Consider the following 144,179-nt stretch of genomic DNA (forward strand, 5'->3'; position numbering starts at 1 on the left):
ACGATCGCCAGTTGCTGCCCCAGCAGCAGAGCCTGCTAGGAGAGTTGTTATTCGCGACCTTGGTGATACTGAGATACTTGCAGCTGTGCAGGAGTAGGTTGAGAGCCTTACTCGTGGTCTTCCGGATGTACAGATTGACGAGTTACCTTTACAGTTGCAGCGGCACACTATTGGCGTGCCTAGACGATGGACTCGTCTCTTGCGCATGATCGCACAGACCGTGACATACTTTCATGAGCACCACTAGGCTAGGGTGCCCCCTAGCATCTTTTTGAGTTCTAGGTCATATGACCAATTTTGTTTTGATTACAGCACATTATGTACAAACTATAAACAGCTTTATATATTTTGATTTTCGGAGTTTATTTCAGTTTATTTGTGATCCACTTACATAGCACCGATGCATCTCTTTTTATATATGTTGTAAATGTCTATCTAATACATAGTTTGCTAATGAATCTGTTAATGTGTTCAAGTTTCTGGAAATATGTTGGTATTGAATTGAATCAAACTCTCTTTCCAAAATCTTAACTCTTAGAAACATACGATAAATAGCTGGATTGCGGACTGAATATATACCAGTGAGTTGTAGTATCACAAGTTGTGAGTCTAGCCTGACAATTAGTCGGCGTATACCATGAGCGATGGTATCAGAGAGGAGTTCAATCAACGCACTATACTCAGCGATATTGTTCGTTGATCGTCCAATACACACACCTCTGAAACTCACTAACTCGCCGCTTGGATCAAAAATGGCCCAGGCTGCGGAGGACAAATTCCGCGTACTACGACTCGCTCCGTCGGCATATCCCACATATGTATCAGAATAATTCGACATCTGCAACAAACGAGAAAGGTGGATTACTTAACCGAAACAAACATTTTAGCGAAAACAAAATACAACAAAAGCACTCAGGTTACTATTCAGGCATAGTAACGCTTGAGGTACAACCCGTTACGGGGTTGCGCCAGTGGTATTCCGTCATAATCCATTAACTCGTAGGCTCCTTTTGTTAACACCCTTTTAACAATATAGGGACCCATCCATAAGGACTGAAATTTTCCTGCTCCTAATTTGTCGGATTCTTGGTCGTAAAGCAAAACCAAGTCACCCTCAGAGAAGTTGCGAGGTTTGACATTCTTGTCAAACTGTGCTTTGACTCGTTTCTTATGGGCTTCGTTCGCCAAAGCGGCGTCACGACGGTTTTCATCCAATTGGATTAATTCCAAGAAACGAGCCTCTTCTTCTGAGGTTCCGGGGAGGAGGTCAATTGCGAGTTTAAGAGACGAAATTTCGCACTGGATCGGTAATACTGCCTCTAGGCCATACACCAATTGGAATGGTGTGAACCCAGTGGCGTTCTTTACCGAGGTTCGGTAAGCCCATAATGCTGAGTACAGGATTAGATGCCATCTTCTTTTGTGAACCCCGATCATCCTTTGCAACATACGCTTCAGGACCTTGTTGATTGCCTCAACTTGTCCGTTGGCTTGTGGATAATATGGGGTAGAGCTGTCGTGAGATAGCCCTAGTTTGGCAGCTAACTCAACCATCATGTGATTGCGAAAATGCGATCCATGATCTGTCACTATAGCTTGCGGAACGCCGAACCTGGCGACTACGTGATTGAAAAAGAAAAGGGCAGCTGTTTCACCAGTGTTGTCCAATGTAGGCATCGCCTCGGCCCATTTGGTAAAATAGTCAACAGCGACTATAATATACCCATGCCCCCCGGTCGAGGTGGGGTTACATTGCATGAAATCGATGCCCCACTTGGCGAAGGGCCCAACAGCAACTATCGGCTGTAAGGGTGCGGGCGGTCTTCTGGTTTTGCTATCAAAGATCTGACATGCATGGCAACTTCTGACAGCTATTATGCAATCTTTAAACATAGTTGGCCAGAAATATCCTGCTCGTAAGATTCTTTGTGCTGTTGCATATCCAGATTGATGCCCCCCGCACGCGCCTGAATGACAATCATTCAGGGCTTTTTCGGCCTCCTCATGGGTAAGGCACCTCCTCAGAACCGTATCGATGCCACGACGGTAAAGTGTATCACCGACGATCATGTAGTCTTTAGATTGGTATCGTATACGTTTCCGTTCCGAGTGTGAGGTATTAGGCCTAAATTTTTGGGTTTGGAGATAAACAATGATGTCTCCATACCACTCATCGCTTACCGATATCAGAAACAAATTTTCATCCACGATTGACTCTTCTGATGTTTCATCGTTGGATGACGATGGGAGATCGCATAATAATTCCGCGAAAACTAGAGCTTTCTTCGATTTGGATTTTACAAAATCTAAATCGAACTCTTGAAGGATGGCTATCCATTTTGAATATTTTCCCCCAAGCAACTGTCGCGACAGTATATATGTCATGGGATTGCAATCTGACAGAACGGTAGTTTTCCTAAAGAGGACATAATGTCGAAACCTTTGAATCGCTTGAACAACAGCAAGCGCTAGTTTTTCAACATAAGAATATTTACTTTCTGTGTCATTTAAGTTTTTACTTAAATAATAAATAGGATGTTCAATTCCATCGACTTCTTGCACTAAGACCATCGCAATGGTCGTCTCTGCTGCAGCTAGATACAGGTTAAAATCTCTTTGATAGTCCGGGGCGTACATTAATGATGCTCTTACTAGAGAATCTTTCAGAGCGTCAAAGGAAGCTTGCGCAACCTGGTCCCAGACAAAAGGTACATCCTTTTTCAAAAGATGAGTATAACCTTTGGCAAGTTCTGCGTAATTTGGAATGAACCTCCTCAGAAAGTTTGCTTTCCCTTGGAGTTTCTGAATCTGAAGCAAATTTGAAGGTGGAGGCAAATTAATGATTGCCTGAACCTTACAAGGGTCGAGACGAATCCCGTCCTTAGAGACCACAAAGCCAAGTAAACGACCAGAACCGACGCAAAACACACACTTGTGCGGATTGAGTCTTATCTTGTAATGTCGGCAACGTAGAAATATTGCTCTCAAATGCCGCGGATGATCAGTCCGCTTCCGCGAATGAGCCGGAAGATCGTCGAGGTAAGGTTGAACGATGTTCTTGATGTCATGGAAGGCATAATTCATTGCCCTCTGAAACGTCGCCCCTGCGTTCTTTAAACCAAAGGGTAATTTTCGATAAGCGAACGTGCCCCACGGACAAATAAATGCAGTCTTAGACTGGTCCTGTGGGTGGATATTTATTTGATTATACCCGGAAAATCCATCCATAAAGGAAAAGATTTCACATCCGGCGCATTCATCAATTATCTGGTCGATGAAGGGTGTAGGGTAGTTGTCCTTTGGACAAGCTTTGTTTACATCCCTATAGTCGACGCACACTCTTATCGTCCCTTGTTTTTTCATAACAGGGACAATATTCGATACCCAATCGGTTAGAGGAACCGGGTAGATGAATCCAGCATGGAGAAGTTTTTCAACTTCCGCTTTAATGGCAGCGGCTTTCTTCGGATGTACCTGCCGAAGCCGTTGTCTTACTGGTTTGACATCAGGATACATTTTAATCTCATGTTCAACTATGCTCGAGTCAATGCCTGGCATTTCATCATATGACCATGCAAAGACATCTCTAAATTTGCGAAAGAGAGCACTATATATTTCCAGTTCTGAAGGGGAACAACTTTTGCCGACATGAATATTCTCAACAACATCAGATTTTGTCGAGATGTTTATGGCTACGGTCTCTTCAATATTGGATAGGTTTCTCTCTGAATCCACCGTATTTACAGTATTTGTTAGGAATTCAAATACTGAAGGGTGGTATAGGTCGTGTTGAGTTTCTTCTTCACAATTCGGAAGAAGGGAACGATGGTGGTGATCATTCCATGGTGCCCCCTCAATCATCATTGATTGTAAGATTCCTTCGTCAGTCCCATGAACTTTTGACCATGGATCTAATGGGGTACCATATTCTTCGGACCTATCTACCCAAACGCTTGACGAGCGTTCATTTGGGCTCGCCTCCCATGCCTGAAACATTGATTGCTACAATATTTCAATAGGGCTAGGTGGCAATACCACTTGATGATCCATGACGACTTTGTCTTCTGCGACCTTCGATGAAGATACCATGTTGCATGTTGCTACAAACGGGATATCCACTATATGGAAAGGAGGTGGCAACACGAAAGTTCCCATCATTGTGGGATCTTTTAGCAAGCCTACTCCGATATCTTTTATCGAATGGTCGCTCCCATGGATCAGGGGAATGCTTCCAGTAACTTGTGAACCATTAGGGAGGAAATTCTGTTGGTCGACGATCGTAATCCCTCCTTCAAACGGGAATGCGATCTTCCTAAAATATGTCGACACTATAGCTGCCATGGCATATATCCATGGTCTTCCCAGTAGGATGTTATAGTCAAGATTGCCATCAATGACTTCAACATCAATTTCCACTGTTTTTCCTCCTAGTTCAACCTTGAAGTTATTTAGGATACCGTAGGGAGTGTACGACCTACCGTCAAATGCTTTCAATGTCGTCGAAGATCGCGACAAGGTTGGAGATCCAAGAGTTTTCCAGCAACTCATCGACATGATACATGTCGATGCTCCCTCATCAATAATCGTTCTATGAACAGTTTTGTTGAGTGCTTTCACTTGAATAAGGAAAGCTAATTGCGCTGGTAACTGAGGATCATATCCTTTGTGATCAAAGGATACAAGATTGGAATCTTTAGGATCCACTCCACCAATTGTTGATAACAATGCCTGTCTTTGGGATGGACAATTTTGTAGTACCTCAAGAGTCGACATAGCAGATGGCGATTGGGCCAAATCCTCCACTATATTATAGTGTTGCGCCGCTCTGGCGCGAGGGTTGAATGTCGACTTGTGGACTACTCCCTTAGGTGGCTTTATTGTTAATTCTTGCGTGAGGGGGGGTACAACTTCTGCCGAAGTTGTTGTCGAACTACTGGGTTGATCTTTCCCTTTGTCGTTCGACACCGGCGGATTCCCATAATCTTTATTCCTAGTCGAGATCAAAGCATCATTTTGCTTAGAAACCGACAGCATAAGCACTTGAGACGGGGAAGCATTTCCACTATCAACCATATTTTGACCTGGGGCGGGAAAAGGATCAGTCAACACAGCTGAAGTTTGGGAACTCTTTAGGAACCTCTTTAACTCAGCTTTGAACGGACAGTTCTTTGTTGAATGATTTTCATCGCATATTTGACATGGAGGAAATTGTTTCCTTTGCCCAGGAGGGTTTGAAGAAGTTTTTTGAGGGGATGACCCACCTTGTTTCTTCTTCTTGCCTTTGTTTTGTTTCTTCTTGCTTCCTGGTTGATTGGAGTTTTTGTCTTTATCCATAGATACAGCATTTACCTCCGAAGCAAGAATCTCTTGATTTGCTTTTTGATTCGAAGTCTTACGGGCTTTCTTATTTGAATCCCTTGTCGACTTAGCGTTTGCAGTTCCAATCACGCCATCACCGGCATGAGAGTCACTATTCGATCCGGGAGGAGGAGGGATTGAAAATTCCGGTCTGGGGGCATCAGGTATCTTATCATAGAGCGTGCCCGACTGAGTATACACTAAGTCCAAATATTGAGCACGAGCAATAACTTGCTCCTCTGTTACGACGCCTCCCTTGGCCACATCTTCTGTTATTGCCGGCAGAAGCGACTTTATAAACCACTCAGCTAATAGCTGATCTGGAACATAGGTTTTTACCATTCTGCGACGACGACGCCACTCATGTATATGATCAGATATATGTGTGGCAGTTGTCTGCTTGAAATTGGTCAAGATCTCTGTTCCAGTTTCGTACCTTATAGGTAACTGAAAGTGTGTTAAGAAAGTCGTGGCTAGGGAACTAAAATTGTCGAAAGAGGCTCTAGGTAATTCAATATACCATTTGGCCGCCGGACCAGTCAATGTCCTCTGGAAAAGGCGAAGCCTTATTGAATCATCATTCAAGGTATTCGACGAACACCACAGATGGAATGTCATCACATGATTCGACGGGTCTTCGCCCGGATTTCCATTGAATTTAGGAATGTCCGAAGGAAGTTTGTGAGGAATCGTTGGCCACCAATGGGCATAGGCGATTGGATCATTCGTCAATCGATGTAAATCTGGTAATTCTAGGGTCGCCACAAATGGCAACTGCTGATTCAGGTTTGGCGAGGCGTACCCAGGATACGATGGAATCGCCTGAGCAGTAGGCCTTTGCACACCAGCATAATGCAACTGATGTTGATATGACTGATATGGTTGGTGGGCTTGGCCACTGTAAAGTGGTTGATTTAACCCGTTCTGAATATAGGGTTGCCCACTATTCGCAAAGATCTGTTGCTCAGATCCTTGGTACACCTGTTGAAACTGAGGTTGTTGGTATTGCACCATCCATGGTTGTGAAGCCATGTTTTGCTGTGCGACACTAACCGACGGACCAAGATGCGGTGTTATAGTTCCCGTTTGTATCTGTGTCGTCCCGGCAGTTGGCGATTGTGGTTGTGTTGCAGGGTCAATAGGCTGTTGCATTACAACTTGGGGTTGACATACAACAGGCATCGATTGAACTTGCGACACGGTTACAATTGCTGGCGTCGTCGGGATACTAGACATAGGCACACACTGTTGCATGGAATATACAACTCTTGGTTGTTGGGGTACTATAGGTACCCAACCACTCGTCGTTACTTCAGTCAAACCTGAATGTTGTTGAAAACTGCCGTATGGGTATCCCCCCGGAAGGGGAAGTGAAAGGGCATATTGCCCCCCATACGGTAACAATCCGGAGCTCAAGGGTATAGATGGCCTTTGAGGACTGGATGGCCCAAACTGATTCCCAAAGGGATCAATTTGTCTAGTTTCAACATAAGAATTACCGGGTATTATACCGGAAGAACAAACTGGAACAGACCAAGTTGTCATAATAGTCCCTGGGTGGACTCCTTCTAGCTGATGAGAGCTAGTCGGGACGGCTGGTATGCCGGCAAACATCGTCGGATTGGCAGCAGGAGCTTCTGCTGTCGCTGTGTCGTTTGGCACAGTTCTAGATGTCGACAGTTGTTCAGACATTTTAAGTCTATCCAATAAACTTCCTAACGATTCTTCAGGAACTTCCGGTGGTGATAGACAAACTTCTGATGCAGAAGGAAAAAGAGGGGTACCTACTCCAAAATGAATTGGAGTATTTGCTTGCTGGTCCTCTACGATTTCCTCTATTGCAATCAGACCAGGAGGAAGAGGAAGACCGTCAGGTCCGTAAAAGATTTCTGGTGCCGAAGAAGGGGTTGCTTCGACAGCGACAGTTGTTTGAACAACAAGACTCTGTGGACCGGTTTCAGATGGAACTGGTTCAGTTATGCAAGTACTTGTCTTCAGACTAGGATCAGTACAACTGTCCTTCTGTTGCTGTTGAACTTCTTCAATAGAGGCAGGGATTCCAGAAATATTGGGAGTGACCAGAATCTCAGATGTTGTTGGAACTTCCGTTCTAACTTTAAAAGGAGATTTTGACCTGGTCCAGCGAGCTCGCTTTGTCCGTACTACTCTCGGTTCCGGAGACAAAGGTGGTTGACTCGCAAGTCTCCCCGAACGACGGAGTTTTAATTGACTTTCCTCCACGGTTGCGGATTACTTGATCAACTAAAATACAAAAAGGGGAATTATGTTTCCGTATTGAATGAATTTTATTAGACGCTTTTAGACACAACTTTGCTTTTTCATGTTTTAAGAGTCGAGAAAAAGCTAAAGATGACTCTAGTCGCCTTCGATGTATTAACGAGCCCGAAGTGACAAATGCTCGGTTGGACCTTTTCAGTTATAGAGTTTGAAAAGGGCCAAAAGAAACTGCTCTGGAGATCTAGGCAGAGGGTGTGCCAAACCTTTCGCGAAACCACAGAATACGTTTTACGGTACGGGTGGTCGATCTTCGTGAATGCTGTGTTCACTGCATCGCGATCAGTAGGGCGGTCGACACGGCTTCCTAAGGATAAAGGATAATTGCCTATAGGGGTCTCCCAATATACGCGACGGTACGCGGGAGCTCAAGTCCGTATTAGTGCTATTGTCCCTCAGGAGGAATCACCCACCTTCGTAGAGATCGACAGTCACTACGTTTAACGACGCCGGAACACGTCTCTACCTAGACCTCTATTGTGAGCGTTATGTTACAATGCGTTTTTAGATTCATTCAATATATTTTAAGTTGATCTTGTTTATCAGTTTGTCTTTCAGGATCACCACGAGATGTATTGGTAAAAATTCCTAAATGCAGCTAAAATGATAAGCAAGCTTTTACAATCTTTTTAGCTTTGAAAATCCTAACTACTGAGGGGAGAGAAAAACAATATCTTTCCACACAGAGCACAAAGCACAAACTAATGCACTTTCTCCTAGATCAGACACACAAACTTATCAAAAATGCAAATGCAAGATGCATGTATTTCTTTTCTTTTCCCTTAATGTTGATGTAGACAAAAGGAAATCGTTGTATAATTTTCGAATTCAATTTGAAGTGTAAACAAACAAGTTTCGTCTAAAATGAAAAGACACCTTACAGGTACTTGTTTTAACACTAAAAATATACGAATTCAAACCATAAGATGAAAAACAAACAAACTCAAACAGCCATGAACAGTAATAAAACCAGCTCTTAAGATCACAAAGACACTTTTACAGTTCAGGATCTAAGAGGTCACAGCTATACTGGTTCGCTTTTCACAATGGGAAACTGTAACTGAAACAAGAAATACTGAAAGAACATTCACAGTTTCATCACACAACTGAGGCGGAATAATGTCAAGGAGGATGGTCTACAGCAAGTACAATGACCAACAAGCAATCAGCAAAAATCAGTGAAAACAAGGCCAAGACACAAAGGGAAAACTGAGCAAGACAATGGCTAACTGGACCAGCGCAGGTTCTAGTCTGCCAGTTTGACTCTCAGCGCAGTTCCCGAAGGGAGCACCTGCGCTGTAATGCAGACTGCATGTGGACAGCCTGCACTGACACATGAGAGTTGCGTCTACAAAGAATTCCGGGTCATAAAAAGCTCAAAAATGCACTGTTTTTGCTGAAATAAAAAGCTATAGGTCAAGTACAGGCTAAGGGATGATCAAGAGGATGAAAAGCTATCACAAAGAGTAAAGAGTCTTTTGTAGATAGGCTCTTCAAATCTTGAATTTGCTCAGCAAATGAGCAAGAGTAGCAGACCCTCTACTTCGCTTTTGATATAGTCAAAAGCTTTTCGATTTGGTACTCTTTTCTTCAAGAAATGAATAGCAAAATACTACAAACACCAACAAGATACTAGGCTCCCCAGTGGAGTTGCCAGTTTGTTGTGGGGAAAAGTATCCGACTCGGATGACCCTATCCCTACTCTAAAGGTGACAGTCTTTAGCAACAACTGAAAGTAAAGCTTTGATATTTTCCTTTATGAAAGTACAGAGAGAAGGAAGAAAAGATTAACCAACCTGGTGTCTTTCGCTTAGTCGATCCTTATCCTCTCTCTTTGTCTCTTGTTCCCAGCTCCTTGCTCTCTTTGCCGGTCCAGCTACACACAGATCCTGCACAAAACAAGAGAGGAAACTACAAGATACATGTACTCATAACTGATGCATGGATTAGAGTGAATCAAATATACATGTAAATACAATACATCAATGCAATACAAGTATATAGGAGAACATGCAAAACTTTATTGATAGAAGTAACAGGGTTCTGAGAAGGTTACAACCATTGATGGCTCCAATCCAGCAGCACCTCCCCAGCAGCAAGAACTCTCCTCTTCACCTCTAGTAAAACAATCACCCAATAACTCTAACTATAAACCAACAGCACCTCCTTGCTTTACACAAAATTCCAGCCTCCCTAGACCTCATAGAAGAGCTCTATATATAGGGTAGAAGAAGAGAGGATGAGTCAGCTTGAGACTGACATGAAGCTGCCTTGTGTCCTCTCCCTCTTCAGTTAATCTTCAGTCCTTGAGTCCACTTGGAGATCCTTGCTTACACATGGTGATCAAGTACCTCTTACTCATCACAGGGCGAATCTCATGAACCAAGTGTCAGTTTGGAAGCTTCCTGGGCAGTTGACACCTTGCAGGATGATTGTGCCACTTGGCCAATCTTGCCCAGCGCAGGTAGCCTTCATTAGCTTTGACTTCCAGCGCAGGTACAAGGAGGAACAGTTGCATTCCAGCGCAGAAGCTCAGTGGAGCAGCTGACATGATCCAAAATAAGCCTGTTTTGAAGTGTTTTCAGGTGGAGAACTGATTGGAAGTGCCGTTGTTTGATGACCTTGTTCTTTTAGGGGTAAGAACAACATGTTTAGGGACTGAGGATCCCTGTAATTATTGACATTCCATGCTCCATGACGCGAGGCACAAAAATGTCTATAACACTTAGGTCAGCTGCATGTTCGTTGATCCTTTGATGGATGGAGCACCCTGTTTCCCCGATATAGGGGGTCCCACAAGAACAAGGGATCAAGTAGACACCCTTCATGTCTTTAGGGTAAATGGGATCTTTCACCAATCGAAGGGATTTGTGAATGGTGTTGAGGGGCCTAAAGCTTGAGGGAATATTATACTTCTTAAGGATCCGAGCAATCTTGTTTGTGGTTCCCTAGACATAGGGAAGATGGACACCTAGCAGGCGTTCTTTAGGTTCTTTTTTAATAAACAAATTTTTAGAGGCTTTAAGGAAAGCCTTCTGCCCTAGGAGCCTACTATAGCCATTCTCCACAAAGATATTAAGGGGATGGGATTTCTCCTTATCAAAGCTCTCATTATCAGAAATCCTAAGGGCACGAGTAGGGAGGGTGTTAAGAACACCCAACTTTTGTGTGGGGAAATGATGGGAATCGGCATGAAGATACTGCTAAGTATACATTTTCTTATGGAACACTAAGTGGAGAGGGAACCGTCCTTATTCTTAGATATAAGAATATCCAAGAAAGGGAGGCAACCATTGACTTCTTTTTTCATGGTGAACCTAATGGCAGAGGACTGACAGTTGAGATGATTGAAGAAGAGATCCAACTCCTCTTGGCCATGAGACCAGATGAAATTAGTGTCATCTACATACCTTTTCCAAAGCTTGGGTAGGAGACGGGCCGAGGCTAAAGCTTTGGCTTCGAAATCTTCCATAAAAAGATTCGCAACAATAGGGGAATAGGGGTGATCCCATGGCAACGCCATAGGTCTGTTCAAAGAACTCACCCTCGAAACAGAAAAAAGTGTAAGTGAGACAGATCTCAACCAAATGTGCGGTATCGGGATTTGTTAGGCAATAGATCACTTCCAAGGCCTCCTTTATAGGGATACAAGTATAAAGGGAGACCACATCAAAGCTGATGAGAATGTCCTCGGGGTTAAGCTTTATGTCCTTAAGGTCTTTAATGAAGGATGTAGATTCTTTCACAAAGGACTTTGTATGGCCCACCAGGGGCTTAAGCTTAAGGGCAAGGAACTTAGCTAGAAGGAACTGCGCTCCGCTGACCCGGCACTCCCTTCCAGGCAGCCAACTCCAAGCAATGCGCTTTGCTCTCCTTTTTGTCGCGGAGGTAAGCCTTCCCCCTCATCGGTGCGTGCAACAGGTGACGGTTCTCTCCTGGCCTCGCCCTCGGGTTCTCCTAGTCTACCTATCAACCAACGCTCGGGCTCATCCGCGTAGCTCCTCTCAGCTGGTCAGGTCACGGTTGCAGCCAGCCCAAAGGTCTGCGCTGCATCAGCTTCTCTGGTTCAACGTAGGTGCTCTTTCTCTGCAAATCCATCCATGGCCCATGGTGTTGTTGTTGAGCTGGGGATGGTGCAGGCTTCCTAGGTCGTCGTTTCATGCATCACTCCTCCCGTATTATGCCGGATTTTGATAATAAGTTTTCCAATAATTATAGTAATAATAATAATTTTTTATATATTAATAATAATTATTATTATTATATTAATAAAATATGTAATTATAATAATATTAATAATGAAAACTGATGTTAACTAACTCGTTTTTTTTCGCGCTGAAGAGCTGCCCTCGCTGCGACCTGCGGCCTGACTGGGCGCGGCCCTCTCGGCTCTTCCGTCCCGATCGTGATCCTCTTTGCTGCGGGGCTGCCTGGATCTGCCAGGCCTACTGCCTTGACCAAGTCCCCTGCAGCGGCCAGATCGGACTGCTCTGGAGGTCTGGATCAGTTCCTTTTTTCAGTGATTTAAATGCCTGTTTTCCTATACCCGCCTGCAGCAGATTAGGTTTGTTGATCCTTGCTCTTCCATGGAGTCTCAAGGCTCGCCTACCGGTTCGCATGCTTCTCCTCCGGAAGCTGAATCAGCTTTCTCCTCTCTCCTGGCTTCGCTGCCCAAAAAGAAGAAGCCTGAACTCTCTAAATTCGTCAAAAGGATCAACGATGTTCCGGAAGTGAACCTTCCTCTTGAGGGCCCGATCCAGGTTGCCTTGTCTTTGGTAGATCGAGCCTTGGTGGGTCAATTCACGGGCCTTTGGCCCTCGCCAAAATCGACGGAAAAATGGGTCATCAAGAACTGGGTTCCCCTGATCAAAAAGTCACCTCTTATTTTCTGGGTAGAGGCTTCTTCCTGTTCGAGTTCAACACAAAGGAGGACAAAGACCTGATCTTCAGGAACGGGTCATATTTTATGGGGCCTCAGGGTCTTTACCTTAACAAATGGACACCTGACTTCGACCCGACCATGGATGTCCCAACGGCGGTCCCTGTCTGGGTTCGGCTCCCGAATCTCCCGGTGTATTGCTGGAATTGGGAGTCCCTCAAGCACATAGGGAACACTCTGGGAAAGTTCATTGATAGAGCAAACAACAAGGACCAGTATGATTGCACCTGTATCTGTGTCGAGGTAGACTTAGAGGTGGGGCTTCCGGAGGCCATCAAATTAAAGGTAGGCAGTTGGATGCATGTCCAAGTGTTGGACTATGAGCAGCTTCCTTTCAAATGTCGTAAATGCCATGTCTATGGCCATTTTGCAAGAGGGTGCCCGACCAAAGGGGAGGCAGAGAAGGGAAAGGAAGAAGGTTGGAACCAGGTCAAGAGATCAAAGGCATCCCAAAAGAAACATGGGGCTCATGCACCCCATCCTGCCTCCACCCAGAATGCTCCCCTGTCAAACAGTCAGGAAAATAGGTATGTGGTCTTAAGCTCCGCTAAAGAGACTCTCCAGGCAGAAGATAAGCAAGATCCTCCATCAGAAAAATCGTCCCCAGCAGAGGCAAGTCCTGACGAAACCATGGCAAGAAACAAGGAAAAACAACCAGAAGCATCCGAGGAGGAACATGGCTCGGAGGAGTCGGAGGAGGATAGAGAAATAGGAGACATGCAGACATCGGTCAGAAGATCTGCAAGAGGTCATAAATCAGCTAGAGAAAAGAGAGATCAAGAAACCTACAAGGACAAGCTTCAGGGTAGCCAGCCCACTCTGGAGAAACTCCTGGGGAAAAATCCAAAGACGAACAAAAGCCACTTGCAGGGTTCCAAGGGAGCCCATCACCATAAAAATAAATGATGAAGATTGTCTCCTGGAATTGCAGAGGAATGGGAAGAAAAGCGAAAGAAGAAGCTACAAGAAGTCTTATAAGAAGAGAAGCCCCAGACATTCTTCTGATCCAGGAGACCAAAATGGAGGACAAGGAGTTTCTCCAGACCAGTAAAAAGTTTTGGAAAGGTAGCAGCGGACATGCAGTTTCAGCACGAGGAGCCTCTGGAGGCCTGGGCTCCCTCTGGAATCCTCTCAAGTATAGGCTGATCACCGAGTTGCACAACACCCATTGGTTATTCTTGAAGCTCCAGCCATTGGACTCAAGGGAGGTAGTCAGTCTTTTCAATGTCTACGTTCCAACAAATATAGGGGAGAAAAGAGAGGGTTGGGACTCCATCAAACATCTGTCGGAGTCAGAAAATTTGGAAAACATCATTGTGGTAGGGGACTTAAACCTTACCATGCGCATGGAGGATAAGCATGGAGGATCAATCGTAAGGGACCCCGCAAGGGAATGGGTGGAAGACCTCATGCAGGACTGGGATCTGCTCGACATCCCTCCAGAAAATGGTAAGTATACTTGGTCTAACAAAAGAATAGGTCCGGGTCATATTGCTGCTAGACTTGACAGATGCTTGGTGCAAATTTCCTTTCTTCTACTAGGCTTAGAATCCAGATTGCATATCCTCCCATGCAGTGCTTCTGACCATAAGCCAATTTTGCTAGAGATGTTGGGCCATAAAGACCTTGGTCCCATCCCCTTCAGATTTAACCCTCTCTGGGTCAAGGCACCAGAGTTCCTGAAGCTGGTTCAAGACTGCTGGAGTTTGCCTGTAAAAGGTTCCCCTTTCTTCATATGGGAAGAAAAGCTCAGAAGGTTGAAAGCGGTCCTCAAATCTTGGGCCAAATCCCTCCCCTCCCCTGCAAAAGAGAGAAAGCAGGCTCAGGAAAACCTCGCCCACCACATTGTCCAAAGTGAGGATGCAGAAATCACTAAAGACGTTCTAGACAAGGAAGCAGAGCTCCAGCAAATCTTCCACAAACCCTGCCTTTCGGAGGAAGAGCACTGGAGGCAGAAGTCAAGGAGTTTATGGCTTAAAGCAGGAGACAGAAATACTGCCTTCTTTCACAAACAGGCTCAAGCTAGAAAGAGCTTCAACTCTATTGCAGAAATCAAAGATGGCAGCTCAATCCACAAAGACTTCGACAGCATAAAGAGAGCAGCTTTCACCCATTTCCAAAATCTGTATAGAGAAGAGGGAGAGACGGACCCTAACTCTAAATTCTTGGAAGCGATCCCTTCTTTGATCACTCCCACAATGAACCATAAGCTGGAGGCAAAGATATCTACTCAAGAAATTAAAGACGCTCTCTTCGGCATGGCACCGGACAAAGCCCCGGGCCCGGATGGCTTTACTGCAAGATTTCTCCAAACATGCTGGCAGATTGTAGAGAAAGACCACTGCAAAATGGTTTTGAAAACGCAATCTTGCCAGAAAATCGGAGGCAGCACCAATTCAGCCTTCCTTGCCCTCATCCCCAAGGAAAAGGGTGCCAAAGATTTTAACAGGTTCCGCCCCATCTCTCTTTGCAACATTGGTTACAAATTGATCACAAAGGTCATAGCCAATAGACTAAAAGGCATTCTTCCAGCCATCATCCTGGAGAATCGAGGTGGATTTGTTCAAGGGAGACAGCTTGTCGACAATTTCATCTTGGTTCAAGAGGCGATCCACTCGAGCCAGCTCCGCAAAGAGAAAGGTATGGTCATTAAATTAGATCTTGCTAATGCCTTTCATCGGGTCAGACTTAGCTTTCTTTGGGAGGTTCTGAGAAAATTCGGTTTCGATATGGGTTTTTTAAATTGGATTCGTGCTTGTATTGTTGACCCTTGGATCGCTCCTCTTGTGAATGGGAGAGCAGCTGGTTTCTTTAAAGCCTCAAGGGGGCTTAGGCAGGGGTGCCCCCTCTCTCCTCTCCTCTTTGTTCTTCAGGTTTCTGTCCTGAGCTTCTACCTGGATCAGAAACTGGTAGATCAAGAGATCCTGGGGCTCAATATAGCTAGAGGAGTAAAAAATGTCAATCACACCCTGTTCGCGGATGATACCCTCCTCTTAGGGGCTGCCTCCGCTAGATCTGCTTCAAGTTTCAAGGAGGTCCTGGATGACTACAATGAAGCTACAGGCAGTAGATTAAACAAGGGTAAGTGTAAAATCTTTTGTTGGAATATTTCCCCTTCTACCCTTACATCCATTTCAAGAATTCTGGGCTTTACTGCATCCCTTAGCTGGTCCTCCTTCACATATTTGGGCCTCCCCATCTTCCGTAAATTGGCTTACAGCAAAGATTGGGTCCCTCTGTTGGATAAATTTAAAACCAGAATACAAGCCTGGGGGTTTTCATGGTTAAATCTCACTGGCAAAACTGTCCTCATCAAATCCGTCCTCTGCAGCCTTCCCATTTTCCAATTCTCTGTTATTCTAGCCCCTTCAGGTATCATAAAAAAAATGGAAGCCTACATCCATAAGTTTTTCTGGAAAGGAGGAAACAATAATGACAGGAAAATCCCATTAGTTAGTTGGGAGAAAATTTGCAAGCCCCAAAGCGAAGGAGGCCTCCATGGGTGCCAAGATTTTCTGGAGAGTAATTGGATCACATCCTGGTTGGGCGCAAAGAGCTCTCTGGAGGAAATACTTCAGGGGGAAGAGAAAGAGATGCTTGGACGCCCCTCTTCCTTCCTCAGGCTCACAGCTGATCAAGCTCTGCCAAAAAGTTGTTCCGTTAATCAGAGACAGAGCATTCTGGATCCCTGGCAATGGTAAAGATTGAAGGATATGGGAAGATAATATCATGATGAATCCTCCCTTATCGTCCCTCAGCTCCCTCCAACCGCTGCGCCTGTGGATGAACAACGCAGGTTGTAACTCTCTATGGGACATCTCGCAGTGGGAAGGTAGATCATGGTTGCGCTGGAGGCTCCCTCCCGTCCCTCCTGAACTTACTCAAGCCCGTGATCAGCTCCTTGCAGCGCTTAATGGGATGGCGCCTCTGCGCATGGGTAAGAAGGATGCACGTGGTTGGGGAGCCGCCCCAGGCCTGTACATAGTGGCGCAAGGTTACAAATGCCTACAGATGAAGCCTCACGTCCCCCCGAATCCAGCAGTTTGGAATGGAATCTGGAACGTTAAAACCACTCCCAAGGTTGACGCCTTTTGCTAGCTGTTATGCCACAGCGCGATTTTGACAACCGACAGACTGCAGAAAAAAGGCTTCCATGGCCCCTCCCGCTGTCACTTATGTTGTGAAAATGAGGAGAGCGCGCAGCACATAATGCTGGACTGTAATTACTCAAAAAAAATATGGCAAGTCCTCCTGAGTTTCTGGGAATCCGATTTTACACTGCCCTTGACTATAACCGATCTCTTTGCAAATTTGAGGAATTATTATCCTGAAACTCTCCCAGAAAATGAAAGATTTAGAGCAGCCTGGCTCTCCCTGCCGAAATTCGCTTGCTGGCAGATCTAGCTCGAGCGTAACAGAAGAGTCTTCAGGGAGGAAAGACTCAATGCACAGGTTATTATCATTAAAACAAAGTGCCTTTGGAAAGAAATTCTTGGGGATCATCTTTCGAAGTTGAACCTGAATCAGCGGGACTTAGATTGGGGTGCCTCGATGGGCCTTCATTTCACTGACGAAACTAGGCACCATAAGATTACAAAAGAATGGCAATTCAGGGGAAAGGAGAATGATCTGTCGGACTTGCTTCTCAGGCAATCCAGATCTACTTTGTTCTTTGATGGAGCAGCGAAAGGCAATCCCGGACGGGCTGGAGCAGGAGGCATTATAAAAAACAAAGAGGGCATAACAGTGGCAAAGTTCGCCTGGGGGTTAGGGCAGTCAACTAGCATGCAAGCTGAAGCCTTGGCACTTCTGCAAGGCCTTAAGCAAGCAAAGGCTATGGATCTCTCAGAAGTCATCATTATAGGAGATTCTCAAGCCATCATCAAAGTCTTAGTAGCGAACTCCTCTCTTGTAGACATTAGCCTGGCAAGAATCATTTCAAGAATCAGGACCTTGATGAAATCCTTCTGGTCTACATCTCTCCTCCATGTTTTGAGAGAAAATAATAAAGATGCAGATATAGAAGCCAACAGGGCAGTTCCTCTTTCCGTTGGCTGTCTCTTGGTAGATGAAATTGAGAGTTGGGACTCCATTCCATAACGTTTGTCATGTTCTTCTGCATATTGCTGAACCAGTTTGTATGTTTATTTAAGTTAGGGAAAATAGCAGAGATAATTTCGATAGGATGGAACAAATTCCGCGGGTATCCAGGAGTCGGGATCACTGACCAGCTAGTGGAAGGATATTTGAAGGGCTACGCCCGACCAAATGTAACCGTTGAAAGGCATTTTGGCCAGAGATCAATATAATCACATACTCGTTCTTGTTAAAAAAAAATATATATTAATAATAATTTATGTGATAATATTAATAACCTTGATAATAAATTTTCACATAATTATAATTATAATAATATTAATATTAATATTAATAACAATAACTTTTTATATAATAATAATAGTAATAATAATAATAATGATTTATGTGATAATAATAATGATAATAAGAATAATAATTTATGTGATAATATTAATAACGATGATAATATTAGTAATAATAATAATAATGATAAAGATTCTATTAACAATAACATTAATATTAACAATAACTTTGATATTGATTTATCTCTTGAGAATAATAATAATTATAACCAAAATAATGAGGTTATGAATCTGAACAAGAATTTTCTTCCCCCTCCCTCCCAGAATAATAGAGTTGTTAACTTATCTAGTTTCTCTTTTTCCCCTTCTGTTTTTAGGCTTTTAGGAAAAGGTTTAAACTTTGCCCTTGCCCCTAGAAAAATCCCTATGGATAACATTATTTGCGATGTAGAATATGGGATTAGAGATCTTCCGGATAATATCAAGGACACTATTAGGCAGGATTGTGTTATTGTCCTTAGAAAGGCTAAGCCCCCTCGGAAGAACCTCAGCAATGAGGAATTCATTGCCCTTAAATCCTTAAACCAGAACAAAGATATCGTTGTTCTGAAGGCTGATAAAGGAGGACCTGCGGTCATCCTTAACAAAGATGATTACCGCAAGAAGATGTTAGATCATCTTTACAATAGTGGCAGTTATAAAAAACTGCCCAAAAACCCTCTAAAGAAAATTTCTAGGGCAGTGGCTCTTGCCATCAAATCCAGTAGCTCTGTGAGTTCCCTATGCCATAAACTCATTAAGAGCAGTCCCATTACTCCTAGGATCTATGGGTTACCAAAGATTCACTAAGAAGGGACCCCCCTTGAGGCCTATCATCAACACCATTGGTGGTCTGACCTTCCTTCTAGCTAAGTTCCTTGCCCTTAAGCTTAAGCCCTTGGTGGGCCATACAGAGTCCTTTGTGAAAGACTCTGCATCCTTCATTAAAGAGCTTAAGGACATAAAGCTTAACCCTGAGGACATTCTCGTCAGCTTTGATGTGGTCTCCCTTTATACTTGTATCCCTATAAAGGAGGCCTTGGAAGTGATCTATCACCTAACAGATCCTGATACCGCGCATCTAGTTGAGATCTGTCTCACTTCCACTTTTTTCTGTTTCGAGGGTGAGTTCTTTGAACAGACCTGTGGTGTTGCCATGGGCTCACCCCTATCCCCTATTGTTGCGAATCTTTTTATGGAAGATTTTGAAGCCAAAGCTTTAGCCTCAGCCTGTCTCCTACCCAAGCTTTGGAAAAGGTATGTAGATGACACTAATGTCATCTGGTCCCATGGCCAAGAGGAGTTGGATCTCTTCTTCAATCACCTCAACTGTCAGTCCTCTGCCATTAAGTTCACCATGGAAAAAGAAGTCAATGGTTGCCTCCCTTTCTTGGATATTCTTATATCTAAGAATAAGGATGGTTCCCTCTCCCACTCAGTGTTCTGTAAGAAAACGCATACTGAGCAGTATCTTCATGCCGATTCCCATCATTTCCCCGCGCAAAAGTTGGGTGTTCTTAACACCCTCGCTACTCGTGCCCTTAGGATTTCTGATAATGAGAGCTTTGATAAGGAGAAATCCCATCTCCTTAATGTCTTTGTGGAGAATGGCTATAGTAGGCGCCTAGGGCAGAAGGCTTTCCTTAAAGCCTCTAAAAATTCGTTTATTAAAAAAGAACCTAAAGAACGCCTGCTAGGTGTCCATCTTCCCTATGTCCAAGGAACCACGGACAAGATTGCTCGGATCCTTAAGAAGTATAATATTCCCTCAACCTTTAGGCCCCTCAACACCATTCGTAAATCCCTTCGATCGGTGAAAGATCCTGTTGACCCTAAAGACAGGAAGGGTGTCTACTTGATCCCTTGTTCTTGTGGGACCCCCTATATCAGGGAAACAGGGCGCTCCATCCATCAAAGGATCAACAAACATGCTGCTGACCTAAGGAATGGGAGAACCAAGTCTTCAGTGTTAGCAGAGCATGCGGAGAAGACCGAGCATCATGTTTGCATAGAGGAGGCCAAGGTTATTGCCAAGGTGGCGCAGTTCCATCACCGTAAATTCAGGGAAGCTATTGAAATTGAAAGAAGACCTAACGATCTCAATAGAGATGACAGCTGGAAGATCAGTAGTTGCTGGATCCCTGCCCTCTCTTCTTATTCTTGCCTTCCTTTCCCCCACTTGTAACCTTTTCTTGCTTTTGAGATTTCCCGGATCCTTCTCTTTTAAGCCTTGTCTTTTCCATCCTCCTAGGGTTTTTCCTTTGGTTTAGTTGTTTTACTAATGGCCCTATTCTTGACTTTCTTGCTTTTAAATTCTGTAGCTCATTCTATTTTTTTTCCTGGCTTATTCTATTAGATGGCTTTCCCCACTTCCCCCCTCCCCCCTTTTAACCTTTTCTTGCTTTTGAGGTTTCCCGGATCCTTCTCTTTTGAGCCTTGTCTTTTCCATCCTCCTAGGGTTTTTCCTTTGGTTTCGTTGTTTTACTAATGGTCTTGTTCTTGACATTCTTGCTTTTAAATTCTGTCGGTCATTCTATTTCTTTTTTCCTGGCTTATTCTATTAGATGGTTTCTTTTTCTTTCTTTTTTTATACCATAATATCAACATAGATTAAATCTATATTATTTCCAATAAATATTATTAAATCAATAGCAATATTATTAAATCAATATTGAATATTAATTCCACTAAATTGATATTATTAAAAAACCCCTTTCACTTATCCCTAGTGTTAATAAGTTGATTTAATAACCTAAGATTAATATATAAATTTAAGTGATTAAATAAATTAAAAAGGAATTAAATTTATTTATTTATTAACAAAGAAAATTTTCTAAAACCCCCCTTCATCATAAAATCTATATTAATTCTAATATTATGAAGTCAATATTATTAAATCAATATTATTATATTAATATTATTGTTAATAATTTTAATTCCACTAGATCAATATTATTAAAAATAACCTCTTTACTTATCCGTAATGACAATAAGTTAATTTAATAACCTAAAAAATAATATATAAATAATAGTCCATATTAATTTTAAATGTTTAAATAAATTAATAAGGAACTAAATATATTAACTTAATAAGAAAGAAAATTTTCTAAAACCCTCTTTACTTATCCCTAATGATTTAAATAAATAAATTAAAAAGGAATTATTTATATTTATAATATATATAAATAAAATGGAATTATATTTTAATATTTAATAATATATAAAATTATTTATTATAATTATAATATTATTTTTATTATCTGTTGATTTTTTAAACATTAAAATATTATCTAGCCGTTTTTCTATTTAGCCATTGATGGTCAACCTAGTCAACCTCTCTCTTGGAAAGGTCTGCTCTCCCTATTTAATGTGCAGCCATGATTTAACTCCTCAACTTGTCCTGACGATGAACCACACTAGTTGGTTCGAAACGCGTCGACAAAGGTTTTCTACATGTGATTTACGCCGAAACTCTTCTTATAATTGTTATGGATAACAGAAGCCTCAATTCTATAATGTAATTTTTTGTTTTTATTTTTCATATTTTAATATATTTTTTATTTACTTACTATTTTTTTAACTTTTTGTTTTTGTTTGTGTTTGTGCTTTTTTATATTATTTTTTATATGTAAATTTTTTTTCTGTGAAGTAATTTTTTGTTTTATTTTTTATGTTTTAATATATTAATTTTAGTTTTACCTTTTTTTTGTTTCTTTTATTTTAATTTTTTGGAATCTTTGTTAATTTAATTGTTTTTTTTTTTTTGTTTTTATATATATTTTTTTGTAATTTTTTGTTTTAATTTTAATTTTATTGCTTTTACATTTTTTTTTGTTTTTTTATATAATTTTTTTTTTTTTTAATTTTAATTTTGTTGCTTCTACATTTTTGTGTTTTTTAATTTTAATTATATTGCTTTTACATTTTTGTGTTTTTTTATATAATTAATTTTTTGTTTGAATTTTAATTTTGTTGCTTTTACATTTTTGTGTTTTTTTTATACAATTTTTTAAATGTGATTAGGTAACTTTTGTTTTTATTTTTCATGTTTTAATATTTTTTTTTATTTATTTGCTATTATTTTTTTCAAACTTTGTGTTTATGTTTATTTTTTTAACTTTTTGTTTATGTTTTGTTTTTTAGTTTTAATTTTCTTGATTTTTTTATATAATTTTTTGAATGTGATTTGGTAACTTTTGTTTTTATTTTTCATGTTTTAATATATTTTTTTATTTACTCGCTATTATTTTATTAAACTTTTTTTTTATATTTATTTTTTTTAGTTTTAATTTTTTTTATTCTTTTAATTTTTGTTTTTTTCTGTGTTTTTCGTTTTTATTTATTTATTTGTCGATCCTCACTAGTAATCTGAGTCATTATGTGTCAATTTGATAGTTGATTTTAAAGTTTTTGTTATAATGTGTCAATTTTATGGTTGATTTTTAAGTTTTCATTATAATGGGTTGGATTCTCCTGCACCGCATGTCAATTTTATGGTTTATTTTTAATTTTTTGTTGCAATGTATCAAGTTGTCTTAGACAAAAGCTTTAAAATAATTATACTTTTAGCATCTAAAAAATAAATTATTCATGGTATAATGACTCTTTCATTTAAGTGTTCATTTAAAAAAAATGTTATATAATTTTTTCGTAATGTCATAGTTGAAATATGTTGAAAACTTAAGGCTTATTGTATTCATAATATTTGGTTAATTCCATGTTGAAAATTTGTCAAAATTTTAAAATTACTCTGGGTCATGATATTTTATCTTTAATGTTATGGTTGAAAACAATGATAAATATTTTATTTTTAATACCATTGCTGAAAATTGTTGAAATTTTGAGGCTTTTCAAAGACACGATATTTTTTTTAATGTCATGCCTGAAAATCGTTGGAATTTTTATGGTTTTCAGAGTTATGATATTTTATCCTTAATGCCATTGCTAAAAAATGTTGAAATTTGTTTACAACAGACAAAAAAAAAAAAAAAAAAAAAAAATGTTATTTCAGCATCAACACTTTCCGTTTTTAGGTTGTTTTTTGCACACAAAAAATGGTTTTTATTGGCTTTCACTGTCACTTTTAGAATACGTTGAAAATTTATCCAAAAAAAATAAACGTTATTCCATCATCAACACTTTTCTTTTTTTAGTTATTTTTCATGTTTTTTGGGGGGTTTTTGCTAGAATTCTCGCTTTGAGTTTACACTTCTCGTTTGATAGTTTACTTTGAGTTTACACTTCTCGTTTGATAGTTTACTTAGTTATTTGAAGGGTAGTGCTTATAGTCCAACTTTTTCACATGCTTCCAATTATCCAATGCATGTCTCCAATTATATCTGAGAAAAATAGTCTTTTAACATTTTTCTAGGTCTACTTCAACACAAATTCTTGCACATACAGACATGCCGTTTTATGTTTAAATTTATCCATGTATTTTCCAAGTTTGTTGTCAATAATTCTTAATGAATTATCATTCCAATAGTGCAAATATAATGAAGCAAACACACCAATTTGGGAATAGTTAAAAAGAACATCAACCTTAGGATTAAAATCTAGAATCCACCAATTAAGATACATCCCTCTTCGGAAAATGTAAAGAATTGTGTAGAAATCAGTGACAAGCAGAAATCTGATCATCTGTATGAAAACTGAAAATCATGGCTAAGAGCACAATTTGTGTAACTAGTTTGTGCTCCATAAATTAAATGATAAACCAGATAGTCATATTCATTATAATAGCAATTTTGCTAGTTAACAATAAATTATAATATTCATCTTAATTGTAATAACAATATTGTTCATTTATTACAAACTACATAAAATTATTATGTCATTTGCCTCTCTTTTCATTCCAATACATGGGATGAAACTGTGTAAGCCACAATTAAGTCTCAATTATAACAGTACTAAAAACCGTGGATTTCAAGCCAACTTTTATATATATATATATATATATATAACACCATTATTAGGCAGTCCACACATCATTATTAGGAAGTCCACATGATTAAATTACAGTGAAAAACAACATTGAGCTAAAAAGCTACTTACAAGCTTGGTTTTTATTTAAAAACCCAGAGCTAACTCCAACTAAAGACTCAAGATATTGTATAAAAACTTGAGATAACCAGTTTTTATATAGAAATCAAGACCTAAGAGATCATCCAAATTTGCATGGAAAAACTCTGCATAAAAGTTATTATTGTTGGACTTCAAAATGCCACTGATATAGAAAGGAGAGCCACATATTTTTTACCGATATAATAGTACTTGAACAATAATAACAATATATTACATAAAGAAATTTGTCATAATCACCTCCATTTATTGTCTAAAAACGTATTATACGTTTTTAGCATGAAACTAACAAAAACTGCCATATCAATGTAATATTGATATGTAATATTGCTCTTAGAACCCACTCAATGGGGATGTCAAGGAGGCAAGTAAATACAATAGTGTCACAATTAAATGAACACACAATTGCATCATCATTTTATGGTTCTCCTACAAAGGGGATAGTGCAAGAGGGTGAGGATGCCTCGAACCATCATGGTTTGTACTATACACTCCAATTTGAAGTTTACCATCTCATTAAAGGAAAAAGATTAACAATAACATTGGATAGAGGAACTAGTAATAGAGGCAATGATGATGGGGTTTTACCCTATAAATACAATCAATGATGGAGTTGAGTTTCTTTAACCCCATGAAAGTTTTCTCAGCCCAACGAAACAAGGGTAATTTGAACCTGACGCCTATCTTTGGACCACAAATATTTCTCCGAGAAGCAACTCACTTTCCCTATTACTTTAGTATTTCGGGTGAGGTTATGTTATGAATCGTCTATTTAGAAGGGGAGAGAATCAAGATGGAAAGGAGTCAATAGGTTTCTCCGAGAAGCAACTCACTTTCCCTATTACTCTAGTATTTTGGGTGAGGTTATGTTATGAATCGTCTATTTAGAAGGGGAGAGAATCAAGATGGAAAAGAGTCAAGAGGTGTGGAAGGGGAATCCAGAAAGGGTCTGTCTAGAAGTAGATCAAGGAAATGCAAAGCACCCACCAACCCAGCGAAAAACCCTTAAAGACCATGATGAAGCAACCGACTATTGTATTAGTTGTAAAAGCATAATATCATAAATTATAAATTCTCTGTAGAGGTTAAACATGGAGCAGAAGATATTCAAAACAAAGTACATGAGCTCAAAGGTACAACACCCCATGATAAAAATGATTACTTGATACAAGGCTCTCAAGCAGTGGAGACACCAAATATATAGAAATGAGCTGGGCAACCTCAACATATACTGTCATAATTTTTTACCAGTTAAGCAAGTTCCATCGTCATCTAATCATTTTTTTTAATTGCGACAGTTTGGATTTTTCTAAAATGGATTAAACCCCTAATGGAAAAGGGAGTTGTCTATAATGCGACTTTTTGGAGATTCCGATGACGGAATCCGGCGGAAGAAATTGAGGCTAATCTTGATTTGTTGCAGTTAAAATGGTTTTTTAACTGCATATTTGGATTCAGCAACCTGGAAAACCCCTGGGACGCCTTCATTGTGTAGAAACTAGCTATCAAACTTGCGATTCCAATAAATTCTTGCCGGATTTCAACCGGAAAAACCAGCCAGAAAGGCTTTCAAAAAGTCGCGTTATAGACAACTGCATGGAAAAGACTCATGCTCAAAGCTCTCGTCACTCGTGTATTCATAACTTATAAATAATAAAATTCTTACTAAATTTTAGGAAGAAATTCAATAAAAAATAGTTAAGATTTTCTACTTTTTAACTTTTCAAATAAATGAAAATAGTAATTTTACATCGCCCAATAAGGACTTTCTATGATGATCAAAATAAGTCACCAGGAATAACAAAGTTCTCCATTAGCTAAACCAACTAGACCAAAAATATTAAACTTCAATTAAAGCAATGTAAGGCTTTGGTGCAGGAACCAAAAGGAAATAAAACAAGGGACAATGGTGAAGGAAGAGGATAAAAGGACAGCGATGGAGACAAAGCAATCTCACTGGAAGGGAAAATTAAGGAAGATTCCCTCCATCTACATCCATGTGAACTCTGAATCTAAGAATTGAACTTTGAATCTAAGAATTGTCCCTAGCTATCCCACGTCATACTGTCATGTCATGTGAACTCTGAATCTAAGAATTGTCCCTAGCTATCCCAGGTCATACTGTCATGTCTTGTTTCCCTCTTGTTACAATGGTTATGTAGCATAAAAATTCAAAGAAATTTAGTTTAAAACATGTCAGATATATTACTTTTTAAAATCATTGTTTAGTTAAACCCTAGAGGGGAAAAGACAATACAAAACAGTATAGATTTTTTTAATACCCAGTTTAACTGTACGTTGTCTTTGTTTTAATCCATAAATATTTTCCAATCAATTGTGCTTGAAATCTGACAGGGATTTCCTAAAATCCCAAGTTTGAACTGTGTATTCTGCAGAATGTAAATGCTCCTGAGAATTTTCAAAGTACCAAACCCATTTATGCATTGAAAAAACACATTTTAGACCGTAAGAAACCACAATCTCCCCAAAAAACTATCACCAGATTTGACCAAAATAAATAAACATTGAATAGTTAGACTACACATAATTGTTGTAGTTCAACTTTTTGAAAGCAATCTACAACTAAAACTGATTTAAATTATCTGTATCATTAATATAGAAAATAATTTATATAGAAAATAGCTAAATTATGGAAAATATTTCTCTTGCAATAACTAAGATTCTGTTTGAATAGACTTGCAAGAATATCAATTTCCTATTTACTTTTTAGCACTGCCTCAAATAAACAATCAAATAATGCTAATTACTTGTATGCATGGATTTTTAAGCTAGAAACCAATATGTTAGTGATTTTGATTTTTTTTATTTTAGCACTACCTTAAAATAAACAATCAAATAATGCTAATTACTTGTATACATGGATTTTTAAACTAGAAACCAATATGTTAGTGATTTTGATTTTAATAAAATCAAAATTGTCTGAATATCATCTAAACCAAAATGTTAGTGATTTTGATTTTATTGAAAAAATTATATGACTGTCATCTCAAATTTTAATTCATACCAGGTAATTTGAACCAAAAATAGTCTAATACAAATACGCAAAATATGTGCATATCAAAACAAAATATGTGCATATCAAAAAATTTGAGACATTAAAAAATAGACCATATTTCCGAAAAGAAAACACTGCTGCTCATTATGGGGCCATTACAAGAATATAATAAATGCAAATCCATTAACTTCCTTCTGAAAGAAATTTATTTTTTATATGCAAACAATTTTGCAGTACTTGTCCCAGAAGAAACTTTTTTTAAATATCAAAACATTTTTAACAATGCAAAAAAATTGAATAAAAGTCTGCAACTTTTAATATAATTAAAAAGAAAGATAATATAACTTTTAATATAATTAAAAAGAAAGATAAGAAAAAAAAAGAGAGACAACGCAAAAAGTTGAATAAGTCTGCATCTCCAAACGATTTGATTCATCCAATATTTGATAATTGGATTCAGGATCGAGACGGGAAAAATAGATTGCACAGCCATTAATTTTTCCAAACATCAGTAATTTACAATTTTATCGAAGTATATGAAAAATGCAATATAGACCAGTGTCTATAGAAAACGAAGGACCGCGCAAATTCATCGAGGTATATGGAAAACGCCGTATAGAGCAGTAAGTGTTTATAAAGAGTTGTCCGAAACGAGGACCATGCTAACTTTTGCAGTGCCTTGTATCTCAGCGCCACCTTAGGAAAATACATTTGTCTACAACTAATTTAGAATTTATTTTCATCAATTAGTACCGTGGTGCTTGAGAGATATGATATAAATGTTATTGCTGCAATTTGTGTCGTGGTGTTTAAGATAAATGATTTAAATATTATTGCTGCACACCTAAACATTCCAGTCCACCTGTAGCTTTCAATACCTCGAGGTCAAATTTTTATTTTTATTTTTTCCAGGGGCTGGGGGGTTGGGTTTCTACCATTTCAAAACCAAGATGGAAGCATGTTTGAATTAATGAAAATAATAGAATAAGATAAATCTTCTTCCAAAATCTCGGCATTGCTCTTTCAAGGGTAAATACTATTATGTATCTTGCTGGACTTGAAACGAAGGAACAAGAATGTTCTTCCAGAATTTGAGAATTGCTCTTTCAACGGTGAACAATATTCAACACGCTGGACTTGAAATTAAGGATCAAGCCAACAGAAAACAGATAGCCATCACCAGGACATACTGAGAAAAAAAAATTATAACTCAGCTGTACGGGATTGCTGATATTAAAATTGTAAATTTCAAAAATATTGTTTAACAAAATTGGGATTGAATAATCCATTTCTCATAGAAGTGCCATAATTGTGCATTTCCATATAACCTTTGGCACGCTTATAACAGCCTAGTGTATAAGGAAGCACAACCGCAGCAATAATGTACAGAACATATAAGATTGTTACATGAGCAATTCCTGTTTTATTAGTCGTCTTTGGGCAGCATGTCCCCTGACTCTAGGTTCCAAAACATGGCAGCAGAAGGCATATGTGAAAAAACTAGTAATTCAGCAAACACTGATTTGATTGGGAAAAGGACAAAATTAATCAGTCAGATCTCAAAGAAATGGTACAGTGAAGAAAAGATTTTCATATAGATTCCCAGAGGAAAAGGCTCAGTTGGCAATGAGTAATCATGTACATGCTATGAGAATGGATACCATCTTTTTAGCTGATTCCATCACAAATAATGCTCAAGCCTCTAATGAGCTCTGATTACCCTCAGTGATGGGCCAGTGTTCAAGGACAATATAACATGCCAGAAAGTCACTTGAAAGTTGACAGTGGCCAAACTGGGCTTTTCACACTAATGTTTGTGCAAGGAGTCTGACTCGAAAACAGTTAGCTCAATGCCTCATTTCAAGCTGGTCCTGGTACAGCACTCATCAAACAACGCAGCAGTGACTTTGTGGGAGAAAACACGCATTTCCCTATGCTGAATAATGTGGTGACAGCAAGAGGGTACGTTGTTGCAGATTAGAGACCCGATCAAAGATACGCATGATAAATAGTGACTGAAACGCAGGACCATGATTATCGAACAGTATAAGGCTCTGGAGAAGCAGAGCCAGACTTCACTATCTCTGATGATGCATTAAGTTTCCCTTCACTAGTTTTGCCTTTCAATGGATTCTTTAATTTGACAACATTTTCTGACCTGTCCAATTCAGAGGCCTCATTAGATATTGATGGTATGTTTTCACTGCCTTCTCTTGCTTCAATGATGTTGATTTCGTGACCATTTAAGTTTTCCCTTGAAACAACAAATTCTCCTGTTTCATTTTTCGGGCCTGTTTCATTTTTCGAGCCATCTGCCCCAGCATCACCGACTTTGAGAACTTCATCTTTTCCATCAATTGTTTCCAGAGCACAGTTTTCCTTGGGCACGCTTTGCTGGAAACAATCTATCGAATCCGTTGACGAAGAAACATCTTTTTCATTTTCTTGTAGTCTACGCTTCTTTAGAGAACCAGGATCACCATCACTGGAATCTTCTGTAACCAATTTTCGTTTGGGGCTTTCAGAGCCAATTGCTTCAGGTCCCAAAGAATTGTCCCTTGGAGTAGTAGCAGAAGACACTGAGCTTATAGATTGTACATCAGTAACTTCTTTAGTAACACTCTCTGGCACTGGAGAATCATCGTCTTCATCTTCATAATCAACCAAAGCAATGGGCCCATCCCTAAAGAGACACCGAGTCTCCCAACTATCAGAATTGAATACTCATATCAACCTAAGAAAATCGGAGGCATGGTAAAAACAAAATACCTCCGTGCTTGTTCGTAAATTAAAAATACACTGATCATAAAACCTAATGAAAGACCAATGTTATACCTGAAAGATGAAAAACAAGCACTTCCATTCACCACAGCAGCATGTCCCTGTTCATTGTGTACACGTCCTATACGAGCAGATGCAGTATCCTCTTCGTCATCACTGAATCAAATAGGAATATAGAATTAGCTAGAAAACATGCAGAAATATTTCAGAATACAATCAAAGATGAGGATGCTTCTAATAATAAATGCAGACATTACCCGGACAGATCATAAGCATATTTGACTAACAAAGGATACCTGTCCTCATTGAAGTAATCTTCCTCTTCTTTGTCAAGAGCTCGGTCATCTGACCTCTTTCTCTGATCAGCAATGTTATTCATCTGACCTGAATGATTTGGGCCCTTCCCTCCGGACACACTTCTTGTAGTCACTCCATCAAGAGTCTGATAACAAAAAGAATTTATTATTTAGCCTGCTCAGAAATGCAGTCTGAAAATGTACAGGATTAAAAGAAAAGATGTAATAGTTGCAAACCATTAAATATCTACAGAAAAGTCACCTGCTCATATTTCAGCTTTAGTGCTTGGAAAGTACCCACACAATCTAACTTTTCTAATTGATCAGAAAATTTATTGATCAAGTATTCAACCAGACATTTAATATTTTCCTGCAAAATTAAATATCGGGCATCAGATGTATCTATCAAACAGACCACAAAGCAGACTGCCCTCCAATCATTAAAACGGCTGACAAAATGACTATATACTTCAAAAAATATAAGAATTTGCATCTATTTTTAAAAATGGGACAAAAGAAATACCTTACGGATATATTCTATAAGCTCAAGAACTGCTGAATTAAGAAGATTATATCGATTTCCATTAGCAGTAAAAGCCTGAATTACTGGTTCAAAAAGGTTATGATTTACAATGTGGCGATTAAGATAAGCATCCTGCAATAAGAGAGGATATCTCATGGTGTTTGCAACGGCACTTCAAATATAATTATTTAAAACTTTCAAAAGAAGTGCCTAAAAATACAAAGAAAAGATGACAAGAAAAGCTTCCCAAAAGTACTCACATTTCGAGATAGTATTGTTCTCAGAAATCGAACAGCAGCAGCAACAAGATATTTTTCTTTTCTCCGAGTTAAGCTTAAAACCTTCTCTATAACATTATTCCGCAAAAAATAGTACCTTCCAAAAATCAAACAAATTTTCAATCTAGCTAGCTAGGTCAAATTCATTCATTCTATTTAAATTGCAACTTTAACCATAACATATTCTATCATGGAACAACAATTTCCAAATTTCTCAGAACTGAATTTCTCACAACCCAAAATAACTAGAAATTACTTTATCCTGTAGGAATGATGCAGAACACAGAAGCACAATAGCTCAGTGATGTTTGCCAGAATGTCAGGGCTTATGGAACTTGGTCTCCCATTCTCATGATCATTATTAGTGGCTTTTCCGCTTGTCTCTGTACTCTCCTTTGCAGGACATGATGATGTTATTACATCTACCAACTGATCCATGTGTTTTTCATAGAAAATTTCCACAATAGTGTCCCTCTGCAAGAAAACAAAGTTCACCATTATGTCTGAATTTGCATACCACGTAGAAATGAAAATGCTTCAGCTCAATTAACAATCAACTCAATCTTGCAGTAATTAAAGAGCATATTTCCTTATTTAACTGTTCTAGCAATACCTATCATCTTCCCAATAATGTTAACATGTATAAGTAAAGATTTTATAGCTTTGACAAACAATCTATTAGAGATGGAATATGTTAATATCCTAGTTACGCAGCTACAAATTATCAAGAGCAACATACTATTTCAAGTTCTAGTATTAGCATGTGTAGGATCCATAGTCTCCATCTAGTTGAGGAGTATGTTTGCCAATCAAAAAGTGCACCTTTCAAAAAATTATATAAAAATATTCAAGAACACTAGTTGTAAATTTTTAAAATTCAGTCATAGATGTATTATTGAATATTACACAGATAAATATTTGTCACCAGGTGCTTAACCAGGTTACTGAAAGTGGGGTGTTGTTATCACCCCCATAAGGGCTCGAGTTTCTCAACAACCAGCTTGTACTCGTGCCCTTACTTGTATGCCCCTATACTTGCAAAAGGTGGGCCAAAGTGCAAGTCCTCGACAACTCTGGCAGAATAGATAACCCCCACTCGCTGTTTCTTAGCCAAAGCATTATGTAACATGGCAGGAAGTGTTCAATCTAGACTAAAGCAGTTACCACTTGTTTACCGAAAGCTCCAATCAAACAAAACAAGGATAGATATTTATTATTTTATACTAAATGAATCCCATGTTCAGAAGAAAATTAAAACAAAAGAGACCACATCTGGAAGACAACATAATTAACATAGACACTTGTGTACAGAGACACCAGATCTTTCATCCTCACTAATAAGGTTTTCCATTTTATGATCTTTCTCAAAGCACAAGCTTTTGTCCAAGTGTTCAATCTAGACTAAAGCAGTTACCACTTGTTTACCGAAAGCTCCAATCAAACAAAACAAGGATAGATATTTATTATTTTATACTAAATGAATCCCATGTTCAGAAGAAAATTAAATCAAAAGAGACCACATCTGGAAGACAACATAATTAACGCACTTGTGTACAGAGACACCAGATCATTCATCCTCACTAATAAGGTTTTCCATTTTATGATTTTTTCTCAAACCACCATTTTTACTGTCCTTTTTTCCCTCCCTTGTCGCCTAGGGTGATGATCTTATTTTTCCTCCCTCACATTGTCGGTCCCACTCTTAATTTTCTTGTTAGATATGTCCATTAACACGTTGCAAATTAAATGGTAATATTAAAATTTAGGCATAGGCATTTATGAGATCTGATCAAAGCCCCCAACTGCAGAAGTTTAAAGACGAATGGACCATTTGGGACATTAAAGCCTGGTGAATAGGAGGCAACAAGATATGTAGCAAAACCCACTCTTCCTTGACACCCTGTTTGTGATAAATCAGAGAATAGACAGGATCAGTCACTCTGAACCATTGTGCACTGGCTGCAACTTCCGTCACAAGCACATCCTGTCAAACATGTTTTCTGGGAGTGCAGAGTACCCCAAAAAAAATGGACTATACGGCCTCTGCACATGTTATTCTTTTTATCAGGGAATTGTCTAACCGTTCTCTTTTGTGGACCTATTTTGGTCATATATTGACCTTCATTGGTCAAAATTTCACTAAATTTGGTTATATATATATATATATATATATATATATATCCAAAAAGTAGAACAGTTAGACAACTCCGTTTTATCAGACCTGATTGGGAAGGAGACAGGTGGTGATAAGGCACTCTGGCAGAGCAATTTGAAATACTTTAAAGTTGCCACAGGTCTCCTCATAGTATCCATTGTTAAACTTGCCAAAGCAGGTTAATTGGCGTACTCATAATCAATATACTGGACAGTGTAAAAAAGGAGCAAAATATCATTTTAAGCAGGAAACATTAATGACGATTATGGCAAATATTAACCAGGGATACTTCGCATATTCAGCAACTACTTGCCAATACACAAATTGTACACAAGTTCTACCTGTTTTGACAGGCACCCTGTTCCCATGGTTACCAGACTCAGCTTAGCAAAACTCGCCGAAGCAAAAGAGTCAAGAATTCAACTCAGCTTGGGAAAATCTCTACAAAAAGATCAACAAGTACAGTAGTGAAAATTAGCCAAAAGTGGCTCTGTTTTCGATTTTAGAAATTAGAACCATTCACAAAATATTGATACAACTATAGTTAATACATCAATGATGATCACGCACACAAAAAATAGAATCTTCAATACACATGTCATAATATTGATGTTTCAAAGTTGAAACCATAAATTGTAGTTTTCTTGAATCATTTGATATCATAAAAATCAAAACGCATTACATAGATACCAAGTTGTTGACACTACCAGTGTTGATAATGTCACCAAAATATTGCGATATATCGTAAATATCACGATATTTTCAGCAAAACGATATATCACTGACAAAATATCACGACATTTTCTGTTTTTAAAATATGGCAACATTTATGATATATCAGCAATATTTCGCCAAAATATCGCGCAACAACCCTATTTATCACCAGGAAAGCAGGGCAGCAGCTACATAACATCTTTTTGGCCTTTTACTTGTTCACTTTGCTTTGTCTGTCTTGGAGAAGCAAGGGGAAGAGCTTTATAGTGGAATTCAAGGAGGGATTGAGGATCAAACAACCATTATCATCATCAATCAAAAATAAATTGTGGATGAAAAATTCAAGATCAGTGAGACAAACTTCATTTCTTCCATCAACAGGTATGTTCTTAAAAACTCCTATGTTAATGAATTTTTTTTTAGATTTAGCCTTATGCTTGCTTGCTTTTTTGCTTATCAACACTTTGTTTTTTTATCATTTGCTATGATTTTCATGCCCATGAACCAATGCAAGAGTTTTCTCCATATTTGGACAGCAAGATTCATTTTTTTTAACTTTCTTATGCACCCTCTTATTGTCATTTTTCATTGCAAATAATATAGTAAAAAATTTATTTTTAAAAGTGAGGTGGCTGTTATTTTTTGTGTATAGGTGTTTAATGCCAATTTTTTGTTTTTTTGGTGCCCTAGGTTTGAACTTTGATGTTGTCCATTAATCCACTACAAATATGACAAATCCCTTGGACCCATTTTGGGAATATGGGGAACCTAATGGTGGGACAAATCGAGCATATCTATCTTGCAAATTGTGTGGGGACAAGATGACAAAAGGGGTTATGCGATTGAAACACCATCCAATGTTGTGAACAGCGACATCAGGATATAATCAGCAGAGGTCCGGAAAACCAAAAAATCGAGAAAATACAGGTAAAAAATCAGCAAACATCGCCAAAATCAAGAGACCATAAAAATATCTTTAAAAATCAGCAAACATCGTCTAGGCCAAAAAATCATGATTTGGAGATAAAATCAAGATGTTATCGAGATGTTCGCAACACTGATACCATCTGGCTAGATTCCCTAGACATGATGTTGGGCTTTATATGGTTTCTAGTGCGGAGCTTATACAAAATCTCATGAAGCAATTGCTGAAAAAGACACAAAGAAAGAAGAGGCAGAAAGAAACAAGGTTGAACGTGCAGGAATCTTTCAGGATATTTTCTTCCGAGTTTGAGGTCAATGATAGTGGGAGGGGCTCCACAGCGTCCCCTGTTGATGTTACTAGGAGTGGGAGGTCATCCTATTTTGTTCCATATATTGGACATGGAGCACAACCTTCCATAAAATCAGTTGTTAAAACAAAAAGGAGTAGCAAGAAGCAGATAGAGTTATGGGGAGGTGTCTTTTCTGGAGCGACTTACCTCTCAGCATCACCAAAAACAATTCATTTTGGAAGCAAATGTGTGATGTTATTGCTATTGTGGGCCTAGGGTACAAAAGTGCTACATATGAGGTGTTTCGGGCGCCAATACTTCAAGCAGAAAAGTAGGACATCAACTCTAGATTGGCAGAGTTGAAGCAGACATGGGAGATGTATGGATGCACAGTGATGTCTGATAGTTGGAAAGATAGGAAGGGTAGGACCATTTTAAATTTTTTGGTACATTGTCATAAAGGTACCATGTTTATTAAATTGGTGGATACATAAGCACATATAAAATATGCAGCATTTATATGTGAGTTGCTAGATGGGTTCATCCGAGAGATTGGTGTGCAGAATGTGGTGCAAGTTATAACAGATAATGCAGCTAATTATGTGGTTGTCGGCAGAATGCTTATGGAGAGGCATTACACATTGTTCTAGGCTCCATGTGCAGCACATTGTATCGAATTGTTGCTTGAGGATATAGGGAAACTCTCCATCATCAAGGAGGTGATTGACATGGTAAGAGCATCCCCAAATTTATATATAACCATGTGATTGTTCTTAGCCTCATGAGGAGATACACTAGAAAAAGTGAGTTGTGGCGCACTGCAATCACATGTTTCACCACCAGCTTTATTATTCTTCAATCTTTGCTTCGATGTCAATTTGACTTGAAGCAAATGTTTGTTTCTGATGAGTTGCGTGATTGTATATACAGCAGGAGACAAGACAGCAGAGCCATTGCAAAAATGGTGTACACTGACACATTTTGGCAAGGAGTAGAAGAAGTGTGCTCAGTTAGTGAACCAATAGTAAAGGTTTTGAGATTGGTAGATGGGGAGAAGCCTGCAATGGCTTATTTATATGAGGCCAAGGGTGGGGCCAAGGAGACCAATCATGCTTATTATGCAGACAAGGGTTTTGTTGGGCTTAATAAACAGATGATGTTATGGAGGCTTGTTTGTATGAGGCCATGGATAGGGCCAAGGACACCATTCGTGCTTATTATGCAAACAAGTATTTTATTGAGCTTAATAGACAACTAATGTTATGGAATGTGATTGATAGTCGGTGGACATGGATGCTTCATCGACCCATTCATGCACCAAAATTTTTCCTCAACCCCACATTTTCATACAAATGCAGCTTTGATTTTGATGACGAGGTGATGGACAGGCTCGATTCTTGTATTCATAGGATGGTACGAGATCCCGAGCTGCGTAGCAAAATCAATCGCGAGATACAAATCTATCGCGATTGTGTTGGCCTATTTGGCTTTGATGATGCTATTCAGGAAAGGACCCTCTTCATGCCACGTAAGTGATAAGTCATGACCCATTAGAATTTCCAATTTAGAATTTACTGATTTATAATTCTAGATTTTTTAGATTCAAATATGTTTTATTTGAAAGTTTAATTATATTATAAGTTTTTAACTTTTTTCTATCTTTATGTTGTTGTAGATATTTGGTGGTGAAGCTATGGTGCTAGGGCACCAAATTGGCAAAAATTGGCCAAAAGTATCCTAAGTCAAACCTGTAGCTCTTCAGGGTGTGAGTGCAATTGGAGTGTATTTGAGAAAATACACTCAAAAAGGCGCAACAGGTATAACTCTGAGCTTAAGCCTTTATGTTGAGGAATTACATTTATTGTAATTTTAATTTATGACACTCAAGTGTCAAGAGTCAAGACTCATTAGTTTTTTTTGAAACTCTTACAAGTTGAAGTTCTCACGCCTCAATTGATTTAATGTATGTGCATTATAATCTCCGACTTCGAGTGAAGCAAATAGAGAAACCAATGGATCTAGATGCCATTTCCTTAAAAGATATTGATTTATTGTCTCTGTGGACGGTGGAGTCTGAGGTGCCCATCTTGGAGGAGTCACCTACATGATTAGAGAAGGAACCATTAGTATAGGGGCAGCAAGTTGAGGAAGACTCGGGGGAGGAGCAACAAGAGGAAGAGGAGTTGGAGCAGACTATCGGAGCATCAGCACCATCTGCTACAGATATAGGAGAGCACAACTCCATACCCAGCGGTCATTATTTGACATTAGGTGCAAGGTCAGGGCCTTCTACTGTTAGGGGTTGTTGAAATTTGATGACTAAAAAGTTTCCTGCAATCCCAACCCAGTTTTAATTTCACCTTATCACTCTCATTCAGTTAAATGCCCTTTCCCATAAACATACATTCAACATATAGAATTCTGAAAATGAAATTTTCAAATTTAAAACACATGGGACTGTCAACACATGCTGAAAATAAATATGGACAAAAACAAGCCAACAACACACAAAAATACACAGATTTTTGGTCAACTTAGACCTAGGCAAAACCCCTTCAATCTTCTCCAGGGAAAACCTGTTAAAGAGCTCTTCAAATTTATTTATCTTTCAAGTTCAGGAAAAATACATTTGTAGACAAAACAAAACAACAAAATACAACTTATCTCTTCAGCCCAAAACTCATTGAAAATTGTGCCCACTTTACCTGGATTTCCATGCCCACTTGAAGCTGAAAATATGTATTGTACGGATGCAAATTGTATTGTATGAATTTCGTACTGTACGAATTCTCATACCGTTGTAAGGATTTTTTTTAAACTTCTTGAATGACATGCAGCTCACAACATTAAATGTTGTTCATGTTATACCTTATGTTGTCTTATATGCCTTGATTTGCGTGCCCAACTTTGCTTAGAAATCACTCTTCCAACCTGCTGCAACAAACTTCTCCTTCAGAACTTTTTTCTGATTCTCAGCCTCCTTTCTCGAATCTACTCATGAAGATGAATGCAACCTCCCTTTTGTTTTCCTAAATGACTTTTGGTCAACCTTGAGATCTATTGGCTCAGATTCATTTCGATCAAATGATGAGAATAAATGTGCATTTAGTTCTCACTTTCTATTTTTTAACTCACCCATTAAATAAAGTACCCACATTGTACTTTATGTCTAAAGTCACTTTTCACTTTATAGTTTAACATTGCCTTTACCACTTATAAAGTCACACTTACGAAAATAATTATTTTGGACACTTTTCCCTAGGTAGAGACTAACCCATGGGAAACCACTTATCCAAGGTGCATTAAAAATCAACACTCCCTCTTACTGAGGAAAGTGTTTCTCACCACACTCATCTTGTCCCTAAAATGGACATGCTTGCCTCTTGGCAAGGACTTCGTGAGAACGTCGACCACTTGCTCATCTGCCCCCTTCTGAACATAGTCTCTGATGAAATGATATTTGATGTCAATGTGTTTTAACTTTTGACCTGTCATGAAACACTGGATCCTCCGTGAGTTTAATGCAACTCTGATTATCACAGTGAATAATCATCAGTCTCAAATCTTGATCAAATAGGCCATACAACTTGTGAAGCCAAATGGCCTCACAGCTAGCCTGGCTAGCAGTCATATAATCAACCTCACAAGAGCTCAAAGCAAGTCACTTTTGCTTTCGACCAAACAACGACACAATTGTCGAACCCAATCCGAAACAACACCCTAAAGTGCTTTTCTTGTCAGAAGCACACCATGCCCAATCTGAATCTGTGTAACTTGCCAACCTCACTCCATCTCCCCGCCTATAGTCCAAACCATAATCAATAATCCCTTGCATGTAGCGAAGAATGTGCTTTGCAGCTACCCAATGCACCCTCCTGAGCTCAATCATGAACTGGCTAAGTGTGTTCACTGCAAAACATATATTTGGCCTTGTGTTGACCAGATACATCAAGGACCCAATAAGTTGTCTATACAATGTGGGATCCACCAAACTAGAATCTGAAGCATGAAGCTTCTTCCAATTGGTGATCATAAGTGTAGACATGGGTCTACAGTCTTCCATGTGAAATCTGCTCAACACATCCACAGCATACTGCCCCTGCCCCAAAAAGATATGCCCCTCCTCTTGCCACACCTCAAGCCCCAAAAAGTAATGCATCAGCCCAATGTCCTTCATCTCGAACTCCATAGCAAGATCCTCCTTGCAACTACTAATCAATCTCTCTGCCCCAGTGATGAACAAGTCATCAACATACAGCACAAGAATGAGCAGATCATCCCCTATAACAATGTAGTATATGTTCGGATCTGCATCACACTTCATGAAACCCATCTGTTGCATGTAAGTATCAATCCTCGAATACCAAGCTCTCGGAGATTGCTTATGTCCATAGAGTACTTGCCTCAACCGACATACATGGGTGTCCCACCCAAGTACCTCAAAGCCATGTGGTTGCTCAACATACACCTCCTCCTCTATAACTTCGTTTAGAAATGCGGTCTTTACATCCATCTGATGGATCTGCCAACCCATTTCTACAGCAATAGATATAAGGGTCCAGATAGAAGTGTACCGAGTTACTGGAGCAAACATTTCATCATAGTCAACTCCCTCTATCTGTGAGAACCCCTCTAGCCACAAACCTCGCCTTGAACTTCTCAATGCTGCCATCCGTAGCATGCAAGATCTTGTAGAGTCATCAACATACAACACAAGAATGAGTAGATCATCCCCTATAACAATGTAGTATATGTTCGGATCTGCATCACACTTCGTAAAACCCATCTGTTGCAAGTATCAATCCTCGAATACCAAGCTCTCGGAGATTGCTTATGTCCATAGAGTACTCGCCTCAACCGGCATACATGGGTCTCCCGCCCAAGTACCTCAAAGCCATATGGTTGCTCAACATACACCTCCTCTATAACTCCGTTTAGAAATGCGGTCTTTACATCCATCTGATGGATCTACCAACCTATTTCTACAACAATAGATATGGGGGACCGGATAGAAGTGTATCGAGCTACTGGAGCAAACGTCTCATCATAGTCAACTCCCTCTATCTGTGAGAACCCTCTGGCCACAAACCTCGCCTTGAACTTCTCAATGCTGCCATCCACAGCATGCTTGATCTTGTAGAGCCAGCTGGAAGTCACAACTAACTTGCCCTCAGGCCTAGGCACCACTTCCAAAACATTGTGCTTAATGATAGAGGCATGCTCCTCCACCATAGCCTCTCTCCATAGCTCCTGGCTAGCAACCTCCTCATAGCTAGTAGGCTCAAAGTAAACAATGTTGGTAGTCGTGGCTACATAACTGCAAAACCGCTCAGGTGACACACTCTCCCTGTTCACCCTCTTCGGAGGACCAACAGACTTCGCTTCCTTCCAGGTGTCTTGAAGCCACTTGGGCCTCCTCTTGCCTGAAGAAGCTTCCCCATAGGGAACCTCATCCTCTGCATCCCAGTCTGGTGAACATGAAGGTCTGCCAAATGACTCTGGTGCGTCTGTACCAGCACCTGTCCTCGAAGAACATGTATAGGCACTTGTGCCTGCGTCAATTGAAGTGCCATGTGAACTATGTACTAGTGAAGTACCTAAAGCAGTGCTCGGTGAACACGCCACTAGTGCCCCATATGTCACTGACACTGAAGCACCTCCTGTACCAGCCGATCCAAAACCCTGAGGTCTCGCTCCCTGTACCTGACCTCCCTACTTAGGAGACTCTCTCATCATACTCTCGTGATCTCCGATAGGTCCTCTCCTCCTCGAACTTCACATCCCTCCTAACCACCACTCTCCATTTAGAAGGAATGAAGATCCAATAAGCCTTCGAAGTCTCATTGTAACCCATAAAGATACCCTTCTTTGCCATGGGTTCCAAATTTGTCCTCTGCTCCTTGGAGATATAAGAATATGGGAGACATCCAAAGATACGAAAATGTCCCTCATGAGGCTTCTCTCTAGTGAAAGCCTCCTCCGGAGTCATATTCCCCAATACTCTATGAGGACTCATGTTCTGAAGATAAACAGTAGTATTGCATGCCTCAGTCGAAAAAAACAAAGGCAACCCCTGATCATGAATCATCGTTCTAGCAGCCCCAACAATAGCTTTGTTCTTCCTTTTAGACACCCCATTCTATTGGGGGTTGTAAGGAACCATGAACTCTCTCCTAATGCCCTCCTGTGCATATAAGTCAAAAAACCCACCATCGGTGTACTCACCACCATTGTCTGACCTCAAGACCTAAATCTTACTACCTATCTACTTTTCCACACTAGCTTTGAACTCTTTAAAGCCACTGAAGACCTTACCCTTGGTCTTCAGGAAATATATCCAAGTCCTCCTAGAGTAGTCATCGATAAATATAACATAATACTCATAACCACCCAAAGACACATGAGACATACGACCACTAACATCAGTATGAATCAAGTCACTGGGAATGGTAACTTGGTGTACTTGCCCAAAGCACACCCTCTGCAGACCTCATAATGCTCGACACTGAGATCGGGAACTGCAATAGTGATCTCCCACAGTACTCTCAAAGCTCCATGATGCATATGCGCCATCCTCTAGTGCCATATAACTCGCACAAGTCTCTACTTGTTGTGGTAATAGTGTGAGTGCTACCAGATGTGCTACTCACCAGTGCTCCTGCAGACTGAAAACTAAACCTGTATAGTTTCCCAGAGTGGACTCCACTCACTTTGGACGAAGTGATGGAAGCTCCCTGGGGATGCATCAATACTTTCCCTCATGAGAAAGTGACGTCAAACCCCTTCTCCTCCACAGCAAACACTGAAACCGAGTTCTTCTTCATCCCCAGAACATACAAAACATCCATGACCTTCAAAGGAGGCAAAGACTCCCTCTCAGAGGTCACAGTCCCCACACCAACAACTCTCACAGTGCGGTCATCTCCAAGTACAATCTTAATACCGAGTGCCTTCTCCGCAAGCTCTGAAAAAAACTCCCATGCACCAGTCATATGGCAGGAAGCCTCGTTGTCTATGTACCACAGATTGAATGATGTACTCCTACTAGATGTAGAAGTAATAAATGCAAATTCCTTGTCAAACTGTGAAGCAAGCTCCTCCACCTCTGTTGAAGCTACAATACCGTTCTTCCCTTTGTTCTGCCTCTCAGGATACAAAGCTGCATAGTGTCCCATCTTTTGACATGCCCAACAATTGACTTTGGACATATCCATATATTTCTTTTTCTTATTCTCCTTTCCCTTATCCCCATCTGATGAGGCCCTTTTCTTGGCCTTCCCTTTGTTCTTCCCCCCGGCTATCAAGGCTACATCCTCCTCATATGTTATTTTCACCCAACCACTGCCAGTTTTTTGTATCTCATGCTGCAGACAATCATCCTAGAATCTGTCACGACTCACAATAGGGAAGATTCTCCCTAGAGGTAACATCTCCAAGGACCTCCCGAGAATTAGGAAGTCCCGTTATAGCTATCCTGATTAACTTTGTAGGTACAACTGCCTCACCAATAGCAATCAAATCATCTCGTGCTTGTTTGACCCTGCCAAGATAATGAACTACACTTTCATCCTTTGTCATTCTGATGTTCTTCAATTGTTCTTTGAGTACCATCTTCCTGCTCTCATTGGTATTCTGACAGAGAGTGGTTAGAGTTGTTCACATCTGATATGCATATGTGTTTCCTCTCACCTGAGGAACCACATGATCCTTCAAACTGTCCATCAAAATCCTTTTTGCCTTTGCATTATTTTTTGTGAATTCAGCAAATTCATTTGCAGCGGTAGGAGATACAACCACTTGCCGCACTATGTCCCAAACTAATGCCTCCTTAAACATTGTCTGAATTCTGTCCTTCTAAACGGCATAGTTGGATATCTCATCCAGTTTGTCCTCTATCCCTAAGAACATGGCCATGATCGCTGTCCAAAATTTACAAAACCAAGAAAATGGAGAAATGAACTTTTCAACACACCTTGTTGTCCCAAAAGTTCAGTCTGTGTGAAATTTCACCTTGATGTCCCAAAATATCAATTTGTTGTCCAAAAATTCAATTTGATGTCCAAACCATTGTTTGTTGTCCCAAACTATTGTCTGTTGTTCAAACTGCAATTTTCAGCATGTAGGTCTGGTACCATGTTGAAATTTGATGGCTAAAAAGTTCCTGCAATCCCAACCTGGTTTTAATTTCACCTAGAAATGTAATTTTCAGTTTAAAACACATGGGACTGTCAACACATGCTGAAAATAAATATGGACATAAACAGACCAGCAACACACATAAAAAGACAGATTTTTGGTCAACTTAGACCCAGGCAAAACCCCTTCAATCTTCTTCAAGGAAAACTTGTTAGAGAGCTTTTCAAATTTATTTATCTTTCAAGTTCAAGAAAAATACATTTGCAGACAAAACAGAACAGCAAAATACAACTTATCTCTTCAGCCCAAAACTCATTGAAAACCATGCCCACTTTGCCTCGATTTCCATGCCTGCTTGAAGCTAAAAATATGTATTGTACAGATACAGACTGCACGTATTTCCATACTATTGTACAAATTTTTCAAAAAGAATCCCAAAAACTTCTCTCGAATAGCATGCATCTCACAACATTAAATGTTGTTCGTACTGTACTTTTTGATGTCTTCTATGCCTTGATTTTTGTGCCCATCTTTGCCCAAAAATCACTTCTTCAGTTCACTGCAACAAATTTCTCCTTCAGAACTTTTCTCCAGCGCTCAGCCTCCTTTTTCCAATCCGCTCGTGAAGAATGAACGCAGTCTCTCTTTTCTTTTCTCCCTTTTGTTTCCCTAAATGACTTTTGGGCAACCCTAAGATCTAATGGCTCAGATTAATGTAGATCAAGGGATGAAAGTAAATGTGCATTTAATTTTCACTTTCTATTTTTTAACTCACCATTAAATAAAGTACCCACATTGTACTTTATGTCTAAAGTCACTTTTACTTTATAAAGTCACACTTAGGAAAAGAATTATTTTGAACACTTTTCACCCATTAAATAAAGTACCCACATTGTACTTTATGTCTAAAGTCACTTTTCACTTTATAAATTAACATTTGACTTTACCACTTATAAAGTCACTTTTACTTTATAAAGTCACACTTCGAAAAAGAATTATTTTGGACACTTTTCCCTAGGTAGAGACTAACCCATGGGAAACCATTTGTCCAAGGTACCTTAAGGCAAACAGCCCATCACATTTTCCCGTAAAAGGGGGGAGGGGATTGATCTCAAATAGCTAACTACTAATTTTATTTGTTTTTCTACATATAAATCATGATGATGAGATACTTTTGTATATGGGATGTTATTTTGCATTGGTTATCCACATTAAATCCTTGATTAGACAATTATTAGGGATTGGCAGGATTTGGTATCGCCTTTGATGTATCATTTTTACTTTACATACACTACATCATAAATATCAGTGCTTTCTTCATATTTATGTGCCAATGTATTTATTTCATGTTGTTATTGCTTTATATGTTTAAATATCTGAAGAAGAAAAAAATGAATATATTATGCAGAATTTATGTTTGCTGATATTTTCCAATATTTTCTCAATACATTTGCTGATATTGCCGAAAATATGTTTTCGAGACCTTCATTGATATTTTGTCGATACTAATATTATCAAGATTCAACACTGGTTGACACTATAGGTGGAAATGCCAATGGAAAATACAAAATCAGGTAGATACTAGAACCATAGATGGAAAAATCTCATATAGCTCATAATTCAATACAAATTCATCTACACAAAAAGTTAAATGTGAATTATTAATTTAAAATTATTAAAGCTTACATTCACGATATAAATTTATAATTAATCAATTAAATTAAACTTAGAAAAATATAACAAATATTTTTATTTTGATATATTAATAATCTAATTTTAAGGTCATGGCCAAGTCAAACACCAAGTTGGTGTATGAGACCCCCTTGTTTGTGGGACCAGGAACCCAACTCTATACAGCAATTTGACATATAAAATCAATGGTGGTGAACACACTCTACCCATTAACAAAACATTGTATTTTAATATAATAATTAAACAATAATTTAATTTTAAGGTCATTGTATCAGACCCCCTTGTTTGTAGGACAAGGGACTCAACTCCACGCAGCAATTTGACTGTTAAGTCTATGGAGGTGTACATACTCTAAACCCTTGTAGATTTGAACCTATGACCTCTGAGGAAGAAAGACATGTTCTTAGCCTTTAAGCTTTCTACAAATCAACAATATGCTTCATCCATTAGTCCTCTAGTCGAAAATAATTAGGCCAATTCTTTCTTCCATCCTTCTCCATCATCCATAATCATGGGGGATTCTGCGGTTTTCTACAACTCAACAATATACTTCATCCAATAGTCCTCTAAACGAAAATAATTAGGCCAATTCCTTCCTTCACCATTGTCCATAGTAAACTAAAGACATAAGCCATCTCCAACCAGTAATTACCCCTCCTATTGAGATGAATAAACTTCCACAATAGTTTTTATGAATTTTAACCAGAATCCAAAATGACCAAGGATCTTTATAATTGGGCCTTGTACAATTCAACTACCTGTTGATATACAACACACACTATTACTAAGGCATTACATAACCTTTTATATATTCGCAGTTTGAATTTAAGACCCATCGAGTGTCAGCCTTGTTTGCCTTTAATTTTTGTGGACCCTCCAGTGTGTGAACTATAATTTGTATTAGCTGTGACCTACAAACTTTAGCCATGGAACCTGCACACATATATTGGCACTATAGCTTGCATAGGAACAAAAATTTCTGACAGAAATAACATAGGGACAGAATTAGGTTCGATTTCTATATTCTGGTCTCAGCCCTCCCGGATGTGACACTTACAGTCAGTGGAAACTTCCCCTCTGTTAATTTCTTTAATACGTGCAGAATTTGTAAAGGAGTTCGCCAAACTTTACCCCGAATTTTCAAATTTGTTTAAACTCAAATTTCAAGCTTCAAACACTTCAAACTCAGTGACTTACATTATCAATAGTCCTCCTCCACTTCAAAATCGTCAAAATCACCATCAACGCCACTGCTCTCTCCTACATCGCTCTCCACCTCAACTTCATTGAAATTGAAATCTCCACCAGCACCACTGCTCTCTCCTCCATCCTCTATCTTCAATCCAAGATCTGCACTCACTGGTGTAGCATTGTGGAGGATGACCATTCAAATGGATCACCATCACTAGAAGTGACTGGCTGTGCCCCTAGTTCATTAAGATCCAATCTGGCTAATGTCAGCTCAATACCACTGTCCAAATCGATATCATCAGGGCATAGGGCCCCCAAGGGGCATGTCCTGAAACTTAATTGATGGTCAGCATTGCAAGGCATCATTATAATAGAGAATGCATTAAAGGATGAAAAAAATACAAGAGATGTCAAAAAATGAAAACTTGAAAAGAAGAAGAATAGGCAGTCACGAAGGGCTCCAAGCCGCAGAAAGGAAAAGTCTGATCATAGATTGGAGAATGAAAAGGAGTGTAAGCCTGTCCATGATTAAACAAAGATTATATCTTAGCCAAAGCCACAATCTGCAGAATGTTTCCAGCAAGAATACACAAACTCTCTAATTAAAAGTGTATAGCTCCAACTTGTAATATTTCTGAACATTAACAGAAGATATCTTTGCTGGTTTTCCCATTTGAGTTTCCAGCATAATATACCTATGGTTGGTTAAATGATCTGTGATTGTATTGATCTGTTAATTATTTCTGTTGTGGTAATTTGTTCCAGCACCACAAACTTAATACCTGATGTCTCCCACAGCACCCTAAAATCCCTGTGATTGCTTGCTGCATTAGCAATTACTTGATTGTGGGTAAATGTTTTGCTGATTAAATGTAAAAACCACATTCCACATCTCAATTTCACCCTCATATGATTACCCACAACCAATTTAGTGTTTTGCTTGATCATTAGTTTTGATTTATTGCTTGTATAAGTCACAAGAATAAGTCAACTGGGCTTATCTCAGGGGATTGTAAGTAATGATTGTTACACTCCCCACCAAGGTTCAATTCCCACAAGTGACATGATGAGCCCATAAAGTATATTGTTGTAATGGTTTTGAGCCTTGTTATTGAACTGCCTTGATCCCTGAAGAATTTCTTACCTTTGCCTACATGCAAGAGGAAGGGTTGCTTTGTTACATGGGGGGAAAAGAGTTGCAAGAATAACTAAGATGGCATCGTAATTCCTCACTCTGTCACCGGTAAAATTAAAATAGTGTCATGACTCTTGTGTGGGCCATTAGCCACAGTGTTTCCGTTTGATTCATGCAAACCCATTGCAGCATATGCTCTTTACAGAGCGTGAAAAATAGCATCTACAGCACTGTTCACTCAATCACCAGCATTGTGTTGGATCTGGTCTGCTGCGTATCTCAATTCTCAACACAGCACAACCATATCTACCCAAGCACATGCACCCTAACCATCAACTAAAGCCATCCATATAAGAGTTTATGGATATCTATTCATTTAATGTTCATGGGTTGTGATAGCAATGGCCAGAGCAAAGAGCCATGATTTTTAGTAATTGCAGGTATGACAGTGAATGAGCAGATTTATAATAGGTTTAAGATAATAAAAGTTATTTCAATAATGTCCAAAAATGGCCACTAAAGTAGGTAAAAGGGACTGCTGGGTATAATGAAGTGAATACAAAGCCAGAGTGCTAAAGCGGCTCCTACAAAAGGTAAGATCCAGGGAGTAAAATACGATCTAATCTAAACCATGAGTAATCAAGCTCCATGCTCTGATGCAAGAGGCCAATCTCAGATAAAGATGTACAATACAGGTACAGGCAGATCCAGGATCTGGAATACAAGATGTCATGGTCCAGATAAAGTACATGTACAATGGAAACAGGTACAGGCGTAGATCCAGGATCCCAAGTAAATGTGATGTAAAACCCCGAACATCCAAGGACAAAGGAAGGAAGCTCAAGATGGAGCATTGCTTTGAGGAGGGGCTGGAGTGGGCCACTGGACTGCAAACTGTTCTGCTGGATATGAATTTTTTTATAAAATAGATCAAGTTCTCCAGATATGGTTGCACATTTAAATAGTAGAGTATACACTCAGCTCACAAACAGATTTGGATTCTGGAATGCTCGATGGAATTTGTATAAACAGAGTTCTGCTTACTTAATTGGCATTGTAAGCAAGCAAGCCTGGCTTGAAATCAGACCTGAACACAGAACTCTCATGTAATTGGCATACAGTGTTGAAGTGCACTGGCATCTGTAGCTGGCACTGATCCTATCCTTCCACAAGAAGCAAACCAAGCAGCGAAACCAGTTTTGCTCAAAGTCATTTCAGTCATGGCAATTTATTCAAATTGAAAAAGTGTGATCCTAGATCAAGAGTAATTGTAAATATTTTAATTCCGCAGAAGTATCCATGTTGATGAGACAACGGAACATAGGCCTACCGTTAATGAATCATGCCTGCTCTCAAAAGTGTTGAAGTTGGCTAGAGCTGCCCTCCACAATCAACCAATAGACCAAAAAAACATGATACAGTTGCTAGCTTAGATATTCAGTGTTGAAACATACAGAAACAATGACATCTCATACACTCAAAGATCCACAAAATGGGCCCTCAATGACACCAATAAATAGAATTGCTTTTAGATATTTCATTTAATGTTTCAGTGCTTCATATGAGCACTTCCGTAACATTTCTCACTGCATTCCAGACCCTGAATCCTGATGCCATGCATTTCCTAAAATCGAGCTATCGCATACAAGAAATCAGGAAAGGAATGGATAGCAATTGGGTGAAGCCCAAAAATACTTAAATCGACAGACCAATATCTGAAATTTGACCGATCTAGATAGATCTACCCTCAAACAGTTCAAAAACAGTCAGATCTTCCAAATGCTTCCAAATTGCAATTGAAGTCTTCCCTGTCTAACCGCTAGTAGCATTTCATCTGTCACGAACAATTTGATCAAAGTTACGACTTCTTTGTCTTGGCCATCAAACTTGTCCCAATCTTTACCCACAACAATGGGTTGTGTGTCATTGCCAAAAGTGACGTCTGACAAACACCTACACTCAAAAATAGCAAACATGTGATGCTTCCACATATTGCGGTCCTTCCCAAAGAACTTATAGTTGCCTTCTAGCATTATGTTGGATAATGAAGTGATAGATAAAAGTCAAGAAGGTGAAAAAAATCGATAGCTCTAAACAATTGTAGCAGCCACACACCAATGGGAAACATGCAGATTAGTGGGAAATCTGCCCCAAATCAGCCCAAAAATACTTAAATCTACAGACCAGTATCTGAAACTTGACCGATCTAGATAGATCTACCCTCAAACAGTTCAAAAACAGTCGGATCTTCTTATAACCAACATCAAAACAGGCAATTTCTCCTTGGATCTGGTTTCAATGAAACCCTTTTGGCTCTTTAAAGTACTACATTTGCAATCCCTCAATTTGTCTCTACTAGCAGCAGTCCCTAGGTCTTCATGCTCTCGCACACTGTTCAATCTAATAACATTTTTCTGATATTCCAAATCATCATATAATGCAAGAAAAAATCATACTTAAATCATACTTAGCGGATTAAATTGACTCTAATACTACCATATTACAGAAACCAAGCATATAAAGAAACCCATAAGACTTGAAAGAGTTGTTGTATTGAGTGAACAGTGAGAAAGCGAAAGCTTTCATATATAGGTTACAAAGGAGTGGAGATTATCCACTTTATAATTGGGGGATTACACTGAAATACACACTAAAGTAAATAAGACATAAAAAGCATAAAAATAAAATAAATCATAATTGACTTTATTAATGCCCAAGTCTAGTACCTAATTGGCCATTATTAAACTAATACTTACATTAATACATATTCTATCAACACAAGGCCAACCATGAAATAAAGAAACCAGCCTTGATCCATCTTAACTCCAGATTTGATCCCTCTCGACGCTTGGTAGATCTGGAGTTAAGATGGATCTAAGTTGGTACATCTCTCTATACTAAATTGTAAAACACAACCAATCTTACACAGAATTTAAACCAAACCCTTATTAAAAAAATAATTCCAATGTAATTAAAATTTACATCTTAACTCTAACCATAACTTTAATCTTACATCTTCATTCCAGCATAATTAAAGTTTACATTATATATGTTATGTTTTTAATTAAAATTTACATTGTATATGTTATGTTTTTATTTTTTACATTAAATCTATATTTACTTTTTCACATTTACATAATACAAATATAAAATCACCATATAAATTATCAAATAACGAATAACATCATGCTAAAATAAATAACATATCACCCTGACAAAAATAATACCTATCCACATATATTATTAGCATTTACTAAAATAATATTAGTATATATATGATACATCTTTCCATTCTGTAATTAATTGCATAAGTTGTACATAAATTGGAACAACTCTATAATTCTTGTCTTTATTGGAAATTCAGTAACTTTTCATGTACTTTAAATAGACTATTAGTTTCCTTTCTGACTTGGTACTTAATGTTGTAAATTTACAAGTTGAAAGTTTTTCAAAAATCACCGAAAATTCCAGAAGCAGTGAGATATAGAATATTGACCCTGGATGCTTTGTGAGTTCCACATTTGCACAAAAAATATATATATGATTAATTTGCAGAAGACTTTAAATAAAATGAAAGATAGTAGGAAAAATTATTTTGGAGTGAAGTGGAATTCCAGGCTTGAACAAAACGAAACAACTCAACTAAGGTAAAAAAAATGTAAGTTTCAAATATATTATTAATTTGCAGAAGACATTAAATAAAATGAAATGTAGTAGAAAAAATTTACCTGTGGTGAAGTGAAATTCCAGGCATGAACCAAACAAAACAACTCAACTAAGGTAACAAAACAAAAAAATGTAAGTTTCTGCAGAGTTGATAAATAGTGGATTTAAGTGTCCTCCTTCCTATTTGGCAGAGGAATGAGAATGATGATGATGATATCCAGATGTTTGTGGTTTTTTCTTTGCTCTTCTGAAGAAGAAACCAAGAAACAAATTAATTTGAAACTTTAGTTATATTTCACTTCTTTGATCCTCTGATTTTTCTTCACTTCTTCAACCCTATGATTTTTCTCATTAATTTTGATGATCGAAACAATGATTGTATTGATATTGATAGACAATATTTGTATCACATTATATATGTTATGCGTTTTAATTTTTTGAACGAGGCGACATATAAATGTTAAACGTTAAATGCTTATGTTAAATGATAAATTTTACAAATGTCCGTCTATACATCTCCCCCTATACAGGGCTGTAGAGCGCCTCTCAGCGCAATAAAGAAACAACCATATCCCAGACAGAGATGAGACAGAAGTTTGACAGGATAGAACATCCCTCTTAGCATACAAGGCAGAGATGCAACAAAAAGATGTTACAGCACATTCAGGACAATGATGATAAGTACATAAGCATGAGTTGCTAAGACCAAGCTATATATCGCTCCAGTAAGTGTTCTCATCACCAATGTCAACAACATATCAGAGAAGGAAGCGGAAACAGAAGCCATGTAGCAAAGCTCTGCATAAATTTTATAGATAACAATTGAATAAACTGACTCTATTTCTGCAATCATTGTGTGATGGTGGGTAAGAGTTAACATGGCACTGAGCATTTAAAAGATTTAGCTTAGATTTCTGCATCATCAAATTTCGGACTGTCCCAAAATTAAAAGCCAAGAAGGATTTACATATATTGTTTTCCGCAGGAAGGCTTCAATAATCAATAGCAACATGAATGTTTCTTTCCGGATAAGTATCATTGCAAAACCTGCTCCGTTCCTTTTGACCTTCTTTCCAATCTGATTTTTTTATACGAGAAACGTTTTTCTAAAAATTTTACCTAGCTGAAATTCAAATTTATCTACACCTAGTCATGCTTAGCATTTGGAGGACAGTATATGTATTATGTACACCTCCTAGACTAAGCAGTCAAATCACTGCACAGATGGGGACCATTATCCCACAAACAATGAGGTCTCATATATCAATTTGGTGTCTGGCTCTGCCGTATTTAGATGATGATGATGATGATGATTATTATTATTATTACTGTTGTAAACTTTACCCTCAATTTGTAATCATTAATCCCATCATGAATACAAAAAATTTATGCTCATTTCTGAATCCTACTCAAACAAAGAAAATAGTTTCATATAATTGCAACAGCATTTTACAGCAAAGTAATCTGTAAGAGTTCTTTCTCTTGTATTTCTCGCAAAATGCTAGTTATATATTTTAGAAAGGATCAAAAACATGATGCAACCATTTTGTAATCGTCATTGTTTTTAACTACAAATAAGCATGGGAAAAATCACAGACCTGAGACCCAGCCATTGTGTAAGGGTCGAGCAGCATGCGAATGATTTCAAGAAACTGGCAGTGCATATCTTCTCCATAGTCAGTTGACATTCCTTTTACCTGAAATGAAAAAATATCAGTACAATCATCAGTATATAGCAATAAAAAAACTCATTCAAAACTGGAAATCAGCTTCTAATGAGACTCTCATCAGAGCTGAGTAATATACAAGCACTAGAACCAAAACATGTTTACAAATTTCATGCAATTTAAAAGCAGTTGCAGTACAATCATCAGTATATAGCAATAAAAAAACTCATTCAAAACTGGAAATCAGCTTCTAATGAGACTCTCATCAGAGCTGAGTAATATACAAGCACTAGAACCAAAACATGTTTACAAATTTCATGCAATTTAAAAGCAGTTGATAGTACATACCAAAAGCCCAAGAAGGATATTTCCTTGCTGCTGTATCAGAAATGCACGCAAAAGAGAAGGATCTTGATTTAGGACCACAATTAATATATCGGTCCTGCAATTAATCAAATTATGCATATTGTCAATTATTTGAAAATAAAAAGTTCTCCAACCACAACTAAATATCCAAGAGGCAAGAAAATCCTATACCCAGTTAGACGAAGAAGTCTATCTTCACTCTGCAGAGCACTGGTAACAATTTCAAACAATCCATTATCGACCAGATCCCTGCAAGAAAGTAAATAACAGAATGAAAGTTCCATGAGAATACACAAGAATCAAGTTCCTTCATATTAAATAATAAAATTGAAGTATATGAGCATGACATTGCCAATAACATGCAACATACCTAAAAAGACGCATCTGGTTGGCAAGGAGGAGGCTTTTGCTTAGGCTACAAAATTCTTGAAGGAACAAAATCTGCAAAAGTATAATAAGTAGGATGTAAAAGATTGAGCTGATATATGAAAAAATATGTAAGCTGCATGAGACAATAAACATGACACAAGATAACAGTTTTTATATGGCCGGATGGTGCAAGGTTGAATTGTAACTGAGAAGGTCCACAGGAAGAAATTTGTAGGTGCTTAATTATATGCACATGCTAGACTGGCACACAACTTATGCATACGGGGGAAGATTGCCACATCTATTCACAACAAGTGGATTAGCATATTCCAAGAAAAAGAGCATATCACATCAATTCCAAATAAAGCAGATATCGGATTAAAAAAAATGCCCCAGTCTGTTTAAATTAAACATCCACAGAAGCATCTCCAAGATCATCCCAGCTTTCATATGTCAAAACATCAGATAAAAAAAAAAAAATGTTTCATAAAAATGAAAGCAGAGCCCTCAACCAATTCTGTCAAAAAATAGACAACACTAAAGGAGACAGGCAGTTATATCAAGAGAAGCTAAAAGGAAGCATCTGGAAGACAATAAGTTAAGAAAGACAGAAAGAAGATTATAATAATTTCATATGGAGCCAAAAAGAGCTGATGGGACTGTGAAAGCAAATACAAAAATTCCATTTGCATAGGTGAGGACAAAACCTTGGTACCCATCTAACTTCTAAAAAATTGGAACTAAGAACTAATTCATAAGAAATGTAATTCCATGTACAGGGAAAAAAGATTAATTAGAAACTTGCAGCTTAATCATGAGAACATCCAGTTAAACAATGTTGATTGGAGTAGAGAAGGGTTCTGCTTGCCTAAGTGCTAAGGCTAGCAGAGGGACCCAGAAGATAGCACTTTAGCAAAATATTAAATTATTTAACTATTTCCTAAAGTTCGACTTGGGAAAAATTTAAAGAAAGAAATCCTAAAACCCAACAAAAAAATCCCAAATCAACTTATGATTTATTCTCAACCCTTTATCGCAGTCTAATCTCAGCCATTCAGAGTGACTTTAGGGTTTGGGTCAACAAAATACGAGATAGAGCAAGTAAGTGGAAAGTCATTTGAGCACAAGCAGTCTGTCAGATCAGTGAGAGGAAGAGATCAGGGTTCAGCAGATCAGTGTTTCGGCATCCGGGAAGGAGAGATTGAGTGATGATCATATTTTCACATCTCAGACAGCTTTAGCGCAGACTCCATTTTGCGAATGTGCACAGGAAAGGAAAGCCTACGTGTCCTTACTATGGGTGCAGATAGCCAGATATGTGCAGCCATACGGCATTAGAGAGAGATCCATCTATCTCAGAGCTGATCAGTTGTTTGTCTGTGGAGAAAGGGACATTTTCCCTTGCTGTAATTTTCCAAAGAAAATCATTTTGCTGAAGATAATGAAAAGACAAACAGAGTTGCAGGTTTTCCCCGGAGTTGGGGTTTCCTGGGTATATCTTGTGTTCTATGTGTGAGATGTGTTTGTCTTCTGATTTATTTATTTTCCGCTGTGCATACTAATTTAGAAAACTCAATGTATTTGCACTATAAGTTTCCAGTGTAGCAGTTGTTTGTATTTCTGATTTTATACTTGGAAGATTGTGAATCAGTTACTGTGTTTTAAGGGAATCTAACAAACAAGTGCAACACAAAAAAGGTAATCAAAATTCTTGAGAACACAAAATCTCCCCTCAAGGACGGCATCCTAGATCCTACCAACATTGATTTTCACAGGGCATCCAAGAAGAATCCAGGAAGAGAGATGCTGAGTTTTCTGCAGGAATTCAAGCAGTGAAAACATCTACATCTACTGTACTATTCCAGTCAGACATGACTGCTGGCGTGGAAGTGGCCATAAAGCGAGGAATGCCTAGAACAGTAATACACCTAGAATGATAATACAATACGGCAACAACACTTGCGTATATTTAGGCAAAGGAAACTTTAGGATTTTGAGGAAGGAAGACTGATAAAAATACTGCATATGGCAATACACTTTATTTTGTTTCTGAAGCTTTGGCAGCCTGATTCTGTTTGATAGTATTATCAGGGCTATCCCAGATTCTGTATTTTTTAGTCAATGTTTTAAGTCATAATAATGACAAGAGAGTCTGAGACAAAAGGATAAAATCAGAGTATATAAATGCGAATATTTTTAAAGAAGATGAGAAATAATACGTAAAAGTCAAAACAAGCAACAAGGATGGCCCGTAACAAAACCAAATAAAATATGGCCTTCACAAAGTGCCTAAGCTGTCAAATATGGTCGTAAAGCAGGAGTATTGACTATTAACCAACATCAAAGAACAATGGAATCTCATTTTTATCAATCTATGGCTAGAGTCCAAAGAAGTGATCAGATATCAATGTGATTGTAATCATTCAAAGATTTACTAAACCTATCAGAAGAGATATATGCTTGCAAAAATTCATGAATTTGACTGCTCACTAAAACCTTAACATTTCCCTCACTCCAGTTTCAAAAACAGCTCTACTTAAAAAGAACTCTGGTTCCACTCACATTAAATTTTTCAACATAATGCAATTGGAACCAAAGTTCAGTTTTGCCAAAACCATTGCAATTTGTCAAATTGTAGTAAATTTCAAAATCCATGGGCAGTACAACTTACAAGGTTTTTCTTCACTTCATCTGGTGTATCTGGAGATTTCAACTTTGCAAATAATTCCTGAATGAAAGCACTATCATCCTTAAGACCAGATACCACCTACAGAATGTTTCCTGTTAGAACTTGGCATCATATCTACAAGCATTAACCCCTATAATAAAATCAGCATAAGGCAAAGGTATGCATGGTACCATGTTGTTATACTTACTGCTCCATTGTTGGTATGGGTGATAGAATTCAAAGTTGCCGATGTGGACTCATCCAAAACTCTCGGTAAAATAACATCCTGAAAGTTGTCAGTGCAAATGAGCATCAAAGCCAAAGAAACTTCAACAATTAAAACACAAATTAATAATTACACCTTGTTATTCACAATTTTTCCTAGAGTTGACAAATTAATTTTTCAGAATATCTTGACAGGTCATAGTAAGGACAGTAAAACAGTACCTTTATGTAGCTAATTTTATATGTTTGATGGATTTTTGATAATAAAGAAAGATCTCTGATTGGGATTGCCTACAAAATAAAATAAAAACAAAACACGATAGGTGTTAGCTAGTAGCTATCAAGGAAATGTTCATAGTAAGATGTAGACTTAAATCAATTTCTATCCAAGAATTATGGAAAATTCAATTAATGTACTTTACCTCCTTGAATAAAACCTGCTCCCTTAGAAAAGCGCGATGTTCCTGGTGAAAAGGAATATCTGGATCATCTGCATGATCAGATGCAGGTAACTTCTTTTACTGGGAATGAAACTAACTATTGATTTAAACCCTGAACTACAGATGCTTTGACAGTACAGTTCATTTTAATCATAACACAGGTTCGAGATGAGTGCAGTAAGTAAAAACAAAAAATGAGGCCTATTAGTGTTGTTTGTTGTACAATAAAGCCTATTGAAGCCTATTAGTGTTGTTTGTTGTACAATAAAGCCTAGCACTGATTATTTAGACTAAATATAAATTTAAACCCTGAACTAGAGATGCTTTGACAGTCCATTTCATTTTAATCATAACACAGATTCTGGATGAGTGCAGAAGTCAATAAGAAAGTAGTAACTGGTTTTATTGGGAGTGAAACTAAATATCAATTTAAACACTGAACTACAGATGCTTTGACAGTACAGTTCATTTTAATCATAACAAAGGTTCTGGAGAAGTGCAGAAGACAATCAGAAAGAAGAAAAACAAAACAATGACACCTATTTGTATTGTTCGTTGTACAATAAAGCATAGCACAGATTATTGAAGTGTATAAAATGTAGCGATGTAAGGTCTCCTGGCTTGTGCCTTAGCCAGTGAAGACCTTGAATTAGTCTTTCTCTAGCATGAATACGAGTTCATGAGATAGACTTCACTTACGATGAGTTGATTTCCAGTTTACTGGAATGGTCATCAAGTTTGCATGCATAATGTTGGAGCTTCAGTTTGTTGGAGTCTTCTTCAGCTAGACTACAAAATGAGGTGGCAGTGACAAGTTCAGTTAGGCCGAGTCCTCAGTTAACTCAGATCACAACTAGAGGAGATCAAGGAGCAATTTGAGCCAGTAAACTGAGAGCTAGTCCAAGTTTAACTGGGACTTGCTCCAGTTAACTAGCAAAGGAAACTTGTGACACTATTGTGAACTGGCATTCGACTAGGTCTTCTTGTGTGCATCAATTTCTATTTTTTGTGTGGAGTGTGCATAGATTGAGGAGCGAAAAGCACAAAGATTGTGGAGCAAGGATCAGGATTCGCAGAGCAGCTCAAGACTATCTTCAGCAGAGAACAATTGTGTGCAGGGCCGAGATCAAGGGCACGGCCGAGAGCAGTGATCAAGAGCAGGCCAAGAACAATTGTAGAGCTGAGAATAGTGAGGAAAATCCTAGCGCTTTCTCAGTGACAAATTACTGGCTACAGTAGCAGCATAAATTGTAATAGATCCAATTGCTCGAAGAACGATCAATAAAATACCACAACAAAGAAAGCAGGTTTTCCGCTTTTGGCCCTTGGGTTTCCTGGGTATACAAGCATGTCAATTTTGTGTACATGTGTTTTTATCTCAATTATTTTCCATTGCCTGTTAAATGTTAAGAAACTCTGTATCTTGGTGAAAGTTAAACTTGATTTCAATTTTCAGTTGCCTTGTTTTTCAGTTGATTCATCTAAGTAGTGGCAGAGTTTCAAGAAAATTAACATGAAGCGTATCTTAAGTTGAACAGAATTACATGAAATTGGCCACTTTTATCCACAAGTGGTGCAAGAAGAGGGAGCTTAAAACAATATTGAATTCTAATAAAAATAGATGTATAACCAGAAGGTATGGACTTGCATATGCAAAGAGTCGGAAACATCAGGGTAGGCAATAGATATTGGGGCAATTCAAGGCAACCCCCACAATAGAGGGCAATAGATCAACAGATTCACAAAATATGAAGTAGAATGGATGCAAGCAAAAGCAAAAATAGGAAGATCCTACGAGTGCTACATTGTCAGAAAGCTGTAACGTAAGTCACCCGGTTAGAGTTCGAGTACGTAATTGAGTTTGACAACTTTAAAGATCAGCCAACATTTGACAATGCAAAACTAGGAAATAAAATTCAGCATTAAGTTCAACAAATTATAAATTCCAAAAATTTCAAAATGTAAAAATGTGTAATAAAATTGAATGTGATAATTAAAAATATATGATAAAGAAGTGAATTTGCAAAGCAACATTGAAAACATATTTCGAAATGTGTGATGCTTCACATAACATTGAACATAATGTTAATTAATTTTACTAATTTGTTACAAAAATGCAGAAGATAGTCACAGTCTACAAATGGCAGAGGATGGTGCAGAATCACAGACGATTCAGGTAGTCGCACTGGTTAGTGGGTCACCATATTTGTTTGTTGTACTATAAATTGGCAACAGTTATCTTGCCTCCACTGCAACTCATGGAATCAATCAAACATGATGACCCATTCAATAATCAAATCCATCGACCAGCTATCTGTTTTTATCCACAGCCTGCATATTCCAGTGAACTTGGCAACCTTTTCTACAATCAGAGTCATCCACCAACCAAGTTGTCTAAACTCACCTTAGGCTATTTTGTTCAACCATTCTTCTCTCATGGGCATTTCCATCACTGCAGTGATTTCACTATACAACCTTCATTCAATGATCGTTGAGGATCTTGCACCTAGACATTTATTTTCTATGCAGTGTTGTGGATATATATCCTGATAAGGGAGGTGCTGCCACTGTCACCGCTAGCCAATATGTAGCATGGAGATATCTGTACGAGAGTCAAGATAGATAGCATTCTAGTGCTGACCAAAGGCATGCAAGATGAACGCAGACAGGACCACTGGCTTAGGGTGTTTGGTTTTACCCCCTAGGGGTTTTGTTTTCATTTTTTTATAGTTTTTTTAAAAACGAATTTCAACAAATATCAGGGGAATTTGTTCAAATTATAGGCAAGCTAGACAAAGCTCAACGAATTTGTTCTGCTTGAGAATTGACTATAAATTTGGTGAACATTATCAAACAAATTCAAATTGGCTTGAAGTTCGGTAAACTTTGAACTTTACACTTCAAGTTCACTGAACAGTGCCTTGGGCTGTAACCAGTTTCAGACAGACCTTAAGGCTTAAAGCATATTATTATTCTGATATTCTTTGAAGGTAGCATATAAATAACTTTATATTTATATGCAACTTATCTGCAGACTCCATATGTAGAATCTCTAACAGGCTTCCTTTTTAGAAATGAAGGCAGAATCTCTGGCATCACATGTTAAAGTTCAAAAGAACAAGAAAGAAAAACTTACACTCAAGCGCACCCACAATATCCATTATATACTCTTCGCTGAATAGCTTTTCGAAGATTTGTGTATTATTCAACAGAACTGCAAAATCAAAGCCAATAATGATTCTTAATAACACCTCAGATTCAGATCTTATAAATGAAACACAATCTAAGAAGATAATTCATTGTTTAAAGCCACATAAAGCACTTCTCTTACTGATTCCTTTGACAATTTTAAATATCAAATGAAGGCCATCATTGTTCTCCAAATCTTCACATATTTTGAACAAATCAAGAAGCTTCGGTATAAATGTTTGCTGCAAAACAAATGTTGTCACTTTGGTATAATTTCAACAGTGATATAAAATTGGCACACCAAATGCTAAAGAGAATATGCATAAACCAAAAACTGAAATATCATAAATCTGAACAAAACGTTGTTGGGCTCCTGGAAATCGCAAATTTAATCTGGCAAGCAAAACAATCTTGCCAATACAGCAAAATGAGTATTTTAATAACACCAATTCCTTTCCACTCCCTTCTGTTCCTTGCAGTTGACTCTAACATGAACAATCAAACCACACAGAATCAACATGACAAGTGATGGAAGAATAAGGACCACAACCCCATTGAGTCTTCATACAGACAAAATCTCCCTGAGATCACACAATATAAGGGACACAAAGATGAATTGATCCTCAGATAATCCTTCTAAATAGAGTAGATTCAATTGATCTTAACCTCTTGAGAGATATAGCCATCTAACTCAATATGAAACTAGTGAGAGCACACGACAGGCATAATGGAAACAAAGACCCTGACATAGTTTTGTTACAAATAACCTGGCCTAGTACTAAGGCTAGGAGCTACGGGAAGAACAGAAGCAACTACAACCAGTAGTAGCAGCCCTACCATAAATAGAGGGGTGCAAGGACCCACCTAAGAGGAGATGAAATGAAATGAAGAATAAGATCAATAGAAGGGAATGAAATGACACAAGTACAAGCATGCAAGTAGGTTATCCCAAAGGAGGAAAACCTATAAAGTGAAATAGACTAATAGTCTGAATTTATTGTCTATAAAGTGTTCCATGATCTCCCTAATACTTCTTTCAAGGGGATAAGACAAGTGGGAGCATCCAAAGAGAACCTGTAAGGGAAAAGACAATCAATAGAGATACCAACTAACTATATAACTGATAGAGAAGTGATGAACTACTAGTATTCATCCCATTGGTCATCAAACATACAAAATACGGTCACTACCTCACAATGTTGCCAATGGGTACATATAATTTATTGAACAGACATTCATGATACCAGAAAACAACTCAAGAAACAAGCTTATATGTCTAAAAAAACCATTGGATGATTGTTCATTAGCATGTGCTTTGCATCATTCTGTGAGGAAGTTGTCCTTTAATAAAAAGCCACAATCAAATATGGAAAAAAGATAGAAATTGCATTGCAGCCCAGTTGATCAAAATATCAAAATCAACATTCAAAAATACACAAATCAGTATCATTCAATGCATCAACAATCTCCATATAATCAATTTACTATGACATGAATCACACATGCACATAGCACATATAACCAAATACACCATAGTTGTCATGTTTGTGTCGGGCCTAGCCATTCAATTCACAATTTATTCAAGGCACATATATCCAATCTGTCCATCCTCACAATGGTAGGATAGACCCAATTTACCTGATGGATTCAGAAGCCGGAAACTTTCAACACCTAGATTACTAAAATCAAGTCTTCTTTGCATCCCTCATTAGCAGATAGATTTGAAGCTAGAATGTATAAATTCCCGGGTAAAATCTCTTAAGTTATCATTCAGTTTGAGTTGTATGCATCATCTGCAAATACTTGTGTCCAAAATCGCCCCAAATAGGAAGCATGTGTCTCTAATCACGGAAATATCTCTTTCATAATGGTGAATAACCTCCTAAATGGTATTCAGTAGTTTCATTAGATGCAATGCCTTGATACTTCATCTTATGACAAGCAAATAAGTACAGTATCCCACATATGTCACAGATAACGTGTGGCTCACCCCTAAAAATCAGAATGTAATTTTTTCCATTACCATTACTACTTTAATGTTCTATGTGGGTGCAATTTTTACATCATGATTTTACAGTAAACAAATGTTGTCTATCAAACTACCATGTTATTGTATCAATAAGTAAAATTCCATGATAATATATTGCATTGTCAGTGACCCTTGTTGTCCCCGTGCTGGAAAATCTACTGAAATTTTTCCTAATAAAGATTGCAAATGTCCCAACTGGAGCAAGCAGAACCAAAACCACAGCAGTGTTGCTTTAGTAAAGCTACTAAACAACCCTTGCAAGAAGCTAACAATTCTATGGGCAGTCCACCTTCTATGATATTTCTTTCCTTTGATATCATGGTGTTGTGTCTAATAGTGCTGATATTCTAACTAGGTTCCTATCTATCTAATGATGCATGTGACAGAATACCATTTCACTTAGTGACAACTAATTTGGTCCAGTAAGGAAAAAGGAAGCATGCAAAAGAAAATCAGTAAGCCCTTATGGGACATCCAGTGTCTCCATTAATTATGTTGTGATGATTTGTTTTCCTCGGTAAGCATTCATAGAAAAAAAACTTACATTTTGAACTATAAGCTCAGCCACCCGAATATGATCCATAATACAGCCCTCCATTACAGTCTGCATCAAATCATAACACTTTTAGCATCACATCAGATAAAATTATTCACCTTCAGACTTTAAACTAACATGCGAAACCAAAGCAATAGCATTAAAAGATTAGTCAATTTGCCTAAAACTTGCTACACTAACAAATAATAATAAAGTGATGCTTCTCAGCCCAAAACAGTCTGGTTAATCCTGCACCTTCAACTGTTTTTAAAAAATGCATATGGATTTTCTTATATGAGGAATGGGTGAACCTTCAACTGTTTTTAAAATTTCTCTAATCTGAGATAGTAATTACTATCCTTCTGAATTTAAAAAGACATTGTGCATTCTAATTTACATCCCACAGATATTCATATAGGAGACCACACCATAATAAAATATATCATGTTTTCTTATTCAGTGTGCCATTCCTTTCAAATTCATAATTTTACAATGAAGTATACAAAGACAAAATTTCGATATTTCATTTCTAGTTGCATTATTAAATAAATTTCAAAACAAGAGAGTCAGAGGCAACACAGTTGCACATTTAATCCTCCTATTGTGGGCTGCTTTAGTCACACAAACTTCAAAATGGAAGTGCCATGGCATCTCCTAAACCAGTGCTAAAAGAAGAAAGATTGTGAGACCTACGGGCACACTAGACTATTGCTAGAGACTAGCAGCTAAATGCTAAACGGCTGCTAGCAGCTAAATGTCTAGCTAAAGAAACAAAAGCTAAATCACTATAAGAAAGGGTGCTTGAACAATAGAAATGCTGGAAACCAATAGTCATCAAGCACTAGGATGTCAAGGATGCTGAAGCCGGCAGCCAAGGATGAGTGAGGACACCGATAGTTGCCAAGCACTGTGAAAGGGTCAATGTACTAGTGGATGAATATCCTCCAAAGAGTTGCCAGCAATGAGGGAGCCTTACCGTATGATCTGGGGGGGACAACGAGGAGGGAACCCAATCCTGCACAACCTCCTAACATCTGAGCCTGAAGGGAAGAATATCCTGATAGAAATATGACTACTCCATTCAACCTGAGTAATGGGAGGAGGGGAAGGTGGGGAACAAGCTCAACTTTGAAGACAGCCTAAAACTGGTCCCTATGCTGGTCTTGCGGTGTATGGAATGTGATCTAGATTCTAAAACAGAAGCTCCTCCTAGGCCTCAGTGAGGTTAGTCAATCCCCTTGGATGAGAGGTCGAGATGAGACACCAGGTATCACTGATCTGAGCACTAAGGCATCCTGGGTCTCTGGCTGTTGCTTGTTGCTCTGATCAGACAGGGGAAACAGAAAATGTAAGGTAATCCACCTAGACAGAATTGAAATTTCTAGGGGATTCTGAAGTAACCCATGTTTTCCGATTAGACAACACAACACTGACTATGACAAGAGAAGCAGCTTCAATATTGGCATGTCATCATAGTTTCAAGAAAAATAGATGCCCAATCCATTTCTGAGATACTTGCATAAGCTCATTTGTTTTTTCCGTCCTGCTCAGGCCCTTCAAAAATATTTACAGCTTGATGAACTTCATCAAGGTCTCCAAGGAAAAACAAAAAATACTTTTCCAAACTTAAATGGACATCTGCTGCCTGGGCAAGAATTGGGGGGCTTGGTTTGATTAATATTGCCAAGCAAGGTGCAGTGATTCTCGGGGCAATTCAAGAAAATGAAAATTGGAAATTATTTATAATATATAGCATCATCTCGATGTCCTGCTCAACTGACAGTTATTGATGCCATAATATTTCTAGCTTATATCATAGAAGAAGGTTCTACTCTTTTAAAAAGTATTTTCCTCAGATTGAGAAAGATGAGACATTAGGTATTTTGTAGGAAGAACCTTGTATTTTCCTCAGATTGAGAAAGATGAGACATTAGGTATTTTGTAGGAAGAACCTTTGTTTGAGGCCAAGAGACTCAATAAAAATGGTCTTTGCACTTTGTACATGACTTACTTGAATGAAATGAGCTCAATCAAAATCTCTAACCTGCAAATAAATTTATCAATCATAACATTTGTGCTCTCATTCCTGATGACATATTTCCCATGCAGGCAGGTAAGAATTATGAGACGAAGTGGAGAGATTTGGTTCGGAAATTTAATGCTGCAGATTTGGTGGATCCTCTAAAAGGACAGACAGATCGAACAAAATATGGGGATATGTGCCCCCCACTGCTTAATATCCCAGAACATAGTGACAAGCCCCCCTTCAACAGAAAGAGGTTTTCTTCCCCTGGTCCCTTGCATCAAGGATTACCTTCCAGATACAGGTTGTATAACATGGGGGAAGGTAACCCCACAGCTTCCCATTTGTCAAAAGAAGATAGCTCAGCATTTATTCTCCCTTACTCCCATGTAGCTGGTTGGGAGATCTGCTAAGATACACCAAAACCCTGGTATGCTATCTTTAACACTGGCTTGAAATTCCTGTTGATTTCTGGTAGCATCGGATGTGCTCTAAGCCTCAAAATTTGCAAGGAGGCTCGGACACATGTAGTCCATAATACCCAGAAATTGTTTTGGGAAATTCACCCGGAGACAGTTTTATTAGAATAATTAATTATTTTTAATGGAGGCCTAAGTCTAAACTTAGGGAATTAAAATAATTAAAGGGTATTAATCTAACTGTGGGTGAAACTTCTAGAAGAAGACGAGGATCAAGCTAAAATGATCTGAGTCGTTGATTAGAATCTAATCTGGGCCATTGGTTCTCAACAAAAGTATTATAAAAGGCTTGATGGACATTTGGAAAACACATCAAGTGGGAGATCAAAGACTGAATTTCTGAAGAGAGCAGCAGTTGCCGGAGAGAAGTTCGAAGTGATTTTCTGAAATGAGGGGCAGGGATAGTTCCGGTTGGAGATTTCTCCTGATCCGGAAATACTCAACAGAGGAGGCAGAGAGAGATCCGGGGGAGGCGGTGCAAAGGCTACGCTTGGCAGCATAGGCTGACGCGAAGGCAGTGCAGAGCCTTGAGGAGATGCGTATTTTTGATGGAGAAGTCGATTTCTTAAGTCGAAAGTCGGGGTGTGAGACCAAGAGGAGAAAATCGAAGTCTCAAAGGCAAATCGATCAGCAGAAGGGGTGACGCTGTCCCTAGAAGCTTTGACGTTGGGCCTACGCAATGACAGTGCAGAGACAGCAAGGGACAAGGCATATTGTGGTTGGATCAGACAGGATCACTAGTGATAGTGTGAGGTATCTCTCACTAATCTTCTGTCAATCATATTCTCTGTACTGGGTAGCCAGCAAGGCATCCAGAAATTGTATTCAGAAAACTACTGCTTAATAATACAAACCCTCAGTTGCTGCACCGGTTTCCCACGCTGATTTTTCCGGGGACATTTGTCCAAAAATAACTGTGGAGATGTGTATGATGTTTATTTCTCTCCTGTGTTGCATTTATTTTCCGTAATTTTTATTTGTGTAGCATGCAGTGTATGTAATTCGATATTTGTCATAGCACACAGAAAGTAAATTGGTTAATCAAATTAACAATTAGAAGAATTAACATCAGTTGTTGCAATACGAATCGGGTAACCGATTTTTCACATGGTATCAGAGCACAGATCGCAAACAGAAGAGCTCAGAAGCAAAAAGGAAGAGGAATTCGAAATTACTGCAGAGACAGGAGAATTTAAGTTCTCTTAGTGAGTCGACAAAGAAATTCGATCTCCAGATCAAACTTTCTAAAAACAGAAGGGAGCAGCGTATTTTTCCTTGCAGAGCAGATCTTCAACTGGGATGCAAATATTTTGCAGCTGTTGTTAGCAAAATAGCATCAGTGGGAGAGAGATAGACACTATTGAGGGAATTCTTCCTCAGAGGACTTCTAGCGAAAAAAATCTGTTTTCTCAAGTGTTGAGCAGCAACAGAAGAGGAGTTGATCTACTAACTCCAGCAGGGCATGCTTGGATAGCTTGGTACTACGCAGAGGAGAGAGGAGGTAGTTCGACAGTTCATTGGCAGAGATGGCAACTAATGGATTGTGAGATCAGGATCAGTTGGAGGGTGCATCCAACTATGTGATCTGGAAGGCAAAGATCTCATGCCTTCTGGATGAGCATGATCTCAAGACCTATGTCGACAGCGTAGTAGTTGTAATTGCGGATCCAGATCCGCTCAAGAAGTACAAGGTTGAGATGGTGAAGGTCATGAGGATGATCCTCGGCGAACTGAGGGATCATGTAGTGTGTCACATTGTCAGCAAGGATACTACCTGGCAAATGTGGGAAGCATTAGCCACCCCATACGAAGGATCTTTCGAGCAGTGGAAGATGTACTCGGAGCAGAAGATGGGATCCACGCAGGACGCAGAAGGGGGAACGCATTGATTCGTTCCTTACGAAGCTTCAAGAGATCCGAGACTCGTTGGCAGCTGTGGGGTCAACACCTCAGCCTACCGAGATGGTGAGGCTTGCCCTGAACTTAGTGTCAGAAGAATGGCAAGTGTTTCTCCGGAGTATCCTGGGCTAAGAGAGATTGCCAAATTAGGAAGGGATGTGGGCCGCTCTTCAGCAGGAAGAGATGAGGAGAGACTTAGTCAAGTGCAAACTTGATAGTAGCAACAGCAACAATGGGACGAAGCCAAAGGAAGAGGATGAGAATGCAGTCCTCGCATCTAAGGGCCAGCAGGAGCAGCGGAAGAAGAAGAAAGATGTTTCGGTGTGATGAACTTGGTCACTACGCTACACAGTGTCATCTCAAGAAGGACAAGGATGAGAAGCATGATCCGAAGACTGCATTTGCACAGATCAAGGAGGAGTTTTCCATGATTTCCGAGAGGCATGGTGTTAAAATTAGGTATGTTCTATGCTAGAGCAATTTATTTCAATTTTAGTTAACGCAATATATTTTCTTGATCAGCAATCACATCAGCATTTAAAGTAAACTGCAGATAGAACATAAATATAAATCGCAGAAAACAAGCCAAGACAAGAGGACACAAGATGTGGCGCTAGCCAGGGAAAACCCCACAATGTGGGGTAACCCTTAATCAATTCTTTTTTTATGTTCTTCATAATTCACCAAAGAAAGTGAGAGAGATAGTACATTTACAATAGAAGTCCATACTTGACTTTTGATATCGCATGAGATCAGTTGAAGACATATTACTTCAACTGATTCTCTAAGGTAACTCCTTAACCTATCTTAGTGTTGTATCTCGTCCATTTGCTGCACCTTACCATGTAGCACCATCATGCTGCATCATGATGTCTCATTCATCATCGTGTTGCCCTTTACTAACATGCCCATGATGCTGCATCTTTCATCATCATGATCTGAGACTGTTCATCCTTTGTTGTTCATTGTGATAGGGTTGCTACAGATATGCTACCTACAGTTGTTCATTGCTGCTACAGGTATGCCACCAATATATCACTGCTGTAAATTATTGTGATTATGGTAATATTAGGATCAATACTGTGATCCTTGTCCCTGTCCTTTGTAGCATGTCAAGTTAGCATTAAATCTGAGAGCCACTGAAACTTCTTCCATGGTTCTGTGGTACATCACGTTGAGGTTGCTACAGGTATGTCACAGTGAGACAACAGTAGATCACACGCTGACTTATCTACTTTGTCCATCCGAGGGCATCATCTTTATCACAGGGATGGATTCATTTTCTTTATGACTGCAGTTCCATGCCTGGGCTGCGGCTCCAACAACCTTGGTTGCGGCTCCGTTACCTTGACTGCTACTTCATGCTCTTGACCGTGACTCCATTACCATGACTGCAGTCTTTGTTACCCTTACTGTGGCTTTATCACCATGACTGTGGTGTGGCTTCATCTATTGACCCAATACATAGATTACGATGCGTCTGTATAGAGTCTAACAGTGTGTAAGGATCTCTGCCCTGTGTATAATTAGGGCATCACGTTGACTGTATAAATGTCACCATGAACAAGGTATAACCAGCGTATGAACGTAACCATGAACAGTGTATGACTATCTCTCCATGATCTGTGCACAAGTGTTTCTATGAACTGCGTATTAGTGTCTCAATGACCAGCGTATTAGGCCTCTCCTTAGCAACGAATTAGAGCATCACTTTTACTGTGTATAGATGTCTTCATGACTGCATTGGATTAGGGCATCATCTGTAGCTAGGACCGCATACTAGGCCAGCGTATTCTTTAGTGTCTCTCCTTTTCCAAAAACCCAATACGTGGAAAGGAGATCACATGAAGAGTGTGTCAAAATGACTTCAAGTCGTCCTCTATTTATACTAAAACATAGATGATGAATAGACATGTCTATTGGGCTTTTGAGCCTACATAAGACGTTGGCCGACTTGACAATATGTCTTATAACACAAATAAATTCATAACTCCATGAATGCTTGTCGGAATCAGATGATCTTTAGATCAATCCTACACCTCTTGATGAGAGGGATCCAACAAAAATATCAGCTGCTATAAATAAGATGACCCGCATGGAGTTTGGCCCTAGTTGCCAATTTTAACACATGGTGATATAGAACTATAGTTCGAAAGAACTGCAGATGGGCAGGATCCCTCAAGTGTCCACCTCTCGAATCAATACCTTGCTACAGGAGCCCAGATTAGAAGTAGCAAGATGAACTAGTGTCAATTGATGCAAAGGCGTGTAGCAGTGGCAATTGCAGTGGCTAGGAGCACCAAAAACTGAGCAACATAGAGCTAGAGTTGGCAACAGAGTAGTTGGCACAAAACAGAGTCAGCAGCAGCACAAAGGCTTCAGAGGCTCAGCGCAGAGACTAGCAGCAATCAGAACTCCAACAGATGCATCATGTTGAACACCTGTTCAGTAATTTTGGATGCTTTTTCGTTATTGATGCAATGGCAGCAGTAGTTGGAGAAGGTTGTAGTGTAAATGCAATATTGCAATGGCAGCGCCAGCAACAGCACAGATGCAGAATTTGAGAGGGAGTTGCAGTAAAGATGCAGGGTTGGCAGTGGCAGGGTCAGCAACAGTACAGATGCAACATTTGCTCAGTAGTTGGTGGGCAGCAATGTCAAACATGAGCGGAACAAAGGGGGATGTTGCAAAAAAGGGTGATGCTTCAACAAGTGGCATTACTAGAGCACATTCAGGCTAAGAGGGAGTGTTAATTTCTGGTAGCATCGGATGTGCTCTAAGCCTCAAAATTTGCAGGGAGGTTGGATGTATTCCACAATACCCAAAAATCGTTTTGGGAAATTCGACCCATAGACAGTTTTATTAAAATAATTAATTATTTTTAATGAACGCTTAAGTCTAAACTTAGGGAATTAAAATAATTAAAAGGTATTAATCTAACTATGGGTGAAACTTCTAGAAGAAGACCATGATCATGCCAAAATGATCTAAGCCATTGATTAGAATCTAATCTGGGTCGTTGGTTCTCAACAAAATTATTATAAAAGGAAACTCAATGGGCATTTGGAAAACACATCGAGTGGGAGATTAGAAATCGAATTTCAAAAGGGAGCAATGTAGCAGTTGTCAGAAAGAAGTTCGAAGTGATTTCTTGCAGTGAGGGGCAGGGATATTTCCAGTTGGAGATTTCCCCTGATCCGGGAATACTCAATAGAGGAGGCAAAGAGAGATCTGAGAGAAGCAACAGAGGCTACGTTGGGCAGCATAGGTTGACGCAGAGGCAACACAGAGCCTTGAGGAGATCCGTATTTTTGCTGGAGAAGTCAATTTCTGAAGTCAAAAGCTGGGGTGTGAGGCCGGGAGGACGGAATCGAAGTCTCAGAGGCAAATCGATCAGCAGAAGGTACGACGTTGTCCCTAGACGCTGTGACGCTAGGCCTACACAGTGACTGCGCAGAGGCAGCACAGAGGCAGCAAGGGACAAGCCATTTTGTGGTTGGATTAGCAGGGATCGCCAATGATAGTTGACGTATTTCTCACTAATCTTCTATCAGGCATATTATCTGTATTGGATAGCCAGCAAAGCATCTAGAGATTGTATTCAGAAAACTAATGCTTAGTAATACAAACCCTCAGCTATTGCACCGGTTTTCCCACACTATGTTTTTCCAGGGACATTTGTCCAAAAATCATTGTGTAGATGTGTGTGACGTTTATTTCTCTCCTGTGCTGTATTTATTTTCTGCAGATTTTATTTGTGTAGGCTGCAGTGTATTTAATTTGATATTTGTCGTAGCACACAGCAAGTAAATTGGTTAATCAAATTAACATGTAGAGGAATTAACATCAGTTGCTGCAGTAGGAATCGGGTAACCGATTTTTCACAATTCCTGTGGGTGGAGATTTTTTATCGCATTTGGAAGTGTCATAATACTGTGGTTTTCCATTGGATTTCCCCCAACTAAATTTCAAAAAAAAATATCAAAAATTTCTAATACACTATTGCTTTCTTCAGATATGTGCACAGGCAATCAAAGTTCAACTTGATCTGAATCATTTCATTGAACTTTTGGAGCACCATGGATCTACTAGCAAAGAACCTCCTCCACAGCATCAGAAGCCTAGGAGAAAAAGGATGACAACCCAGTCTGAAATGAGGGATGGTCCCAGACCAGGTATTCCAATACTCAAGCCCCCCCTTGCAATGCCCAAAAATTAGGTAATATCTGCTAGCAGACAATCTATGGTTGCAATGTCAAAACTGCAACAGAAGATTGTTGAAGTTCTTGGTAGCTTCGGAAAGTCTTTTCCATGAGCTCAGTGTCTTATAGCATGTACGAAATGGTTGATGGCCTTTTTAGGTGTTTGTTTGGTGGACTAAGTAATACTCAAGCCCCCCCCCCTTGCAATGCCCAAAAATTAGGTAATATCTGCTAGCAGACAATCTATGGTTGCAAGATCAAAACTGCAACAGAAGATTTTTGAAGTTCTTGGTAGCTTCGGAAAGTCTTTTCCATGAGCTCGGTGTCTTATAGCACGTATTGAAATGGTTGATGGCCTTTTTAGAGGTTTATTTGGTGGACTAAGTGATTTATGACTTCTTTCCTAATTCTAACTTAGAAAAAGTACAATAATTAAAGTCAATTAATTCTTTTGGACTATTACCAAGGATAAACAATAGAATTATTTAAGTGACTTAGATATAATCTCGACCAATCTCGGCCGTCAATCACTTGAGAGATTAGGGATATGAATTTGGCTTAATTAAATTATAAAATAAGTCTAACAGAGAGGTGAAGGCACACGAGTGGATGAAGCAATTTTCTCTACAGAGAGGAGTCAGCTAGCTGCTAGATTGAAAAGAATGGAGAAGTGCAGGGAAATTTCAGGAGTATTTCCAGGTAGCCGAGTTTAGGATATCGAAAGGCTGAGTAGCTAAAGCGTTTTATCCAGTGGGCCGATTTTTCTTATGTACGCAGGGGTCATATGAGGAAGAAGGGAGAGTGCCGATTTGCTGCTGGTGGAGACCAAGTTTCTCCAGGGCTGAATTCATTGGGCTGAATTCTCTAGTGGGGGCAAGTTACAGGTTCCAGCAGTGCATTTTTCCTGTGTATTTTTCTGTGGGCCTAGGCCCAGATTTTCCCAAGGATTTTAATAAAAGAAAATTGTTATGGGTGTATACTTACTCTTGTGATGTGATTGAAAACTCTGATTTTATTTTTCCACTGCAAATATTTTATTTCAAAAATTAAATACCAGTGATTTTATTTTTCCACTGCAAATATTTTATTTCAAAAATTAAATACCAGTGATTTTATTTTCACAGCAATTCAGAATTTTATTTAATAGTTCTGGTAATAAAAGTTGTTGAGGTATAAATAAATTTGGCCTGGTATTGGAAATTGAACAAAGATATACGAGGGGCCCACCTCTACAGATAACCCCGCTCTCTCTAACAAAGGGGTATTTTTAATGTTATATGTGGGTAAAAATTTTAATACCATTCTCTTTTAAAAGAATAACTCGTGCACCCAACAGAATGTCACATAATAATAATAAAGACACTACAGTCAATAAAATTGCCTTAATAGAAAGGCTTCACACCACAACTATAATCATTTATGGTAATACCTTCAAGATTATAGGAAGTGTCGATAGCTCCACCTGTGGAAGCTCTCTGAGTTCACTGTTACCTCCATGGGCTGCATCATCTACCACATCCAATAGAGGTAAATGAGAAATAAGCTTTATCAACAAAATAGACAAGAATATTTGAGAATTCAAACACACTTAAAACTAATGGCTAATATAAGTAATCATGCAACTGTCATCCAAGCAAATCATGAAGAACTATCATCTAAAATATATGGCAATCTTACATGATAGGTGGATACAGTGGCAGTATGAATGGTTTATGGTGCCCACATTGTCAATGTTTTTTCTTACCCAGTTTTTTATAAGTGTATAATAAAATTTTGAATAGGTTTTTATATATATTTCTGTTAGGTAAGGTCAGTTTATAGTATATTACATAGGAAATAGTAGGCTTCTTAGCTCTGATCTGAACTGAGAATTTTGAAACAAATCACACAAAGTGGCTGATCAGATGGGTTCAGAAAGCCATCAATTTTCTACATAACTGGAAATTGTAAATCAAAGTTTTTTTCCTGGACCAACAAAAGAAAACATGCATAACAACCAGCCATAACAATCAGCGATGCCAACTTTCAGCCCAATGGCAATTTGACTACCATGACTTTGTCAGGAACCTCCAGCATATCTGTTTCAGTGGAATAATCTCCAAGAAGGATGGAATGTTCCAATATTAAAATAACAAGGAGAAAATTAACAAACGTCTGCCACTAGCAAATTTTCACATAAAATTTGCAGTCACAAAAAATAAAACACTGGAGTAAGACAAATCATATAGGCACCAACGAAACAGCAAGAAGTGCATTCTAGATCACGCCAATATTCACAATGCAAACACTGCCTGTATTTCAATAAAAGCCAATTTTTCATCAACATGTTCTCCCCTCCAAAGGAGCTAATCTGACAATAATAGACAAGTACAAGATGTGATAATGCAATAATGAATGTTTGGCTATGCATCTCATCAACAAAATATTAATTACAAATTACATATGTATTTTACCCAAATACAATATTAATATAGAAAAAAATATAAACAATGGCTGTCCTTCGATTAAGAGTCAATCTATTCTACTAGTTGAATTTATGTAGCTGGCATACCTGCACATATACATTATTATATTAGTTATTTATCTTCTACTACTGTACATTTTTGTTCACATCATAAGGAATCTATATGTGCACAATATGTAGTATTGGAGCACTTTGGTCTATCCCCTGCAAGTTTCCAGTTTCATTTGAACATATTATTCCATTTCATAGGTTATCAATTTTCTGTTTTTTCCGTCACCTGTTCATCCTCTTATTTTCAACCTCAATCCTTGCCTACTAGTTTCCTACAGCACATATTTGACATTGGCACAATTCGGAATTGGACCCAAAATTGGCAGATAAAACCATTTAGAACATACACATAACCAGGTAAGAGAGCGCAACTCCCCAATGCCACTATGTGGGGGCTTGCTCCTCTTTCCTTTAATAAATCAAAAGAACAATTTCCGTTTCAATCTCAGCACGAGTCATTGAGAGATGATTAAAACAAAATGAGAACTAAGCATCCATATTTTCCCAATGAAACATTATCCTCAGGATGAGTTACTAAATAGAACATGAAGGAGGTAGAGAAACCTAAGAAATTAAACGAATTCTCTTGAAAACATGAAAGAATGACAAAAAAAATGTTTCCTTAATCAAACATTGTACATGTTGATGAACTCCATAAATGAGAGCAAAGTATGGTTAATAACATCTGTAAATGTGCTACAACCAAGTTGAAGGAATCACATGAAAATATAATTCTGCTGAAATCTCCAAAGAAATGTCTCCATACCCATAATTATCAAAAATGCTTTCAAAGGATATCAGCATCAAAACTCAACTGTCAGTTTAATGTTGAAAATAAATGAGAAGCCCAGCCTATTATTCACACCATTGATGAGCAAACAAGGACCTAAGGTTTTTTGGTCAACTGGGAAACATTTACCATGGAATTTTTAAAAAGGCCCAGTGAATGGAAGAAGTAGAACATGACTTTGCCAGGATCATTTGGTTGAAAGTTGCAATGATTAGTTATTAGTAAAATGTAAGGAAACAGATGGGGATGTCAGCTCCTCTTATTAGTCCAGTCCACCCTTTATATAAACAAATCAAGGTGTTAGCTCCTCTTAATCTATTCCATTCTTTATATGACATTAAGGCGCTGACTAAAGACTGTTTTGTCTTCAGCTTCCACACATAGTAAGGTTGGCTCGCTCTCTCTATTGTAGCTTCCACTTCATTATTAAGTGTTAATATTCTGGAGTTAAACCTACTTTTTCTTGTTCCTATGCCATTTGTTTTTACTGTTTTAGTGATAAAATGCTAGGCACTGTTTGCTATTATTCTTGTACTTCCAATCCCCATTGACCTATTTTGGTCAGCATTAGACATTGATGTAATTCCATACACAATTTAAACACATCTTATAGGCATATAAATTGTGAAGAAAACGTGACTTTGCCAAGATCATTTGGTTGACAGTTGCAACAATTAGTTATTAGTAAAATGTAAAGAAACAAATTGGGGGTGTCAGCTCCTCTTAGTCCAGACCACCCTTTATATAAACAAATCAAGTTGTTAGCTCCTCTTAGTCTATTCCATTCTTTATATGGCATTATCAAGGTCAGTGCTGTTGCCATAAAAACAGTTGACAGGAAACAGGCTTGCCCTCTGATTGAGGCGCTGACTAAAGACTGTTTTGTCTTCAGCTTCCACTCATGGTGAGGTTGGCTCACTCTCTCCATCGTAGCTTCCATTTCATTCTTAAGTGTTCATACTCTGGAGATAAATTTAATTTTACTTGTTACTGTAGCATTTGTTTTACTTCTTTAGTGAGAAAATGTTTTTCCAAGCCTCATTGACCTATTTTGGTCATTATTGGACATTAACATAATTTAAACACATCTTACAGGCATATAAATTTTGAAGAAAACACTCTTTACCATTTCCCTGTGATGTACCGGAATGCTCTAAGTCATCATTTATAGAGCGTACTCCAATTTCCAGACCTACAAAACAAACATATTTTTACAAACCTTTGTACAGACTAATAAGAATTGATACCTTCATACCATAGAAAAAACTCGAGGTTGCAAGTTGCAACAAAATACCCACCACCAATGGTAGGAAAATGAATAGATCTTTGGACACTGCATATTTGATCCCTGCAATAGTAGCACCATAAATATCAACCCAGCAAAAACATTATTGAGCTTGACACGTGTAATTACTAGGGAAATATCTCACAAAAATTATTTTTCTTGATGGTTATCATAATTGTAAAAAGCAACTAGAATGACAAGCAACAAAAAAACCAATTTCACAGATAAGAAAGTGATCCATACCATATGAAAGAACAACCCATAGCCTCTTGAAAGCTAAGAGCCAGCTCAGTGGCAATTTCAGGATCACGCCAAGCAATTATTGTATCTGAAATGGGCATATTGCAATTTTAATAAAATTTTATGCGCTAAATTAGCAGATATTAGTTAAGTCAAATCATATTAGGAGAATAAGCGAAGCAATACCTTCTTGTCTTCTATAGATGTCATCTGCAGAGATGCGATGAATAAGTAGAGTTTCATTATCTTCTTCATCTATTACTACTAGACCAACTGACTCTGATCTCTACAAGATAGGAAAAACAGTTAAAAAAGATATCAGCCAAGGTTGATTGAAAGAGCTACCTTAAGATTGCCAAGCCAAAAAAAAAAGACTTAAACTGCACAAAAATGAAATCTAGTAGCAGCAAACAAAGTTGCCTAAAGTTTATCATGAAATAGTTCAAGGAATGCCAATTTCGAATTCCTAAGTCAACATTGGATAAATGTATGCATTTAAATGCAATTTACCCGAGCATAGGTCCATTCAACAGCCAACCCTCACATCTCTCCTCTTGATTCTAATTACGAAGAAAACACTGCCCTAAGATATGTATAAGCACCATTAGGAAGGTTGCACAAACACACTGAGAATTTCCTGCATAAGTAATAACAATACCAGAGGAAACCAATATCCACCAGGAAGCAACCCACAAGATCTGCTCAATAAATCACCTAGACAACATGATAACAATACTCAATCAAGTGAGATGGTTAACTGTAAGGTTGAGAAATCGTTTAAAGTAAATATTTCTAATGCTATTGCACAGGAATACTGCAAAACAAATCTGTATCCACAGATTCAGGCAGAATTGGCCTTTCTCGAAAGTGTTGATTTGACCTCACTCATTCATGACACTGACGGTATTTAGCACAAAACTCGAGCTCCAACAATGTTTATCTATTCTATCCTTATGAAATAAGCAAGTTACAGTCAGCAAGCCACCAAAGTGCCTGTCTAGCCATCTGGTTTTCAGATTAGGCAATATATGCACTTTCCAACCAATGTTACAAACATCACCTCACCAAAAGAATCTGAGGGAGAAGAGTAACAGTTCGACTCAGACTCAGACATAAACTCAGCTAATAAAAGCTAAACAGAATTGAGTTTTTTGTTGTTTCTATAGAGGGGCCCACCATGTTTTTCATCAGGATTGCTAATCAGTACAGTTAAACTTCGAACAACCTGTTTGGTACTCATGGATCAGACTTTGACCAACGTGTACTCATGTGTCAAACTTGTCAGTGGGTCAACTCAGCTCATTTTACATGCCAGGATGAGAATGACTTGCAAGACAAAATCAGTGTTTTGTAACACCAGTATAATGGACCTAATTCACCTAATCAGGCTAAAGAGCACACCCAAGGAAAATGAATTTAATGTGCTCTTAAATTTACTCCAGGTCATAGACATGTTTATCTAGTAAAAACACAAGACCATTTTACCAAGGATGTTGAGCAACCTGACAATAATGTCAGAGACATCTTGGATGATCTTCAATGGGATCAACTCCTTGATTATTATCCTGTAATTATAGCACCAAAAATTCCAATGACTTTGAATCGCCAACAATCAAAAGCTCTTGGCGAATACTAAATAGTATCAAGAAAAAATAAAAGGTTATCCTCATCAGCCCATCTAGAACGTCAAATTTTATGGATTCCACTCAAGACTAGGCTCCTTGAATTATATGTTGATAAAGCTATGTTATGCGCAGTGCAACAGAGGATTCTTAGTGCAGAATGGTTGCTATCTTCCCCACCCATGTTCAAATCCCTGCTAGTGACATGATGAGTTATAATGCCTTGATAAATATTGTTGCAATGCCTTCATGCCTATAAACATTCTTGTATTAGCTTCGAACCTTGTGAACTTCAGTGAGTATACCTGTCGACTGGCCTGATACCAGCAACCTCACTCTAGCCGTTGGGCAGAGAGGGAGGCTGATTTCTTTCCTTGAAACCAACAATAAACCAGAAGAAAGAGAGAACAAAAAAAAAAGATATGTTCGTAAGTTAAATAAAATATTCGACTTCCATGTGTCCTCAAGATTCAATTACGAAAACTGGCCTACAAAGCTTATTAGTCTTGACTCTTAATAATTTCAAGATTTTGAATATTAATGCAAAATACAATACAGATTGCATTACAACTAATTGATATTGATTGTCACAGTACCAATAAGGCCCACATTATAGAGACTGTTTTATTTGTTAAATGATGCAGACTTGTACTTTATTTTGTTTTTCATTTAATACAAGTGACTGTTTATCATCTGTACTTATATTCTTATGTTATCATCTTAAGTGGTGGCACAACCAATTTGATTTTCTTCAAGTTCTTGATTTTTGCTTGCAAGGTGAAAAATAAAAAATTAACTAGCCTCTAAACACACCTGAAGACACTAGAAAACAAGAAGTTTCCTTCCAGTGAGGCTATTGCTCCAGAGATGTTTGATGGCATACACTCACGTCAATACGTATAGAAATGATTTCTGGATAACTATAAAATGCTACTACAGGATAGATAGGCGAGACCTGAGGACATTTCTTAATTTTGTAAGAGCCATCAGACTGGACAATTTATATTTTATTTTTTAAATATTTCTTCGAAAAAAAAAAAAAGCAGATTCTTTCCAAAAATATTCTTCATATTCTATTTTCTTCTCTTCCCTCATAGGCCTCCCTTCAAAAGGTTTAATATAAAAGTGAAGACTAAAAGTACTTTATTTCCCATACATCAATATAAGCTTCTTCCACAGTTGAGTTCAAAATGTGTTCATTAATCACCATTAAAACTAGTTATAAACCTAAGGTTACATGTGCGCTACATTTTTTAATTGCAAAACTGATGAGGGGACAACTTCATATCCCTTAATAAGCTTATGGTTCGAAAAGCTTATGAGTCAAGACTTTGTTGTCGTTTTTAGGGCATGTAGAGCCTAATATATTCATTCCTTTTCATCTGAGAGATGATTAAGGGTGATAGTAGTCAATAAATTGATTACCTAAAGTTGTGCTGCCCTCATATCACTTAATACATCATATCTTCTGTAGTGTTGTATGTGATTGAGTAACTAGATAGTTAAAATGAATGATTAAACAATATTTTGGTGTAACTGGCTTGGGAATAACAAAGTTGTTTGGCTAACCCACAAAGGGCCAGCTCAATTGGCAATGGCCATATTATGTAAAGTATGTGATACAAGGTGTTGAAGAATGTAAATAGTGTCGGTCTTCATAATTGTATTTGTCAAAAGAAAAATTTATTGTAAAAAAAATATTTTTGAAGCATGGTTTTCATGCTCTTTTATTTATTTTCTAGGTCAGAACCTCCTTTGAAGGCTTCTAGTTTTTGTCATGAGTCAAAAGAGTCTTTGTCACATTTATTAGACCCTTCTTGAGCATTTGTATCATGGAAAAAAAATAATTTTGAGTCAAAATTGTCATTTGTCACCTCCTCACCAAGTCGGCTTTGTCCTGGAGAAGTAGGCCCAAAAATAAAATTTAAATAGAGGGAGCTCAACTCAATTGAAATCACGCACTCAAAAGTTTGATCTACAAGAGAAAGAGGACGAAAAAGAGAGCGAAATGCAAAAGGAGAAGACCTAATTGAAGGAAGAAACAAAATCAAAGTCTTGGGCATCTATCTCTCAGACGTGTGAAGTCTTCTAGGGTTTTTGAACAAGTAGTTGGGGGCCGAAATTCGAAAGTAGCTACAGGTCCGAGATTCTGTAGCTGAGAGGTCGAAATTCTAGATTGAAGAAATCGTTGGGGCGCTGACACTTGGAGACTTTGGCAAAATACATCTTCTTGAAGGAAGGGCTGACTTGGTGCTTGTGTTCCTTGTTCTTGTGATCTTAAAACATTTAATATGGTAATTTTTTGAAGAAAAATAACATAATAAAAAAGTAAAAGAAGGCAACATAAATCATAAGTAATTATCAAGAAAAGAGTAACCAAACCCTAATATCTACATGCAATGATTTCTCAACATGGTATCAGAGCTAAGGTGAAAGGACTATTTGAAGATCACTTTGTTGATTGTCATTTGAAGGAAGAAAAAACAACCTTGGAAGAAAAGATCACTCTCTCAATGGCAAGCTATTTGAAGATGGGACTCCACCTCAATGAAAATTGCAGGAAGCTTGTTGGGAAGGATCATCTACAATCTATCGAGGAGAGTCAAGAGTGGAGGATTCTTGGTTGCACTTACAGTACGCTTGATTATGACAATGCATGGATTATTGATAGTGTAGCCTCAAGACATATGACAGGAGAAAATGGACAACTTCATACTCTATCAAAATGATCATCATCACATGCAGTGGAGTTTGGAGACAACAACAGTTATGCAATCAAGGGCCTTGGATCTACATCATTGAAGCTAGGAAGTGGAGCAAACCTACACCTCAACAACATCCTCTATGTCCCATGTTTGAAAAAATATTTATTTTCCATTTCTTGTTTAGAAGATAAAGGAGATAGAGTTGCTTTGTAGATGGTAAAGTTTTAGTTTGGGGAAAAGATTCTAGTTTTGAAAAGGCAAGGGTTATTGGGATTCGTGAAGGAAGATTATATAGAGTTATAACTCCATCGCATCAATCCCTTGTTCATATGGAAATTAGTCCCATCGAACTTTGTCATAGAAGATGTGGACATATTCACTTCAGGATAATACCCTCTCTAAGTCAAATGGTGAAGGGCATCCCCAACATCAAGGAGGACCATGAAGGAGTATGCAAGGGATGTGCCTTGGTAAAGAATACTAAGAAACCCTTTACAAGCAGTGATACAAGGTCTAAGGAGATATTAGACCTCATTCATTCCAATGTATGTGGGCCCATGTCTAATAAATCTCTTGGAGGCCACCAATACTATGTGACCTTCATTAATGATCACTCTAGAAAAACATGGCTATATCTTCTCAAGACAAAAGATGAAGTATTTGAGAAGTTCAAGGAGTTTAGATCCGAAGTTGAGACCTTGACAAAAGAAAGATAAAACTATGAGATCCAATAATGGAGGTGAATAGACTTCGAAAGAACTTATAGCATATTGCAAAGAAGCAAACATTAAGGAGGAGCTCATTGTTCCCTACAACCCTAAACAGAATGGAGTAGCAAAAAGGAAAAATAGAACCATTGAAGAATGCAAAAGGACTATGATATTTGATCGAGATCTACCAAAATTTCTATGGGGAGAAGCAGCCATGACAACAATGTACATACAAAATAGAAGTCCTCATAGAATCCTTGATGATATGACACCATAAAAAACATTCTCAGGGAAGAAGCCATCTGTAGATGATTTTTAAATCTTTGGATGTCCTGCAAACATTCATGTTCCAAAAGACAAGAGAAAGAAACTAGACTCTACAAGTATAAAAGGTGTCTTCGTTGGTTATAGCCTTTAATCAAAGGCTTATAGAATCTACATCAAAGAAGATAGACGAATTGAAGTTAGCAAAGATGTTATATTTGATGAAAATCATGCTCACAAGAAATCCAAGGATATACCAATCAAGTCTAATGAAGAAGATGTACCACTATTTGAAGAAGAAAAGCAACATGACAAGTCAACTACAAACCTCGAGGAAGAAGGACCAAGTGAACCTATTCAACCTACAATTATTCTCAAAATGAAGAAGAGGCCAAATTGATTAAAAGCTACACTTGAAGATGCCGAAGGACATGGAGCAGAAAAAGGAACTTTTAGAGAAAGCAAAAGTCCGAAAAGATATTCAAGGTATGCAGCATACATGACAAAGTTAATCAGAGCAAAACCAACTATCTTTGAAGAAGCCACTCATCAAGAAGAATGGAAGAAAGCAATGCAGGAAGAATATCAACCTATCATGAAGAATGGGGTTTGGGAAATTGTTCCTAGACCTAGTAACAAATTTGTTGTCACTTCAAAATGGATTTATAAGATCAAACATGTCGTTGATGGAAGCATAGACAAATACAAAGCAAGATTTGTTGCAAGGGGTTTCTCTCAAAAGGAAGGAATAGATTATGAAGAAACCTTTGCTCCCACTACCAGGTATACTACTATTAGATCTTTGGTTTCGCTAGCTACAACTATGGGATGGAATATACATCAAATGGATGTTAAAACAACCTTTCTAAATGGAACCATTGATGAGGAAGTATATATTGAACAATCAGAAGGCTTTGAGATAAATAGCAGGGAAACTCATGTTTGCATACTAAAGAAAGCTCTATATGGCTTGAAGCAAGCTCTTGGAGCTTAGTATGCAAGAATGGATGCCTATTTTTTAAAAATTGGCTCTATCAAAAGTTTTGTTAATGCAAATCTCTACATCAAGATAGTGAAGAATAAACCAATCATTATACTTGTATATGTGGATGATTTATTTATTATAGGTTTATGGCGCAAAATTCTAGAATGTAAGAAGTTGTTGGCAGACTTTGACATGAAAGATGTGGGACTCATGCACTACTATTTGGGCTTGGAAGTTTGGCAAAAACCCAGTGAGATATATTTTGGTCAAGGAAAGTACATAATCAAAATGTTACAAAAGTTCAATTTGATGGATTCCAAGCCTATGACTACTCCCATGATCACCAATGGAAAGAAGTTGAGAAGCTCAAACTCTAATCTCGTTGATCGTACAATCTATCGTAAGTTGGTGAGCTCTTTGATGTACTTGGTGAATACCAAACTTGAAATATACTTTGCTATAAACGTTCTTAATCAATTATAGTTGGAGCCTCGTCATGACCATTGGATAGCTGCCAAGCATATTTTGAGATATCTATGTGGGACAATTCATCACTGCCTGAATTATGATGGGAAGGAGATTAAATTGATAGGTTTTTCCGATTCCGATTGGGGTGGTAGTGAGACTGATGGAAGAAGCACTATCAGTGGTTGTTTCAATTTGGGATCCGCAATGATTTCATGGACAAGTAGAAAACAAGATCTTGTGCTTTAAGTAATGTTGAAGTTGAATATGTTGTTGCATTTGAAGTAGGAAAAGAAGCAATTTGGTTAAGAAAACTCTTGTCAGTTTTGCTTGGAAGGCCACTAGATCCTACAGTGATAAATTGTGATAATCAAAGCAGCGTCAAGATGTTTGAAGACATCGTGTTTCATGCCAAGACGAAGCATATCAATAACAAGCACCACTACATTAAAAGTTTGGTGCACGATGGGGTCATGAAGCTATAATATATTCCGACAGATGAACAGGGCGCTAACGTGTTGACAAAATCTCTTCCAAATAATTAGTTTGAATATTTCAAAGGCATGCTTGGATTGGTTGATATTACAGATTTAGTAGATAGGAGAGATGAAGCATCTTGGGGCGACAATATGCTTGGGAGGACATTTGGTCGGCCTTTGATGATGTCATCCCTAAGTAGGGAGGGTGGCATTGGTCTTGGAGCTCCAACCTTGGATACGCACCTAGATCTATAGATTGGTGTTAGAGCTAAATCCTGATGGTACCTAGAGTGGCTAAAACTTAAAACACACCTTAGTCACACCCGGTTAGATGCCCTAGTCATGTATGTAATCTGTAGCATTGCGTGTGATATGACTCTTCATAGAGCATATCATTTTGATATCTTCCATGTACCTCTGTATATATGTAATTATAAATACGTCCCTAATTAAGAGGGGGTGTTGAAGAGTGTAACTAATGTCGGTCTTCATAATTGTGTTTGTCAAAAAAAAAATTGCAAAAGAAAATTATTTTTGAGGCATGGGTTTCATGCTCTTTTATTAATTTTCTAGGTCATAGCCTCCATTGAAAGCTTCTAGGTTTTGTCATGAGTCAAAAAACTCTGTTGCATTTATTAGACCCTTCTTGGGCATTTGTATCATGTAAAGAAATTTACTTTTCAGTCAAAAGTGTCATTTGTCACCTCCTCACCAAGTCGGCCCTGAACTTGAACTGGGAGGCCGAAATTCTGGATTGAAGCAATAGTTGACTTGGTGCTTGGAGGAGGTCCTTGTCTAGGTCAAAAGGGTCTTGGATTGTCTCATCTTGATTTGAATCTACTAGTGGAAGAGTTCAACTGGGTTTTCCCCTAGATAGGGGTTTTGCCCTAGCTAAGCGCCTATATCTTGTGCTCCTTGTTATTGTGATCTTCATAAATTAATTTGGTAATTGCTTGATGAAAGATAACATAATAAAGAAGTAAAAGAAGCCAACATAAATCACAAGTAATTATCAAAAAAAGAGGAATCAAACCCTAATATCTACATGCAGTGATTTCTCAACAAGGTTCAAATCCTCGTTTAGCTCGTCAGCCATGTGTTAGGGTACATGTGGTTTCACCTAGAAGTTATAGTGGTAGTGGTCAGAATCATCCCCGTGTCACACAAGTATGAACCAAACCCAGTTGTCAATTCCTCTAGTCACATAAAAGAATTGAATAGAGACAAATAAAAAAAAAACACTAAGTTGTTTGGATATAATCTGGCTAGTGATTACTAGCAGGTGTGAATCAATTCTTTTAGTTCTATTTTTCGGTGACCATGAGGTTTGGTGACCCCAACCCCCGAAAAAGATCAATCTGAAGACTTCTTTCAATGACATCATATCCCCTTTAGTCTTAAATTTGACTCCAGTCCCAAATTATCTGAATTGCATAAGTACAGATTTAAGAGGGACATTCTACCACAGATAAAAATACAGATTAATCAGATTTCCCTCCAAACATCAAGGCAAAGTGAATGTGCTACCCCTTTCTTATCCATAAGAGAAGCTTTAGTTCACAATCTCTCATTTTGTCACTGTTGCATATCAGAGGGAGAGTCTGTGGTTCACGTAAATTCATTCACCATGCCCTTGTGCAAATTTACATTTGGATCGTGGATATTTAATGTTATTTGATGTAGCAATTCAAGAAATGTGGGAATATGGTCCAACTGGGCCCTTTGCAATGGTGAAATTCAAGTTAGTTTATGGTTTTCTGTTTGCTAGTTTGTCGTCCACCTATTTTGCTGATCTGGCAACTCACAAAGTTGGAGAATTTTAATGGTCAAACTAGAAGTCAATTCTGGTCCAGAGTAGAAGAAGCTGCCAGATTGTCATGGTACACATAACGAGGCCCGGTGCTCAGCTGGAAAAGGCTCTGATTAATCCTTAAATGCCCAAGGATGGTTTACCATTTTCATGGAATAGTGTGGTTGGAAATCCAACATCAACACCTCTAAGACAAGATCCCGTAGTTGAGTCTCCAACAAACATGTCCTTGACTCTATGCAACATCTAGAACTCTTTCAGGGAAAGAAAGGAGCTTCAGGCCCAGAGGCAGATCTGTTTTGAACCAAAGGTCCTGTGTTCTGTGAGCCATCTTCTGAACTTGAAAGTAAACAGGTGCTTCAGTACAACTCCTAGGTAGATTGTACAAGACCTTTATGGAGAAGATTCTTATCTATCTAGAAACTCTGGCCAAAGATGTCTGGAACAACCAGCTTCCGATCTATACTTAGGAAGAGCCACCAGCACCACTGTGACAGAACTCCCCAAGGGGGAACTGACACATCAGTGATAGTGATTTCTATTTTGAAGGTACCATGTTTCTCCATGAACTGTACTGGTCTTAAAGACAACCAATTCTTTTGTTAGTCAATATGGTAGTTTGGGCGCATTACTTAGGTAGGTTATTTGTGAACACTATGTATCTTTTCTTAATTTTGAACTGTGCTAACAGCATAATGCACCTAGCCTCCAGACTGTACTGAAACTCACAACTGAGAGTTCACACTGTGAATGAAACTCTCAATTCAAAGCATAACCAGAAATTTATCAAAAGACGTATTTTCTTTTCAAAAAGTGTAAATTATTAATAATAGCACGTTATTAGTACACTTGCTAATGTTTTGTTAAACATTAGTAATGTAATACATCGTATCAATAATATATATCATCAATACACTAATAACGTCTGAATGTAATAATAATGCATTATTGATAAATTTATATTATTATTAAATTTTTAGTGCTCAATAATATATCATCAATATAACCTAATTCGACATTAATATATTGGAGCCAAGCATACATGTACAGCAGTTCCACACAGATACCTCTTCTTCTTTGCCATACAGATTTCAATTTGTTCTCAAATGTACAGATTCTTTTCATTCACGTAAGATAATTCCTTAAGTTGGAAGGGCCAAAAAAAGGTGAAATGACATGGCCATACAGATCTATATGTGCCAACAAAGATCAGAATGTATTTTATACGAACCTGTACAGATTTTGAATGAACAAGTTCTTTATTGAACCCATTGCATTTGTTATGCCCCAACAACAGAAAATGCACAGGGGGCAGGAGGAGGGGATTATGTTTTCGTGGCATTTGAGATTTCCATACCAAAAACATTTTCAGTACAGAAACTTGCAAAATTAGGTCGTTTCAATGACACTGCTGTCAGACCATCCCCCAGAGAGAATGTTGCTCCAAACAAACAAAATGAGTAACTAATCAAGTTTTGGATTTAACAGGATTATAATCAATCAGCTTTAGGCTCTAGTTTCATTAGCATTAGTAAGGGTAGTTTACTTTGTTATGTTACTCATGTAATGCCAAGAGTAGCCTGTTTGGGGGATGTTAGTACAAGAAAGGGCATCCTAGATTGTGACTGCCATAAGCTGCCTTTATTTTAAGTAACTGTGGTAGTCTATTATGGTTATCAATAGCAGGTTTTTAATTCAATGTGCAAGCAATTTAAGGTAACAGCTTGATTGAGATTTGTGATTGAGTTCATTACTTAACCAAGCAAAATTGTTTCTATAAGTTGAAGTGTAAAGAATTTGCTGTTAACTGAAGTGTCGTCTGATTTAAGCATTTATGTGGAAATGAAAATCTTTGATGTTTCAGAGAAAGAGGAGAAAAATGCAATGTAGAAACTCCTACAATGTAGATTTTCTTTTGAAACCATGAATGAGGCTCGTATCAAGTAGACACTTCTGTAGTCAATGCATGTCAAAACCTATAGAATACAAGAAAACTACCTCATAGAGCACATCGCAAAGATTATCCAATATAGAAAACTGGACCTGAAACAACAACAATCAACGTAGACAACTTTCTAGTCAATTTAAATCGGATGAATGCCTTTGCACACACAAACTTGCAATACCTTTTTTTCTGTTATATCATTATATGGTTTCATCAAAAACGAATGAAAAACAATGTACGACCCTTCAAACACAGAATTTGTTACTGTCAATCTAACGAAAGCTATATTTAATTGTTCATACCCGCATCCTAGAATATCACTAGAATAAGGGACCTCCTGTATACCTTGGTAGGAATATGAATATATTGACTTTCAAATAATTTATACTAGTTATAATTTATTTAGTATATAATATTAAGTAAATTAACCTTCAATAACTAGGTGAACCAGTTGATCACTATGTATAAATACTCGTACAATCCTTCTCAAAATCACCTCCAATTTCCAAACCACCTATTTTACAAAATTATAAAGGTCAGGTTACTCGAATTGGAAAATCTAGCATGGAATTCTGAAACGAATTTGTGACGATGACTTCGGTTGACCTTTCAGGTCCATAATCAGTAGCACTATCTATAATACTCTTTCTGAACTCAAATCTTGTTAAAGTAAGATCCCACATTTTGATTGCATGGATGTATATTACAAGAAATTGATAGCTGACATTTGGCTTATTGTAGATATATATTAGATCTTGAAAACATTTCATCAATATGTTTTTGGTATTGCATTCCAAAAGCATAAGTTCACAATCCACTTTACAACATTGAGCTAAGTCAGAGCATGTATCACAGGCACATGAGATATGGAAGACAGAGAATGCATAACAGACACAAAAGATATGGTAGATATGATTGTGGTCTAGAAATATATTATACTATACCACCCAGACTTTATGAAGGGAAAATATATGGGAGAATGTAAGAATATTTAGGATAATAGGCTTCATATATAATAATAATATATTAAAAAATTAGCCCCTGAGGGACCAAAAAGAGAGACACAGACAGAAAGCAAGGGGGCACCTGGGCATACCTTAACCAAAAATAAAACTGATTTAAATTCTTTTAAATAGATTCAATCAAGGCTACAAAGAATAATGAAAAAGCAAAAGCAAAGAGAACAGATCTTCCAATTGACATTGAAGTAAAAATCAATCGGTATAAGGGGATGTTGTCAGATAAGATAAGATAATTTTATTGATGTCCGACGAATGACCACAAAAATAGGTCAATGGGGGTGAAGAAGACAACCTGTATGAATACAATGGGGAGTGCAAGTGTATCTCCTAGAGAATGATGAAAATAACACAAACAAATTAACCAAAAAAAAAGAACTGCAGTAGTACAGCCTCAAAACACATGTACATAACCATGACAAAGGTTCAGTGAAACAAATACTAAGTGAGTTCGTCCAAGACTGGAAAAGTGGACAGCTCAAGAGCCGGTCAAGAGAGAGTGAATGAGAAAGAGATTTAATGATTAAGCCTATGAGTTCAAGGTCTCCCGAGTCTGATGGCCAAGGGTGAGGGATGCAAACTGGACAGTGGATCGCTGTCAGAGTTCTCTGGAAGACTGGAACCATCACAGGGTTCAGCTGTATGATTATGGATGGGATGGGGGCTGGGTACTCCTATCATCCGAGGTCAAAAGAAAAAAACTCCAAATAAATCTCTGGCTGCTCCTTTAAAAACCGGGAGAAAATGTGATGATTGGGAGGCACCTTGCTCTTGATCCATCTGGAGCCGATCCCTTTAATATTCTAAGGATGTGTGGACTGATGTACAGTTCAGGACTAAACTGTGGTCTATCTGATAAACTATTCTTCCAATAGCAATTTTGTTTCTAAGATTTCTATACAAACACCTCATTTTTCTTGGTAAAATAGCCTTCCAGGAACTTTTTCCCTTAAATAACCAAAGCAAACCATCCGCCAGACAGGTATACCCAAGTACACTCGCACAGCCAGGTCTTGTATATGGCTAGACATCTGATGATATTGTAAAAAAAAAATCATAAAAATACGAGTGTAAAACATATAAATTATAATATAAATACATCTTATTGCGTGCTTGAATGCACAATGGGTGATGGCAATGTCAATCCCCAAATATATATGAATATACACACCACACACACTCTTACGATAGAATATGTTAATGCCAGCTCTACTCCACATAACATATGGACACACCTTAACCCACTTAGGGCCACATGCATGTTTACACACACACCTCGTAGTCTATCCCACATGGAACACACAAATTACTGTTATTAACACTCTAAAATCAACCTTGAAATTTTGGGTGAGAAAACACTGGACATTAATCCAAATCATACACATACACAAGTGCAAGAATGCAAAGAACAAGTTACAAATCCACCAAGGAACACACAGCAAGGAAGCACAATGCCAATGCACCCACAATCTCCTTAACCCACTTCGGTCCATACAAGTGTCGCACAAGTACACATACACCTTGTAACATAGTCCATAAGACTGTTAGGACTGAATCTACAAACACAGATATGAAGATATATAATGTATTGGCAACCAGTATAGGTGTGGACCGTAGGTCACTACAACAGTCCAATCTCTGAATTTCTGAAAAATAAACCTGCTACCATGTGCATCCTGCGAGAGGTCAGTATCACCAGATGAAGCATTTATACAACACCAAAACATCAGGAAAATACATAGTGCTTCACAAGTAATTCAGGCATTACAAATTTTGAATCTAGAAATTTTGGGAAATTTGATATTTCTCCTGCTAGAGAGCTGTTTAACTATACCATTCGTTTGCAGAATACAAAGTACGAGGGAACCTCTCTGAGTCTCTGGAGCTTCATATGAGGATGGGTGCATTTCATATATCAAGTTGAGCAAACCCACAAAGTTTATTGGTCAGTATATTCTCTTATAGATCAACAAGTTCAGTGTGTTGACTCGTTGGACAACTCAATGTTCATTGATGGCTTTTACATTTCAAACATCAAATACACACTTCCAATAAGTTTGCTGTCATTAATCTCAGCATGTTTCTTAATATTGTCAGACAGTTTGTGCTTTTGCCAATGGTTGGTGCATTAAATATCTAGCATAACAACTTCATATTTCATTTCTGGATCTGTTTAAATAAAATTCAGCATCTATCTGTATGCGAAATATGAATCTTAAATTTATTTCCTTGATGTTACACTTTAAGATTCAATAACAAAATTTCCTCCACTGAGCACTAGTGTTCTTGTATAAAACCACTCACATACAAAAATAGCAAATTGCTAGATTCACAGGTTTGAATTTGCTGGTAGCTATACAAACTCCCTATTCAATCTGTTAGTGTTCCTTGACTATAGATGACTCTCAACAAATTCAGGATTGACAGGAGTCAAATCAATCTCTGAAAAGTTATTTCGTTTATCAAATATTAGCCTCCTGCTTCCAAATCCCCATTTTTGAATCTAGAATGAAATTTTCGACATGTGATAAATGGAGAAAATTTAAAATAAAGTCATCCTAACCAAAAAATTCTCGTCACAAATCAAATGATCCCATGCAACAGTAGGTAGGAGCACACCTCCACGTAGTCAACAGTTACATGACCAGTGCCTCTGTCATCCCACTTCCCTTCATCATTCAAGCGATAAACTTTGACACGCTACAAATTAAGAAAAATGTGTCAGAATCCACAGATATAGATCTTATTCATAATACAAATAATTCCAACACAGAAATGTTACAATTTCACAATAGTTGAACAAATTCATGTGAAAATAATCACAAACAAAACTTTCCTGTTTTCAGTTTTAGAGGTATATTAAAAGTCCATGAGCACTCATCAAACCACTTCTAGGACCAAAAAAAATAGACTTGCAAAACTATAATGTTTTGGAAACAGACGATGGAATTATTACATAAATTATAATGATGCTGAACACGTCATTACTAACATGTAAGTCAATAGGTTAGAATGACGATAACTGAGTTAGAAAAAAATAACAGGAAAATAAGCAATAAGTGTGGTATGTTCCTTTCATCCAAATGAGCTTTTAAGTAACTTACAAAGATAATGTCACATAAACAATAATGAGAGACAAGGCGTTGGGCATGTGCAATCATCAATAAATCAGCATCTTCCATCGCCATTGCTTGCCCTTAAATGGTTGATCACTTGAACTTTAAATTGAATGTTATAATAAATAAGATGACGTGTACCACCATTTCAAGTTACCCAGCAATGGTGGAGGTGGAAACCATGAGATAATCCAGCAACTGCAGCATTTTTGCCACTTTAAATTTGTAATGCGCACACCCAGCTCGCCTATTGCAATCAACCAATATAAAAAAGAAAGACCAGTTCCTCTAAGAAGTTTTTATAAAGAGTAACAGTTACTTGAGACTCTGGTAATTTGTCCTTTTGAGATATTAACAAAACCAACCCCAGAATATATTTATCAGTGAAAACGCATATAATGGGCACCAGTTTTTTGTCAACTTGTAACAAAAGTGCACAGCTACCATCAATTCCATGACCTTAAAATTTCCCAAACTTTAAAGACAAGCAAACATCTCCATAATGGGCAACATCACATAAAAGAATGGAAAATGACAGTCATTAATTATTTTATTGGCCTTTATTGTAAAGTCTGAAACATGAACTGACAAATTGCCATCTGAAGGACCATCTCCCAACTGGATTCACAAGGGAGATAAGTCCAGGAGAAATCACATGGCAGCATTCCTCGTCTATGCATATCCTGTTGGTTCTGCATCAAAAACTCACATAGAGAAACTAACTATAAGACCTAAACAGGCCATACAAAGTGCTTCTTGTGAGATATCATACCATTCAATCTATGCGTTAGCCAACACTATGTTTCAAAAGTACAGAAATAGCAACCAAAGTTTAAAAAGCAAAGGAAGAAGTTCCACTAAAAGATCAACCTTCAACACCAAAACCACTAAAATTCTAGATTCTTGAACCTTTAGCACCAAAACCACATCTTTTCCACCTAGTGAAAATGTCAACTAAAGGGATCCTTAGTTCCCCAAATTACGAAGTCCTTCAAATGGTCCATCCAAAAGCATATTCAGGGAAGTGCATCCCTTTTTAAATAAGAATAGCCTTTTTTATTTATGTATAAAACTCTCTCCAAGGGGTGGTCCATACAATCCAGCTCGCAGAATGCAAATTGCAATTGGTATGATTTTTGAAACCAGAACTAACAGACATAAACCCAAGGCTGTGAGAAATATTGACTATTTTATGCATTTGACTCTAAGAAACAGAACTAGCAACGTATCCTTCTGGCCTATACATAGAATCAGGGTAGACAGGCATCAAAATTAACTATGGGGCAGACACAGATTGCTTTGAGATTTGCCATCTAACAGTGAGGTGAGGTTCCTACTGAGTCACCATAGCTCATCTTTAATGACGGTTGGTTACTAACAACTCTGTACATCATCCACCTCAATGTGCAAGCCATCAAGGGATTTCCATTTAATTCTTCATTAATGACTGATGTACACAGTTGAAGAGCCCAATTGGTAAGACGAGGCATCAAAATTAACTATGGGGCAGACACATATTGCCTTGAGATTGGTCAACTAACAGTCAGACGAGGTTCCTACTGAGTCACCACAGCTCCTCTTCAATGATGGTTGGTTACTGACGACTCTGTACATCATCCACCTTGATCTGCAAGCCATCAAGGGATTTCCATTTAATTCTTCATCATTCTGTCATTAATGAGTGATGTACACAGTGTAACAGTCTTTCATTAGGCACATGGCAGCAGAAGGGCCTTTCTAGGGCTAGGCGTTGACTTAGAGCCATGTTACTCCGTGAGACTATTGGACCGTGCTTGAGTGTTCAATGGATTTCAAGGATTGTTGCCTGCTGCAAAACGACCACCCTCAGCTGCTTTACATTTGCTCTGAGGTTGGCCTTGACATCCATATTGATGGCCAGGTTCGATTGTGGAATAAAGTGGAGATTACTGAGTCAGGGAGCCCAACACAGTAGGTAGCACGGTTGCAGAAATAGATGAAGATAAGGAAAGAGAAAATGCGCAAAGGATGGCAAGGGTCAACGATACCCGAGGTTAAGAAAGGGTGCTATAAGTGAATGGAGGGATTTGGCCAAACAGGGAACATCTAACTTCCCATTATACAAAACAATACTCAAATTCTAACAAAAGGGAAAATCTATAGAAGTCCTCAAAAAGTGAAATATGAATTATTGCCAACGATGAATCAACCCAGTCCCAATACCATTTTTTCACCTGCATAAGCAAGCTGTGAATCAAATGGAAAAACAAAATGAACATGAAGGAGATTAATGCAGCTTGACAGGTTACATGGTGAAGAGCACTTAAACATTATCACATTACTAACATAAGAAATGCACAGTTGTCAACTTACTTCAAAGTAACAATCAACTGAACACAACTAGTAGTCAAATAAAGTTCCATGGAGAAAGAATTAAGTCTTGTTCAACGGTGAACTGATGAAACACATAGTTAACATTTTGTACACAACATTCAACACAGCAGAGACTCAAATATGGTAGACGAACAGTCAACCAAACAATTGCAGTAGACACAAAAAAAGGTAAAACAAGCAATTTTAAGAATATTAGAAAGTATATTAATTTCACCATTTTAAACTCTCATAAGACCCACATGTTTACAACAATATTCAAATGCTTGGCATTCTCAAAACTATATGGCATGAATGGTGGGAAAACACCTGCTGCGTTTAATCATGGTTTGTGTCCAATCTTATGAACAGAACAGTTGAATGACTCGGTCTTTTCCTAGAGAAAAGCTAGGTGCCAGGAAGTAAACTCAGGTTTTTGCCACCATGAAGAAAACTAAGCCTAACACCTTATTTACACTATAACAACCTAATTTGTTTACTTATTCCACAGTAGCAATCCACCAGAAAACTTCAACATGGGCTGTCAAACATGATTTCTAGTAAGCCAAATCGGTTAGCTTAAATGGTTATCGCCAACGTCACTGGCCATTTGTTCCATGCCAGAAGATGCCCAGCTCGAATCCCCTTTGCATTAATCAAACTAATCTACATTGACAAGTTTACAAGAGATGCCATCCAAGAATGTGGGGAAGCATCCCTCAGGTTTCCCCTGGCAAAAATATATGATTTCTAATTTCAAGCTGAAATTATGAAAGATAGTCCGCTGAAAGGAGGTCAATATAAGGTAGGTACGGTGGTTATACTATAAAATTTAAAAACCATAATTGAAAAAGACATCTACAATTATCTGCTACAAATCCTAGTCAATGGAAATACAGAAAATAGCATTATATAGAAATCAAGTTCAGCTGTCGTTACTTGTGCAAATGCACGGATAAAGATATTAACTGGTTGAGTCAGGGGCAATGTCTGCTACAGTTATGTGGCAAAAGCAGCAAACCAAAGCTTCAGAAGTTGTGAACATAAATAGCTTATTACTAGCACTACGGCGCAAGTCCTAATTCATGGCAATAGTGAAGATGATAATACCATTTAGAAATCAAGATCACCTGCGGTTGACTGTAGCAAAAACAAGGTATAACACAGTTGACAGGTTTAACTTAGGGGCTAAGTATTGAGGTGAAAGCAGCAAACCATAGTCTCATGAGTTCTGGACAGAAGTAACTTATTACTAGTTCTAGGGCACATTAAGTTGATAATTCAAGATTTGAAGAAATACGTAACCCAAAATTAAGCTTTACTACTTACGACGCATACATAATGGATGCCAAGCAGTCAGATTGAAGATACTTGCTACAAGCACTTAATTTTTATTATTCGTGGTTATTAAAAGTCCAGCGTCCATATTTGTGGGGAATTGCTAGAGCAAATAAAGAACGAGGTGTTTCCAGTATTAAGTTCATGACAAGAAAACCTAGCCCGAAAACCTAGAATAAGATTTTCAAATTCGATGTTAAAATTAACAATGCCAAAAACCAGCAGACACACCTGCAAAGGATCCGACACGACGCTGTTCCGACCTTGCGTTCCCATAGTCCAATCAAAAAGCTCCCGGAACAAGTAACGTATTATGATACACTGACCTCCCGAAAATTATGCAAACGCCTGCTGTCTTCTGTTAAATAAGGTAAGGGCGAAACCCTCGCGACCTTGGAGAAACGCGAATGGAGGTCACGGCTCGAAGCAAGCAACCCTTGAACCAAAAAAGGTCCTTTGTGGTGAACGAAATTGAGCGCTTCGGTTCTCGATCACGGACAAAACCACTCCCTTGAAACCGAATTTGAGATGGCAATCGCAGGAAGGAACTGGAAAACGATATTTCGGGGACTGGAATGGCTCCGGTACTAATAAGAAGGTCCCGAAACCCTGGATGGCTCCCGAAGAGAGGCCTTCGGAAAGAAAGAAAAACAAATAAATGAATGAATAAAGAATACCAAGGAAATGGGCGGAAAGCGGGCAAGAGAGACAAAGCGCAGTAAATGTATGTATGTGTATTCTTTCTTTTTCGACCCTTTGATTTTTACGGGCGGTATAGCTTTTAGTCAGGCAAATTTATTGACTCAACGAAACTTGAAAATCTCTTTTGGGACTTTGATGATTAATTATACACGTGGCAAATGGAGAGGCGGTGTGGGAGATAAGAATAGGTGGTGGTGTGAGGAATAGAGCTTTCATTGGTTTCTAATGGGGTCCACTAGATGCACAACAGAATAGGACATCCTAATTTCCATAGGGTTCCCTTATTTTGGGAGGTCATGTCCTTGTGCTAAAACATTGCACTGCCCATGGCACTAGTGGAGTTAACATTGTGTTGCTCTTGCAAATGGGAGTTAACATTGTGGGTTGCTTTTGCAAAGTGGGAATAGTACAAGTGTTTGGAACTCAAAGATATTTAATCATTTTTTTGGAATATGTTATTATTAGGAGAATGTTAATAAGTGAATTTTTTTTATTTTTTCTTTTTTTCTTATAATTCTATTAATAATTGAAAGTTATAATTCTATTTTATTAATAAAAAATTAACTATAAAAAATTGATTTAATAGTTTTTGGTTTGCGTTAAAGATGATCTACACTAGTGAAATTTTGGAAAAAAAAATGATATAGTTAGGCAAAATTATATATCGACATAAAATATAAATAAATTAATGAGAAAGGTTGAGTTTGTTACTCATTAATGAGTCATATCTCATACGATTGACAATGAGAAAAATTTGTTAACCATATTTGATAGCCAAAATGTCTCGTGATGACAATTTGGCCATTAAATTCCATCCCTGAGTGGGAATATTATGGTGATCCTGAAAAAAATAGCATTGAAAATTTGCAAGCCCTTCAAAACCTAAAAAAAAAGACACAAAATGATAGGCAATTATTGGTGGTATTAGAGATAATAATCAATTTATGAATTTCCAATCATTAAGAAGGATATATCTACGTATGATCTTGCATAAAATAGTCATAATGACCTTACACACTCTCTAAATCACGTTCTTGTGAAGATTCAAAAATCATTCAAAAAATAAGATTTCACCAACAATAGCCCTTCAATATTTCTTTGTGTCCTAAAAAGAGAGCAAGGCCAAGTTATGCAAGTGTTGGTTCTCAAAAGGAAGATGATACAAGGCCAAAATCTATAAACATTGATTAAAAGCATCTTGAGGTTGTCGTGGACATGGATCTAAAAAGTATAAATAATTTGTAACAAGGACCTAAGTAATAGGTGTGGCAATGGAGATTGATCGATCTATGGCAGTTGTGGTTCTTGATAGTGCAATGTTACATAATGTGTCCTTAGAGTTTTGATTCCATGAATGTTGTCGATTTTACTATTTGTTTCTCTGTAAGTGAATATGTCATGTTGCACTTTTTTATCTTTCTTATTGTTAGGTCCCTATAATACTAGTGTATTCCCTTATTATTATTGTCATTGTACCCCTTATTGTTATTGTTGTGCCCATGTTGTCCTCATATTCTTATTATTGTGGCGTATTCCCTTATTATTATTGTCATTGTACTCCTTATTGTTATTGTTGTGCCCATGTTGTCCCCATATTGTTATTATTGTGCCCCATAGAAGCCCACTATTGTTATTGTTGTGCCCTTACATTATTATTGTTATGTCAGCTCTGATAATATTGTGACCCCTTAGACTCCTATATATGGAAAGGAGGTCTTGTCATTTGTATCATCCAAGAATTGTTCATTTGTGTAATGTAAAGGAGTTTGCCCCCCCGAAAAGGTTACGTTTTAAGTCATTCGTCTATCTCTTTCTTCTATTTTGTGAGCTGGTTGCATAACAATTGGTATCAAAGCTTTAGATTCTAGGGTTTCGCTGCTTCAAACAAGTCATCGTGGAATTTTCACTATAACTTTTTTCTACAAAGCTTCAGAAGCTTAAATTAAAACCCATTTGAGATGAAATCGTGATGAACCACATGATCAAATTTCAAATCTTGTCTCGCTATATTTTCAAAGATATGAATTGAGGAAGTTAGGGTTTTTGCAAGCTCCTGAATTGGATCTCAAACAGGTCACCTTGGGAAAATCGTCATAACTTTCTCTCTGAGCATCTTATTCAAATTTCGTAAAAGGTGACAGAAATCAGACGGACTGTAGTTTTTTGGGTATCATTTTCAGAACCTAAGGTTGAAATAGTGACACGTGGCACGTCGTACAAGTTCGCTCTACTGAACTAGTCTATAATTAGGTCATCGTGGGAGATTGGGCATAACTCTTTCTTCGGGAATCCAATTGTGATCAGACTTGCGAGGTTGGAAAGAAGACTCAGAGGGATATCACAAGCCGAAATTTCAGAACTTGGAGATCCAAAATTACAGAGTTACAGGCATTTCAAGATCGAGCTCATGAAAATATAAAAAAAAAAAATAAATAAATAAATAAATAATAATAATAATAATAATAATAATAATAATAAAAAATAAAAAATAAAATAAAATAAAAAATAAAAAATTATGTGTACTTTTTAAAAATTTGCATAAGCCTTGTTTGATAAAGTAGTTTGAAGTGATTCAAAGGGCATTATGAAGCATAATTATCATTCATTGATGACCCGAAGAAAGAAAATGGAAACACCTAGTAAGCAACCTGAAATCTCTACTATGACACATGAAGAAGAGGAAGAAATGCAACATGATATATCAAAATTACAAGACCAAGTGCAACAAATTTCGCTCTCACAAAAAGTAATTGAAGCTAAGATGGATGGTTTAAAGAATGGAATGGAAGCTAAGATGGATGGCATGGAAGCTAAGATGGATGGTATAGAAGCAAAACTTAAAGGCAACATGGAAGATTTGAAGATAGATTTGACAAAGTTGCTACAAGAAATGCTTATTAATGGCGAAAGGGTAGTAAAGGAAACTCGTGATGAGAACAAAAGAAATGTTAGTCATGATTTCATAGACTCTAATGTTGGATTGAAGACCCACCATGTTCTAAAGATTGATATGAGGAATTTTGATGGCAAGGATCTCGTAACATGGATACTACAGATGGAGCAATATTTCAATCTCCATAATGTGCAAAGCACACAAAAGGTACGCATTGCAACTTTATATTTGGAACCCAATCAGTTTGTATGGTATTGGTGGATTTGCTCTCGTAAACAAATTGTCACTTAGGAAATTTTTATGGAAGAAATGATAGCACATTATGAAGATACAAAAGGCAACATTTTTTTTAGCCAATTGATAAATCTCAAACAAAAGGGGTCAATGGTGGAGCACATTGAGGACTTCCAAAAATTGAATATAAGAGTAAAAGATATTCCAGGGGAGCATAGGATTGATGTGTTCATAGGGACTTTAAAGGATAACATCCAACATGAGGTTTGCCTTTGGGAACCTAATTCATTGGAGAATGCATTCTGGTTGGCAATATAAATTGAAAGCAAAATTATGGCAACAAGGAAGCCTACCACTCACAACTATAAATATGGAAGTGTTGTTACCCCTAGCCTTCCACAACCTACAAGGTTGACATGCAACAACAACTGGAAGAAAAAAGAGCAAAAGGGCTTTGTTACAGTTGTGATAACAAATACACTAAAGGTCATAAGTGTGCTAAGAAGAAATTATTTTACATAGATTGTGAAGAGGGAGAAGAAAACAAACAAGAAACGTCAAAAAAAGAGGATACACGTCAGGAACAAACCCTAGAGAAAGAAGAAATGAATCCGACCATATCTTGTAATGCATTGGTCGGAATTGCCACTCCTCAAACTATCAAGAAGAAAAAGATAATAGTGTTCATTAATTCGGGCAATACCCATAATTTTATTCATTGTAAGATAGCCACGGAATTGAATTGCTTCCTATATCCAACACTAGAGTGTCAAGTGATGGTTGCAAATGGAGGAACCATAAATTGCTCTGGAAAGTGCCATAATATCAAGTTATCCATGGGAGAATATGTGTTGAATAGTTTAATGTGTTCCATTCTAATAGGTGGTGTTGATGTTGTATTGGGAATCCAATGGCTACAATCTTTGAGTACGACAAATTTAAATTTTCAAGAACTTTTCTTGAAACTTGTTTCGGAAGGAAAGGAAGTTGAATTAAGGGGTATCATAGGGAAACCGGGAAAGATAATCAGCTCTAACAGTGTGACAAAGCTTCTAAAGAAAGAAAAACAAGGTGTAATTGCACAATTATGTTCACTAGAGGTTCCCACATTGGAATCATCTATTTATCCGGATCTTCAAAAAGCCTTGGACAATCATTCTAGGGTATTTGAGACTCCCAAAGGCCTCCCACCTATTCGTGATCATGATCATGTTATTCATTTGATTTCAGGAAGTGTTCCTCCAAACAGCAGGCCTTACAGATATCCCTATGCCCAAAAAGTGAAATTGAACGTATGGTTGTAGAAATGCCAGAGGCTGGTATAATTCAACCTCGTCAAAGTTCTTTCTCTGGTAGTATTGGTGCACAAGAAGGATGGATCATGGCGCATGTGTCCAGATTATAGGGAGCTCAACAAGCTCACTATTAATGATAAATTCCCCATTCATGTCATTAATGAATTATTGGATGAATTGCATGGAGCAATTTACTTCACCAAGTTAGACCTTCGTTCATGATATCATCAAATCAAAATGAAGACTGAAGACATTCCAAAAACAACATTTAGAACTCATGAGAGTCATTATGAATTTTTGGTCATGCCTTTTGGCCTTACCAATGTTCCTTCTATATTTCAAGGTTTGATGAATTCCATTTTCAAACCCTTCCTTAGAAAATTTGTGTTAGTATTTTTTGATGATATACTAATCTACAACAAGTCTTGGAAGGATCATGTTCAACATGTTGACAGAGTGGTCAAACTATTGGAGGAGAAACAATTATATGCAAAAACCTCCAAATGTTTATTTGGAGTACAAGAGGTGGAATATTTGGGTCATATTGTATCTCATGAAGGTGTTAAGGTAGACCCTAGCAAAATTAAAGCCATTAAGGAATGGAAAATCCCCACATCCATAAAGTACTTGCGAGGATTTCTCGAGTTGATAGGTATTATTGCAAGTTTGTTATGAATTATGGGAGAATAGCGGCACCTCTAACAACATTACTGAAGAAAGATGCATTTTTTTGAACTCCAGAAGCAATGAAAACCTTTGAACGTATTAAAGAGGCAATGTGCCAAGCACCAATCTTAGTTACGCCAAACTTCACAAAAACCTTTATTGTGGAATGTGATGCCTCAAGAAATGGAATTGGTGTTGTTTTAATGCAAGAAGAAAGACCTATTGCTTTCGAAAGTCGTCTAATAAAAGGAAAATATTTACACAAAGCTATTTATGAGAAGGGAATGTTGGCAATACTGCATGCACTTAAGAAATGGTGACCTTACCTAATGGGAAGACATTTCAAGGTAAAAACAAATCATGATAGTCTTAAATACTTTTTAGAACAAAAATTATCTTCACAAGAGCAATAAAAATGGGTCACAAAGATGTTGGGTTATGACTTTGAAATCATCTACAAAAAAGGGAAGAAAAATGTTGTTACAAATGCACTCTCAAGAAAGGACGAGGATGTGGGAGCATTGCTTTGTGCCATTTTTATTATCCAACCAGATTGGATAAACGAAGTAAGGGATGAATGAAAGAATGACGAATAAGTGTGGGCACTCATTCAAAAGTTGCAGTTTGATCCCAATACATCTAATATATTTAGTTGGAAAAATGATTCGTTATGGTACAAAGATCACTTATACATCTATAAAAATTCCCAACTCGAACAAAACATTCTTAGGGAATTGCACACATCTCCCTTAGGAGGGAATTCAGGGTTTTTAAAAACTTACAACAAGGTTAAGAAGGAATTTTTTGGGATGGCCTTAAATCTGATATTCAAAAGTTTGTGGCGCAATGTTTGGTTTGCCAACAAAATAAAGTTGAGACAATTAATACATGAGGTCTATTACAACCATTATCCATTCCAAGTCAATGTTGGGAGGAGGTTTCAATGGATTTTATCACAGGTTTACCCAAGTCTGAAGGAAAGAGTATCATCATGGTGGTAGTTGATAGATTTTTGATAGACTTACCAAGTATGCACACTTTTGTGCATTATCTCATCCATTTAAAGCGAGTATAATTACTATTGCATTTGTGAAAACAATTCAAAAGCTACATGGAAACCTAAAGATTATTGTAAGTGACAGAGATCTTATCTTCATTGGAAATTTTTGGACAGAATTATTTTCTTATCTGGGTACTCAATTAGCTCATAGCTCATCTTATCATCCTCAATCTGATGGGCAAACTGAGATACTGAACAAATGTTTGGAAGGATATCTATATTTTTTTGTTTCTGATAAACAAACACAATGGGTCAAATGGTTGCTTCTCATTGAATGGTGGTATAACAATTCCTTCCATACTACAAAAAAATGACCCCATTTATGGCGCTTTATGGATATCATCCACCGTCCATCACATCATATTTAAGAGAAAATCTTAAGGTTCAAGCAGTGGAAGATCACATCGAACATCAACAAAAAGTTCTCCAACTCTTAAAGGATAACCTCACTTTGGAGTAGAATAGAATGAAACAACAGGCAAATCAACATCGCAACGAAAGAAATTTTGATGTAGGTGACTGGGTATTTCTACAGCTACAACAATAGAAACAAAAGTCCCTCAAGCAAGCTAAGAAGGATAATCAATTATCACCAAAGTATTATGGTATGTACAAGGTGTTGCAAAAGATTGGTACTATGGCATAAAAATTGGAACTTCCTGCATCTTCCCGAGTGCATCCAGTTTTCCATGTTTCATGCTTACTGAAGGTTATAGGTGACAAGCTCCCAGTTCAAACAATATTGTCAGAGCTTGACGAGGAAGGAAAAATCATATTGGAACCCGAAGCAGTCACAAAAACAAGAACTCGACAGCTATGAAATCGATCAATTTCAGAGTATCTCATCAAGTGGAAGAACTTACCCATTGAAGATTCTACATGGGAGGATGAGAATTTTATACAGAAGCATCTAGAACTACTCAAGCGTTGAGGACAACGCTTTTTTGAAGGAGAGGGGCATGTTAGGTCCCTATAATACTAGTGTATTCTCTTATTATTATTGTCCTTGTACCTCTTATTGTTATTGTTGTGCCCATGTTGTCCCCATATTGTTATTATTGTGCCCCGTAGAAGCTCATTATTGTTATTGTTGTGCCCTTACATTATTATTGTTATGTCATCTCTGATTATATTGTGACCCCTTAGACTCCTATATATAGAAAGGAGGTCTTGTCATTTGTATCATCCAATAATTGTTCATTTGTGTAATGTAAAGGAGGTTGCCCCCTCGAAGAGGCTATGTTTTAAGTCATTGATCTATCTCTTTCTTCTATTGTGTGAGCTAATTGCATAACACTTATAGACTTCTCGATAAGAAGAATAATGATATGGTTCCATTTTTTATGATTGTTATCCATTATTTTTCAAATTATTTATCAATTTTCCTCTATGGCATAATAACACATGCCAATGTTTGTGCATGGCCTTCCATTATATTTGTTTTAGAGGAAAATTTTCTTGCTATTGTGCTCATAGATGCTCAAAAGAGGGAATGGAAAAATCCCATTAGTATACTTTAATGTATCATAATAAGAGTGAAAGACTAGCATATACGAGTTTAAATACACACATGTTGGTGATGAAGACTCAAAATCTGTGAATGTTGTATAAAGCATTTTTACAATGTCAAGACTTGGAATTTGAAAATTAGAAAGAATTTGTGATAAATGATTTAGGGAATATTTGCATTATGATTTCATTCAATTGGAATCAAGGATTACTACACATAATTGCCATGAAACAAGTTAAGTTGAATTAATAGTGAAATAATACAATAATTGGTTAGAATAGTTGTTTGAAAAAATAAATAAAAATTGAGCATGTTGAATGTAATTCAACAAAAGAGTTTATTATGCAAGAGTCAATGTGTGTGTACAAGTATGAGAAAAGAGTAGTAGTGCAATGACAACAATTTAACACAATATGGGTTGTTACACATCACCCTATTAATTCTAAATGTAATTGAGAATATTGATTTCTTGGAACCAACACAAAACCCTTGGTAATTTCTATCCTTTGAATGGTCGACATCAATCATTCCTTCATTCATATAAATGTGTATGCAAAACAACTTTTAGAGGATATGATGTGTTAATTGGTTTGTTGGTTGACCAATCCACTAATATAGTGATAGCAATAATGAATAAGTGAGTTAAAGTGTTATGAATTCACTAGGTGAATATCAGAATTATAAATTGACGGTGGTTATTGGATATATTAAAAAAAACATATGGGCACGAAGAAGTTATTTAAACCCGCGCAAATGGAAAGTCAAGCACGCATTATTCTGTAGCATAAGTCAAGTTAGCGAAGCATAAATCTATCGAGCAAAAGGAGTCCTCAAGTGCACTAAAACACATATGCTGACATGGTGTGACTTTGGGATTTTAGCACATTATAGTGATGTGGAGCAAATTGTTGGATTAATTACATCATCAAGGTTTACTATCCAAGTTGATTAAGGGGATGCAACATGATTGCCATTGAGCACAAAAGCCAAAGATCTATGAACAATTATAACAATTATACAATTGTTGCAGTTATTGATTTTTTACAGTGTCATATTATGTAATTGTTCCTTCAATTTTGATTCCATGAATGTCATTAATTCTATCATCTTTTCCCCTCAAAGTGACAATGTGGTTTTGCATTTTCTTATTTTTATTGTAAATTTCCATACCAATAAGGATGGCGACATGGCTTTACTTATGATGATTCTTTTTCATTGTCTCTAGAATTTTCATCAATCTTCTTTTTAGCATGCATTCTATTATTTATGTTTAGTCTTTCATTGCATTGGTTTGTGAATTATTACTACTAGAATTGGCCTTTAGCGCTTTAAGTTGGAGCTCAATTTCTTCAAATGTTTTTGAATGACTTTAGAGCTTGAAGTGTTATGTCATCCTATGGTTTCTTTTATCATTTTCCAATCATTGTTTTAATTTTTAGTTGAATCCGTTAGTATTTAAGGTTTTTATTCCCTCCTCAATTTTCTAGTGCATCTCTTTGTCTATAATCCATGATTCCATGTCATGGGGACATATCTATGTATTCGACTTAACATCAATAACCAAAATTCTGATTGCGATCATGTCACCTTTTTTTTCCATGGTGTAAAAGTTCAATGAAAATGACTCTCACTAGATTTCAATTCCCCTTCTCTTATTTTGAGCAACCAAAAAAGGGTCAATTCATAGAACTTTTACACCATTGAAAAAGAAAAAAGAAAAAAGAAAAAAAAGAATATGACATGATCACAATCAAAGTGTTGGTTATTGATGTTAGTAATACATAAGTATGCCCCCATTATAAATATTAAACAATTTGTTTTGATTATTGATCTTTGGCAATGTCATATTGCATAATTGTTCCTTAAGTTTCGATTCCACAAATGTCATTAATTCCATCATCTTCTCCCCTCAAAGTGACAATGTGGTTTTGCACTTTCTTGTCTTTATTATAGACTTCCATGCCAATAAGGATGGTGACATGACTTTACTTTTCATGATTATTTTTCATTGTCTTTATAATTTTAATTAATCTTCTTTTTGGCATAAAACATTTTGGCATTTGTGCTTGGGTTTGGGCTTCCATTGTATTAACATGTGAATTATTACTATTGAACTTGGCCTTTAGCACCTTAAGATGGAGCTCAACTTCCTCAAATGTTTTAGAATGACTTTAGGGCTTCAAGTGTGAAGCTATCCTATGATTTCCTTTATCAAATTTAAATAATTGCTTGACTTTCTTAGCTAGTTCCATCATTATTTAGGGCTTCTATTTCCTTTTCAAGTTTCATGTGCATCTTTATGTCTATAATCCGTGATTTCGTGTCATGGGGACATATTTATGTGTTCTTAACATTAATAACCAAAACTTTGTTTATGATCATGTCACTTTTTTTCCATGGTGTAAAAGTTCTATGAATTGGCCTTATTTTGGTCTTTAAAAAAAGGAGAAGGGATATTAGCATTTTCAACTAGAATCTATCAAGAGGCGTTTTAGATTAATGGAATTGTAGATATTTGTAACACACCAAACCTCATTTAATAGCTTAAGGTGATGGGGTATCTACAAATTTCACATTCTTACCATATATCTCAAGCTAATTTCAAGCCCATAGTAATATGTTTTTTGTTGAGAGCTTTCCAACAACTGCAATTTTCTCCATTTATGAGCTCTAGGCTCCAAGAGATGATCCTAAGAAGACTTCCTCTCTCCTTATCACATGATGTTTGTACCTTGGACACATGCCACATGATGTGAAATCCTTGATGCACATGTCACTTTGATATTTACATTTACCTTTGGCACACCTAATTAGGCAATCAAACTATTATTATGGTACAAGATTTCTCATCCCATTCAAACCAATCCCCAATTTTTTTCAATTAAAATATAAATATAATTTACTGTATTTGTAATTTAAAATCATCATGTTAAAGTATTAGAAATGTGTTGCACCAAAGCCTTAATGAGAGCCCCTTTTTCAAACTTTTGCTACTCGAAGACTTTTCTCTCTCCTTGTATTGGGCTAGCAAGCTTTCTCATCCCACTCCATTAATCCCTCCTCTAACAACATTAACTAAATATTAATTTAAATTTACAGTATGACAAAATCTTATTTTGTCAATCAATATTTTGGAAAAAACTTTGAATCTTGTATGAAATAGAAGATACAACATACATGGTTTTCTCCAAAAGATTGATCTACAAGACATGAATCCCAAAGGTGAAAATATGCATGCTTAAAATGATGGAGTCTTTTTATCATAATATTATTTATAATCAATGTCATTGCATTGAGAGGCGCTCTCCAACCCAGTATGATAGAGATGTTGTAACATAATGTAAACATTTTATCGTGCTCAAAATAAAATAAAAATAACCCTATAAAAATGACCCATGGTATTCATGTGGAATGTAGCCTATTTAAAGGGGGGAATTAAATTAGCCTAGATCCATCTTAACTCTGGATCTATCAAGCGCTGATAGGGATCAAATCTCTTGACATGCAAACCTCTTTTAGAGTGAAAAGAGAATTGATCCCTCTTGGTGCTTGGTACATCCAGAGTTAAGATGGATCTAGGTTGGTTATTATTAAATTACCACACTCATTATTAAATTTTTTATTTTATTTTTGTAACAATTATAATAGTGCTTTATTTACCCTATTCAAACATAAATATAATATAATTTATTTACATTATAAAATCATTGTATTGTTATCTTTTTACCATGGTGAATCAATAACTCTTTGGATAAATTTATGTTGGACATAGATTGTCATTGATGTTAATATGACAATATTCAAGAGGAGGAGACAGAGCCATCAGAAGAGCAGACGGAGCCAAGAGGAGCAAATGGAGCCAAGAGGAGCAGACCAAGCCAGAGGAGCCACATTGGAGCAAAGAGGAGCTATAGGAGGAGCCACACACACACACACACACATATATATATATATATATATATATATATATATATATATATATATATATGCCAAAGAAGAGGAGCTATCGGAGCATATCGGAGCAAGAGGAGCCATCGGAGGAGCAAATGAAGCAAACAGAGTAATATATGCATGCATCAACATTATCGGGAGCTGTTCGGGCGATCAAAACCCATATATGCCTTCATTAATACTATCGGGAGTTGTTCGGGCAATGAAAACCCACATATGCATGTATTAACATTATCGGGAGTGTTTGAGTGCCCAAAATCTACATATATGCATTTACAATAATCAAAGGCCTTTTTCCTTTTTGGCAGAAACAACACAAGTTAAATGTTTTTCGGCACATATGGACCCGATGACATATATATGTATATGTATATGTATATGTATATGTATATATATATATATATATATACATACATACATACATACATACATACATACATACATACATACATACATATATATATATATATATATATATATATATATATATATATATGTATACATATATATATATATATATAGATATATATATGTATATATATATCTATATATGTATATATATGTATACATATATATATACATATATATATATTTCGCCATATCGGCGCATCGGGGTTTCGGCTAAGTGACCCGATGGCATATCGCAATGGACCCGATGGCATTTCATATTTGGTTTATAATATATCGCATCCGCAGCATAAAGGGTCGCCCACCCCAAATCCTCTGATTGCGATAACTCCGCGGACCCGATGGTGGCATTAAAATTGGTTTATAATAATATCGCATCCGCTGTATGTCGTAATATATATAGGGTCGTCCACCCCAATCCTCTGATTGCGATAAGTGGTGGCGGACCCGATGGAAGCTTTAAAGGGAATATATATTAACATCGCATCCGCGGTAATCGCCCATCCTATAAAGGCTTCCCATATCTAATCGCTGATAGCGATGAAAGGAGCGGACCCGACATATATATATAAAGCATGGTTAATGGCCATATCGCATCCGATCCATCGGATCAGCCATCGGCAATAGGCTATGATATATATGTGCCGATAGCGATAAGGGAGCGGACCCGACAGGCATATACAACATGATTCAATGTAATATCGCGTCCATAGGAGGATCGGCCCATCGGCCATTGGTGACTGCCGCTTGCGATTACAAGGCGGACCCGATACATTATAGTTGCGGGTGAATTAAATTTGAAGTCCGCCTTTAAGTGTTTTTCACATGTTTTTCATATATTTCCTATGTAACTCAAAAATGGCTTGCGTGGGGTGTTTTAAGCCGAAAGGCTTACGATCACTGTTTCGATGGTTCAGAAGGTTGAACGACAGTTGAATGGGGTGATTCATGGCGAAATCTATTGCGAGTGGTTGTTTGTTAATCTATGTTGACTTGTATATACCTGCAATCAATGGCAAAGCAGCGCTGTTACAGTCTTATGAATATGGTCCTCTGCGTTGACTCAGTGCTTGCCATTGATACAACGCGTCCTGCGAATATTGGAACACTTGTATAGATAGAAGAAGCAAAGGAATGGGAAGCTGAAGTGTCAAGCGAACATAGAAGATCAAGCGAGTCAGAGGAAACGATAGCGACTGAGGAGGAAGCCAAAGAGCCAACATGTAAGAGGAAACGAATGGATAGAGGCATGGAAAGTATAAAAACAGAAAACACAGAGGACTATGTTGTTGTTGTTGTTGTGGTGAAAAAAAAATGAGAGAAGAGGCAACAGAACCAGCGGAGGGTGCAGAGGCAACTGAACCAGCGGAGGGTACAGAGGCAACAGAAGCAGCAGAGACTGTAGAGGCAGCAGAAGCAGCAGAGGCAGAAGCAACAGAACCAGTTTATACCAAGGTTGGGTTGGAGCCCAAGAGGTTGGAGCCTCAGAACTGAACAGGATTGAAGTCCTTGGGAGTTGGTGCTCCTAAAATCCAAGATTGGTGTCTTGGCAAAACAGAGTTGGTGCTCTAGAGGTTGGAGCCTCACTGAAGTCCAAGTTGGAGCTTGGCAACCATTCATAGTCAGATATACTTATATTGTATTTATTTCATTGCACTGTATTGAGTCTTAATAAAAGCATTTATTCCAACTGTCGATTTTTGTGTTCTGTGTATACATATACATATCTATATATGCTTTTGATAATCACTAGAACAAAAAATAATAAATACTGATTCACCCCCCCTCTCAGTATTTCCAACAATTGGTATCAGAGCCAGCTTCTTCATTCTAGCCTAACAGCTTGAAGAAGGATCCGCAACCATGATGAGAAATCACGAAGCATTAGGAAAACCTCCTCTATTCGATGGCACTAACTTTGGTTTCTGGAAGAAAAGAATGACTTACTACTTAATGTCCCTTAGACCTGAAGTTTGGCATTTTTGTCAAACTGAATACCAAACGACTTCCACTCTTCCAACAGACCAAGACGACAGGAAAGCCTACATCGCAAATGCAAAGGCCATGAACTCCATCACTAGTGGAATCACTGATTCCGAGTTTACAAAAATCATGCACTGTACCTCTGCCAAAGTAATGTGGGAGAAGCTAGTTGGCTTGTACGATGGAGACTCAAAAGTCAAAAAGGCAAAGCTTCAAACTCACAGAAGACAATTTGAAAGTTTGAAGATGGAAGATGAAGAAGATATTGTAGCATACCTCCTTCGAGTAGCTGAAGTAGTAAATTCCTTGAAAGGATTGGACGAAAAAGTGGAAGAAAGTACCATTGTTCAAAAGGTATTAAGGTCTCTTCCTGACAGATTTGACTCCAAAATAAGTGCTATAGAAGAAGCAAAGGATTTAGATACCCTCAAAATGGATGAACTTCATGGAATTCTCACTGCCTATGAAATGAGGAAAGGTGGCCCTAGCTCCAAAGATGCAGCATTCAAGGCCTCAAAGTCAAAGAAAGGGAAAGAAAGGAATGACTGTAGTGATGAGTCAGATGTGGAATCCGAATTGGCTCAATATGTACGAAAGCTGAAGAGAGGATCTAAGCTTAAAGGCAAGTATCCTCTTATCTGTTTCAAATGTGGTAAAATAGGTCATTATGCAGCAAAATTTCCTCATAAACATGACAGTGATGATGAAGGAAATTCTAAAAGAATGGCACATGAAAAGAAAGGGTTCAATAAGAAAAAGTTTTTCTCCAAGCAAGATGAGTCTGATGAGGATGAGTTTATGGTCATCAAAGAAAAATCAGATGAGGAAAGTGACCATGATGAAAGCCAAGAAGCATTATTCATGGCACTCACAGATGATGATGATGACTCGGGGCTAAAAGGAAATGTAGATGAACTGTTAATAAGCGCCATTGAAGAAAACGAGAAACTACGGAACAAAATCATTTCTCTCAAAGTGGAAAATGAGGAAATAAGAAGGAGAGAAGATCTCTTGGAAGCAAAACTTAAAGAAAAAGAAGAGACTTGTGAAGAACGTGAGGCCGAAATAGTATCTTTGAGAAAGGAGTTGGAGCAAATTAAAAAGGGTTGCAAAAGCTCTCAAATACTTGAGACTATTCTGAAAAATCAAAAACCTCAACATGATAAGTCTGGAATAGGTTTCAAGGGAGAATCCTCAAGCACTAAGAAAAGTGCGAAAAGCTATGCCGATGCACTTTCCTGCAATCCAAAATATGAAAAAGTATGTTATCAAAAGTGCATCCCAGATTCCAAGAATGAAGAAAGAATTACTCCAAAGAAGAATGTGGAGTCGAATCATGGACACTACAGCAAATACAAACCTGTACTCCACCAAGGGCCCATCAAAAATCCAAAGGACGAGGGAGGAGTAATTCTCAGGAAGGAAATCGACTTAAACCGTGGTTGCTTCAAAACCATCTTTCTTGGACACTGTTTTCACTGTAAAAACTTTGGTCACCAAGCTAGACACTGTATGGCTCGCAGAAGTGAAAAGACAACACAAAAGGACCGAGTAATCAACTCATATGCCCCCAAAAGACAGGGACAAATCAAAACCTTCAATTCATTTGATCCCTTGACTAAATTTGATCTGACTTGCTCTTTTTGCTACAATAATGGACACTATGAACAAGACTGCCCACTCAAAGGAAGAAAGACGAGTAGCAAGAACTCTGACATGGACAAATGCGGCCTGGCTCTATTTGCGCAAAATAATGGAAACCAGTGGTTTGTGGATAGTGGGTGCTCCAGACACATGACAGGAGACAGAAGGAAATTTATCTCACTGAGCAAAAAGGAAGGGAATGTGTCCTTTGGAAGTGGAACTGGCAAAATTGCAGGAAGAGGAACAATTACTCTGATCAATGGAAAAGGAAAAGCTCAAGATGCTCTGCTGGTTGACGGACTCAAACACAACCTTCTGAGTGTCAGCCAAATCTGTGATCAAGGACATAAGGTTGTTTTCAGCACCAAAGACTGTGAAATAAGGAACTCTACCTCAGGGAAACTTGTGGCAAAAGGGGTGAGAACACCAGACAACATTTACATTCTGAACAAGATTCAGGAAAATAAATGCTACTTGAGTCAGACAGATGAGAGTTGGTTGTGGCACAAGCGACTTGGACATACAAGCTTCAAAAATCTGATCAATATCAGCAAGATCAAAGTTGTACAAGACATCCCAAGGCTGTTCAAACCAAATCAAGCAGTGTGTGGTCCATGTCAACATGGAAAGCAGACTAGAACCAGCCACAAGACAAAGGAACACTATACATCGAAGCCCTTGGAGATCATCCATGCTGATGTGTGTGGGCCAACTAGAAATCAAGCACTCCAAGGAGAAAGGTACTTTGTGTTATTTGTTGATGATTATACTAGAATGATGTGGATATATTTCATAAAGTATAAATTTGAAACTTTTGAGTGCTTTAAGAATCTAAAAGCCCTTGTAGAAAATGAAAAAGGTTAAAAAATTAAGTGCCTCAAAACAGACAGAGGAGGAGAATTCACATCAAATGAGTTTAGTGAGTTCTGTAATATTCATGGAATTAAAAGGGAATTCTCGGCTGCTAGAACACCTCAGCAAAATGGGGTAGTTGAAAGATGAAACCGAACAGTTCAAGAGATGGAAAGAACCATGCTATTAGCAGCAGACCTACAGCCTAAATTCTGGAGAGAAGCAGTAGGGACAGCTGTTTATACACTGAATCAGACTCAATTAAGACCAAATTGTGACAAAACTCCTTATGAGCTATGGAAAGGAAGACCTGCTTCGGTGAAGTACTTCAAGATATTTGGAAGCAAGTGCTTCATAAAAATAAATGATGGCTCACCTGGAAAGTTTGATTCTCGGGTTGATGAAGGGATATTTCTTGGATACTCTCCACAGAGCAAGGCTTACAAGTGCTACAATTATCGACTGAAGAAAATAGTGGAAAGCATTGATGTAAAGGTTGATGAAGATCTTCCAGAAAAGGAAATTGAAGAACATGAAGATGACTTTCTCCTTGAAGAAGAAGAACCTAAAGAAGAAAAGATAGATGATGAAGAAGAAGAAGAGAAAAGAGAACCACCTCATACCCCTTCAAAGATGAAGTATATTGAAAGATATCATCCAGAAGAGCAGATCATTGGCGATAAAGATGAAGGTGTGCAGACCCGAAGAAGGATATCAATTACACCCAAGAGAAAAGTCATTGCCCTCCTATCTATGATAGAACCAGGAACATTTGCAGAAGCAAGTAAGGATCCTCACTGGGTAAAAGCAATGGAAGAAGAAATGTCCCAGATTGAGAAGAACAAGACATGGGAGCTGGTACCTCGTCCAAAGGACAAAAACATAATAGGAACCAAATGGGTATTCAAAAATAAAATGAATGAGGAAGGATAGGTTATTAGAAACAAGGCAAGACTTGTCTACAAAGGCTATTCACAAATTGAAGGAGTTGACTTTGAAGAGACATTCACACCCGTGGCCCGTATGGAAGCTATCAGGATGTTCTTGGCATTTGCTTGCTCAAAAGGATTCAAAATCTATCAAATGGACGTGAAATCAACATTTCTAAATGGGGAACTCAAGGAGGAAGTCTACATGGAGCAGCCAGAAGGTTTTGATCTGACAGCAGGAAAGGACCTAGTCTGTAAGTTGAAAAAGGCTTTGTATGGATTGAAACAAGCTCCTAGAGCTTGGTATGCAAGACTGGATATCTATCTCCAACAAAAAGGCTTCAAAAAGGGAGTGGCTGGAAGCAATCTATACATAAAGACAGATCAAGGTAAGTTACTAGTTGCTCTTGTTTATGTCGATGATCTGATTTTTGCTAGTAATAATGATGAAATGAGCCATGAATTTTCTCAAAGCATGGCAAAAGAGTTTGAGATGTCAATGATAGGAGATCTGTCCCACTTCCTTGGACTTCAAGTATCTCAAACCATAGCAAGATTGTGTATATCTCAAGCCAAATATCTAAAAGACATGCTCAAAAAATATGGAATGGAGGACTGTGCACCCGTGAGTACACCTATGACCACAAACTGCAAATTGAGCAAAGATGATGACTCCCCTCTAGTAGATGCAACTCATTACAGGTCAATGATTGGAGCCCTTCTATACTTAACAGCTACACGACCAGACATAATGCAAGCAGTAGGAATGGTGGGAAGATTTCAATCTGCTCCCAAACAATCTCATTTATTAGCTGTAAAAAGAATTCTCAGATATTTGAAGGGAACTTCTGATTTTGGTCTTTGGTACCCAAAGGACTCAACACTGACGATAACTGCATACACCGATGCTGATTGGGCTGGAAGTATAGATGATCAGAAAAGTACTAGTGGAAATGCATTCTTCCTAGGAGACTGTCTAGTATTCTGGCTCAGCAAAAAACAGTCATCCATATCATTATCCACAGCCGAAGCCGAGTATATTGTTGCAAAAGACTGTTGTTCTTAGATACTATGGATGAAGGAAGCTCTAAAAGATCTCGACATATGTACATATCAACCGATTACCGTCTATTGTGACAACACAAGCGCTATCAGTCTCAGCAAAAATCCAGTGACGCACTCAAGAACCAAACACATACCAATCAAGTATCATTTCCTTCGTGAGCAAGTAGCTGAACAAAACATCGTCCTGGAATATATCAGTACTAAGGAGCAGATAGTTGATATTTTCACAAAACCTCTTCCTCGAGAAGCATTCGAACACCTGCGTCAAAAGATAGGGGTTATTTCTTTATCATCACTCAAGTTCATTCATAAAGATGCAGCAGGACAGGGGAAGCAGTTTGACAAGGGGAGTTCGTATGCATTCCTTTGCCATTGATGTCAAAGGGGAAGAGAGCAGAAGAATATTGCCATCAATAACAAAGGGGGAGATTGTTAGACACAGATTGTCATTGATGTCAATATGGCAATATTCAAGAGGAGGAGACAGAGCCATCAGAAGAGCAGACGGAGCCAAGAGGAGCAGACCCAGTCAGAGGAGCCACATTGGAGCAAAGAGGAGCTATAGGAGGAGCCACATATATAAATGCCATATATATGCCAAAGAAGAGGAACTATCGGAGCATATCGGAGTAAGAGGAGCCATCGGAGGAGCAAATGAAGCAAACAAAGCAATATATGCATGCATCAACATTATCGGGAGCTGTTCGGGCGATCAAAACCCATATATGCCTTCATTAATACTATCGGGAGTTGTTCGGGCAATGAAAACCCACATATGCATGTATTAACGTTATCGGGAGTGTTTGAGCGCCCAAAATCTACATATATGCATTTACAATAATCAAAGGCCTTTTTCCTTTTTGGCGGAAACAACACAAGTTAAATGTGTTTCGGCACATATGGACCCGATGGCATATATATATATATATATATATATATATATATATATATATATATATATATATATATATATAGATAGATATATATATTATTATATATTACGCCATATCGGCGCATCGGGGTTTCGGCTAAGTGACCCGATGGCATTTCATATTTGGTTTATAATATATCGCATCCGCAGCATAAAGGGTCGCCCACCCCAAATCCTCTGATTGCGATAACTCCGCGGACCCGATGGTGGCATTAAAACTGGTTTATAATAATATCGCATCCGCTGTATGTCGCAATGTATATAGGGTCGTCCACCCCAATCCTCCGATTGCGATAAGTGGTGGCGGACCCGATGGAAGCTTTAAAGGGAATATATATTAACATCGCATCCGCGGTAATCGCCCATCCTATAAAGGCTTCCCATATCTAATTGCCGATAGCGATGAAAGGAGCGGACCCGACATATATATATAAAGCATGGTTAATGGCCATATCACATCCGATCCATCGGATCGGCCATCGGCAATAGGCTATGATATATATGTGCCGATAGCGATAAGGGAGCGGACCCGACAGGCATATACAACATGATTCAATGTAATATCGCGTCCATAGGAGGATCGGCCCATCGGCCATCGGCCATTGGCGACTGCCGATTGCGATTACAAGGCGGACCCGATACATTATAGTTGCGGGTGAATTAAATTTGAAGTCCGCCTTTAAGTGTTTTTCGCCTGTTTTTCATATATTTCCTATGTAACTCAAAAATGGCTTGCGCGGGGTGTTTTAAGCCGAAAGGCTTACGATCACTGTTTCGATGGTTCAGAAGGTTGAACGACAGTTGAATGGGGTGATTCATGGCGAAATCTATTGCGATTGGGACGTGGCTGTCTGTTAAGCTATGTTGACTTGTATATACCTGCAATCAATGGCAAAGCAGCACTGTTACAGTCTTATGAATATGGTCCTCTGCGTTGACTCAGTGCTTGCCATTGATACAACGCGTCCTGCGAATATTGGAACACTTGTATAGACAGAAGAAGCAAAGGAATGGGAAGCCGAAGTGTCAAGCGAACATAGAAGATCAAGCGAGTCAGAGGAAACGATAGCGACTGAGGAGGAAGCCAAAGAGCCAGCATGTAAGAGGAAACGAATGGACAGAGGCATGGAATGTATAAAAACAGAAAACACAGAGGACTGTGTTGTTGTTGTTGTTGTGGTGAAAAAAAACCAGAGAAGAGGCAACAGAACCAGCGGAGGGTGCAGAGGCAACTGAACCAGCGGAGGGTACAGAGGCAACAGAAGCAGCAGAGACTATAGAGGCAGCAGAACCAGTTTATACCAAGGTTGGGTTGGAGCTTCAGAACTGAACAGGATTGAAGTCCTTGGGAGTTGGTGCTCCTAAAATCCAAGATTGGTGTCTTGGAAAAACAGAGTTGGTGCTCTGGAGGTTGGAGCCTCACTGAAGTCCAAGTTGGAGCTTGGCAACCATTCATAGTCAGATATACTTATACTGTATTTATTTCATTGCACTGTATTGAGTCTTAATAAAAGCATTTATTCCAGCTGTCGATTTTTGTGTTCTGTGTATACATATACATATCTATATATGCTTTTGACAATCACTAGAACAAAAAATAATAAATACTGATTCACCCCCCCTCTCAGTATTTCCAACAATTTAGGCGAGGCCCAAGATCAAACCTAACGGTTGCCACTATAACACCAAGAGTATATCCAACAACTGACAGCTTGTAAGCCATATATACTAGGAATTTATGACTTAGCAAGAGTCGAGATTCCACGAGGGTGGGGAAGTATATCCAACAATATGACTTAACAAGATCGGAGACTCCACGAGGGTGGGGGTGCCTACTCCTTAAGCCTTATCGCAATAGGGCCAAGATGTTACCCCGTGGGGGTGCCTACTCCTTAAGCCTTATCACAATAGGGCCAAGATGTTACCCCGTGGTATTTGAAACCAAGTGGAGGGGATAATATCCCATTATGCCAACCACCCAGTAGGCTCGCGAGGAGACTTAAAATCATTGTGTTATAATAATAGTAATGTATTGCATGGAGGGCTATATGAGCTCTTTGATCGAACTCTCTACTTAGAATACTCTTTTCTCTCCTTTGATGTCTAGAGTCCCCACATGCTTGCCACATGTCACACTAGTGGGCCTTCAAATCGACTATTTCCTTGGATTTTTTGATTGCCTACCTGAGTCCTTTAACAACATTAATTAAATATGAACTTAAATCTATAATGCAATACAATAGAGTATTTTTATCAAAACATTATTTATTTATTTATATTGTTTTATCAATCCCTCGTTCTCATATTAATTAGTGTCATTATTTTTAAATTATATTACCTATTGTTAATTTTTATGACAATTATGGCAATTCTTTATTTATCAAATCCTTTTTACTCCCATTCAAACCAAATTTCAAAAGCATTTCAATCAAAATATAATTATAATTTATTATGTTTATATTTTAAAAGTCTTAGTCTGATTACTATGAGCTTTGGAGGTTTTTAGGACATTTTTTTTGTCAAATTTGCTCAAAACTTGGCAAGAATTTGTTGGGATCATTTATTTCATCTGTGAAGTCTACACAATATGAGTGTCCCAAATATTTTTCATTATGATGAATTCATTGCGTTGAGAGGCGCTCTTAGCTCAATATGGAAGAGATGTAAGGTTATATTATGTTAAACATTTTGACTCGATCAAATTACAAAAAAATTTTTTGGAAGAAAAACCTATAATTTTATTCAACCTGGAAATCAAGGAACAAAATCACATTATGCAGACGCTTGAAAGCATTTCTCGTATCAGCCTTGCAACTGACACACTAAATAAAAAAACAACAAAAAATACATAAAGTTTACAGCATTATGTGTGTTAGAAATCACATTATTTTCCCTTTTTTTCCTTTCTTTTTCTCCACCTTCCGTCATACTCCTTGGTTTGGAGCCATTGTTACTATTGATAATTATTTGTTGTTTTGGAAGAATCTCTCTATTTGAGTTCGAATTCTCAAATACATGAGATCTCTTAATGCCACCTGAGTACTTTTCCATTAGCATTTCCTCTTTTTGTTGTTCTCATACTGTGATTTCTACTGATTTTGAGACCTTCTAAGTTGTGACCATTGATCTGGAATTATTCCCACCTTCAATATGCGTTTTATTATAAAAAATAGGTTGTGGTTCAGAAGTTGGATGATTTTCTTCATCCTCTTCTTTTTCATCTTTTGAACTGTCAAGGAACTTCCAACCCCTTGGCCTAATGTAACACCCCACCCCACATTTACCCACTTTTACAAGCTCTCCAATGTAAACATGAGCTAAGAGTTACTGTGACATTACTCGACATCCAAGTTCCAGTTATGGAAGTGGGGTCTAATAACCAGAAACTTATTGATACCTCTTAAGGGCACATGATCACCCAAATGTCAGACAACATCCACTAGTGATCTAACCCTTATTTGGAACTTCTTTTTACTTGACCTCACTGCCCAACCGCTTGCATGCCAAGTTGTGGATGCGGCCATAAGGCTCCATCCGCACACATGGCTTCCTTCGTGCAGTTGCAATTGTAATTTTCTAGTTCAGAGGGTGCAACTAGAAACCCTAATCCAGATTTTTAGGACTAGTTCTAGACCATTTGCCCAAAGCTACCTAGAATTCTCCAGAATCACCTTAATCACCTACAAGAGTCATTACTCATTGTTCTTGACTCAATTCCTAATCAAACTTACCAAATACATGAAAATGATTTAGACAAACACTTTGTGGTCAAGGTACCTATAGGTCATAAATGCATAGTTTCGTCATAGAATCACCAAGAAGGTTTGTTGCCCTCTCTTACTAGCTGCAGTAACATACATTAGCCTATGCATTCATATCAAGTAGCAAATAACTCATTAAACCATGTAATGGATTCATCTCAACAACACATCCTAAAATAGGAAATATACCATGCATATAACCAACACTTAACCAAAATATAAACATGACAAACCAATCATGAAATCATACATAAAATTAAAGCTTGTGCTTATTATCCTCAATAAGAATCAATACATAATAACATATGTAAATGGCAACCAAGTTAGCGGCTTCCACGTACCAACCAACCATAGATTAGACAAAACCAAATCTTTCTTTTAACTAATTACCCCTTTGTCATATTCCAAGCATGAATGTGGGATCTCATGGGATAATCCAAAGCAAAACCAACCAGGCAATCCAGAGGTTAAACCACCTCAAACCTCAACCACGGTGATTTCACCTAAATCGATCCAAAAATCACCAAACCAAGACAAGCTTGGGTGCCTCTGAATTTCCTCACCATACCCAAAGGAATTTTCCTATCTCCATCCACCTGTCAAGGGCTTCCAGGAGAAAACCATCTCCACCCCCAACCCTTGGGATTTTCCTAAGACAATCTCTCCCAAATCTGAAATCTTCTGGAAACCCAAAGCTCAACCAAGATTGAATCCCATCACACGATGGTTATCCAGGAAATCGAAAGGCAAGGTTGAAACCACTATCAATATAGATAAATCCCATGCCAATGACCACAAAATAACATGTAAACCAAATGCATGCACCATGCATTAAAATCCCAACAAGGAAATCACACATGCATCCAGTTACTTACAGAATATTCCTGTTGTAGCTGCTCCTTTGATCTTCTCCTTATGCTCCCTTGCTCTCCTTTGTTTTCTTGTGTCCAACATGTGTCTGAGTTCTTGTTCTCTCTTTTCTTAGAGCTCTATTTTTGAAGTGATCAAAAGCTAAATTGACAAATGTTGTCAATTTTTTCTCAGGTGCCTTTTAATCATTGATGTCTAGTGCCTCTTCCTTTCCTTTGCATTTTTCTTTCATTTTCCTTCACTTTCTCTCTATTTTCCCTTCAATGCATATTCTTATTCCTTCATCTTCCTTTTCTACTATTTTCCTTTATTCCTTGAATTAATTTCCATTTAATGCCTTTTACCTTTGCCAAATGTCAATGGCAATTTCCATAACCATTAATTAACCGCAAATGACCCCCAATGTGATGTTTTTCCCTCCATCCAACTTGGAATACCTGTCTCATGACCTTGGTATTATGTTTGCCTTTTTAATGTCCTTCCAATTACATGGAAATTCAACCTGAGGTTGTTACACCTAGGGACTTGCCTCCTCTCTTTTTTTGGTGCCTTCTTCGCTTATGGACAAGAATTCTGTAGAAGACCGGTTTGGAAGCAAGTTTGACATTAGAATGTTGTATTCTCATAGTATAACTCCTATGTCCACTAAAAATTCTCATACTTTAACAAGATGCGGTCAGGGGGACCTTTACTTAGGTCGATCTCTACGCATATCCTAGCAAAAGTAAAGATACATTTTGAAGTTTTGTCTAGATCTACTATTTTGAATTTTTCCAAAATGTTGCCAATATGCCAAAAATGTATTGGAAGCTTTGGGAGCCTTACCCACATCAACATCATCGTTACCACCATGTTTATTGGATCAAACCCTAGAAACCATGGGGTAACAAGAATCCTGACCCTGCCCCAAATCCATGGTCCGTCTTTTAGAACATTTTCCATATCTTGCTTGTTCTAGAATTGTACTATGAAAAACTCCTTAGAACACAAAAATATATCACACTTTGTTGTCCATGAGGAGTGTACCCACTCATACAAATATTTTGTTTTTGTCCAAAAACCATTAAACTAACATATTACTTGTTATCAACCTATTTTTCTCCCTAGGGTTAGTGCCTCTGATACATCATGATGATTGACCTTTTACCTAGGCCTCAAACCTTCTTTTTCAAGTCATGACACCCAGTGGTATGGATGATGACCTTGTGAGAGCAACTAGAGCCTTCCAGTCACTCGCATCCTGGCCTTATGGGAGTGACTGCAGTATTTTCCTCTTTGCTATGTGCATGCAACTGGGGAATCTTTGTAGAGTCTCATGATTCCTAGGAGATCAATTCGACTCATCACCTATTCGAGCTGGTAAGGGCTTATCATTGAGAAGCGCCCATAACTTCTTGTTGTCTCAAGCATCTACATTCATCCTATTTATACTGGACCACTTGAGAGGGTCAAGCTAGCTAGAGCTAGATTCTTGGGTATACAGAGTTTATTCTTCAACATCAGATTCTTGCAAGAAAGATAGAGCTTGTGAGGGTCATGTTATCAGAGTTCATATTTTGCCTATTATAGTGGGGAGACTCTGTCGGATTTTGGAGAGGTGACGTGAGTGAAGATATATTTGTACTTTGATCTTAGATTAATATAAATTTATGTTCCTTTCCTATATCTACGTGTTTCCAGCAACAATTTTTACTATTTCTATGATGTTTTGAGCTAATGATCTTTTGAGGAAGACCGCTTGTCGTCGTTGAATGTTTGTGATTGTGTGCATGTATTAAGATCGAGTGTGGACAGAGTAGATTGTTCGAGTAGAGCACTAGAATTTTGTAACGAACTCAAAACCCTTCACTGATCTGTGAGGAGGCCAGCTGCATGCTTTTTTCTTATAACACCTAGAATTGTTTGCATGCTACATGTGTGAGCATTGGGTTGGGATCAATTTATCTATCCATTAGCTATCTTCCTCTTGTTGTCTAGTGATCCTTTCAGACAAAGGATCGTGGAGCAATAGATCCTTGCATAATTCATTGCAACATTATAGTTGAGGATTGTATATATTCCTTAAATCTTTTTACCTCAAGGTTTTTAATGTCCATTTATGGAACCTTTTCCATTTGCTCTATAATGTATGGACCTGGTATATTTTGAATTTTTTCTACTTGTGAGCCAACTTTCACTTTGAGCGCATCTTTGAATGATGTGGTTCCATTTTGATTTGGGTTTCTGGATCCTCCCTACATCCTCAAATTTAAAAATATTGTGTAATATTTGGTAACACCATAACCTACCAATCAACTATTGTTTTAGAATACCTTTCTGACACATTTCAAGACTTGTGTTGACATTGGTATACCCAGACTCTTATGGATCAACTACTTCATATTACTAACTAGATCTAAGCCCTGGATGTAGAGGACACACGACTTGCCATTAAGGCTCTTAATAAAATTTTGAACCAAATTGTCTTTTTCATAATACCTCACCAAATCTAGAGGAGACCAATCCAAATCTAGTGAAGAGCGATGCAAATCTGGTATAGATCGGTCCAAATCATGTAAATCAAATTTCCCTTTATCCCAGGTCCCTTCCATTGCTGCATAAGCCAATAAATAATTCCACCATATGCAATCTACGAATGGAAGACCAAAATTGCATAGATTTGTATATGAAAAACCCAGACAACATGATTCTACACATAAAAAGTCAGATCGATACAGGGCATCTCAAAAGAAGATGAAAAACTCTGGATCTGGCCAAGAGACAGGCAGATATAGGTTTAGGGAAGCTAGGTATAAAGAATGGTAGATCATATCTACAACTACATTAGGCAAAAAAACCTTGATAGAGTCTTTGCAAAAGAGAATTCAGTAGTGAGGAAGCATAAGGCCATTCAAGCATGACTAGTAAGAGTCCCTTCCTCTAAGGGGAGATCAAAACAACAAACATGATAGCGAGGAAAACTTTTGAGCCGCAAGGGGGTATCCATTCCTCGTGCAACAAACTTACAAAAACTTTGAAGTCCTCTTCATACTTGCTTTGGATACACCAATCTCCCGAAACACAATCACCCTTTACATCAAGATCGAGTTGAAGGTCGATGGTAGCTATAAGACTGAGAACACAGGAAGAAACCCTATCCATTTTGTCTCCTCTCCAACGATGTGTTATGGTGTACAAAATAAATTACATAAAAATATTAAAATAATAATAATAATAATAATAATAGTATCAATAATACTAAGGGAGGAGTGGTCTCTGAATTGAGCGACACGATGGCTAGGGTTTACGTTTGTAACAAAAAAGATTAAGTCATACCCTTTAGGCTCTAGCTCAGTCACGATATTAATGGTGTACACAATGATGGTGATCCATGTCCCTGTCAAGGGAATGGACCAAATTTGATTAAAAAGGAAAGTTTATTTCGTTAAATTTTTTGTTTGTAAGTTTAACCTAGCCGCCGCAACAAAATTTCATGGATTGAAGGGCGATGGCTCTATTGAGCTCACCAATATGGCAATGTTCATGTCAAAAAAGCCCTCTCCTATCGTATATTTGTTTTCCACTTGCCCAAATCTGGAGAATCTCATCCATGTATGCATTGGTTTGGGCGATCTACAAATTTCTATGCAAATCTGTGCCACCATGGAAGTTTCAATGTGGATTTGCGCAGTCATTGTCTGCACTTCGCAAATATAATGGTAGAACAATATGTAAAGGCAACAAAGATTATCACTTCTTGTTGGCATGTTTATTCTGCTAATGTGGAAATGAACATGGATTAGGATGTGCGACATCTCTATGATCTAAAGCCATGGGGTCTAGGCACACTCATTTTTTCCAAATCTGGTAACACTTTAGTTTGCTTTGCCTGATCTGAGTTTTGGTCAATAGTCACCAAATCTTCCTTGTATTCATTCATTCTACATCCTTATACAAACACTGGATTTGATCGATCTCAGTTAGATTTGATGAGGATAAAAGAGAAGGTAGAAAAAATTAAACGAGAAGACCTTTGTCCACTGGAAATGGCGAGGGGATCTAGTGTAAACGCTAAGGCAGGTTATCCAAAATGATATGAGGATTCCAACAATGCTCCAAATGTTGGAATATGATGGCAAAGTGCTCCAGGACTCGTTTCGACTAGAAGATTATGGAGTGGGAAAGGGCTCAACCATAATTTTAAATTTGTGGTTGCAAGGAGGCTCATCAATTGTCAAATCTCCTAATGTAAATCCAAAGAATCCCAATGGATCTATGTTATTTAAATATGCACTCAAAGGGAAGACAACTACTCAAGTTTATCAACCTCAAAGCTTGTCCATGAGAAATTGGACAAGATTCCAACTATGGAGGTAAAAATTCAGAGGTAAAATCTAATTTTGATGATCTTCAAAATAAAACACTAATATGTAGATTTAATGGTTTTTGGCCGATACCCGAGGATTTATATGAATGGGTGTATTCATTTTGGATGACAAAGTGTAATATATATCTATGCTCAAAAGGGTTCTTCATAGTTCACTTTGAGAACCGACAAGATAAGGAAAAAATCCTAACTAATGGCCCATGGTTTTAGGGTAGAGCAGGGATTTTTGTTACCCCATGGTTTCCAGCCTTTGATGCAACAAAAATGGTGGTAACAATGATATTGGTATGGGTTATGTTCCCAAACCTTCCCCTCCCTTCTTGGCTCCACTAGGTGTTGGAGGATATTGGAAATATATTGAGCAATATAAGAAACAAACTTGGACAGAACATCAAAAGGTATTTTTACCTTTGCTGGGATTTGTGTGGAGGTCGACTTTAGTAAAGGTCTCCATGATCGTCTCTTTATAAAACATGAAAACTTCTAATGGACACAAGTGTTAGACTATGATAATACAACATTTGATGTTGAACTTACTTCGAAACAGGACACTTGCAAAACTCTTGTCCCCGAGAAAAAAAAGGTGCCAAGAAAAAGAGACAAGCCTCAAAGAAAAAGGGATGGCAGTTTCCAAATAGCATGGAAGACGAAGAAGATAAATTCAAGGAAAATCAGCCTAATCCCGAAGAACAAACTCAATCCGGTAGCCAACAAAATGGTGGTGAAGGGGATAGGTCAGAACCAATGGAAGAAAACTATAAGGGTACTGAATCAACAAAGATTATAAATCCAAAACAAAAGGGAGGAGATTTATCTTTGGCAAAAGAACCTGGAGGAACAAAAAGGTGTCACGTATTTGAGGGCTCAAACTCAAATAAGGTTTCTCCCCAATAGATAGATAGAAAGGAGATGGAAATAGTTGTAACTACGTCAACTAAAAGAGTTTGGCAGAAGGTGGAAAGGAAAAAAGGAAAAAGGGGGGAGTTAAGTGATTTTTATCACACTTAATCCTATCAAAGCATTGTAATTTTTTATTTTCTTTTAAGTTTTTCTTATTTTAAACATCAATTGATCGGATGACATATATCGAATGCCTTCGAGTTTATGTAGAATGTAATTTTGTCCCTATTCCCACATTGAATAAAATCATGATTTTTCCTCGAAAAAAAAAAAAAAAAAAAAAACAACAACAACAACAACAAAACAAAACATAAAAAACAAAAAAAACAAAAAAAAACAAAACAAAAAAACAAAAAACAAAAAACAAAAACAAAACAAAAACAAAAACAAAAACAAAAACAAAACAAAACAAAAAAAAAAACAAAAACAAAACAAAAACAAAAACAAAACAAAAAATACCCAATTTAATAATTTTAATTATTAATTACTAATAATTAATCCCACCTATATCCATCTTAACTTCTAATCTATCAAGCCCCGAGAGGGATCAAATCTCTTGAGGTGCAAACATTTCCTCAAGTTTTGCACTCAAAAAAGAGGTTTGCACCTTGAGAGATTTGATCTCTCTTGGTGCTTGATAGATTCAGAGTTTAGATGGATCTAGGTTGGTTTATACCTTCAAAAACATATTGTAAACAACAACAAAAACACATTTTTATCAAAAAATAAAATAATTATATTATAGTATTAGAAATGCATTGCACTAGAGAGCTTTATCCAAGTCTTTCTAAATCAAAGACTTTTCTCTCCTCCATCATCTCATGTCTTGGCATGCTTTCCACGTGTTCACATGTTGAGCTAGTCGAGCCTTCTTGTTGGAGGGTCCTTTGAAAACATTAATTAAATATTAACTTATGATCTATAGTATAACATAGTACTTTTTTTCCCATGGAAAAATCATAATTTTCATTGATATTTGAAAATTACATGCTGAAGATGCTAGTAGCATAGGAAGTAATAGTGGTCATAAGCCACAATCTGTATTGTTATGTCCCAAAAATGAGTCAATCCCATGTAAAGGAGACTTAGATAAATACATATGATAAATTCAGTAATATATAGACATAATAATGTACTATAATTCAAATAATTACGCTCTTTCATGGACGGATACGATGGAGGCGTTCTCAAGCTTTAGGGTTTCAGAAATTGTTCTTGGCGCCGCCGCGGTCCCAGAGGATCCACTCTGTTATGGCTCGGTTAGATGCCCGGCGACTGTTTTCTTTGAGCATACAGCCTTTTTCGGGTCCTGGAAGGAACCTGTCAATAGAAAAGTTTTTCACGAATTGACCCAAAACAAGCTGAGGGTGCAGAGGTCTTCCTACACAGCAGTACCAGAAGTCTCATGGCCGGAGCGTTATGCCCAAAACCAAAGGGCCTGCACTTTGTCTCGTTTCAAAGCGCCACCATTCGAGAACTTAAGGCATAAACATGGCAAATCAGCATGCGGTCATGGAGAAATGAAGTTTATGCAAGATTTCAAGCACTATCGAGGCACCCCATGGACGCAATCTGCCATCCTAGGGTGGATTTTAAATGGAAACGCGCCAGATCAGACATGGGGTGAAAGAAGGGTTGTGGGGACGCGGTGGACGGCGACTCAAATGCTCTGTGCTGCGCAGATACGGGCCCAAAACCCACCGAAGCTGTCTCACAACAGAGGGTCCGGAGTATTTTCTATGCATTTGAGCGAAAGCTCCAACAGATCAGGGCCAGATCTGAAAATAAAAAGATCGTACCTTGACAGATCTGGGGCGGATATACCAGATCTGAGCCCCAATCAATACAGATCTTGGCCAGAACAAACCTGGTGGAACGAAGCCACCAATGCTAGATCGGGAAGAGACTACGCAGACGCAAGCAAGCAGAAGGAAAAAGGAACTAAAATGGAGCCAGATCTGGACTTCCGCCAACAGTCAAAACAGGTAACAAATTATTTTCAGATCCTGATTAATCCTCCTCAAGGAAAATCTAGATTAGTATGGGTTCATGCAGGAGATACCTCTATGCAGCTAAAAAAACAAATCTGGGCAGAAATGGGGTACCCTGTCCCGATCCAGCATCTGGTCAGTGGAACAAGGTCCCTCCAGGACTGTAGATCTCTAGAAAGCTATGAGATTGGGCCAGGCTCAATCATATCTCTAAATCTCAGATTGAGAGGTGGGGCCCTGCCTCAGGGACAGCCAAGTTCCTCAGGGGGAGATAGGGGGAAAAAAGCTGCAGCCCAGCCCCAACCAAAATCCTATAAGAACATTTTACAGGGCAGCAGAAGTTCTGGGCCACCTCCAGCTCAAGGAGGGCACCTGCCCAGGCCATACATAGTAGATCAGTCAGAGCAAATCCCAGCCTTAAACATAGACTCCTCAGGGCTAGATGACTTCGTCAAATCCTATGAAATGAAAGCTTTAATCTGCCGTTTCAACAGCTTTTGGCCCAAACCCATGGATCTGTTCCACTGGATATTCACCAGCTGGACCATGAAGTGCGACATTCATTTATGTGCAAAAGGTTTTTTTATAGTGAGATTTACATCAAAGGAAGTCAGAGATACAATTATCAGTACCGGACCATGGTTTTGGGGTACAGCAGGGCTATTTGTGACCCCATGGTTCCCAGATTTTGATCCAAATAAAATGACGGTAACCAATGCCAGTTTGGGTTAGACTACACAATCTTCCTTTGCATTTCTGGGATGAACGGGTGCTGGAAGGCATTGGAAACAGCATAGGGAAGTACATCAAAACTGACATGGACAGGATAGATGAAAGGATCTACACCTACGCACGAATCTGTGTGGAAGTAGACTTAAGTAAAGGGCTGCCGGAAAGTATAAGGTTGATTTACAAACAACAGAATTGGTTGCAGGTACTAGACTATGAAAACACCGCCTTCAGATGTAGGATCTGTAGGCAGACAGGTCACTTACAAAGCACGTGTCCAGAAGCCAAGAATAAAAGGAAGCAGAAAGGGAAGCAGAGGAAAGGCTGGAACTTTTCTCCCCCAGATTCAGAGGATGAGGACTCAGAAGCAGCAGAGGAAGAACTTCCAGAAGAGAAAACTGAGGTGTCCCAAGAAATGGAGAAACAGGAAGGAACCCCATCAGACAAGAAAGAAAACTCATCAGACAACAAAGCAGAGGAGACTAGCTTGCAACCTAGTTCGGGAGGCACAAAACGGCACCACCTCTCAGATACTTCAGATTCAGACAAAGAACCTGGTCCACAGAATACAGATACACAGTTAGTCTTGGCTTCGATCGAGCCCTCTCAAGGAGTTTGGCGTAAGGTCGAAAAGAAAAAGGGGCGGAAAACTTGATGTGTGAGTTCTACTCACTGCCGGATTTCAGTTTTGCCTCGCTCTCTCTCTCCTCTCTCTCTTTCTTATTCTTTGTGCACGTTAGTTTTTAACGCTGTAGTGGAGTGCGAAAGCACTCGGGCCCTTGCGACAGCATTCGGTTTGCTTCATTGCATTCTTTGTGGAATGTTTATTCATTCCTCTTTGTAGCTTTTTTATCTCTGATTAATAGAAAAGCGCGGTATTTTTCCTCGGAAAAAAAAAAAATTCAAATAATTACATCAAAATTGTATCCCAAAAAAAGACATGAAATCAGGGCCAGTGGACCCTGTCTAGTTGCTCATCCATATATGGCTGGTGGTAGTAACTGTAGATCTCTTGGTCATGTTGTTCTCTAATCAACCAGACCCCCTTGGCTGGAGCGTGGCTTCTTTGGATAGCAAGTCGGAAATTTTATTGCGCTCCCTGTATATATGATGACAAGAAATATAGTCAAATTGTGATCTCAGCCTCAATGCATCATCCAAAATATGTCGAAGTGTGTGTGTGTGTGTGTGTGACAAGCAGATTGTTGATTAAACCATTTTATGATGATCTGTGAGTCACCAAAAATCTGTAAATGACGACATCCTTTAACAAGTGCAAATAATAATAAGTGGTGAAGGGAAATGAGTTCTACAAAGTTATTTGTCCCTCCCCCTAGTCCCATCTGGATCTTATAGTAATGGGTATTAGTGATATGTAGTAGAATGCCTCCACTACAACCCTATTGCTGCACTGAGCCATCAAAATATGCCCATGGAGTGGCATGATCAATGATTTCAGCAGAGATGATGTGGGCAGGTGGTTCATGGGTATCCTCCAGGATGCATTGAAAAGTTGTAATGAGGTGAGTAGTGGCTAGTGCCCAACGAGGAACTGTGTCTGTAAATATAATTTTGTTCCTTTGTAGCCAGATGCACCAACATATCAATACATGTAGATTACGTATTCTATGAGAGTGTGCATTAGTCCACCATTGATGCCATGCCTCCCTGATATTTGTCCCTTGCCAACAAGTTTGTATATTTAGTTGTGATGTAACTTCAATCCATATAGAGGTAGAAATAGGGCAATATAGGAATAGATGATCTATTGTTTCCATTTCCTGTTTGCATAATACACACCAAGATGGGCCATGAAAGGTGTGTTTTTGTAAGTTATCCCTAGTAGGGATCTTATTCCGGAGAATGCACCACATGAGTAGTTTGGCCCGGGGTGATGCCTTCAGTTTCCAGAGAGCAATCCACCACCAGTCAGATGCAAATGGTTTGTGATCTGTGTAGATATGTAGGTATCCATGTTTAGGGGAGTATTTCCCATTTGGAGAGAAAGACCAATTAAGCTCATCCTCCCCATCAGTTACCCTTACGTGTGATTCCATCAGTGAATTAATGTAAGAAAGCCAATTAGCCTACCAGTTGGGGGGGATGCCCAGTGTATCAAATGTTTTCCAGGTTTCTCTGAAGATATTAGTATTATCCTGATCTGCAATATGTGCCAAGGTAGTGAAGCCTGCGGTCGAGAGGTGTTGAATCAACTCCTGGGGAAGTTGATATGCGTTCCCACAACCAATCCATGGGTCCAAACCAATACGTACCTGATTTCCATTGCCAATCTTCCATGTCAGTCCATCCCTGATATATTCCAGTGTGTTTAGGACCGCCCTCCATACCATTGATATATTTTCTCTATCCTAGGATGGGAGTCTGATCCAGTCAAGAAGATGAAGTGGGAATATATACTTCTGAGAGACAACCTCAACCCAAAGATTTCTCGAGGTGAGTACATTCCATCCCAATTTTGCAGCCAGGGCACTAGCAAATATTTCTAGTTTTTTCAGACCCCATCCCCCCCATTTTTTGGGAAGTGCAATCTTTTCCCAGCTAGCCCAAGCAAATATGTGCCCTTCATGTTTGCCCCTCCAGATGAATCTACAACACAATTGTTGGATTCTGTTGATAATACCCTTCGGTATCCAAGCAAGTGACATCCAGTATACCGGAGTAGCTTCCAAGACCGATTTGATAAGAATAAGTCGACCCGCCCTGGAGAGCCATCTATGGTGCCAAATATTTAGTCTCCTTTCAATTTTGGCCACCAGCCAAACCCAGTCTACTATCCGGTAATTTGTAGGTTTTAACCAAAAACCCAAGTATTTTAGGCCATCATCAAAATGCAGAGAGGTGAATGGGAATTGTTGTAGTGCGGAGTGTATCTCATTGGGTGTGCATCCAATAGCAAATATGGTAGACTTAAGTTGGTTGCACTCCATACCAGTGGCAAAACAAAAGGATCGAAAAGCAGCAACGAATGCAGTGGTATCCCCCAATGTTCCATTCAGAAAGATGAGAATATCATCAACAAAAAGCAAGTGGGTGAGTATACAATTGTTTATAATCTTGATGCCAGACTGTCTACCCTGTCTTCTGTCTGCAGTAATGAGGCAGCTCAGTCCTTCCATGATCAATAAGAAAAGAAGAGGTGAGAGTGGGCATCCTTGTCTAAGGCCTCTCTCCGCATGGAAGAATGATGATGTTGAACCATTGATCAGGACACTGTATGAAACATTAGATATACAACACATGATCCATTGAATGAATGATAGAGGAAAGCCAAGATGAGTCAATAACATCTGAATATAGAGCCAGCTGGTGCGGTCAAAGGCTTTAGCCAGATCAATATTGAGAACCATACCTTTAAGTTTCTTAGTTTTGATGGAGTGTAGGGCCTCCTGAGTTGTGCCCACAACTTCATGAATGTGATGATGATCAAGAAATGCAAATTTCTCCGGGGATATGTGCTCAGATAATATGGGCTTGAGGTGATTAGCAATAATCTTGGCTATGATCTTATAGATACAATTGCAAAGAGATATAGGCCTGAAGTCATTGAAAGATTGAGGGTCATCAATCTTGGGAATAAGAGCAATGAAGGTTGAGTTGAAAGCATCATACATCCTCCCCCTCGTCTGACAATCTTCAATGATCTGTAGGAGCTCGTTCCCAAGGATGTCAAAGAAAGCAAGGTAAAATTCTATCGACCAGCCATTAGGTCCAGGGCTCTTATCCTTCTTGAACCACTTTAGGGTGTCTTCCAATTCCCCCATGGTAACAGGAAAAAGTAGACCCTCTCCTGCTTCTTGATCCACAAATCTGGGAAAGTGGTCGGCCACCTTGATGATCTTAGCAAGATTTACCTCTGGTGGAGCTCTGAACAGTCGACCGAAATGGGAAGTACTAAGAGTAGCCAATTGGTGGAAGTTCTTTGCATGTGAACCATCGTCATCCTCCAGATGCCATATAGTGTTGATAACCCGACGCCCATTTGCAAATCAGTGATAAAACTTTGTGTTTTCATCCCCCGCCTGTAACCATATGGCATGACTTCGAAGGCGCCATGTTTCCTCTCGATCCTTCAAGATTCTATTATGGTCCATTTCTAGTTTGATGAGTCTTTATTTTTCCTCAGAGGAGACAAAACCATGACCTTCCCTGTCCCCCAGATATTCAAGCTCCAATTCCGTGTCTCTCAGAGTCTTCTCATCTTTGATCCTTTTTTCCCTTGCCCATTCAATAGATTTATGTTTAAGGGTAAGCAATTTATTGGAAAATTTTTTTGATCCGGATTTAAACATGAACGTAACAAATTACAGAGATAACCATAAACATAGAGATGCAGCGGAAATAATACTTCATTTCATTAATGTAAAATACTGAAATATGCTTACAAACAGAAATGGAAATAAACCAGCTAGGGCGATGGTAGCTTATCTCTGAGAAGAGATGTGGCAGCTACATGCCTCTAAACTGCCTTACAATGAGGCTCAAGGGCCTTTTTATTATTGAACAATAAGAGCAAACCCTAAACAACTAAAACCCTAACTCGAGGAGATGTAACACCAAGAGTTTATGGGCCCCGTTGGGGTGAGTTGGACAACCAACTTCCCAGGGTCGCGACTTGATCATATTATCTCCGTTTGACGCGCATGATAACTCGTTGGAAAGATCTCTCCAAGGACTATGACGGAAAAGATGATGTTGGACGATATATTTCCAAAAAAACGTCGTTTAGGGCCTCAAAACGGCTTCGGAAGTTTAGGACCCGAAAAACTACTAAAAATAGTAAACTATGCTACAATTAAGGAAACTGAAAAACTAGAAGAAGAAATGGTGGGGGTCCAAGTGGAATTGGCAGGTGGCCACCAATATCCACCTAGATCAACTTCATAGACTGATTGACCATATGGGGGTAAGTAGGTCTTCCAATGCTTTGTAACCATCTGAATGTAACCCTCATCCTTGAGCCAGGTGGAGTTGAATTTATATGGTGCCTTTGGTTTACAATCGCCACAAGCAAATTCAAGATAGATGGGAAAGTGATCAGACAATCCCCTGAATCCCACCCATTGACGATATAAGGATATATGGTCCAGTAAAGTATCCTTAACCAGAAATCTATCCAGCCTCCTGGCTAGTGCAACATCTCCAGTCCTCCTATTTCACCAGGTGGGTTGCAGTCGGGCCATGGGGATATCAGATAGATGGTGGACCTCCATTAGAGACCGGAACACCTTCAATAGAGAGTCACATTGCGCATTTTGACCCCATGATTTGGTATGACCAATAGAGAAGTTGAGGTCACCCTCAATGATAATGTTATCAACTTGCATATAGTCATGATTAAGTAGTTGGTGCCAGAATGGTTCCCTATTGATGCAGGGCCCATAAACATTGATGATTCTTAGCTCCCTCCCAAATTCTGAAGAATAAATATCAACCCCAATGATTCCTTCCCCTCCCCAGGAATTCAACAATTTTACAGACCTGGGATTGTAGCCCAGAGCCATCCCACCAGACCGCCCATGGGCACCCAATGCATGAAAATGCCACGCCGGGATAATAGCCTCAAGAATGGGGGTGATCAATGTATAGGGTGCGAGAGTCTCTTGAAGAAAAATAATATCGACCAATTCTGCCTCTAACAACCGACGAAAGGCTAGTTTCTTAGCGGGACTAGCCAACCCACGACAATTGTAGGAGAGCCACTTCATGGAGAACTAGGGGGAAGTGAGGTCAGTGCTCTAAGGACCTTGTCAATGGGTGGTTGGTGGCCATGAGCCACATCTAGTCTAGCCTGAAATATGGCCTTTGACATGTTGGAATGCCGAACCCTAGCAGATCTAGTGGGTGGGGCGATGGGCGGGGCGAGGGGGGGGTATGATGCCAATACCACAACCATCCCCAGGAGTTAGGTGGACCAGTGAACGAAGATTATAGTGATGTCTCCTACTGGATTCAGTGGAATGCTCAGTAGGGGAGATTGAATCCAGGATCTCGTGGATGGATGGGGGAGTGGGGGAGAAAGTAGGTGCAGATGGAGCCAATGAGCAATGTACCAAGGGGGGACAAATAACAAGCGCATAATTGCATATTGATACACAAGGAAAGTAAATAGATGATATATCAAATAGTAGAGAGGGGGTTAAGGAATATGTACTCACAACAAAGGCAGTCATTGCTACCTTCGCATGAGATTTGGTAATACATGGGGTTGGGGGGCGAACATGCTCCATGCAAGTGCCGTGAACTATCGGAGAATCCTCCACAATACACTTCTTAGGCTGTGGGGTTCCCTTGCCCTGCGGATCTGCAAAGGGAGTAGCATTAACATGTTTGGGCCGAGCCACTGATGCAGAACTGGAAGCCAGTAGTGGATAATCTTTATATAGATGCCCAATCTTATGGCATCTCCGGTAGCGATAGGGAACACCCTCATAATCTAGAATCTGAACCCTGCAAGTATTCCTCCAGTGCAATTGCATGTTCTCCTCCAGTCCCTCCCTGGTATCAAGGTGTACCAAGATTCTTGCCATGGACATATTCCTAGTGACCATATATGATTTATCATAGTCCATGTATCATCCTAGGGCGTTCCCAATTCTCCTAAAGACATCTTCCGACCAGAAGTGAAGAGGTAGACCCAGAAGACGCACCCATATAGGGCCAGCCCCAAGGTGTTCTCATTTAGAGTCAAATAGAGGACTCCAATGCTTGAGTAGAACTGACACCATTTCGATATGCCAATGCTTAGATAGTACCCAGGGGATGAATTCTGGGCACTCAAAACATAGGGCAAACCATCCGCGAGAGAGGGTCACCACCGATGGTAATTCATTGAGTACTTGTCCCCAAATCTCCAAAACCCATTAATGCAGCCGCACTACCGAGTATTCCCTTCCATTGACCCGACCCACCAATACACGGTCAGATGTATCAAGAATGTCCCCCATCTGAAGGTCGTCGCCAAAAGTGAGGGATATCTTCTTCGAGCCGGCCTTAACCCCTTTGAAACGCTTGGTCGGTCGCCTCGGTCTTCTAGGTGGAGGTCTATCAGGGGGAACAGGGGTTGGTACAAAACCAGAACCCAACTATGTATCCCCAGTCAAGCCCGGGTGGGGTGGGGTGGTGTCTGCAAAACAAACAGAGGTGGGTGGATTGGGAATCAGCGGGTAAGGGGTGGAAGATGAGCGAGCAGAGGGCAAGTGAGTGTTATGAATCCACACCTAAGGGGGTAGGGAGTGGGATGTCCCAGGGTAATTTAAGGCAGGGGACTCCAGGGGGAAAGAGGTCATGGTGGGGGGGGGGGGGTCTAGACAATATGAGAGAAACTGTAGTGAATCCGGGGAGTGCGGGGACAAATCAGGGTCAGGGGGTAAATTGACCTCATCGGGTAGCCTAGGAAACTGCTGAGAGGAAGATAATGGACGGTCAAGTGGTGTAACTACTGAGCCGAAAGAAGAAGGCATGGTAGTCCGACATCAAATAAACCACAGGTGCATCGACTAGGGACGACAATATCTCCAGCAAAATGTTGTTTGATCAAATCGACAGATGTGGGGGGGAGACCGACCAGATGGGGACTAAGGCGTAGGGGTCCTCGGAGTAGTCAACAATGTCCTCGTACATGCTAACCAAAAACCAGCAAATTAACCACCCTAGGAAAACGCCTAGGTGACAGATGCCCAAATAGTCAGCAATTGTCCAAAAAACGATGCTGAAAACGGGCGAGTAGAGCGGAAACAGTGGGAGGGGCAATCAGAGGGGAGGTGAGGGTCAACCTCTGTTACAGGCCGGTGAAGTGAACGGTTGAGTGCTTGAAACCAGGCATTAGTGTAACCGCCATCGCCCGTATAACATAGTACTTGTATCAACGTATTATTTATTTATTCATCCTTCATCTACCCATTAATTAGTGTTATTATTATTAAATCATACCACATACTATTGTTAAATATTAATATTTGTATAATGGTTGCGATAATTCTTTATTAATAACGTCTGAACATTTTAATCAAAATATAACTAGTCCAACCATATGAATTAAATGATTGGTAAATGTGGATGGACATCAATTCATCATGATAAACATAAAAACACTTCATAATATATCTTACATCGTAAAAAAAAAAAAAAAAAAAAAATAAAATAAAATAAAATAAAATTATTATTATTATTATCACTTCTTAAAAAAATAATATACATTTAAAAAAATATTTTACAAGTTTCTTCCCTATGGAGATTCACCCCCACTTAACCATGTAGGTTCTTAGCATGTAAATAGGCTTTGTTACAATACAATGACTTATCGATACCACATACCCAAAAAACCATATCTCATTTCATAGAATATTTGTTCATATGACAATTTATTTAATTAAAAGGGCATAACTACTTTTGAGATAATTTTTAACCCTTAATTTGTGATACTATTAAGAATATTTTATAATATTCCATGGAAGTTAAATCCTTACCGTCCCCTAATAATTATTGACAATTAACTTAAAATTCTAGAAACATACTCCAAAATAGACACATCTATCCATGTAAATATAATTTATTATGTTCATAGGCATGCCTATTTTGAATTAGGGCTCCCAATATTTTAATTTAATTATCAATAATTATTAAGTGGCCATTAAATTCCATCCATGAGTGGGAATATTATGGTGATCCTCAAAAATAGCATTGAAAAATTGCAAGCCCTTCAAAACCTTAAAAAAGGGATACAAAATGATAGGCAATTATTGGTGGTATTAGAGATAACAATCAATTTATAAATTGCCAATCATTAAGAAGGATATATCTACTTATGATCTTGCATAAAATAGTCACAATGACCTTGCGCACTCTCGAAATCACATTCTTGTGAAGATTCAACAAAATCATTCAAAAAATAAGATTTCATCAACAATAGCCCTTCAATGTTTCTTTGTGTGTCTTGAAAAGAGAGCAAGGCCAAGCTATGCAAGTGTTGGTTCTCAAAAGGAAGATGATACAAGGGCAAAATATATAAACATTGATTAAAAGAATCTTGAGGTTGTTGTGGACATGAATCTAAAAAGTATAAATAATTTGTAACAAGGACCTAAGTAATAGGTGTGGCAATGGAGATTGATCAATCTATGGTAGTCGTGGATCTTGATAGTGCAATGTTACATAATGTGTCCTCAGTGTTTTGATTCAATGCATATTGTTGATTTTACTATCTGCTTCTCTAGAAGTGAAGATGTCATGTTGCACTTTTTTATCTTTCTTATAGACTTCTTGATAAGAAGAATGATGATATGGTTCCATTTTTTATGATTGTTATCCATTCTTTTTCAAATTATTTATCAATTTTCCTCTCTAACATAATAACACATGCCAATGTTTGTGCTTGGACTTCCATTATATTTGTTTTTGAGGAAATTTTTCTTGCTATTATGCTCATAGACACTCAAAGAGGGAATGTGAAAAGCCCATTAGTATACTTTTCTGTAACCTAATGAGAGTGCAAGACCAGCATATACGAGTTTAAATATACAAATGTTGGTGATGAAGACACAAAATTTATGAATGTTGTATAAAGCATTTTTACAATGTCATGACTTGGAATTTGAAAATTAGAAAAAATTTGTGATAAATGATTTAGGCAATATTTGCATTATGATTTCATTCCATTGGAATTGAGGATTACTACACATAATTGTCGTGAACAATTTAAGCTGAATTATTAGTGAAATAATACAATCATTGGTTAGAGTAGTTGTTTGAAAAACTAATTAAAATTTGTGCATGTTGAATGTAATTCAACAAAATAGTTTACTATGCAAGAGTCAACGTGTGTGCACGAGTATGAGAAAAGAGTAGTAGTGCAATGACAACAATTTAACTCAAGCTTGCCTTAATGTGGATGTTGATATGGCACAATATAAGTGAATTAATGCAAGCTCACAATGTGGAGAAGATTAATGATAGAGTAATGGATTTCTCAATTTTAATCTCATGCCTAATTAAGTTTTATACATGGGTTGTTACACATCACCCTATTAATTCTAAATGTAATTGAGAATCTTGATTTCATGGAACCAATACAAAACTCGAGGTAATTTATATCCTTGACATGGTTGACATCGATCATTCCTTCGTTCATATAAATGTGTATGCAAAACAACCTTTAGAGGATATGATGTGTTAATTGGTTTGTTGGTTGATCATCTACTAATCTAGTGATAACAACACTGAATAAGTGAGTCAAAGTGTTATGAATTCATTAGGTGAATATTAGAATTATAAATTGACAGTGGTTATTGGAAATATTAAAATAAAAAATATGGGCATGGAGAAGTTAGTTAAACCCACACAAATGGAAAGACAAGCATGCATTATTGTGTAGCACAAGTCAAGTTAGAGAAGCAAAAACCAATTGAGCAAAAGGAGTCCTCAAGCGCACAAAAACACATATGCTGACATGGTATGACTTTGGGGTTTGAGCACATTATACTGATGTAGAGCAAATTGTTGGATTAATTACATCATCAAGGTTTACTATCCAAGTTGAGTAAGGGGATGCAACACAATTGCCATTAAGCACAAAAGGGAAAGATTTATGAACAATTATACAATTTGTTGCAATTATTAATTTTTAACAATGTCATATTACATAATTGTTCCTTAAGTTTTGATTCCATGAATGTCATTAATTCTATCATCTTCTCCCCTCAAAGTGACAATGTGGTTTTGCACTTTCTTCTTTTTATTGTAAATTTCCATACCAATAAGGATGGCGACATGTCTTTATTGTTGATGATCATTTTTCATTGTCTCTAGAATTTTCATCAATCTTCTTTTTTGCATGCATTCTATTATTTGTGTTTTCATTGCATTGGTTTGTGAATTATTACTACTAAAATTAGCCTTTATCACTTTAAGTTGGAGCTCAATTTCTTCAAATGTTTTCTAATGACTTTAGGGCTTGAAGTGTGATGTCATCCTATGATCTATTTTATCATTTTCAAATCATTGCTTGAATTCTTTTAGTTGATTCCATTTGTATTTAGGGTTTTTATTTCCTCTTCAAATTTTCTCGTGCATCACTTTGTATATAATCCATGATTCCATGTCATGGGTACATATATATGTATTCTTAACATCAATAACCAAAACCTTGATAGCGATCATGTCACCCTTTTTTTTTCATGGTGTAAAAGTTCAATGAAAATGACTCTCACTAGATTTAAGTTTAAAATTTCAATTCCCCTTCTCTTATTTTAAGCAACCAAAAAAGGGGCAATTCATAGAACTTTTACACCATTGAAAAAGAAAAGAATATGACATTATCACAATAAAAGTGTTGGTTATTGATGTTAATAATACATAAATATGTCCCCATTATAAAGATTAAACAATTTGTTGTGATTATTGATTTTTGACAATGTCATATTATGTAATTGTTCCTTAAGTTTCTATTCCATGAATGTCATTAATTCTATCATCTTCTCCCTTCAAAGTGACAATGTAGTTTTGCACTTTCTTGTCTTTATTGTAGACTTCCATGCCAATATGAATGGTGACATGGCTGTACTTTCCATGATTATTTTTCATTGTCTCTAGAATTTTAATTAATCTTCCTTTTAGCATAAAACATTATGGCATTTGTGCTCGAGCTTCCATCATATTAGCTTGTGAATTATTACTATTGAACTTGGCCTTCAACACCTTAAGATGTAGCTCAATTTCTTCAAAGGTTTTCGAATGACTTTAGGGCTTGAAGTGTGAAGCTATCCTATGATTTCTTTTATCATTTTTCAATAATTGCTTGATTTTTCTTAGTTGTTTCCATTATTATTAGGGCTTATATTTCCTCTTCAAGTTTCATGTGCATCTCTATATCTATAATCCCTGATTTCGTTCATGTCGGGGGACATATTTATGCGTTCTTAACATTAATAACCAAAACTTTGATTGTGTTCATGCCACTTTTTTTTCCATGGTGTAAAGGTTTTATGAATTGACCTTATTTTGGTCACTAAAAAAAGGAGAAGGGATATCACAACGTAAACTTTGAAACGGGAACTGATACTGTTAGTTGTTTTGTAGAGATAGCAAAAAATTGACCCGATTTTGAAAAGGGGCGATGCAGAACACACATATTTTTTTTAGAGCATAGTTTTTAGCACTTTAAATAACCGATACGATTACCATTTCGTAGGGGTAGTAAAAATGTGATCCAATTTTGAAAAGTGGTGATGCAAAATACACCTTTTTTTTTTGAGCATATTTTTGACACTTTAAATTTTCTTAAGTATCAAATATAGATATTTGTTTTTAAATGTTAGTGATTTTCATGCTGATTTTGAAACATGTTGATGCAACATACCTTTTTTTAGAGGACTTATTTTTCACACTTTAAAATTTATTATGTCCATTTTTTTTTTTAATGATTACTTAATGAATTTTCAAGTTGTTTTTTTTTTTTTTAAATGTTGATTACTTAAAATATATATATATATATATATATATATATATATATATATATAAGGACAAAAAGAAATAAAATAATATATCTCATAAACCATAAAAGAATTTGGAAAAAAACAAAATAAATATATATATATAAGTAAGTTAAAAAAAAAAAAAACATTAACAAAAACTAGAGAGAGAAAAAAAAGAAAAACAAACAAACAAATAAACAAACTAGATTAAAAAAAAAAAAAAAAAAAAAACAAAACAAACAAACAAACAAACCTCAAATTATAAAAAAAAACCAAAAGAATAAATAAAAAATAAAAACAAACTAGAAAAATTAATATTAATTTTAAAAAACTAAAAAAAAAAACCCTCAAATTATTAAAAAAAAACCAAAAAAATATGAAAATTTTAAAAATATATATTTCTTTTCAAATAAAAAAAAAGAAAGATAAAAAACATTTAAAGTTTTAAAGAAATATGTATTTTTAATTAAAAAAAAATCCTCTTTATTAAACTTACATTTTTTATTTAAAGACAAATAAATTAAAGATTAAATTTTTTTAATTATTTTTCTTTTATTTAAAAAAAATTATTAAAAAAATTTAAACAATTTTTAATTTTTAATTTTATTTTTATAAAAAAAATATTAAAAAAAAACACATTTTTTTAATTTAAAAAAAAAAACATTTTTAAACCATTTTTTTTTACTTTTTTTTTTTTTTTTTATTTTTTTTTATTTTTTTAAATTTTCATTTTTTCCTTAAAAAAAAAAAAAAAAACGGCTTGTGGCCCCTCCGCTCGCCCGCCGCCCATGGTGGCGCGACCCTGGGCGGAGGGTTTGCGTGCGTGTAGGCCCTCCGCGTAGGGCCGTGCTAGCATGGGCGGCGGAGGGGCCACGAGCCTATTTTTTTTTAATAAAAAAAAATCGTTAAAAAATTGAAACTTTTTAATTTTTTTTTTAAATAATATTTTAAATTTTAAATTAAATATATATATATATATATATATATATATTTGTTTTAAAAAAAATTATATATATATATATATATATATTAAATAAAAAAATTGTTTAAAAAACAAAAATTAATTTTTTTTAATAATATATATATTTTAAATAAAAAATACATATTTCTTTATAAAGTATAAATGTTTTTAAATATATATATATATATATATATTGTTTTCCAATTTTTTTTAAATCTAGTTTATTATTATTATTATTATTATTTTTGAGTTTTTGTTAATGTTTTTTAAATTTTTCTATTTTTACTTTTTATATATATATATATATATATTGTTTTTATTTTTTCCAAATTTTCTTATGGTTTATGATTGACATATATATATATATATATTTTGTTAATTTGAAAAAACATATATTTTACGTCATTTTCATAAAAAAATTTGTGTTTTAATATTAATTTTACTAGTTTTTAAAAAAAAATTGGTTAATGTTTTTTAAAATTTTTACTTACTCAATTATATATATATATATATATATTTATTTTGTTTTTATTTTTTCCAAATTCTTTTATGGTTTATGAGATAATTTTTATTTTATATTTTTTTTTAAACATTTTTTTTTGTCCTTTATATATATATTTTTATATTTGTTTTTTCAAATAATCAACATTTTAATCTTAATTTTAGTAGTTTTTAATTTTTTTTAAAATCTTGTTTGTTTTTAATTTTCATTTATTTTTACTTTTAGTTTTTTGTTAATTTTTTCTATTTTTACCTAAATTTTATAGTGTTTTTGTTTGTGCCAATTATTTATTTATTTATTATTATTATTATTATTTCTTTTTCTTTTTCTTTTTTTTTTAATGTTTTTTAGGGTCATGATAAAATATTTTACGCCATTATTTCGAAATGTTGAAGTTTTACCCTTGAAAAAAAGGTGTTATTCCAGCATCAACACTTTTCATTTTAAGGGTGTTTTTTGGACAATTTTTGCACAAAAAATTGGTTTTCACTACTATTTTTAAAACATGTTGAGAATTTACCCTAGAAAAAAAAATGTGTTATTCCAACATCAACACTTTTCGTTTTTAGCATTGATTTTGATGTTTTTACGAGGTTTTTTTTGCCAAAGTTCTCGTTTTGAGTTTGTAGTTCCCGTTTCAAAGTTTACATTGTTATATCAACATTTTCAACTAGAATCTATCAAGAGGCATTTTAGATAATGGAATTATAGATATTTGCAACACACCAAACCTCATTTAATAGCTTAATGTGATGGGGTATCTACAAATTTCACATTGTTACCATATCTCTCAAGCTAATTTCAAGCCCATGGTCATATGTTGTTTGTTGAGAGCTTTCCAACAACTACAATTTTCTCCATTTACGAGCTTTAGGCCCCAAGAGATGACCCTAGGAAGACTTCCTCTTTCCTTACCACATGATGTTTGTACCTTGGACACGTGCAACATGATGTGGCATCCTCGATGCACATGTCACTTTGATATTTGCATTTACCTTTGGCACACCTAATTAGGCAATCAAACTATTATTATGGTAGGGGGTTTCTCAACCCATTCAAACCAATCCCCAATTTTATATATATATATATATATATATATATATATATATATATATATATATTTAGAACCATGATGTCAAAGTATTAGAAATGTGTTGCACCAAAGCCTTTATGGGAGCCCCTTTTTCAAACTTTTGCTACTTGAATACTTTTCTCTTTCCTTATATTGGGCTAACAAGCTTTCTCATCCCACTCCATGAATCCCTCCTCTAACAATATTAATTAAATATTAAGTTAAATTTATAGTATGATGAAATCTTATTTTGTCAATCAATCTTTTGGAAAAAAACCTTTTATATTGTATGAAATATACATGTTATTTATAATCGGTGTCATTGCACTGAGAGGCGCTCTCCGGCCTAGTGTGGTAGAGATGTTGTAACGTAATGTAATGTAAACATTTTAACTTTCTCAAAATAAAATAAAATAAAAATAACCCTATAAAAATAAAGTAAAAATGACCCATGGTATTCGTGTGGAATATAGCCTATTTAAAGGGGGAAATTAAATCAGCCTAGATCCATCTTAACTCTGGATCTGTCAAGCATCGAGAGGGATCAAATCTCTTGACATGCAAACCTCTTTTAAAGTGAAAAGAGATTTGACCCCTCTCGATGCTTGGTAGATAGAGAGTTAAGATGGATCTAGGTTGGTTATTAAATTGTGTCACTCATTATTAAATATTGTTATTTTTGTAACAATTATAATAATGCTTTATTTACCCTATTCAAACATTTTAATTCAAATATAAATATAGTTTATTTTATTTACATTTTAAAATCATTGTATTATTTTCCTTTTACCATGGTGAATCAATAACTCTTTGGATAAATTTAGGTGAGGCCCAAGATCAAACCTAGAGGTTACCATTATAACACCAAGAGTATATCCAACAATCAAAAGCTCGTAAGCCATATATACTAAGAATTTATGACTCAGCAAGAGTTGAGATTCCACAAGGGTGGGGGAGCCTACTCCTTAAGCCTTATCACAATAGGGCAAAGATGTTACCCCGTGGGATTTGAAACCGAGTGGAAGGGAAAATATCCCATTGTGTCAACCACTCACTAGTCACATGAGGAGAATTAAAATCATTATGTTATAGTATTAGTAATGTACTGCATGGAGGGCTATAGGAGACCTTTTATTAGACCCTCTACCTAGAATACTTTTTTCTCTTCTTTGATGTCTAAAGTCCCCACATGCTTGCCACATGTTGCACTAGTGGGCGTTCAATCGACTATTTCATTGGATTTTTCAGATTGGCTACGTGAATCCTTTAACAACATTAATTAAATATGAACTTAAATCTATAATGCAACACAACAAAGTATTTTTATCAAAATATTATTTATTTATTTATATTGTTTTATCAATATCTCATTCCCATATTATTTGTGTCATTATTTTAAAATTATATTACATATTATTATTATTTTTTATTACAATTATGGCAATTCTTTATTTATCAAAGGAGTAGGTTGTAGTGCGACTTTTCAGAGATTCTGGTCATTTGAAAAGCGCACTTTTTCGACGCTGCGTCCACATCATTGGAAGTCCGCTGACATTATCAGAACCCCTCTTCGTTACCGTCCGTCATCTGCTCCGTTACTGTTCTACCTGCATGCATTAACTCATTGATGCTCTTAACTCGTCGCTCACCATTAACTCGCCAACTTTGGGCCGCGCTCAATTTGAATTCGATTCCTTGCATGCCGTGCTCAGTTCTGAATCCACTGGAATCCCCTGTAGCTCATTGCTTGCCCAGAGTGCACCCCTGCATCCCTGCTTGCCCAAAGCATCGACACAGG

The 144,179-nt window shown here is 37.6% G+C and overlaps 1 protein-coding gene across 5 annotated transcripts; it reads right to left on the bottom strand.

The window, feature by feature from the left end:
- Window positions 1-28,677: 28,677 nt before the first annotated feature.
- On the bottom strand, window positions 28,678-95,354 carry LOC149247652 (uncharacterized). Of its 5 annotated transcripts, none has more exons than XM_089458267.1 (26): window positions 94,850-95,354; window positions 90,435-90,515; window positions 86,850-86,894; window positions 75,998-76,097; window positions 75,815-75,899; window positions 75,585-75,634; window positions 75,431-75,478; window positions 72,411-72,490; window positions 62,388-62,447; window positions 59,957-60,056; window positions 59,762-59,839; window positions 56,608-56,675; window positions 56,408-56,476; window positions 56,169-56,246; window positions 55,964-56,059; window positions 53,294-53,364; window positions 53,095-53,172; window positions 52,906-52,999; window positions 52,489-52,587; window positions 31,244-31,461; window positions 30,970-31,084; window positions 30,710-30,841; window positions 30,449-30,556; window positions 30,187-30,332; window positions 29,945-30,046; window positions 28,678-29,792 (listed from the first exon to the last, which is right to left on the bottom strand). In XM_089458267.1, exons 1-26 carry the CDS (start codon window positions 94,892-94,894, stop codon window positions 29,144-29,146), a joined length of 2,895 nt encoding a protein of 964 aa, XP_089314393.1. In that variant the 5' UTR covers window positions 94,895-95,354; the 3' UTR covers window positions 28,678-29,143. The 5 variants fall into 5 exon arrangements, with proteins under 5 accessions (XP_089314393.1, XP_089314390.1, XP_089314391.1 ...); XM_089458264.1 differs by having other exon boundaries at window positions 72,411-72,481; window positions 75,413-75,478; XM_089458265.1 differs by having other exon boundaries at window positions 56,608-56,666; window positions 75,413-75,478.
- Between the last annotated feature and the right edge of the window lie 48,825 nt (window positions 95,355-144,179).

Source organism: Pinus tabuliformis, chromosome 7, assembly GCF_031772625.1.
Source record: "Pinus tabuliformis cultivar Carrire ecotype Pingquan chromosome 7, CPIR1, whole genome shotgun sequence".
NCBI lineage: Eukaryota > Viridiplantae > Streptophyta > Pinopsida > Pinales > Pinaceae > Pinus > Pinus tabuliformis.

Coding starts and splice junctions, on each gene's coding strand:
- LOC149247652 (XM_089458263.1), bottom strand. CDS start 94,894: ATGGGAACGCAAGGTCGGAACAGCGTCGTGTCGGATCCTTTGCAG. Junction 60,057..62,387: donor CTGAGCTTATAGTTCAAAAT/GTAAGTTTTTTT, acceptor TTTGTTTTGCAG/CAAACATTTATACCGAAGCT. Junction 53,000..53,094: donor AGACTTCTTCGTCTAACTGG/GTATAGGATTTT, acceptor GATTAATTGCAG/GACCGATATATTAATTGTGG.